Source organism: Brachionichthys hirsutus, chromosome 9 (genome assembly GCF_040956055.1).
Source record: "Brachionichthys hirsutus isolate HB-005 chromosome 9, CSIRO-AGI_Bhir_v1, whole genome shotgun sequence".
Lineage (NCBI taxonomy): Eukaryota > Metazoa > Chordata > Actinopteri > Lophiiformes > Brachionichthyidae > Brachionichthys > Brachionichthys hirsutus.
The window spans coordinates 2,806,703-2,913,170 of record NC_090905.1 but is presented as its reverse complement, the minus strand read 5'-3'; the positions used below and the strand labels follow the sequence as shown (position 1 = coordinate 2,913,170).

At 45.0% G+C, this 106,468-nt stretch overlaps 3 protein-coding genes across 3 annotated transcripts; 1 reads left to right on the top strand and 2 right to left on the bottom strand.

Moving 5' to 3' along the window:
- The first annotated feature begins 5,142 nt into the window (after nt 1-5,142).
- jak1 (Janus kinase 1) lies at nt 5,143-24,414 on the top strand. Its single transcript, XM_068743919.1, has 25 exons — nt 5,143-5,305; nt 8,034-8,245; nt 8,718-8,841; nt 9,645-9,795; nt 10,246-10,400; nt 10,536-10,804; nt 11,379-11,494; nt 11,875-12,057; nt 12,328-12,485; nt 12,789-12,903; nt 13,507-13,705; nt 15,152-15,261; nt 15,395-15,547; nt 15,766-15,853; nt 15,950-16,077; nt 16,218-16,356; nt 17,668-17,819; nt 17,968-18,118; nt 18,889-18,977; nt 19,244-19,436; nt 19,617-19,741; nt 19,829-20,001; nt 20,293-20,410; nt 20,638-20,748; nt 21,009-24,414. The coding sequence occupies exons 2-25, from the start codon at nt 8,041-8,043 to the stop codon at nt 21,126-21,128; spliced, it is 3,525 nt and encodes a 1,174-aa protein (XP_068600020.1). The 5' UTR covers nt 5,143-5,305; nt 8,034-8,040; the 3' UTR covers nt 21,129-24,414.
- A 3,421-nt stretch (nt 24,415-27,835) lies between these two features.
- raver2 (ribonucleoprotein, PTB-binding 2) lies at nt 27,836-60,953 on the bottom strand. Its single transcript, XM_068743758.1, has 16 exons — nt 60,605-60,953; nt 52,935-53,001; nt 44,060-44,367; nt 43,164-43,328; nt 38,822-39,013; nt 35,375-35,495; nt 33,771-33,853; nt 33,587-33,685; nt 33,023-33,134; nt 31,052-31,392; nt 30,467-30,575; nt 30,030-30,211; nt 29,388-29,489; nt 29,168-29,269; nt 28,083-28,295; nt 27,836-27,976 (listed from the first exon to the last, which is right to left on the bottom strand). Exons 1-16 carry the CDS (start codon nt 60,881-60,883, stop codon nt 27,836-27,838), a joined length of 2,616 nt encoding a protein of 871 aa, XP_068599859.1. The 5' UTR covers nt 60,884-60,953.
- A 3,951-nt stretch (nt 60,954-64,904) lies between these two features.
- cachd1 (cache domain containing 1) lies at nt 64,905-100,798 on the bottom strand. The gene is made up of 27 exons (XM_068743222.1): nt 100,505-100,798; nt 88,374-88,436; nt 86,179-86,327; nt 82,776-82,882; nt 79,908-80,034; nt 79,106-79,250; nt 78,754-78,970; nt 78,507-78,656; nt 76,398-76,685; nt 76,089-76,238; nt 75,833-75,956; nt 75,564-75,681; nt 74,675-74,843; nt 74,427-74,569; nt 73,652-73,833; nt 73,321-73,431; nt 72,702-72,824; nt 71,999-72,098; nt 71,785-71,901; nt 71,191-71,351; nt 70,972-71,058; nt 70,262-70,378; nt 69,763-69,914; nt 69,393-69,554; nt 69,219-69,296; nt 68,943-69,044; nt 64,905-67,368 (listed from the first exon to the last, which is right to left on the bottom strand). The coding sequence occupies exons 1-27, from the start codon at nt 100,751-100,753 to the stop codon at nt 67,130-67,132; spliced, it is 3,930 nt and encodes a 1,309-aa protein (XP_068599323.1). The 5' UTR covers nt 100,754-100,798; the 3' UTR covers nt 64,905-67,129.
- Between the last annotated feature and the right edge of the window lie 5,670 nt (nt 100,799-106,468).

Here is a 106,468-nt window from a genome sequence, read left to right as displayed (position 1 = left end):
GGCCTACCTTTAAATTAAAGTGTAGGAGGATCGTAATGTTTGGGAACAAATAAAACACAAGTACAATACAATAAAGCAAATAAGAATAGTCACTAAAAACCACGGCAACATATTCAAAGTACACAATGTCAGTCTGTACCGGAAGAAAATAAAATATGTTATTGTTCTCCAGCTGCAAAGGTTGCGGGGGGGGGGGGGTCTCGTCTGGCAATCCCTTTAATGCGCGTTGTGTCTTGCGTTTTGGTGCGTGATAACATTGAAGCAGGTTTGCGTCCCAGACGGTTCTGGTTCGGCCCAGACAGCACAAAAAGCCCAAACAGCAGTGGCCAGCTGTGGATGTCCCGTGTTCTGTTGTAAACGAAGTCCACCACAAGGTGGCGCAGTTGACTGACGCTTTCACTGCGCGCAGCGTGCACGTTACAAAGTCTCTTCTGGAGAGTGGAAATATCATTCCATTACTTTGTTACGAACCAACACAAGTCCTGCCGGAGAGTTTTATATGATTTCACTTCATATCTTAAAAAAAAACAACCAAAAAACCCCAATTGCATTTAAAAGAAAAATCTGTTATTATTCCTCCAAAGTGACCAAAACCTCCCAAATTACTGCAACTTAAAACTCGGTTCTGCATGTAATACATTCCAGTGATCATCACGCGTTGGCCTGCCATTAATTGATAACATAGAAAATGATTGGACTTGGATTTTCACTATTTCTTGCGGTTCGTGTGTTTTCAGCGGACACCGAAAAGCGCATGAGTCGCTGTCATTACGCGCAACGCGTGCAGACGGGAAGGAATCGAGTGAGTACTTGTTGCGAGCCATACGGCGGCGCGCAGCGTCCCGGAGCTGTCAAATATTGCGCGCAGCCTTCACTCTCCAGTCAGTGGAGTAACCAGACTAATCCACCAGACAAGCAACCGAGGAGATTAACCTAAATTAGCCTCGCGCAACTAGTTTTCGTCTCCTCGCGCCGAAGCCTGCTTTTAAAACCATGATCGATTTGTCACATGGCTTTTAGAGAATTCAATAACAACAAAAAAATGGCGACAATCACGTTGCTCCGTGTGGTCTTGCTGCGTCATTAAAGGTATTCATGTAAACACCGCCGACTGAAGGGGAGAATCACAGGTAAGTGACGCTAATATCTGTAATGCATTTAACGCGGGAGGGGGATGCAATGGAGAAGGAACTATTCTGTTTGGATTCTGCGGAATGGTGTTTGTTTAGGGAAGGGGTGTGTGTGCAATGCTGGGCGTTAACGTGTGGCTGCACAATATTTAAAAACAACAACATTGTATGCATTGTTTTTGCGCCCCCCCCCCCCCCCCATCGTGTTTTAAACCCCATAGTTAGAATAATATTAAGCATGTATTAATGCATGTTATTACGCAGTGATATTTATAACGGCGCGGTTTAGATTTTGGATAACTTTTGTTTATTTGTAGAAAACAGCAACAAGCTTTGGCACGGCACTCGGTTCTGACTTATTTTATTATATTTTCGGGTCGTCAAGTCTTTATTGCCTGTAACCTTTCCCATTAGGATCAATTCTAAGCCATTTCTTTCTTATTAACATTGAGGATTCACGCAATATGGACGCGCGTCGCTTTTTTTTCATCCCTAGCGCAAATGCGCGTTCGTCCTTTGCCCCGTTTCGTTCTTAGGCTCCACTGGTTCTTTGCCTTTCACGTCTGACAGGACATTTGTGGCCTGAGCCCTGAGCCGCGGGGTTCATGGAGTTGTTTACATGAAGCGCGGAGGGCGGACTGGCTTACCGACAAAAGGGGAGGAGTCGGCCAGCTACGCCACCGCACTGCTCCAGAAGCTCCGCGCGCCGAGAGGGGCGGAGCTCGTGAGGAGAATCATAACAAGTCTGACGTCACTCGGCCTTGCGGTTGGTTTGAATATTATACATAAGTTCGTCTCAAATTGTTATTGATTGGATGAGGGACAGAATGGAGAATAATTACTAATTGCTGAAAAAATAAATAATTGGAAAACAATTTAGAAAATACTTCAAAGCACGAATCTGCGGCCCATTCCTAAGAATTGCACAATGGCGTTTGTAATCACAAATGCACCCCCATTAGGCCTTTGAGCTCAAACTATAGGTGCAGGGTTGGGCATGGTTTTCTGTCCACGCTTCAAGCATCAGTAGACGTTTAATAAACAATAGAATCTGTGTTTTACAAGACCAACTGACTAATTTCAGGAGTTAAAAAAATATCCAAAGAAAAGTTGTGCAAGTATATCCCTGATCTGATTAAGGTGCATAAAGGAGGTAAGTCCTGTAACTTACAAGACTCACTGCTGAGACACTTTCATCAAACCTTGACTGACATAGAGCTATATGTAAAGGAAATATTGATAAATCATAAGGGCTAATTTTCCCTCATTTGTGCAGTTCTCTCTCTGTTTATTTACTGCACCTTTAATCACACAATGACTTGTTTGTACTTTGTATTCTGCTCACCATAACTATCTTAAATGATTGCTAAGTGACTTTATTAACAGATTTAATGCCACACTTATGATTCAAAGTGCTAAACTAATATTTCCTAATGAATGGCTGCATTGTAAATTGTCTATATTTTTCTGTACTTGCATGTGTGTCGTATAAAATGCCAGCAAATAATCTCCATGATGGAAAAAGGACATCTTTGCTACCTTTGACCCAGTTGACATAAAGAGCAGACAATACAGATGGATGACAAATGGAGTGAACCCCTGGACTGCTAGATTGTACAGGCTGCCCTGGTTCAGTTATCACAGTGCTGATGCTGTCCCCATCGAAGGTACAGTACTGTGATAACTGAAGGATGGCTGCCAACTTGACACAAGCATGTGCAGTGAATGAAAGCACGCTCAGGTAATCGAATCGAAGAACCCAAAGAGAAGAAAGAGATTTATTTATTTATTTTTGTCAATACAAGACAAAATTGTTGAATCTTTGCCGGTAACCTATTATTATTTTTTTCTAAACCTTAATCAACTGTTATCTTAAGTACGTCTGCCAATGCAATTTCTGCTTCAGTGTGAGCAATAAAGATAATTTGCATTTCTTTAACATGTCTGGGTTTCTTTCATTTCTTCTTTTCTCTGCTTTTAATAATTCTGCTGATTTTAAAGAGATTTCTGCAACCATAAAATATTTGTTTAAATATACAATCTACATGTTGTGCAAATTGCCATAGAAAACATTTTCACATATGTCAGTCCATGAATTATGCTGTGTTCCTAGCCCTTTTTTTCTCCTTGCTGTTTCCATGGGTTTACAGTACTGTATGTAGAAGTGTAAAGTAATCCTGATTGGTGGTTCCACATTGCTGTCAATAGGAGGCGCTAAAAACCTATTAATGACATGTTTCCTACTGCTAATGTAAAATCCTCTGAATATGTCAGTGAAGAGGTTGATATAACGATTCAAGTGCTCATTTTTAGCTCATGATTATAGTTCCTCATTTTAAATACGTTTTAAAAAGCTCGTTTCTTTTTCCAAACGTAAATAATAAATAATATATAAACAAAATAATACTGGCGATTCGAGACATCTGCAGCATGATTCACGCCTGCAAAAACGGCAAATTGCATTGGATTCAGTTCACTCAAACTTTTTATTTCAAAATTTGAATCGCAATGGAATGTTTACATTGCAATAAAGCATTTTTTTAATATAAAAAAGTAAAGTTCAGCGTTCTTAAAGGAGCCGTTTTGTTGACAATAATTCCTTCATGTGACACCAACTGCCACGGTAAAGGGGATTTCTTTTTTGTACTTCCTCTAAAGGAAGACAGTGTGGAATACTTGGGATGTGGCACAGGAAGTTCCTCCCTTAAAATGAACAACCCATTTTCCTTTTTTCTTCTGGTTAAGCTTTTGTTTCCAAAACCTTCTTTTTTCTTCATCTACACATTTCCCTGTCAACTCCCCAAGCTGCTGGAACCTTCGACTAAGTGACTAACAATTGGCAGTGTAATTTATTGCTAAAGACCAGCTCGACTGTGCATTAATGGCCACTACTACTTGAAAACTGGTGTTGATGCTGACCACTAAAAGCTTGGGAATGGTATGAGAAAAAAATAGGAAGAAAAGACACACATTTTAAAAAGAAAATCATATTTGGGATTGCTTTAGCTAAGTATTTGGCATTCATATAATTATAGATAGATTGATAGAAGATTAACATACAACAGGAAATATGTAAATACATACTCCTGGGTTCTGTGTTCATTTATGTTAATGTCGCAAGTGGTGGAATCCCATTATAATGAGCAAAAAAAGTAGAAGGCCTAGGTTTATTCAGTAGATTATTATTACATTATATTAAATATATTTATTATCATAACATATACATGTTATAACATTTCCATGCATGTCCTAATGAATTACAAGCTTAAATTATAGCAATACTGTTATCTTATTATATGACAGAATTGATATAACCTTATTTTTTTATTGTTCTATAAAAGATATCCTGTTAATTTATGATAACTGAGGGTATAATGTTCTGATATGAAACTTCTCTGCCAGGAAACATCTGAAGAGAATAAATAAAAGTATTTATTACATTGGGACAATGAGACTTTAAAGTTTAAAGACGAATGAGGATGCAGCTTTTATTAATTTTGCCCTGAAACTATAGAACACAAAGGTAAGTTTAGAATTAATGGAATAAATTTACCATTCAATTAGCTCTTCAACTTCACTAGTTGCTAAATAATTTAACTTGACTTGGTTTGGCTTGGCTTTTCTGAACTGCTTTACTATTATGAATGTTATTCTCACCTTAATTATAATTGTTATTCCCTATTTATTATATGATATTAACAAATGTTCTGAATCTTTGTTGTTATTATTATTATTGCCATCATGCTCATGTTTTTTTGTCTTTAAGAACTTGAAGAATATAATTAAATATAGTATGGACTGTTTTTCCCGTCATAACTTGACGCTGCTATTTCTTCTTCTACTCTGAATTAATGTAGAGCCAATGGGTTAATGTCGTCATCAGGAGTGACGGGCTCGGTAGCCAATCAGCAGGCTCATTCTAGAACGGGCCATTGCGTTGTTTTCGGGAAAAGGGACGTCGCTTGTCAGGAAGGGTTTGCGATAATAATCGTGCGGGCCGTGCGGGGGACATTTCGTGGATATACTTCATACATTTTGGATACTAGTTATTCTTACTGGTTATTTATTTTACAAAAATAACAGTTTATACGCTGCAGTTAAGTTCTTTTGGCGAGAAGCTCCAACTCGCCGTACGGAACGGAAGTTACTCGCCAGCTGCCTGGCTAAGCTTCTAGGTAAGTAAATATAACGTTGTGATCGGAAAATGCGTTCCTTCTGGGCTATTTAGCGAGACAAATCGATTAACATCGTCCTCTATTGTTGTCAAGTGGAGGAATTATTCATCTGCCATTTACTTCGTGCGTGGAAGATAGACCAGTATGAGGCATAATGTCAACCAAGCTTTTAAAACACTTGTCAATCAATACAGGCAAGTGGATTAGTATTAAAATTATATAAAATAAAACAAAATAAATATATGGAAGTAAAGAGAATAGTGTGAGGACTGAATAGTAAGAAGATCTTATAATGTGACGCAACCGCGTAGGTTAAAGCAACACAATTATAAAGTGGGGTCTCAGGTTAAATATTACAGTTTATATACTGGTCGAGGGCTTCACAAGGGCAAGACAAATTGAATCCTGGTGTATTGATTTAATTGTATCGCCTTTAAATGCCACCACGACCTGCAATATCTAAAGAGAACAGATGGAAAATTTCGTTTCAGAGTCACAGCAGCCGTATTCATTTCTAAGATGTGAGAAGAAAGGAAAGCAATGTTCTTATTTCCGATGGATGTTTGTTAAATGAACACAAAACGGATCGGATAATTGTTCTCGTATTCATAGCTGTCTTTGTTGTGCTTCTCGTCTGCAATACGAGCAATTGAGATTATCCAATTGAAGAAATATTTAGCTAAAAACAAGAAAACAAATGGCGATTTTTTTTTTTTTTTAGAAGTGTTTCAAAATGTAAGTAAGAATTGTAAATTTGCATCTTAGATTTGACTTTTTGTTTCTACTGATTTATAAACTATATGCTGTGATGCTTTTGGGTTTCCGATTGATGGTTTAACATTGTGGAAGTGACTTTTGTTGAAACTTCATCGAGCCAAAAATAGACGGAGACTTTGTGACCATCAATAAAATTGCTTTTCAAACATAGTTTTCAACAAGCTGGTAGATTGAAGAAGCGTTAACTGTCAGACCTTTGAAGCACTTGAACCATAAATTTAGGTTTGGCCAACATTTTATAATCTCTTAAAAACTACTTTGTGCAAACCGGGCAGAGTAATATCTCTGACATCAGAATAATGGTGACCGTTTGAATCATACAGGTTTTATTCCACATTATAGCACATTTATTATCTTTTACACCTATAAGAAACATTCAGAAGAGTAACATTGAATTTACTCAGAGCAGTGACTGATTTTTAGAGGCTGAACAGATGACTCACCGAAGCACTTCTCAAGAAATCCAACTGGCGTAAGAGAAACGATAATTTGTAACACTTGTTAGATGAACTATGACGATGACTGTGAAATCACAACTCACTCAACTCAACTTAACCCTCCTGTTATCTGTAAATAAACGCATTTTATCCTTGGGGTCAATCTGACCACAGGGATATTTGCCCCAGAAAACAAAGCACTTTTTTATTTGTTCAGAATCAGAATCAGGTTATTGCCATTGTCAATGAGGGTTCACAGACTAGGAATTTTCCTCTGTGAAGTCCTGCAACATTGAACACATAAATAACCCCTTGATAATGAAACCTTTTACATTTAAATTCCACCCACACATTTTGTACCCATGCAGTGATTGTTGCTGCTACTGTGCTTTCAGATTGGAGATGAAGGCAGGTCTGAAGGAAGGCATAAATATATTTAATTACATTTAACACTGAAGATCGCTTTTTTTAATATTTTGTTGCGTTTGGCATTTTTTAGCAAAGGTTTCCAACAATTTTCTAATGCAGAGGAACTCTTACTTCTGTGAGCAATGCCATTTGGGTGCAAGATCGTCTGGGAGAAAGGAAGAAAGTGACAGGATGGAACTAAATATAATGTGAATACAACTTTGTTGAATGAATTTTGTTCGTGGGTTTTATTGAGCAGATCTAAACATAAAGATGACCATTAAAGAGGGATGGAAATGACGACCGGCATTCAGCACAAAGTGACATTTCCCTTCACGGACGTGTCCTTGGAGTGTTGTAATGAATTCAGCCGTCTGCACTGGTGATACAACAACTTGTGTTGATGGTGAAAGTGTACCATGGGGAAGGGATCCAAGTTGAATGAAGATGAAGGGCTCGTGGCTGCTGATAATGAAGATGATGATGATGAGCTGTATTTGTTGTGCAGCTGGTGTAGAAGGAGCATTTGACTCATCCAACAGTAAAGCTCAGACTCCTCGCTGCCACTGCGCTGCAATGTGTGCTCCACGTATTGATGTAATCATTTTATTTGCACTTCAGTGAGACATCGCTCCATTCTGTGTGCATTTCTGTGTCCTATTTATGAGTCATCATGTTAATGACTATTGAACTGAGTCCCTGCTGCTGTTTGTTGAGCTCACTGTGCAACAATCAATACATTTACTGTACTGCAACACACACACACACAAAAGTTACTAGGTGGTTGGTAATCACAAATTGGCCAACATAAAATGTGAATGCTAATTGAGTTAATACGAAGTTACTTGTCAAATGAAGTTTTAAGTATATTTTACTCCTCCATTTGACTTGAACCTGATTTAGGGTGATGCCTGTGTGTCTTTCCATTTGTCTTAAGTATCTTCTAGGTTTTCCTCCAAAGCTTAAAGTAATTTACAATTAATATGAAGCCACAAATGCTAATGTTGATAGAAGCTAAACGCCCAAGTTGAACATTCAAGGTAACATTCCCACTTACCCCCCCCCCCCCCTCTTCTCCTTCCCTCTCTGTCATTTCACTCCCGCAGTCTCTGAATGCCCGATCTGTGGATGATGGAGCTGAGCAGGCAACTCTGTGGGAAGATGAGGAAGTCGAGTAGGAAGGCTCAGTTCACCCCTTCTCCCACTTCCACTTGGGGCTTGCAGATCCAGTTTTACACGCCGGAGGTGCACCAGCTTGAATACCTCAGCGGCTGCTACACCGCTGAGGAGCTCTGTGTGGATGCCGCAAAGAAATGCTGTGAGTGACTGACCGTCTGGGGAAATCAAGAATTTCCTACTCTTCAGTAATGAAGGGTGGTGGTGGGGGCCTGGGGAGGGGCTGGGCCTCATTCTGGCGTTAGAAAGGCAGAAAGGACTTTTCACAAGAAGCATTTAGATCCAGGTAGAAGTCAGCTGTTGAGCAATAACTTAATCCACCACTGAATAAACACTTCTCAATGAAAATAAACGTTAGAGTCCACTAGATATCCTCCTGTGCGTAGCTCCTACATCAGCACGTGATTAAAAGGAAATGAAGAGGTCAGGATGCCGTGCTGTCAGGAAGTAAGTAGCAAAGCTGTGTGGGACATCAGGCGCCTTCATAAAGGAAGCATGGGTGGGCCCATTCGGAGTAACCAAAGGAGTTTGACGTAGTAAAACATTAAATCCTCTGTGTTTGGGCTGGAGCTGTTTAATATAACATTGATGTGTTTGAACTTTTCTCTCCTCAGCAATCTCTCCCTTGTGCCACAACCTCTTCGGTCTGTATAATAAGACCATCGGCACGTGGTACCCCCCCAACTACGAGTTCAAGGTCACAGATGACACCAGTCTCAAGCTGCACTATCGCATGAGGTAATGCATCGCTGCAGCAGTTTACTGCAGATATTCACCTTGCCTGTTAGTGGACTGTGTGGAACTGAGGTTGCAGGGAAAACTGCCATTGCGGTATCTTAATTTAAATGTGGCAACTTGTATTCTGTGATGTCAAAAGAGTTTGTTCCGCTCTTTCCCATTAGCTTTATGTTTGGTTTCACCTTTTGTAATTCAGAAAATGTCCTTGAAGTTTAGTAATAGAAACTGAGAAATGGAAGTTTTACTTCTGTATAGAGCTATAAATAAACTTGCAACAGGACACGTTTGAGAGGTTTTGCCTTACTTGATATTGCATATCCAGCTGTGCCTCCTATGCACACTGTGATGTCGGTGGAAATATTATATATTGTGAAGCCGTATAAGGATATATACTTACAACATATGACCCAATGATATAAGAATAAAATTCTTACGCTTTGACTTAAGGGAAAATATTTTATGAGAGAGGCCAGCAGTAACATATTTGCACTGGAATAGAAGAGAAAGAAGATGTACTCTGCAAGTGCGGTAATGTTTTAGGGGAAATAAAACACTATTCTTCTGTAATTTGCACTTCCACCTCATTCCGCTTTGAGAGTAAAGCCCGTCTGCATAGGATGCATGTGTGCGTTATGTGTTGCCGGAGGCTGCATTATGATTGTGCATCATATTTTGCCATACAGGTCTGGTATTGTGGTCAGGTCTTGATGTAGCACGATATTCAGCATGAAGAGTCTAAAGAGCCAACAGGATGATTTTTTGTCGTCAAAAAATGACATTAAAATGGATCTGTCTCCTCTCAGGTTTTATTTCAGAAATTGGCATGGCACCACTGAAGGGGAGTCTCCGGTTTGGAGGCATTGTATCAGTAAACTCAGAGGACTGAACACACAAAAAACACCAGAAGGGACGCCACTATTGGACGCTGCCTCTCTAAACTACCTGTTTTTCCAGGTGTGAAAAAAACATTGACAACTACTGGCTGAGTAGATGTCTTTTTTTATTTGTCATTTCTGCATTTGAAAATATTTTGAAAGTACAATTCTGATTAAAACCTCACGCATCAACACAGTTACGTTTTACAACATCAGCAACAGGGAGGAAATGAAAGGAAAAAGTGCAGCCTACATATCACTTATTTATGTTATTAAGAGCCACCGTTGGAAAATAAATTATTTCAGTCCCTTCAAAATATAAAACTACCAAAGAAAATTGTAACCCTGAAGAAATTACTTCCATATATAACAACTTTTAGATGAATGACTTTTAATGTACCGGTAATTAACTATAGTAAATAAAACAGCAGCAAACAGTAAATTAATTAATCAAATGCTTTTCCATTTGTTTTGTCAGCTTGTATGTTTACATTTTCTACAAAATAATCCGCGTGTATGTGTTGCACAGGGCCAGCACGACTTTCAGACGGGTGTGGTTCCACTGCGGGTGTCTCAGTTAGAGGTGGAGAAACACGACATAGAAAATGAGTGCTTGGGCATGGCTGTGCTTGCCATCACTCATTACGACAAGCATATGAATATGTCCACTTCCAATGAAATCAGGTAACACACACACACAGAGAGACATGCACTGAGCTTGTATTTTTGTAAGTATTAAGTTCACATTGATGAAGTAGGATTTTAAGCCCTGAAAGAAAGTGATCCTAAGGTTCTGTCTTTCTTTCTTAATCCCATCAGCTACAAGCGTTTCATCCCAGAGTCCCTGAACCATGACATTAAGCAGCGCAACTTTCTGACACGCATCCGCATCAACAACGTCTTTAAGAAATTCCTGAAAGAATTCAACCACCGGACAGTCAACGAGAGCAACATCACACCGTACGACCTGAAGATTAAGTACCTGTCCACACTAGAGGGTCTGACCAGTGGTCTGGGCAGCGAAGTGTTTGAGCCCATCACGCTCGGTGTGATGCAGGAAGGAGAGCTCAGCAATGGCAGTTACAACGGTAAGGTTTCAGGAAGATAAAGTCACCTGTTTTGTGGCTTTAAGGGGGGTGGGGCTTTGTTTGAGATGTAGTCTTATTTGAATTACTTGGTAATAGATCACTCAAAGAGATAACTGTCACTGAGGTAATTCCCTCCAGAGGAAATCTGCTTTGTTGGCAAGCTAAAATGGGAATACCCAAAAATGACAATGATTCATAGGCACACAATTCAAATTTTACCCAAATCAAGTGCATTTTTGCAGGCAGTGAAATCCAAAATTAAAAGGAACAAGCTGTCAATCTTTGTATTACAGACTACCTAATTCAACCGGTGATGCAGAGCTGGATGATTTGAGTAAATTGCCTAAGATCAGAATTCAGTGTAAACCCACAATAATTCAGGAAGCTGGCTTTAGGCCCACGTAATCAGTGCAAGATTCTCCAAAAGCAAAGTTTGTTAAGCAAGTAGCTAAAATCAAAATATTTAAGTAAAAGTAAATATTTAATATATGGCACAATATAATTTTGTGAGCTGTGCCACATAGTTTGGATACATGTCTAATTATGTGGTATAATGTTTGCTGGCTGCTTCTAGGATACTACAACCAGAGCCAAGGGCAGCACCAGAGTCAGATCCTGGAGATAAGCCATGACATGCAGGTCCTGGTCACTGGTACCACTGGCATTTCCTGCAGAAAGAAGCCTGCTGCTGTGAGTGAAACCGTATGTGCACACGAGTTTCTCTGTCCTCAGATGAACTGGGAGTGACCAATAGCAAATCTTTTGTCTACTCTACAATTACAAAACCATCATACAGAAATTATAGCTACTACCCATTAGCAAAAAAATCTGTTTGATAAGGAACATTACATTTCTGGTAATCTTAAAAGCTCCTATCATCATCATCATCAATTTGAGTCAAATGTTGTGTGTTGGTTTCTTGTGCAGACAAAGTCGAATTTAATTTAGTATAAACTTCGAGATGAAATGACAATACAAAACTTACAATTAAATTGAATGGTGATGGGCAGAGTGTGAATTACTTTGCAAGAGTGGTACATTTTTATTTTTGTTGATTTGATTTGAAGCAGACACCTGTGATTGTCAAAGAAAAAACGAAGCCAAAGAAGAACAAGCCTGATGGAAAGCTGAAGGACGGCACACGCAAGGAGGCGAATGAAGGCTGGGTGGTGTTCTTCGACTTCCATGAGATCACCCATGCTGTCATCAAAGACACCGCTGTCTCTATTTTTGGACAGAACAACAAGAGATTGGTCAGACAGTTTTACAAACAAATTAGTCTTCGTAATAAGTATTCTGTAATGTTCTCTATGAGTATTGGTAGCATGTTGAGGTCTTTGTAGTTTTAAACATTGGTCATCATTTGTTTCCTGAAATAACTGGTATTGGTACATGCTATTAGACGTTACCAATGTTTCATCCTAAAAATAGATGACGCATTAGTAACGTCGCCCTCTGTTGTGTTTCGGCTCTATAAGAGCTCTTATTCTGAACAGTTCTCGCTCCGCCTCTTCTCTTTTCAGGAGTTGCAAATGGCTTTCAGGGCCGAGGCTCTGTCCTTTGCTGCCCTTGTGGATGGGTACTTCAGACTGACGGTGGACGCCCACCACTACCTGTGCAACGAGGTGGCTCCCGCCTCAGTGGTTCACAACATCAGTGACAGCTGCCACGGGCCTATCTGGTTGGTACCACCAGATTAATGAAGGACTCCACATGTCTGTTTCTCGGAGAAACACAGTGTTACTGGACACAAGCTATTAAATGGTGTTAAATTGTATTTGCCCAGTCTGACTGCATCATACACTACTTTACCTGCATGCAGATTACATACATAGAATATAATGTTGTTGTTTTTTTAATGAAGGCTGCCCCCCTTTTGTCAACCCTCCCATCACAACATAACAAGTTTGTGTAAATGTTGTTATCTTAAAATATTAAAGCCAATTTACTACACCCCATTTATAAATTTTCCCCCCTCGCCCAGTACGGAGTATGCTATCCATAAGCTGCGTCAGGAGGGCAACGAGGAGGGCACCTACATCCTACGCTGGAGCTGCACGGACTACCAGTACATCATCATCACTGTCGTCTGCAACGAGGTAGATTTATTAGATATGAGGACACTTAAAAAAAAAAAAAAAAACAATATTCCATAGAAATACGTCAGAAGAGAGACATTTAAAAACGACTCTCAGCTTGCTAATTTTTTGCTCCAGAAAAGTTTGTGAAATAATGCCATTGCTCCATTATGATATCCCAGTGATATGAGAGGCCTCAACTTCCAGACACAGAAGCAGAGAAACAAATATTGGATAAAGACGGGTTATCAGGGTGTGCTACGGCTTTGAGTCTGCTTGGAAGGAAACACAAACATTCTTAACCACCACAGAGATTAGCTTTGCTGCAGTTTATAAAAGAACAGACCTGTTTAGGCTCAACAGTTAGGTTGTTCTTGAAGTGATGTTTATTTGGTGTAACTGTGTAGCTAAACCTTAATACCAATAGTTTCAACTATAAAGCTTAACTTCTAAAAAAATAAACCCACAAAATAACCTCTTTTTGTTCTCCATCCGCTTCTCAGTCAATATAATGTTCAATTTATTATTTTCCTCTTGCTCTATTCTGATCTCTCAATTTCTTACCTCAGTGTTGTATTCTTCATTGTTATGGTCAAATTAAAACCTCTCCCCTTTGGCGTCCAGCTCGACCTGAGGGAGCCTCATCCGGTGCGTCATTATAAGAACTTCCAGATTGAAAAATTGTCCAACGGCTTCCGTCTGTATGGCACCGAAACATTTCGGCCCACTCTTGGGGAGTTGCTGCAACACCTGAGGGGTCAAAGCCTTCGCACCGACAACCTGCACTTCCAGCTGCTGCGCTGCTGCCCTCCACAGCCTAGAGGTAAACATAATCCCATCTCTTACAACCAATACCAAAATAAAGAGTACATTTTCACCACGGCAATGGAGGTAAATCTGTGTTGTACTTTTGTAAAACAATATGTATACTTTTTTAGTGACGTCGCCTGTACATATATCCGAGTACTCCTGTGCTAATGGAGGAAACTAATATTGATAAACAGAAAGGATTTCAGATATTTAATCAAAGTTACTTTTGTGAAGACAATTTGTTTGGAAGAATTAGAAATATGATGATGCTACAGCAGGCTGGAAATATTTCCATCCCATGAAGACCAATAGATTTCCCTTTGCCTTTCCGCTGTAGAAAGAGTGTCTATGAAGATAGGAAAGTTTGTGTGTCTCACTAACCAATGGTTCATGACAAGTGTGTGTGTGTGTGTGTGTGTGTGTGTGTGTGTGTGTGTGCGCGTGTGTGCGTGTGTGTAAAAGTGTCGGGGAGGAAGAGAGTTGTAAATTTGGGTTTCCGGAGCCAAACTAGCACCCTTGTGTTTACTTCACTCTGGGGAAAAGGTGGAGCCATGTATGCATGGATGTGTTGATCTTTTTTGTTGTTGTGTGTATTTGATTAACTATGCTTTGGCATGACCTTGGTTTTGGGTTGAAACCTTTTTTTTTTGATGAAGTTAACACTTTGACGCTGTGCTTTTTTTCTCTGAAATATTTTTGATGCATGTTAGAATGTCCATCCTTCAGCAACTATATGCTGGTATACCTGCATATTGAGAATATGACGCTTGATTTGTTATGGCATGCTGGCGTGTTCTTTTACCTCTTCTATTAATGAAATGGTCACAATTTGGTGCAGCGCAGTACCTAATATTCCATGGATGCTGTAAGGATAGATTGTATTTGTAATTACAGGTTAGTTGGTGAACAGTGTTCTGACAACTTTGACAGTGAATGTAGGGGGATGCTGATGGAGTGCAGATACCTTTTCCTCCCTCAAACCACATTGTGTTGGTTTTGTCACAACATTAGACACCCACACTCGCACACAATTGTCGTGCAGGCACAAAGACGCGTTTCTGCTTCATCCTCCCACACACAACTCTATATGTATGCAAAAAAATACACTGAATCACTTTAGTAACCGACCTGAATAGCTCCTCGCATCATTGCCACAGTGACGTAATTAGTGCGAGTTTGCTTCACCACATGTAAACACGGTGTTGTTTTCATGCTGAACGCAACACCCTATATGAGCGTGAGCTAGCCTTGAGCGAATGCAATGCAGACTTTGAAAATCTAAAGTCCTGTCTGTGTTAGAATGAAATGATCATGTGAGGTGTCTGCAGTCTTATTGTGTCAAATAAGAATTGAATACACTGTATACCTATATGCAAACAAAACTGTGTCTGCTTTTTTTAATACACAACAGTTCATACATCTTTGTGTCACCTTCTGAAATCATCTGTTTGCATTATAGAGATTTCCAACCTGCTGGTGGTCACTAAAGAGAGAGAATCAGCCTCCCAGACACCAATGCAGGAGAGTCAGCTCAGCTTCCATCGCATTCTCAAGGAGGACATTGAACAGGTACGCCCTTCCCCTCTTTACTACTGTCGCCTATGTTATTCTATGGCAGTTGCAGGATGATGTAGATGAAAGTATGTTGATACAGTCCTATATCTAATGTCCTGTTTTCTCTGCTCCCTGCCCGGTTGACCAGGAGGAGCACCTCGGCCCTGGAACAAGAACCAACATCTACATGGGCACACTGAGGGTGAAGAGCGAGGAGGAGGAGGATGCAGGTTACTCCTCCTTCCAGGAGGTCAAGGTGGTCCTGAAGGTGCTGGGTTCTGGACACAGGGACATCTCCCTGGTGAGAGACGCTCTCCAGCTGCCTTTCACACCATGTTGTTTCATAAAGACTTGATGAGCAATTAGTCATACTGGAAAATAACACTTAGCTGCAGCAAGTTGTTCCCAAATCAGATTAAACAGTGAAAGTTTCTATGTCCGGACCCCGGATTAATGGAAGAAAATGGATGGCTCTGTAACATGAGACGCATTCAGTCATCTTTGTCTTCCTGTTGACAGGCCTTCTTTGAAACAGCCAGCATGATGCGGCAAGTTTCCCACAAACATATAGTGCTGCTATATGGAGTGTGCGTCCACCATCAGGAGAGTAAGTGCAGGTTGAGGATTCCGGGTGCACATTAAAGGCTTGATGTCTTTCTAACAGCTGACACCGTCGTGTTTTTCTTGGATTTGTGCGATACAGATATCATGGTAGAGGAGTTTGTCCAGCTTGGACCATTGGACCTGTTTATGAGGCGGCAGCAGAGCCCACTCAGCACAACCTGGAAGTTCCAGGTTGCTAAGCAGCTAGCTGCAGCTCTCAGCTACTTGGTGAGACATTGTAATGCACACCATATATCTGAATGAATAGTCTATAAGTCCTGTAGTAGGGTCACAACACAATCTGGATATTTACCCACTTGATTGTAAACCAGTAGTATTCATTTTTGTCTTCTTGTGTATGTTTGTAGGAGGACAAGAAGCTGGTCCATGGATTTGTGTGTGCTAAAAACATTCTCCTAGCCAGGGACGGACTGGGAAGTGATGGAGGAGGGCCCTTCATCAAGCTCAGCGACCCTGGAATACCAATCACAGTACTCACAAGCGAGGGTGAGCACCAAATACAGACACGCAGTCTCTTTCTCTCTTTCTGCCTCTGCCTGTCTCTGTTTCTGTCTCATGGTGACTAATAGTGAAACCTAACTACCTCCTAGTGCCTTGGAACGTTTCACTAAAACTTCCAGTTTCCTTCCAGTCAGCTGAAGATTCCTGTCCCCAGCCTGAGCGCCACTTGCAGACTGATTTAATTCCTGTTGCAGCCTCTTGTTTGCATTTACCGGTCTAGGATTTGGGCAATGTTATGTTTTACAGTTTTTTTGTACAGTAAAAAGACAGATAAATAAAAAATAAGAGCATTTCTGATAACACAAACGTCATCAGTAATGGGAAATCTTATTTGTCACATAATCAATACACATTGGGCACATTTCCCTCTAAGATTGTAATTTGTTTTTGCAAAAGCTAGATCTGAGTTCAGGGAAGATGGCCAACAAGGGCATTTCTCGGATTGCACAGTTCCCCTCAAATGGCCGCCTCGTGTTTCCGTCTATTAGAGCCAGAACCTGACAGATATAGCACACTGATGTTGTGTAGATGGATCAGCAAACCACAGGACAGACTGGAAATCTTTCCGCACGGATGAGAAATGCCCATGAGAAATGCATCTTTCTTACCCTTTCTTCCCAGAACCATTTCCTCTTCTGTAGCCACAACTTTAGAGAACAATCAGTCTTCCGGTTTTCACATCGACATCCTTGTACGCAGATTTCATTAAACGCATAGTGGACAAAGTGCTGAGAAACCCACCGGGAGCTTCCCTCCTTCCCAGCAATCTGTGATCGCTTGCCTCAAAACTTGAAATCTGTCAATTCCTGGTTTTTTCCTCTCACTCGACTCAATTATATCGTCCGTTCCACCGTTTCTGTCTCCATCTTTTTCCATTCAACCTGTCCATCTCTTATTTGCCTCTTTCTCCCTTCCTTTCCTTTCTGAGCTGCATGCACTTACTAACCGACCCCCTTCGTCTTCAATATGGATTTGTGGAGCTAAAAAAGTCAACTGTGGATGTCAGCCAATCAGTTAGTTGTTCTTCCAGTCAGCGATATAATTCAAAGAGCATTTTTCACTTCAGCAGATGCAGTCAGCCAACATCTCAAGACAGCTAGCCGTACCGCGTTTCACTCTTGGTTCCTGGAATTAGCTGTTTTAGCATTGGCGGTCATCACAATATCAAGATCACAGTTCCGAGTTGGCTAATTTCTTAAAATTATTTATTTTGTGTTAGGGCCTCAAGGGTCAGAAACAAACCTGTATTTAATTGATGCACACATTTTCTCAAGTTGACTTTGTCTGCCTCCGCAGAGTGTGTACATCGCATCCCATGGATTGCTCCGGAGTGTGTGAAGAATGTATCCGCCCTGAGCATCGCGGCCGACAAGTGGGGCTTCGCTACCACCCTGTGGGAGATCTGCTACGACGGAGAGGTCCCGCTCAAAGAGAAGAGACTCACAGAGGTAATGGGCCCAACAAAGGTGACGAGGACAGATCTAAATTCCCTCTCTTTAAAAAAAAAAAGTTATTTTCTGATTCCGTTCGCACAATTTGTTTTAATTTCTGCTCACTATCTTACACTTGGGGTATGGTTTTTTTTATGCTGAGCAGAAGGAGAGGTTTTATGAAACCGAGTGCCAACTAGCAACTCCAGAATGCAGAGAGCTGGCTGAACTGATGACCCACTGCATGAACTACGATCCCATGAAAAGGCCTTTCTTCAGGGCTATTGTCAGAGACATAGACATGCTGGAGGAAAAAAGTAAGTATTAGGAGGCGTTGTGTATTACATTTTAGACAATTTTATGTAATTAGAGGGGTGCTATGTAAGTTTAGTTTCAGACATCGAAGCGGATTTATTGGTAGTCCATCCACCAGGGTTGTTTGTGTTTCTAAAAATATGTTTGAGATTTGCAGAATTTGGAGCGTAACACTGCAGAACAGGCAAAATAATAAAACAGGTTCTGTGTTCAAAGCAGTTCACAGTTGGAATATGTTTTGCATGTTTGGAGTCTCACCTAGCAGCAGCTTAGTACACAGTGCAAAGAGAAAGAAAGAGAGAGAGAGCGAGAGAGAGTTGTTTACCCAACTCGGATGAGGAAGTTCACTGGGTGCATTATCACCCATCTGCCCCTCAGCTGGGCCCCACAGCCAAATAATAGACTCTGCTCTTCCATCTGCTGGTCAGAATTGAGTACTGCAGCCTGGTGCATTAAATCCTTCTTGCATTAAATTGCCAAATACAATTCTAATCCATCATCATATGCGCCAAATAATATATTTATAACACTTCTTTGGCTAAATAAACTATGCCTATAACTAATTATTGATAGCAGTGAATCAGTCTAATGAAAATCTATTAAATTCAACGATCAGCATGGCGACCTGAGTGAGCAGTTATGTAACCTCAGAAGATTCTGCTGAAACCTTTGAGACAATCAACCACAATAGACTTCCTATGACGCAAGTGTGCTCATGTTGAAGAAAAGACGTTTTACAAAACATGTCTCATCTCTTTGTTGCATCTCCCAGACCCGTCGATCAAACCCAAGCCGACACCAGAGGTTGATCCTACCGTGTTTGAAAAGAGATTCTTGAGGAAGGTTCGACTGCTGGGAGAGGTGAACTGCTCCACTGTTTTATGCTGGGGTGTTTTTTTTTTACTTAGCTGTGTGGTAGCCTCACAAAACATACACATTTGTATATTCTATATTGTAAGTAGGTTTATGGATCACTTCTAGTGGCACATATTACCACTAGAAATGTGATGCATGAGCTAAAGGGATTTAACAATGTATGTTCCATATCAGGATCCCACAGTGCAGAAAGAAAGGAACCTTTTTGCAGTTCTCCAAATATCTTTAAGTCATCCATGCTGCTCTCACAGGGCCACTTTGGTAGAGTGGAGCTGTGTCGTTACGATCCTTGGGGAGATAAAACGGGAGAGCTGGTGGCGGTGAAGTCACTGAAGCCTGAAAACCGGGAGGAACAACACACCAACCTCTCGCGTGAGATAGACATCCTGAAGGCCCTCTACCATGAAAACATCGTCAAATACAAGGGAATTTGCCAGGAGGAAAGTAAGATGTTCAAAACTCAACATTAAAGAGTAGAGTAAATCCTATATGTCCTTCAGTAATGCTCAAAGTCTTATCCAGGCCTAGAGGCTACACACAACCTGTTCTGTGCAGAAATATATGAGTCTTGCTAAATATCTGTGTCTGTCTCCGACTGCCTTAAATGTGTAACTCTGTTTGTAGGCGGTCAGGCAATTAAGCTGATCATGGAGTACGTTCCACTGGGAAGTTTGAAGGACTATCTACCCAGCCATGCAAAAGAAACCAACCTTAGCACCCTGATTAGCTACTCCATTCAGATATGCAAGGTACCAGTTTATTTCCACAGATCGGTCCTGTTTTTTCAAGCTCCACAGGCTGCTCCATTTCAATCACTATTTTTTTTTTTTTTTAAGGGAATGGACTATCTGGGATCTAAAAATTACATCCACCGGGACCTGGCAGCTCGAAATGTGTTGGTGGAGAACACGAGGACGGTGAAGATCGGCGATTTCGGCCTTACAAAAAGCATCAAGGACAATGAGGGCTATTACATCGTTAAAGACGAAAACGAAAGCCCCGTTTTCTGGTTAGTCAAGACGACGGAAGGATGTGAACCGTGTTTACTCTCTGGTTTAACTTTGATAGCTGAGATCTTATTGAGAAAAGAGAGATTTTGTGAAGGAAAGTAATATGGGAGTGGGTGCTACGTAAATAGGCAGAATCAGAGGGTAACTGTCTGCAGGACACAGGAAGGAGCAATTCAAGCAAAGGGTGATGTGATAACATCAAAAAGGTCTCTTCATTCAGCTGGTACTGAGCCGTGAGACGTTCATCAGTTGGCTCCCACTATTCACGCTGCCACACTTTGTTTTTTCAGGTATGCCCCAGAGTGTCTGATTGGCCGCAAGTTCTACCTTGCTTCGGACGTTTGGTCCTTTGGCGTGACGATGTATGAACTCCTCACCTACTGCGACTCCACCAAGAGCCCGATGGCGGTCAGTACGCAGCGCGCCGCTCATTATCTTAGAGAAATGCTTATTAATCCGTTATTTATCGAAGCTTGGTAAGGATTCTGCGGCACGACGCAACACACACCTGGGAGAAATCAACAAGTGGATTTCTGGCGTTGCACACCGTTGTTTGTGCGTGGCAGATGGTGTCGGTGCTTGGCCTGATCTCAAAGAAGCAGGCTTGCTTCATTTCTTTATCCTTGCTCATGCAGATCTTCCTCAGCATGATGGGTCGGGCTCAAGGCCAATTGATCGTCATGCAATTGGTGAAGGTTTTGTCAGCGGGGAGGAGGCTGCCACGCCCCGAGGGCTGTCCTGAGCCTGTAAGAAACCTCCATATTAATGCAATGATAATAATAATGTGGGCACAGATGTTGAGACTTTGCAGCAATGCTAAGAAAACATGAAGGAAGTACAGCATTGAAAACGTATTACCTTACTGCGCCACCTACAGGAAAGTTATAGCAGTGGTACTTTGGAAGATTTCAACATTAAGTCTCTCGCTTTGTAACACCTGTAATTTATTCACTGTTAATCGTTCACATTTTTACCACCTGTAAGTCTTTGTTAATCCTTTTTTTAGGTGTACAAGGTGATGCACAGGTGCTGGGAGCAAATGCCCGAGAGGAGGATCACCTTTAAGCGCCTGATCGAGGAGCTGACTCACATGCAGCAACAGCTCCAGCCGCAAAACGACTTTTGAACCTCAAACGGTTTCCGTCTCTGGGAGAAAATGTTACTTTGCATGCAGACTCGAGACCAGAAATACAGCAAAAACTGACCCCAGTTCAGCATCTGCTTTGAGCAGCGCCACCGTACTGAGTCCTGAAGGATCAGCCTTTACAGTCTCATAAAAAGCTTCCACGACTTTGGTATACAGAATTTTTTGCCATGCGTCAGGATCATTGTAACCTTCCATCTTTTTAACATGTTATTTTACGGTGTCATAATTGTGATGTTTCCTCATTTAAGCTTTACAGGGAACATAGACTATCCTGTAAAATCTCATAGGCTACGCCTGTGTTTAATGTGACCTGATATCTTATGGAGGATGTCCACATGCATTGAGCAGATTCTGCCTTTATTGAGAGGAACTTATGCGATGTGAAGGGAAGTCCTGGTAATTATGTGGACACGTGGCTGATGTTATTCTCTCACGATGAAATGTGGAAACTGAGCAAAAACAGGAAGAGCGCGGACGCTCCCTTCCAGAATATTACGCAGTTATGTGGCATTCTTCTCTCGGATGGATGCAGAGTGAATCACTTGTAAGCTGAGATGTGTTTGGACAAGAAGATGATGGGGCACGGGCATTAATCATTCTTTTTTTTTTTTTTGCTTTTGTACCAGAGATTTCTTCATGGGAGAAAAATCAGCCGGTTATTTCTTTTAGAGAACCGCAGAATGATCTTTGATAAGTGTTGAGCCAGATATCAGGCAGAAAGTTTCTCTTCAGAGTTTAAAGATAGCTTGACTGTAAAGTGAAAAATCCTTTAAGGATTTTTCCTTCTGGTTTTAGAAAAGAAGAAAAGACTAAGACATCACAATCAAAACTTTAATTGTGAATTAGCTTCATCTGCACAGGAGCAGAAAATCACGCTTTTGGAACACCCGCACTAGGAAAGAATCATTTCTCAGACACACACACAAAAATCCACTTCTGTCGCTTAATGTTGGGATATGCAGGATGGATATCCCAGATGGTTCTGCTTATGTTCTAGTTTACATCTTTAAATGATGTCATGGACTTTCAACAAGGACTTGAATCATGCATATAAATCCTGAAACACAAGGCGCTTGTGTTTGGAGTACCTGTGAAGGACACTTGAGGGCGGCAGCACTTAATTTTTCATCCTCTGGTTTGCAGCTTTACTCTTTAATCCAATTTGTTATTTTTTTTATGTTGAATTGTACATTAGAAGATAAAGTGGGTTTGAAATGAGGAAGAGCGTGATTCCTCACGCAGCATTTTATGTTTGTCAAAAGTGTTTATTTTAGAGATATGAAAGGTTCACAATTACGGATGTGCTTTTCTTTTAATTATTTACTTTTTGTAATCCTTTGTATCCTTTCTATGCTAAAAATTGTAGCATGTTATCTGTACGCTAAACGCTCTCAGCAGTTTTTCTATTTTAAATCCAGCAGTAAATGTGAAACCTATAAAATCTTGCGTCAAATATTATTAGGATTTGAGACACAGTCAGTTCTGTTTTAACACGACTCCTTTTACTGTGAATGTTTGCAGAAACAAAAAGGAAAAAAAAAAGACTCCAAATGAAAGTTGTGCTTCAGTCCACATTTTATTTAGGAATGTAGGACAGTTCCTTCTGCTCAAAATAAGAGAAAATAAATATATATTTTCAGAAAATAAGACAAAGTATGACTTATGGAAGGTAAAAGTATCCATAAATACACAATGAAAAAATAAATAAAATCATTGTTTTTCACGTTGTCTGTATCAGTCCAAATGCAATACATTATTAACTACAGAAACAATTTGTTCTATATATTACAGTGGTAAATAGACATGCTAATTGCGCTAGAAATACCTTATTAGCAGTAAAACAATAGAAAATGTTGTAAAATCTACAGTATATTTCAGCTAAAAAAAACTAATCCAGATACTTAAACAAAAAATCTGTTTACAAAGCAAGTAGCACAGCAAATCTAGATTCAACTAATTCTAATAAAATGTGTCAGAAATACTTGGTATTGCAAAGCTTTGTGATCAGCATACACAGTCACTACTGCAAAGTCCGCCCTCACCACTGACTCTCCAGTACGATGAAGCACTGACACTTAAAAGAGGCTCTACTTACACGAGAACAGAAAAATTTGGATTTTCCACCTGAAGTGATTCAGCTATATTTATATAAATACAAAAAAAAAAAAAACACGCACAAATATCCACAAAGAAGATTTTCTGTTCTGATATAAATAAACACTCTTTAGAGTCACCATTACATGGAAACAGAAATCCCCACTTCAGCTGGCTCTCACTGATGGGTTACCAGCGCTTCAGTGCGTGTGTGAGAGAGGAGGCTTTGTTTGTGCTTTGTTAATCTCAGAGGACGAAGCCTCTTTGTGTACAATCATCTAGAGGACATCATGTCGAGTTGGTGGACAGTGAGGCACGGACAAGAGATAAACACTCAGGAACGCACACCCTACCCCGGTAAAGAAGGGTTTGATGTTCCACTACAGTAATCAACACACGGAATAGAATGGCCACATAAGATAAAATGCCAATTCTAGGCTTCCAAAATGAATTTCTTTACTATCCACTTCTTCGGAAAGGAAGGTCGCTGAAGCCTTTTAGTTGTCAGAACCAAAGGAGAGAAAAAAAATGGAGGTTCAAAAACAGCCACACGAGAACAGATTGTGTAATACAAGTAACAAGTGAAGAGCCGAAAACGAAGAATCAACTGGACTTGCTCAAGTTTGTTTGGCGACGTTTCGCCTCTTATCCAAGAGGCTGCGTCAGTTCTTCGCCTTCAACCAAATTTGGACAAGTCCAGTTGATTTTTACATCTCTATATCTCTTTTGTATCTCTCCCACATTGCTGCAAGAGTACATTTATTTCTGGCTTGTGTTATTTACATCCTGCAGGGTGTTTACAGACAGATCTGCAGTGAGATTTTAGTTTAGTCGAGGAAAATCAAGAGGGAAAAAAGAAAAGCGCAACGCTTTTAGTGAGAAGAGCGCTCAACTGACCCCGCTGTGAAATAGAGCTGGATCTGGAGAGCTGTAGTTCAACCAGAGGAACTGAACCAGTATTAAATAATTTGTCAAAAAACAGGTTATAATGAAAGTCAGAGATGATTTAGACACAGAATGGCATTGGTTTCATTTGTTTTTGTGCATCATCAAATATTACGCTTTATCCTTTTAAATGTGATTGCTGCAGATTTAGTATGCAGAAAGCGTTTTGTGACAGATTTGAGGGTTGCTGCTGACTGTGACCCGGCGCGTCTGTGCCAGAGACTGCTGTCAGAAATCTACATGCTTGTTTGACTGATAATGGTGGAAGGACTGCTCTCTGGGCGTCTTCTAGCTTTTCCCTGTTGCCGATTCAATCCACAGACGACATTAATAAACACATTAATAAACAAGGGGCAGGAATGGATTCATAGACATCCATAGTCATGTGAGCGCAGAGTGATTAGAGTCCAACTAATACAAGTGTGTGTGTGTGTGTGTGTGTGTGTGTGAGACAGCTCCACAGGTATGTGAAACTCAGATGAGTCTGGCAGACATCGCCAACAGTCTTCACTGAGTGAGCAGACGGGGGGGAGAAATCCCCAAGGATTGAGCGGCTGAAGGCAGCTGGAGTTGTTTTTCTTTCCGCTCATCTCCTCTTACCTCCACTACCTGCCAAAAGCACATTCTTAGAGAGAGCTTCACCCAAAGGAGACACACACACACCTACGGCGCCTCCACACATGCTGGTTCGATAAAAAATAATAAAAAAGCACAGTCTAATATCATAAGAGCTGTCTTAATCGTGTTGCGCCTTTCTGCTTAATATTTTGAGCAAATGACAAATCGAGGAAATTAACAGTTAAGTTACATATTTGAAAAAATAAAATAAAATAAAAAGTCACACTTGTATTTCTTCTTCTGCCTTTCGGTGATTTGAATAGTTAATTTAGATTATAGGCGCTGAATTTTGCATCATCTTTAATTGCTTTGATGCACATCTCTGTCCACAGACAGGGGCATCACAGAGAGAAAGGCTGACGCCACTCACTTGGAATACCACTATAATAAGTCAGGCCTCACTGGTTCCAGCAACTGAATGGATTGTAACAGGCAGACAGACGGGAAAACAGAGGAACATTATCAAATCTGCCTTCTCAGCTGTTCACACACAGAGACTCCATCTCTGGTCAAAACAAGCTCATTTCTATCCACTGAAGGGTGGAGTAGAAAGAGAAGACGAGAGTCAAGATGAAATGCACCTCAGTGGTAAGAAAGAGCAAAGTCAATGAAATGAACTGTCTAAGAAGAGAAAAGGGCTTCAACAAACAGCCACAGATGGACGTGAACAGAAACTCCCCAACTTTACTGGATTCTCTTGCCTTTTGCCCAAAATGAGTTTTGTTTGCAACTTAAAGACTGAGAAATCCAGAAATCTACCAACCAGGCTGAGCAAACAGTCAAGTTCAGGTGCCGGCGTGGCACGGGGGGAGGGGGGAGCCACATTTAGAAAGAGTTTATACGAAATGTTTGCTCTGATTTAAACTGCACTGAGCAGGTCTGCAAATGCAAATAATAATAATCGAATAAATAAAAGCACAGCCGATCGGAGGAGACGGGACAAGACACGAGTCACAACAGTGCATAGACAAGTTGGTAAATAAAAAAACAAAAAATTAAAATGACAGGAAGGGTATGTTGAAAGGTAAATTATATTATTTGTTCAAATCCTAATACGCCAGGAAACACGCGATTATCAAAATGTTAGGAAATGTGTGAAGCGGTGGAAAGATTAGAGAGATTTGTTTTGCCCTTAGTTTGATATTAAAAGCTTAGCACACAATCAGCTCCGCCTCACAACAGATACTCTAGAATCGCATCTACATGATGTAAACACGTATATCCTGTTTACAATCTCATCTCACCTGCCATTGTGTTTCACAGTGAGCCAAATTCAAATAAACAAATAAACAAAAAATAGAAATGAGCTGTTACCTAGGAGACCAAGATGCTCTTTTATGGTGGTGACATAAAAAAATTATTTACATTCCTCTCTCTACAGTAGTAGAAGATAGTTATTGCCTGTTTGTCACACCGGAGGGCTTTTGCACTTAAGTTTAATCCCCAAGCTGAAAAAAAAATACACCTGGACATTAAAGAAACCAAGTAAGTTGTCTCCTTAGAAAACGTTAGACATTAATAATAATAATAATCATAATAATGATAATAATAATATAGTAGCAATAGTAGTAGTATATTGTAGTGGTAAGAAAAATAAATTAAATGGTTTTTTTAAGTGCTTTCCTCCATATACCGGTAATCCAGAATCAGTTTACCGTTACTGTTTAAAAGTGCAATTCCAGTCTGTGAAGATCATGCCAAATTGTGAATTATAAAGATTGTGTCCTGATTTCATGCTATATACAATATGTATATATTGTCCAGGTTACCGAGTACTGCTAAATGAGCCGGTCTCAAAAGACACTACGGCAAGGACTCCCTTCCCTTACCATGACGTAATGAAGAGCTGCATCTCTCGCCTCGCAACAATGACAGCTCAGTCACAGTTAAAGAAGTCATAGAAAAAGATCAGATTGGAAGCAGTTGAAGGAAAAGATGCAGCACGGTAAAGATGTGTTACGAAAGCTGGTTGTAGTAAAAGAAGGATCCGACCCTTGAATTGACATGCAAGTTTCACAGCCTGAAACTTTTAGTTTATAATGAAGAGAGGAGAGGAGAATAGAAAACTGTAAGTTAATACAATTTAGATTATTAAGTAACATTTTCAGAAATGACCTTGGAATATCATTAAATTACAAATAGATAACAATATATTGTAAAAAGAAGAAAAAACTCCTTTAATGCTCTCCTTTCATTAGTGCTAAACAATCTGCACACAAGAAAGCTGGGAATTATCCATTAAATACCACATTGTCTGTAACGCATGGCTTTATATATTCTGTATTAAACACTGTATTTACAGGCGCCTTTTGCTGTCTGTCTATCCTTTAGGCGAAAGGTCCATTCATCCAGGGAAGCTATCGTAAGTCACCACTATTTCCTGATGTGCTCCCAAACTTTGGGATTGAAATGGCTGACATTTCCTAGAGAAACAGCATATCGACAGTCATAAACACACACACACACACACACACACACACCTACACACGCACTATTCATTCCCCCCCATCGGGAGATACAAAACAGGAACCCAGGCAATAAAAGGAAAAGAGTAAAGACACTGAAGCGCAGAGAAATGGGTGTCAGGGTTTCTGCAATAGTAGACGTGCCTTGAAAGGAGATCCAGAGGGAGGATCTGAGACAGTTTCAGCCGTCGGATGGGTCACCAGGCCGCAGATACAAAAAACATTTTATACGTACACATCAATTCACGTTCAATGTGAAAAAAAATAAAATATGCAGGATAATATCAGTTAAGTCGACACACTGAGATAAGGCTTAAATAAGACAGAAGCGACACCATGTTTGTGTATTTGTATGTGTGTGTGTACATAAGTGCCAGAAATAAAGAGCACTATGGCTTACTTTCACACCATTTGCAACCCCCGAATACGATTTCACTTCAATACCTACTGAAGGGCTGCAAAATGGCCACCGTGGAAAGGCCACTAGTGGGCGCTGTGACGTTCAGCGGACGATGTGTGTACCTCCCTACGTACGCTTTAGGCTTTAAGGTGTCTCGGTTCCTACTAGAGCCTCTTCCGTTTAAAGTAGTCGGCGTACTGGCCTCCCAGGCCCTGGGAGTGCTGCCCAATGTAGGCGCCGTCCGATGGCGTCACTTCCTGCACAGCCAACTGAGGGTACTCCCTCTTATGGCCCCTTGTCTGGTTCTGATGATAATGGGAAGCGAGAGAAGGGTCGTTATCTCCCCATAAAAGTTCCTTTAACATAACATGTTCATTTTTTTTTTTTTACTACGGTCCGCTTTCTACTCACGTAGTAGTAGGCGTTCCAGTCGGCAGAGGCGGCGTGTGCGTGTGTGACGGGGTTTGCCGTGGCCGCCACTGGGTGTGGCGCCGCCAGGAAGCCGGGCATTAAGGGCAGGGCGCTGTAGGTCGGGAGCACGGCGGCGGCGGCTGGCAGAGGGGCCACGCCGTTGCTGACAGCATGCAGAGAGACTCCCAGGGGGGGCTTACACACATCGAGCTCCTAGGAAGGAACGCACACATGGAACGACAAACTATTTTAAGAAAGCAAGCATTAGCACCCCCCCCCCTCGATGTTCCAGTTTACAAAGTAAATGTCCATTTTCATTCATGTTAACCTTTTGGCCTCCAAGTGGCTAGAATGTCCATGACACTCACACAAGTCTGCTTAAGCTGGTTTTATTTCATAGGGCAAACTAACACACACACACACACACACACACACACACACACACACACAGGCTCATGTCGCCTTCAGCAGCAGGAGGCCCGGCTGGTCAGGGTGCGTGGAGATGACTGGTATCAGCTGCTGGGTGCTGAGCGATGTGTTGCCCCTAACGGGGGTATCAGTGTCAAGCAGAGGTCACTTTCTCCAAATAAGCATGTATACAAAGTGGATGTAAATGCCAGCACGCCGCTCTGAGGGCAGATCCTTTACGATGAGTATGCAGGACAGGATCTCGTTTGGTCCTCAAGCTGAGAGAGAGTTTCTGGTTTGCAAAGAGCCCATCGGGCATTTTCCTTCCGCGTTACCGGGTCGCGGGTCGTGCTGGAGCCCATCCCAGCAGTCAACGGGCGAGAGGCGGGGTACACCCTGGACAAGCCGCCAGTTCATCGCAGGGCCACACACAGAATTTCCGTGCTTTTGGAGGTGGGAGGAACCCGGAGAGAACCCACGCAGACACATGGAGAACATGCACACTCCTCACAGAAAGGCCGCAAGTCGGATTCGAACCTTCTTGCTGTCAGGCAACAGCGCTTACCACTGCGCCACCGTGCCACCCATTTTTCTTTGTTAGAATTACGTGTGTGTGTGTGTGTGTGTGTGTGTGCGCGTGTGTGTGTGTGTGTGTGTGTGTGTGTGTGCGCGCGCACCTTATTCGTGTAACCCTGGTTGGCTGCTGCAGGCTGAGAGTAATACTGAGTGACCGCCTGCATGTAGGAGCTGTAATCTCCGTACGTCGACGCCGGTGGAGCCTGGAATACAAGATGGATGTTGACGGGTAACCCGATTGTAGGCAATCAGACAAACAAACAAACAAACAAACAAGGACATTCAAACACATACGCCTGTACACATTTAACCCCTTCCTACCTCCTTGCTGTAGTCTGTGGCCGTGCTGTCCTGCACGGCAGCGGCGTTGTAGGTGTGAGCTTGTGCTGCTTGGTAGTGATGGTACCACTGCTGCATGGCATCCTTAGACACACACACACACACACACACACACACACTTTTATTTCTCTGTCTTTGTGTGTTCTTGTTGTTCCCACAGGCAGGTCTCCTTCGTTTCCCATCTTTGTCTTTCCAGACATAATCAAAGCCAGTGTCCGATCAGCTATCTAATCCCGATTAATTCGTTTGGATGAGTAGATTTTAAGAAATTGGGTTCGCATCCCACTGCAAATATCACATTTGCCTCTTGTTTCTCGGCAGCGGAACAGCAACAAGAGGAATGGAGTGACCGAGAAAGAAAATAATGGAAAAGATGCAGCAGGGAGGATTCAACGGAGGAAGAGGAGAGGAGTGGAGACAGATGGAAAGGCACAGCGTTCTCTGGCAAATCCTCTCTCATTCTGTCTATCCAAATATCCAAATCCACCCTCAGCTCCACCTCCCATCGCTAAAGCTCACTCCATCACTCACTGTCATCTATACAGGCAGACCCACATCCGAGCGTCTGTGCTCGTTCCTTTGCACGCTCATCCCTGTCTAGCGTGCCTGTGCGCGCTGTCCTACCTGAGTGTAGGCCTGGTTGTACTGGCTGTAGTCGGCGGAGCTACTGGTGCTGTATGGAGCCGTGCTTGGAGCTGTGCTGCTGTGGGAGAAGGAGCCAGCGCCCTGGGAGACGACAGAAGCAACCGAGGCTGGGTACAATCCAGAGGCTGGCTGTCCTCCCTGGTCTTTACTCCCCACTGATCCTGAGCAGCGGGAGGAGGAAAACGGAGGAGGATCATTGCATTAATACAAAGTGGCAGCCACTTCCGAGAAGCCGGTCGACTGCTGAAAGAAGCTTCTGGATCACAAGTGGAATTACATCATACACAGAATAAAATGATCTAAACTTAAATGGGATTCTGTGCTACTTTAGCTTTTGGAGGAGTTAAGAATTTCTGTGGTCAAATAGTTTTGTTAAAAGCTCAATAATTTAAACCAATTGTCCTGTGTGTGCTCACCTTGCAGAACCACCCCTGGCATCACGCTGGCCAGATTCAGGTAAGGATTGGAGGGCAGTCTGACTTCTTTAGGAGGGTCGCCTAACAGAGAACTCTGGCCGCTGCTCACCTGAAGAGAAACAAACATTTATTCCTCGATCTGGTCTCTGACATCGGATCTAGAGTTTATCGAGGCTGCCTGGTCAGCCGGTCATAGAACCAGAACGCCGTCCTCGCCATAAGGCTTTTTTGTTTCTTTAATGATGAAAAGATTCTGTTGAAGTGCTGGCAGGGCCAATGGGGACCTGGGAGGAAGTCCTGCGCTCTTTGTTAATTATACTCTTCTTTTAAGAGACTTCAGAGAAGGAGCGCCTCCTCTAAGAGCTCAGCGCTGTGATTATCACTGAACTATTATGAGCGATGATGTATCATGGACGATGGATGGGGGGGGGGGTAATTTTGTTAAACCAAGCCCAGTCGGAAAGAAAATGAAGAGAAGCACAAAAGCCGGCGAGTATTCAGAGCCTGAAGAAGTGGGAAGCTGTTTCTGTAGAGGTGAAGAGTCGACATGTCTGTTCTGCGTGGATTTGTGGTCGCTGTACTCACCATGCCAGCTAGGTGGCAGCCATCAGAGCCGCTGTGTTGTCCTGTCGATGTATAAACTCCTCCAGCAGGGTTGGGTGGAGGAAGGCCAAGGACTGAGTTACCGACGCCAAAGCTGTAGCTCTGTCCCTGCGAATGAGCGCTCGCCATGGTCCCAGGCGGAGCTGGCTGCCTCTCACAGGAGGCGGAGGAGGAGGAACAGGAGGAGGTGGAAGCAGAGGAGGTTGTGGAGAGAGAATAGGTGCAATTTTGTTCTCGAGCCTGGAGGTATGGCATCACACCTGCTGCTGATGCCACTACCGTGGCATGATGAGCAGATGACGGCACCGACTCCTGGCCCAACTCTGCAAGAAGAGGAGAGGATGAAAAGAAAGGTGGAAGGAAATGGAAAGAAGAATGCAAAATAAAAGGGAAAGAAGTGCAATGCAAAGGAAGAGAGGGGAAAAAGGAGGTTTAGAAGATTATGAACATGTCGGAGAGACAACAGGAAGGGGCAGGAAAGAAAAGCAATTAAATGGAAGATAACACAAAGATAGTGAGAAGAGGAGACAATGTAGGAAAATAAAGAGGAGAGAAAAATAAAGTAGAAAAAGCCAGTGGGGAAAAAAAGGGGAGGAAGTGAGATACAAGAAATAAGATGGAGTAAAAGGACACAAGAAAATTACACAAAACAACACAAAGATAATTAAAAAAGAAGTTGAGGTATGAAAATAGATGTCAGATAAACATTTGAAATGTTATTCAGCGCCTCCGTCTCCTCCGGACACAGACGAATCACGGACGGCTGGAAGCTGAGAGCCCCGCCTCACCGTCTCTGCAGAGCCGGCTGTAATATCTGAGGGGGGGGGCTCGTACATCACCACTCATCAGGTTTATTTACAGCCCGGCACTTTGCTCCACACTCTCAATCCTTCTCTCAAGCACGCACACACACACACACACACACACAGGCACAAAAACAGACAGCCATGAGCACACATAATTTAAGTAAAAATTTAACCCACACACACACACACGCAATCACACTTATAAATCCAATATTGCAGTGACAAATGACCTCCCCCACACAATAAAAGAAAATCAGCTCTAACAGGCCCCTAAACTAAAAAATTAAATAAAATCCAGAGACACATGCACTGAAAAAAGCCTCAGATTACACACTCACACTGTTGAATCTCATAGGGACTCATGCCAACGTGCATTTGTGCACACACAATTTGTTATACATGGTCTAAAACCAAGGCGGCTTCTCTCCACCGGGGATTCGGAGTGTAAATGCAGAAATGAGGGCCTCGCAAAAATCTGCAGGAGGGCAACCCCGACACCTGGGATGTGGAGTTATTTACATGTCTTCACCAGGTCGTCACACTCCTCTCGTGGAGGAAGGAACACACACTATGAGAAAGACAAATAGTGGAGGAAATGCATCTCCTCTGAGAGACACTGAGACAGATGCACCATCTTTACTGTGAAACAGGTTGTGTCAGCTTAAGGTTTATCATGTAAGATTTTAGGTTGCATTTTATGCAAGTTTAAAGGTCCATCGTTGTACTTTAATATTTGTATTTATTACCCTGAACTCCTCTAAACATGTCCCTGATGTTTCTTGCTTGAAACACCTCTTGGATCATGTGGTACAGGATGTTTTTATACTCCTCTGTCTCTATGTGGTTTAAATGCAAATGACGCAATGTTATCCACGCCCCTTTCTGGAAGTAGGTGTGGCCAGAACTTGCCAGTGGTTTGCTCCAGTTTGAGTGCGAGCAAACCGCCATCGTTGACCTCAAACCTGAAATGGTGCTTCAAAGTTAGTAGAAGCTGCACAGTCGCTGCCAGACGCATCTCTATTTATTGTCTGACACCAGGTCGTTTGAGTGGGAAACCCATTTCACAGATAAATATAAAAGATCAGAAGACGTACCGGAGTTCTTGTTATTCTGAAGTGGAATCGAGGTGTATTGATATCCTGCTCACCTGCTGGAGAATCTCCCAGAAGGCCTTTCCCTAGCGAGATCAGGCCCGGAGGCCTCAGAGCCAGAGCTTTCTGCATCAACAGCCTGGACGGATCCCCGAGCAGACTGGAGACCTGTGGAGGAGGAGCAGAACAAGGAGGCGATGGAAGAGCAACATGTAAAAGACAGATGGAGGGGGAACACATGGCAGAAGAAAGAAAAGGAAAAACAGGAGGGGGGGGGGGGTAGATCAGAGAGGTGATGGAGAGAAAAGGACAATTTCTACATTAAAACAGCCACTCTGAACTGAAGCTGAAGAAAGATGCATTCACCACGTTCTAAGACAAGGGAGGTATGCAAAATATGCTAAACAAAAATGTACAGGGGGGAAAATAAATTCATCACCTCAAGGTCTTTCTTCGAACAGGAAAGAAACAATTCGGTTGCGTGATGAATTGAGATTGTCAGGCCCAAAGTGCTGCAGATGAAAATGTAAGGGCACATATGCACACGAGCCCACGTCTGCTGCACCAACCCACCTGACCCTCATCAAACGCCGACGCACAAACACAAACAGGCGTCTTACACTGCTGATGCGCTTGTCTTTAATGTGCAGAAGCTGTTGCTGAGCGAGCTGCATGTGCAGGAGGTTCTGGAGGACTAATCCATTACCAAGCATAGCGCTCTGAAGGGAACCAGGAAAACAGACACTGTTATTGCAAAGGCACGTGAACGCTTGCTGCAACGGCGCCACGCGGATGCGTCCCGACCTGGTGGGCTTTTCCCAGCGTGAGCAGAGCTGCGGTGAGGGGGGGTCTGAGGAACGGCAGGCTGGCGTGACGACCGTACTTCCCTAAAAAAAAACACACACACACAAAACAGCGAATGAAACATTATCCGGCGCTTCTCTTTGTGATTTTTCTTTTTTTTTTTTTAAAGAAAAGTTGTTTTCGCTAATGCATGAATCAATCGTCATCTCATCAGCCGTGCACGGGCGAATCGTTAGTCAGACGACCAACCCATCAGTCATTTACAGCACAGCCAAGAGCCACGCTGCCTCCTGCTTGATAACAAGCTTAATGCTGGGATTCTATGTCAGCACAAAGAAGGAGTTTGTATTTGACATTCTTTTTTCATTGAATCTCTTGAAGGTGAATCTCTCCCGCTCTTGTCCTAGTTCTAGTTCCAGAAGATATTCCTGGTTCAGGGTCCATTTCAGGAAAACCTTCCTTCAGCGTGTGTGTGCTAATTCTCTGCTTTACCAGATCTCCTTATAATTAACGTAAGCCTCAACGCTAATGTTAGCTTCTACAGAAATAGGTAGAAAAGTTTCACATTTAATCAAGTTCCTAATTTTAGACTTTTGTCTCAAAGACAGTCCTCTTCCATCTTTTTTCCCGTCCTGTTCTCATTTGTTCCGCTAATCATTTTCATACCTGATTAGCCATTCATCACATAATGAAGCGCTGGACAAAGTGATTACACCATGTAGGAGTGTCTGATTATCACCCGGGAGGATGGAGACCACTCAAAGGCAGACATTCAGAAAGTTCTGGACGCTGATTGGCTTCAAGATCATATCAAATGGCCAGTGTTCAGGTTTGCGGCTACTCAATTATAAGCTCACACATTTAGATGCATGTTGCCAGGGTAACCAATCCAGTTTGAAACAAAACTAAAAGCATTTGTTTTACAGGATGTTTAAGTCCCGTTCATTTTTCAGTGTACACAACTTTCCATTCCTCTCGCCTGAAGCTCCACAACGGTTTTCAGTCTTTATTGGTTGAACTTTGATGCAGAACATTTGATGAAACATTAAAAAATGTACAACTTGCATCCATAGAAACTGCAAGTTAACTCAGGGTTTCTAAGATACGTTTTGGTGAAAAACCTCCAATGACAGATGAAAAATAAAAATCTGCAGCCCATTTCAATGTATTTTCAGAAAAAATAAATAAACGCTGAGGCAAATCAGTAGGTAAGATTCAACAGCATGAAAGAAATGAAGAAATAACGATTGGGTATAATCACACATTTGATAAAATTACCCTTTACTGTAATTTCTGGAGCTTTAATTCACACAGTATGAAGATTTCCTTGCAAAAACATATAAAAAATTCAACATCATTTTGCTAAACTGCAACCAGAAAATGCAAATTTGTCCATGTTGCCAGCTGCTGTTGCTATGCGGACATTTGAAGTTAAGCAGTTTGAGATTAAAAAAAGTGGAGCTCATTCTCTAGTTAGAGAGAATTAAACCATGGCACGAGAAAAGGGTGAATGAACGTGGCCACAAACGCAGAATTGTTTTTTGTCTGCAAAATGTAAATACCAACAAGGGGATGGAAGCACTCCAACAGTCAGACTGTCGTACCTCCTCTTTTCCCAGTGTGGTGCGGTCTCATGAGGATCTGCAGGGCGGCTGGGTTGGTCATACTGGTCAACAACTGGGCCAGGTTGGGTTCTGGTAGCAGACCTTTCCTGTTACTCAGAATCTGGATCGGAGGGGGGGGGGGGGTTAGGGTCAGACATACGCACATACACAAGTTAAAGAAAATACCAGTGTGTGTGTGTGCTTTGTTCTTGTCATTAGGAGTCCCTGATGGCTGCAGTAACCATTACACTAGTTTACATCATCAGGATATGTCTGCAGTGTCAGCAGAGGGGAGTTGATCTAGGAGACAAAATAAGCACACGCACAAAAAAATAAATAAAGGGACATAGAAGAAGAAGACAAGCAGGAGTGGGACAGATGTGGGAATGCCGTGGAGAAAAAGTAAAGAGCCCAGATAAACTGAACGAAAAAAGTTGACGCTGCTTTTCCAACATGCACCAATTTATAAGTTCTCCGACAGTTTTACATTTCGGCCAAAACCCGTCAACACTTTTCTGCAAGCGTTGTTACAGTTGTGCGATCTGGAGGTGTGAAAAGAAGAAACCACGCAAACAAAAAATACAACACAAGATATATATATATATGAAATTCTGGTGTATAGTCTTCAAATGTTACTGTCAAATTTTCAATATGAAGTTGAAATCTGGAAAGGAATATAGTGAGTATTATTTGTTAGGAGTGTAAGACTCGGATGATTGGCTTCCAAAATTAGCTGACAAGGTAAGCAAACATGGCGACAAAATCCATCGTCAGTTTGACTCTGCTTCTATTTAATTCTTCTGTTAACACAAAGGCGAATGTTTCCTCTACCGCTGCCACGATGATGAAACTCTACTGATGTTGGATCCTCTCAGTTCAGAGAGTTGATGCTCGTGAATCTGTGCAAGTCTTCTGTGGAGTCGCTATTTTAGAGTTTCGGACTACTCATTTATTTGATGTAAATTCAACAAATTGATCCAGTTTGCTCCATTTTTATTCTCAGTCATGGGTCAAATGCAGAGAAAGACTTTCACCCATTGGGATTATGCAAATATCTCAAATATTTAAGAGCTAATTTAAGTCTCCACTGCTCGTGTAAAAGCTGCAGCGATGTGAGCTCATTAACTGGAATTTGGAACAGAAATAACTAAATCTCTGATATCTACATAATTACACCAGGCCTATTTTACCACATCCACGAAAAAGCTTGTGCTTCATTTGACCAAAAAAAAGAAAAAAGAATTCCTAAATGAGAATCTGCAGCCCTCTTTTAATCAAAAGAAAAAACTGTAAACCTAATTCCCATGGAAGGATTCAATCACCCATTACTCTGCAAAATGTAATTCAATAGACCCAAATGAAAGCCTATTGAATTAGGCAGCACCAAATCAAATGGAGCAGACCCCGTAGGCCCGCCCCGCCCCCCGACGGCGCGCTGCTTGTTCTCGCCGGCTGGCCCAAAGACGCAGCTATTTAAAACATTGGCAGCATCGTGATATTTGCTTCTCGTCTTCCTCTGAGCAACAGCGTGACTTCAGCTCAAGTCACCCTCGTTTCCTCCCTGTCACATCCAGAAGAGAGAGTATCAGTGATGGCGATGGAGTGGGTCTGACTCCAGCCTGTCAGCGAGGAAGATGTGGAGTTTACTGCACACACAGTGTGTGTTACAGCGAGGAACATTGTTGTGTGTGTGTGCCAGTGTTAAGTAAGGCCAGTCTTAGCTGACAGCGTCTTTCAAGGGAAGGTAGAGAGAGAACAAGGAAGGACATGATCGTGATGATGATGAGGAGGAGAAGGCTCTCTTTTCTTCTTTTTTTCCTCTACTGGAGAAAATGCCACCATGCATCAGTCTGTTCGGCGACTGGCACAAAATCCAACCACACACCCACACAGGGAGGTAAGGGAGCCGCGAAGAAGGGAAGGCGAGAAGTATCGCATAAGGGGAGGGATGGAGGGAAAAGGAAGGAGGAGGAAGGAGGAGGCCATCTGGTCCTCAGCATTCACACTCGGATTCGCTAAACTGGAGGAATGAGAGAAATGCCTCAAAGGAGAAGTGTGGCCAGGAGTCGGTCTTGATCTGATGTTTCCTTAACCAGCTGCCAATGATCTCACAGGGAACCCCGGGGGTTAGGGTTAGGATTAGGGCCCACCCTCCTCCCAGGTGCTGCCTCTCCCGCCATCCTTTTTCTTTTACCCTCCTGACGTCCTCCTTCCTCTTCGCATCGGCTTTATCAGAAAAAAAACAAACAGTTTCTGTCTGTGTCACATCATCCTCCGTGTTGCCATTCAGGCGCTCCGGCCGTTATTATTATAATGGAGCGTGATTTCGTAGCAGCGTGAGAAAATTCTAGCGCCCCTCGGTGTGAATGGTGCTCGACGTGCACGGGACATTGTGTCAGTTGGATCGCAGTTTGTCTTTGCAATGATTGTAATGATTTGTCGTGGCCGATGGGTAACTCTTAATGAAGCACAAATCTGCATATGCTGTGAAATTATTATAATTATATTACAATAAGAGGTTTCCACATGACAGAAGCCGTATTGCCATTTTGTTTGATCCAAATTATGAGTGAAAACCACCTGATTGTATTGATTATAAACTGCACATAAATACTGTAAGACTGTTTTTGACGATTCAAAAACGAAATGTCATCAGGATCCGGATTAAAAATGAAAACAGTCCCTTTTAAATGATGAGACAAAAGAACGGTCGACAGCAGCTGCACCACAACCAGCATTTACCAGCTGATTGGTGCATCGACAACCATCCAGCGAACCACCTGTTTCCTCCATCGGTCATTCAGAGAGAAAGACGAAGTCAAGACAAACCCCTGAAAAGCAAATCTTAATCAACATGTTGGCGATTTGAAACACTTTGTCGCACACACACAAACCTGTCATCAGTCTGGCTCCGGTTGGATAAGGACTTAGTCTCCGCTTGAAGTCTTTACTTATGTATTCCTACCTGTAATTTCTGTACCTGTGAGTTCATAAATATACACAACAACAATTAGAAGTGTTTGGAATGTGGCTTTACATGTTGTGTGTGAGCCTGCTGGTGTTTGTATAGCTGGATTTCTGTGTGTGTGTGTGTGTGTGTGTGCCACTGTGTCTCAGGCTGTGAGTTTGGTTTATTATAAGGAGAAGGAGACAGAGCAGAAGCCGAATAAGTCTACACAACTATAATTATCATGTCAGCGTCTCTGTGTGTGGGAGGGACAACACAACGACGAAAGACATTTCAGCATGGAGCGCTCGGGGATGTGCGAGTGCCTTTAGTACTGGTGGAGCACCTATTTGCTGGCACGACAGCCAGATATCAACTTCTGGCAGCATTCCTGAGGAATCTTAGCCAATCATGTCCACTTATACAGATTCCCATCATCTTCCCTTCCCAGGTTCCACAGATCTGTAATTTGTGCAGGCCTTCGTTTGCGTCACACTCACCATGCCCTGGGCGGCGATGAGTGCAGCCAGGGTGCTTCTCCCCGAGGTGCCGGGGGTGCAGACAGACAGACGGACCTCCTGTCCCGCCACCGTGGTCCTGTCCATCTCAACCAGCACAGCCTCCGCCTGCTCGGCGCTCTCATACTCCACCACGCCGAAGCCTCGGACCGGGCTGCCCTCATCCTGAGCGAGCTGGGAGACAGATAAATGAAATCACCGTGACTTTATGATGGCAAGTCTCTCGATTCCGTGCGTCACATTTCAAAACTTATGTCGATATGTTTGTAGAAACATGACAAAATACAAATTGTGCAAACACAAAGTACTGTAAATCGTTGTTTTTATTTTTATTTTGGGCATATAGAGTTATATTAAAAGCTTAGAAGGGAGCTTTCAAAGTAAGAGCCCCCTGAACATAGTGAAATTCACCATAAAACTAGGAGGGTGACGTTTTATGTTTCCATATGATGCAACATCTGCACCTGGTTAACATTGATCTCGTTGAAAAATGAGCCCGTGTGACATCATCAAATGTGCAACCAATAATCAGATAGTACTGCTGACCAACAACATCGCTTCCAAAGAAGGTGAATGTCTATGTCAAGAGGCTTTGCTCATTTCCAGTGGCTGAAATGCAGCTGCACAAAGCAGGCGGGCAAGTAGCTGGAAGCTAATGGGTGGTAATGGATAATGTCAATGGCTAATGGCTAATGGTAAAACCCAATCACTTGAACTTCTGTTGATCGTGGCTGAAGTCAATTAAAACATTGATAAAATCCCCGAGCAGTGACGGCTCTCTGTAGCAGCAAGCCATTTCATCTACCTGTTATATTTGCCTTTATTCTAATTCTAAATTGCTTTTCAAAATAATTTCTCATCTGCTGTAGTCTTTTGTTTTTCTCGCGTTCAAGAGGACCCGTTGTGAAGGAGGTCTCCAATTATAATCTTGATTGATTTGTCCTTTAAATATCAGAGGATTGCTCCTCATTGGCCGGGGCGATGTTTTGGGTTACGTGGTTTGTCCAATCAGCAGCCTGAAGTCTAAAAAATATTCGGAAAATATTCAAACTACCAGAAGCTACTTTTTTAAATCAGTTTCAGCCTATATTAGTTTCAGAGGATTTTTGATTGCATTTAACCAAAAAATGACTTTATCATTAAAATTACATACAATCCTACAAATTTCTATAATTTCTGCCTTTTTTGAAGGTAATCATTTATTTTTCTCAAGCTGACAGCAGATTGGCCCTTCCTTGCTTCCACCCCTCCTCTCCATCTGCTGCTCCCTCAGGTCAAAATAGCGGGCGGATGGATGGAGGGAACGAGAGAGGAAAACAGATGCACGTGTGGAGGAGTAGGTCGATGGGCTATTATCATCAGCATACATGAAGCAAACTGTATGGAAATGGCCCGAACCCCTCTGCCTCTTGAGATATGAATGGATTGATAAATAGGGGAGTAGGTGAAGGTGAGGTGAGGTGAGGAGGGGATGGAGAGAAGAGGCAAGAAAGGAGCATGTGTGACGGATGAGGATGACGGAGGATATGAGCCAGAAAAACGGAAGGGAAAAACTTTGCTAATTGTAGTTTTGTGTGCAGACATAACAAATAAGAGCAGAGCAGAAGTGGGTAAACTGCAAAACATACATTATAGGTTAAATTGGATTGAAATTGGATTGTGTGCAAATGGCATCAGAGCCATCATCAGCCACGTGTGGGCGTGTGTGCGTGAGTAATGATGTGAAAACAGAGCGAAGTCTCGCTCCACTCAAATTGTTGCCACATAAAATACTCAAACATTATTCAGATCTGCACCGACAATTATGTAAATCGAAAGTAGACTCCTGTATGCGCGCCTTGTATGTCAGCTGCCGCTTGGTTCTCCGTCTGTCGCTTTCATGCACGTTGCCATCTTTTCACCGCTTCGGTTCCTGTGTTAGAGTTAAAGTGCATTCCTTGCACCTCCTGTGTGATTCCTGGTTGTCTTCTATTTTCTTTTGCGTACAGGACGTGTGTTTGTGCTCTTATTTTTCACCCCCTGTGATTTCCTGCGTTCACCCTTGTGACTTCCTCCTGAGCTACTCGTGGTTCCTCATTGGGTTTTATTTTTATACATCTGTTGCCTTTGCCTGATGTCTGGCTTCCCATCGGTTTTTGCCAACCTTTTTTTTTGGGACTTACTGACCATAAACTTCACTCCTCTGCCTCCCGTGTGTCTTCGCTTTTGAATTTTGGATTCTGGACTTAACACGAAGGCCGAAACGGCAAGATAGTGTGAAGATGGAGGTGAAAAGTCAGTGGCAAGCAAATCAATTCTCATTTCTTCACGTGTGCTGGACAGCGAATGCAACTATCAGCCAATGGGCTCCCATCAATATAGAACAATTTAATATGATCAAATCTAACTAGTAAATAGCGATAAGGCTGTTTCAGAGGTTTTTGTCGTAAGTCGGCCCGAGTTAAATTACTGTAAATATATTATGCTGCGTCATGATACTGTAAATGAGTATGTGTCTGTGTGTGTTTGCAGACCAAAGATGCTAAGGTAGCAATCCTTGTATCTGACCGCTGTTGACCCAGAGTCATGGTCAAAGACCCGGTGGAGCACGCCTGTCAGTTTCTGTGTGTGTGTGTGTGTGTGCGCGCCAGCTGTCTGAGTTGAGTGGCGAGGTCACAACAACCCTGTCACAGCCGTCTGTGACAAAAGGTGCCGGTCTGTACCACAAAAGTATCTACGAATCGTCCTTAGACTGACTTGAAATAGCTCCTCTTGTGGCGATGACCGTCAGGTTCGTGATCTTCCTCGTAAACGACACCGACATCACCGACGTGCATCAAAGTTAGCGTGCGCTGCTTTTCAATAAAGCTGCCTACAGTTTCAGACAGCAGGATAAAGCCGGTCATATTTGAGGTGACGTCATCGCACTGGTGAGGCGGGATCCATCAACGCGTTCCATATATTTTAGATTAGCAGGGAATGAGTAATTAAACCTGTCACACAAATGCAGGATTAAAGAACACATTTGTGCTTGTAAAAGAAGTATTTGTGGAAATGTACCTACGTTACAGTACATCGCACCACAAATAACATTTCCTTGTCCTTTCATTTCACTCGGTGCTGAGAGGAAACATTCAGAGGCTTCTGTTTTTGTCTTTGCTTCTCAGCTATGTTGCTGCTTTGATTGTTTTTAATCTTCACCTGTAAGGTTGTATTTTAAAGAAGATTTAGCCTACAAGGGATGGCGGATATTCCTTTAACTAACCGTCTCCATCCATGTGTTCTTCTTACTGTCGACTGTACCCATCATCCTCCCTCCCTGCAACTTCATTCCATCCTCTCTAATAGGTCTGACATTCTCATCCTCCTCCTTCCTGTCTCCATCCCGTTGTCCTTTCCCCTAAATGGACAGGCGTTACCGTCTCCTCCCTCCCTCTCTCCTGGCAGACTGGAGGACCCGGTCGTTTGAGTGAAGAATTACAGCGCCGTGGGCCGAGGCCACGGGTTAAGAACACTCCGATCAAAGAAAGAAAAAAAAGTGGCAACAGGGCTACCTGTGAGGGAGGAGGAAGAGAGGGTTTATGTAAGGCATCGGAGACAAATTCATACGCAGCAAACGCAGAAGCCCAACTTCTTCCTGCCGAAAGCGTCTTTATGGTGGAAAAAGGACAAACCTGCAGTCAACACTGAAAAACTCAAGCGATGGTGGTTGAACACGGCCGTTTCTGCAACCTGTTCCCTGATGCGTGCCATTTCAGAAGCTTTGTGTGTCACTGTGCACCGCTACACACACCGACAAACACACACTGTACGCTCAACCATAGGTCAAAGCCCGCTGGCTCTGCCGCAGCAAAGCAACATGAGATAAACACCCACAAAGCATCATGGGACTGGGATGAGGTAGGTGTATTGATTTTATGTGGGAGTGGGGCAGAGGGGAGGAGCTAAAAGTGGAAATTCAGCGGATGATACCTGCTGAATTATGGGTATTGTGGGGGTGGAGTGGATGTAATGGGGCAGGGCGGGGTGTAACACAGCTGAACTGTAGGAGGGAGAAACAACAAAGTCGAGTGGGAGGGAGGGAGGGAGCGTGGGTGTCACAGCAGCCACTCGTCACCATGGAAACGGTTGTTTGATGATACCACGAGCCTTGCCGACGGGGACGCGGACCCCTGAATTTCATGTCATCACCTCCGCTGATAAATGTGTCTCTTGTTTTCAGGGGACAACGGGATCAATGAGCCGTAGCCTCTTGGATAGATTTTCAGTTATTCCCGATTTGAGCTTGTGTGATCTGAGCCGTTTGACGTTCCCTCATTTATTTCACAAACCTTTAAACACTCACCTGGCAGAAGACGGGCTTGTAGGTGTCGGAGAACAGCTGGGTCAGCTGTTCCGAGTCGCAGAGCTCCAGCGGCAGCCGGCTCACGCAAAGACACTTGGAGTGCAGGTTCTCCTCTTGGCTCAGCTGGTTGACATCCATCCACTGCACCATCAGCGAGCTCTCGCCCTGCACAGATAAGGAAATGAACAATCCCATGGTTAACACGCCGACACGGCATCGCAGCCCCGTTTTGCATGCATGACCTCCAACCTCTGCATCGATCAGGAAGGAATATCGTAAATAAAGATGTTTTCTCTTGGACTGCTCCTCCATATAGAGTTTACAGTAGTTTCACTGCTTGGGCTTATCAGAAATGCAAGGTCAGACAAACTACTGTGTATTCTTCAGAAAACGGATTTCGGTGCGTAACGATTAAATGGATGTTTGCTCTTAAATCTCATTTAAAAATAAAAATGTCTTCTTGGAGGTTGTTTTTTTTTGCATATACAGCAAGCCTTATATTTCTGCTTTGGAACTAGAGCCGCTCGGAGGGCCTGGAGTTTCAGTTATTACCTGCTTTCGAACCCCTATAGATGAGAACAATCTTTTGTCGTTTAGTCACGCTCCAGAGACAAAGTCTCCCTAAATCTCCCGTCTTTTGTGGTGGGAGATCATTAAAGTCGACTAAGCTAATGATACCATGACAGCTTGACCCTCATAATGCTTGCTTCAAAGAGATACAGAATCCAGGATCTCTTCTGGATCATCACCTAAAGTGTGCATATTTCCTGAAAATGTCATCAAGATCCATCCAGAACGTTTTGAGTTATTTTGCTGACAGACAGATAATAGACAGACAGACAGACAGATAGAAAACATAACTTCCTTGGCGGAGGTAATACTCAAACATCACATACCAGCTGTCGGCCCAGCAGCTCAGAACGCGCCCGCGACGCCGAGTCCTTCTTCATGTATTCGACGAACCCATATCCTTTGGAGTGTCCCGTCAACTCGCTGTAGACCAGGAAGGAGCGCTCGATGTTCCCATAGGCCCGTACCAGCTCCTCAAACTGCTGGGCGGTGTAGGTGTGGGGCAGGTTGGTGAGGCAGAGCAGCGAGTCGGTGGGCTGCAGGGTGACGTTGATCAAGCGTCCCCGGACAGTGCTGTGGTGGAGGGAGCGGATGGCATCCTGAGCCTGGTCCCCGTTCAGCAAAGTCACAAAGGCTGGAGGAGGGGACATTATGGAGACGTAGCGACGACAGGAAAAACGACAGACGAAGAAAAGAACACAAAGAAATGGGCAGACGTGAATGGACCGGGACGAGTGAGAGACACACACAAACATACATTCAAAGCAGACATTCAAAAACAGGCAGACAGCAGGTAGTATGGGACGAGAATGGAGACGCACAGTTAAAATATGCATGCAAAAAAACAAGTCACAAAAGAAAAAGTAAATAAATAATGATAATAATAATACAAAATGATTAAAAAAAATTAGGCACCAACAACCAAAATTACAGACAGTCATAAAGACAGACAGACACATAGAGAGAAAGACAACACATTAGAAAACCGATAGAGCCACTGAGCAAGGGGAATCCAGTGCAACACACACACACACAAACACAACTCATTTTAAATCGTGACCGGTGTGTGTCTGTCACAGAAATATCATTCTATTTCTAAATGAAACACCGGCGGTAATTTAAATGTGAGACCTTGAAGACAAACGTTGGGCTGCGTTTCAGGCCAGCGATGCGTGTTGGCGAAAGAGGCTTCATGTTTAATGTTAAGACGCAATCCAGTCAGCAAAGCCTTGCAAAGATGTTCCATTAGGCTTCCCTGAGATACCTAGCTCAGTGCTAAAAAAAACACAATCCTTATGAGCCCATTAAAGCACCGTAAATTCTGTTATTAGGCTGACAGGGAATGAATAGAAACCCTGTGTGTGAGAGAGAGAGGGAGAGAGAGATAGAAAATTTATTATAATTAAACCTCATTCATTTTACCTTTTCCCTGTAATTTGTACAATGAACCTTGCATATTCATACTTTGCTACCTGTAAAAGGCCAATTCCTTTCATGTAATGGCTTTTACATGTCATTTATATCAGTTCCAATATGTATTATTACAACAGTCTATGATTAATACATGATTCCAAATATTAGTAGTGGATCTTCACACGGTCAAAGATTTAGGTGGCATGACATAATTTGTCATGCGACAGATCTGTTCATCATGGGCGCCATGCATGCATGCCCAATGTGTGCTGCACCCGGCGTGCAACATGGGAACTGATGCTAACGGCGTTAGCACTCTGTGAGTGCTTTTGAGTTTGACGATAAATGGCATGCATTGCAAAAATAAGATACGGAGGTGGCTTAAAAGCATCTGTAATGCAGGATGCGCCGACTGGCCTGCACACAATCACCACCTCGTTCTTCCGCATACCAACCCGTCTCTCGAAATAGACATTGTCAGTTCAACATGAAGAGCGACTGTCTACTCTATACGCACAGGCATTTATGTCTGAGGAAGATTTGAGCTACATTTTTGAGCTAAATTTGGGAGGTCTGCCCCAAAGGCATCTTCATTTTCAGAGGAAATGATCGATGTAGGAAGATCCAATGGAAGGTCCGTGTGTCTCGCTCAACCCCGTCTCTATTTATTGATTTATTGTTCTATGGTCTGCTTCATGTCTTTTCTTGCCACCATACTCTTCTCCGTTCATTGTATTTCTTCATGTGTTGGCTTTATGCCCGTCCATCCGTTCGCTCTCTCTCTCTCTCTCGGTGCTCCTTTCCAGTCTTTTCTATTTCCACTTCAATGTGCTTCTGCCTGTCTTCAGATACCGCCTCCAACCAAATCAATTACCCCAAAGCCCCTCTAATACATGCACGCACTCTCACACACTCACACTGTAATGGATCTCTTACGCTAAGATGAGAGTCTAATCTGGTTTTAACCCGCTAAGCATGCTACCCAATATTCAGCATTACGAGAAGATGGAGGGGGAATCCGGTTTGGGTTTTACACTAGCACTCTCTATTTTCCCTCTATTGACGGGCCGACTTCAAATCCCACTCAGCAGATCTCCATCGGTGAAATGTGGAGCTAAGAAACTCCTGAATAGCTCACTAAATAATCAGAGTTCACAAGAGTTCACCGACTGGCTACACCCACTGAACTTTGGAAAATGATTGTGCAAAAGTAGCGATGATTTAATTATGGGTCTCGACTTCTGAAGGTGTTGATTATCCTCCATGTTCCTGTGTGGAGTGTGTAGGGGGGGTAACGCTATGGAATAAAAAGAAATCCAACGTTGAAGGCTGCAATCCCGCTGACGTTCCCCGTTGAAAGAGCTAATTAAAAACAGCAGAGTTGAGAACGCAAGACGGTCCCCTGAAACTCGAGGGGCTGGTCCTCACGCTGGGTGGAAGGTGGTCCTGCCGTTTCATCTCAGCCCCCCCCCCCAGGCCAAGGTGGAGAGAGCGTCACTGAAATCAACAGCTCAGTGGGCCGTCGGGCGAGATGCCACGGCACACACGTCGTCGTCTTCCTCGCATCGCTTTGTTGACTCCATCTAAAAGTTCCGTCTGACAATTAAAGATAATTCCCATAGATTAGTAGAATACACCTGAATATTATTCCACAGCTCTACATTGTGTAGTCATTTAATAGATAATGATAGAAATATATCGAGCCTAAATAACAAGTTTACTATTTATGAGAGATTTCACTTTGAGGAAATCTGCAAATTCATCAGCAAAATAAAAGATTTATTCAAGACAAGTCACAATAACGGATGTTTTATCAATGACCAGCATGGAAGACATCTTTTATCTTTCCGATACCTGCATCCCTCAGAGGCCATCACTTGATAAATAATTGTTTGATCCATTCTTCTCTGTTTCAGGCCAAAGAAAAGCATCTTCTTTGACAGCTTTGATGTTAAAGGCTTATCCACACGTTTGCCATGTCTAACATTCATCATTACAGAGAATGGGCAGGTAAACACACAGCCCAGGCTGGAAGAATGACAAGCTGTCAGGTTGTACCTTGAGCCAGCTTTGGTGAGACATCATGAGGGAGCATGTCTTCCCATATAACAGACAAACAAACAACTGCGGGACTGTCTAAACCCTAATTGACCTTCCATTCTTCCCACCGCTCACCACTCGAGTATCGACGCGTAAACACTTGGGATGAGCTGCATCTTCGTCTGTGAGCCTCTCATCCTCTTTGTCTTCCAACACCTCAGCCCTCCCAAGTTCTCCTCTCCATCATCCATCCCTCCCTCCCTCCGGCTTCTCGGTGTTTAAATCCATCATTCTCAGCCTGCAGCCCTCGCCAAGCCAGTCCTGGAGGAGAATCGTGAAACCATGTTCGATAAGTCTTGAAGATTTGTTGAACCCAAAATCGGAATGGGTTTTATGGTACAGTTAACACTCCTTGCATGAAATTCTATTTTAAAACGAGAAAGCTTTACAAAATAAGGAATCTGATGTTTTAAAGTAGTCGTCGTGCAATTAAAAATGAACAACACAAGATCATCACACAGACGAGGGTGGTGAGTGATGGATGGATGGATGGATCATGGCACGCACCTAAATAAAGCTTTGATCAAACTGAATCCAAACTGAATGCCAACGTGCAACAGCAAACATACTCTGAGGAATGAAGTAAAAGTTGGTCATCAATAAAGAGAGTAAACACTGCATCTCAACCCTCTCCTGTTGGCCATTCATCATGTATTGATCCCTCTATCGCATCATGCCCTGCCCTCCCTTAATTTCTCTCTTTACCATCAGTCACACGATCCATCATCATTAATCAATCCGGAAAAAATACATTGAAAGACATCACTTTGTCAAATTGACTTTTTTGTGGACAAAGTGATTAACGGAGCAAGAAAATCTACTGGTTAATAATCATCATCTTCATCATCATCAATTTAATGCTGCACATAAGTGAAACAATGCACAGAGAGAAGCCGCAGGTTCTGGATCATTTAGAAATAAACAGCGTTCACAAATCATCTCCGTCGTTATTCACAAATGAACATATTTAAATGATCTGCAAGAGGAAGAATGTCACACACACAACTGTTCGGTCCCGAGATCGCTGACGACACCCAGCATCACACGTTGAACTGGTTTGTGTATGCATGTCTCACGCGTGTTGGGCAGATTAACTCAAATGACGATGGTTAACACACAGTCAGTGATTGCATCTGCATATTTGCACATAGTTTTGAAACCATCATCTGTAATTGTCACAGGGAGAGGAAAAAGTGTCGTTTCCTGTCACAGCTTTTTTTAGTGTGACTTCTACAGCAGTGCATACAGATTTCCATGCACTGGCTCAACGATGCAGCAATTCATAATGAGAAACATACGTAGCTGTCCCTCCGTTAATATGCTGCTCCTGTGCCATGGGCTTGTCTCTGTTTACATTAGCATGGTCTATTTTGTGATTGTGCAAAATGATTGGTGAAAATGTTCAGTAAAACTTTGAACTTTGAACCGTCCCTTCAGAGAACCATGAAGGGAGGGACAGAATGCAGATGCAAGACAAAGCTGTGCAATTTAGCTCCTTCTGGATGCTAGTTAGCCTCTTCAAGCAATTATAAACTGGAGGCCATACGTTCTACCATGCATCAAACTAAAGTGTCAATACGTCGGCTCTTTTACTTACATAAGGCAGACGAGCTGCAACAAACAGCGGAATGTGTCTAATTTCCTCCGGCACTGATGAACTATTTTAGTTCGAGATCACTTTCATGCCGTCTTGGGCACGACAGGGATTCAGACAGACGACGTTGGCGCAAGTAATTACCGCAGAAACAGCCAATAATAATGACTACAGTCAGCAGTCTGGTAGCAGTCTGCAGCCCTGGGGTTGGGAAGCACTGCACCGCTCCGCCATATAATAAGAAGTACTTTATAAGAATATTAAGACCGTGGGGGAATCAATAAGCAACATAAAAATGTCCCCTGCTACTAATTAGACCGAGTGCACAAGAGTGTCATCAAGATGAACTCTATGCATGAGGCGCTTCTCTACTTTTGCAATCATTCGCCTCATCCAACAATGCTTCTCTGCACAGAAAGGAAAGAATCATTGATAGAGTCAATTTGCTTATTTTCAATTGTTTAATGTAACTGTTAGGTGCAGAACAGTCCCATCTGGTGGGCAGCGATGTGCGCCCTAAAAGTATTGTGATGTCACTGGGTCAAGAGGTGGAGCTATGAAGGTGATAAATAAACGTGTTCCGGAAAGCGGAACGGAAGTTGGTTTTGAGCAGCGCGCCAGACCAGTCGGTCTTGGCTGCGAGAGAGAAAAAGAATCCTTGACTCTGCCTGTTTCATTCCGATGCGTTTGTAAATTAATATCACAATGTTAGAGACTTTAACCCTAACAATCATGCATGCACTAATTGATAGTCAACTTGTAATAGAGTGTAGAGAACCAGCAAAAACCATCACAATCCTCCTCCTTTGGTTCCAAACAGAGATGCAAGCGCGGGCAGACATGTTGCAGATATGTATCTTCTCCTGGGTCGACCTCTAGCCCTGTTCCCTGGCAGTTCCATCCTCAGCATCCTACTACCGATATAGTCCCTGTCTCTCCTCTGGACATGTCCAAATCATCAAAGTCTGTCCTCTCTGACCTTATCTCCTAAACGTCTAACCTTCAATGTCCCTCTTTTTGTCAACTCTCATGTTCTGGTGTTCTTCTAAACTTGAAAGCACATTCCCAGACATCACAAACTACTAATAGCCGAACAAATCAGTTCTCCATCGAGCAAAATCACTGCCATAGAAAGACAAGCCAAAGCAGCCAATGAAAAATATATTTATTCTTAAGGAGTGATGAGAAAAGACAGTCGCCTCGAAGTAAACAAATGGCAAAAAGAACCATGTGCTTGCGTATTTGTTTTTGTCATCATGGCCCCACATACAAAGATTGACGGGCCAATGAGCTTTTAGCCAGCGTGCGTTGTCTTCAATACTCGACAGAGCAGAAACCAACACAAAGGCAAGGAAACCCTTGATAATCCCCGCCATTGTGCTGAAAGATCCCCGGTTCCGCAGCCCTGCTGAATTAGTATGCATACCTCTGGACTCGTGGGGCGCCCTGGCCCGGTGGCATCATGTGGAAGCGGCTGGATTACTTTGGCTGCATGAATTGATGCCTTCACATTCATACCAGGCGGGCTGACAGCTTCATCTGCCTGCCTCCGGGTACACACTCCGTGTAAATGTGTGAATCTAGGGCTTCATTTAAAAATCATGGGATGAGAAAAAAGGCATGGGAGGGCAAAAAAATTAAAAATCCACAACCAGTTAAAGCTGACTGGCCATTCATGCTAATACTGTCAATGCGTGACCTGATTGGCAGCAGAAATTAGATTAAATCTAACAATTATATCTAATACAGACATGAATTTGAGTTTTAATTTTATTTGGCCTGTTCTGATGAAGCCGAGAGAGATATCTGCCTCATTAAAACTAATGACCGACAGATCCCATCACTTATCGTTTAAAAAAAGAAGGGAAAAAAAGGTGAGGTGAAACATGTGGGATGCAAAAACCCAAAAATTTAAATGAAAGATTTAAAAGGACTGAAATGAATATGCACCGATTTCCAAGGAGCGCGTAATCCGCTCCGATCATGAGACTTCAGCAGATAGTAATGTGGCCATGGAGACTCATAAAGACTTCACTAACAAGCTTCCTGTGCTGCCAGATCTCAAAAGGGGAGGGAAGGATGTTAGGAAGGAAAGTAGAAAGGGAAGAAGGGAGCAAGGAGGGAAGGAGACATAGATGAAAAGCAGGAGGATTAAATATGTTTTTGCTACATTTTGATATTTTGGCTACAGAGAGTATTTTGGTTAACACAAGTGTGTGTGTGTGTGCGTGTTTTGAAGGGAAAACATAATAATAATTAGCTGAGGAATTGAAGCAACAGCCCGAAGCAAAGTCGCAAAAGGAGACACAGAACTAAGTCCACACACAGGGGGGGGGCATCCTTAAACATTAACTCAGACATGTGCGCTGCAGGACAAACCCCGGCAGACATAAACAATCCCATCAGTATGACCTAATAAGTCCAACAGCAGAGGCCGGCTCAGAGAGCCGATATGGTCATGAGGTGCAGAAGCACGCCAAAGCTGCTTCAGGCTGTGCATCTCAGTCAGAGCCGAGGCTGGAGGAGAGCGAAAAGGGGATCTGCAGGCCAGCAAGCAGCCAAAAGACACGAGGGACGCCCTGGAGACAGACAGAGGACGGCGGTCTATCGAGACGATCATCATTGTTGCGCTGGGGGGGATTCCATTTGAGCAAGGGGAGCAGAATCAAGTCAAATCTGATCAAGATCCACCCCCCCCAAGTACCCTATATATTTTTTTACGTCCTTGAAAAGGTTTTCCGAAGTAAATAAGGGCGTTGTAGGAAAGGAAAACTGTTTAATATAACCAATGCTGGCAAAATAATAAATATATCAGACTCTCATGAGATGAGGGAGGAAGAAATCTCCGCCAATGAAGCTCAGTTTCCCCGTTATGTCACCACACCTTAAAATTTAAGGTGTGGTGGGGCTGTATTGATTTAAGGCTTAAATCAATACAGCCCCATGATTGTGTGCCCCCCCCAGGAGAATGAAATGCTACTCCTAGAATTTAGAATCGCAATCTCCTCTTCTGTAGGTTTAAAAATAGAATATTTAAGCACGTGAGGTGGCGCAGGTGGTTGAGAGGGTCGTCCTATGATCAAGAGGTTGACGGTTCGATTCCCGGGTCAGGCACATGCGTACACTGTCGTTGTGTCCTTAGGCAAGACACTTCGCCCACACTGCCTGTGCGCACGCGGCGACCAGCAGAAGACTACAGTTGTAGAAAGCGTAACTGCTGTAAACCAAATTGCCCTCTGAGGGACAAATCAGTAAAAAGTATTTAGTATTACCGGTAGTGTCCTTAGCACTAATCAACTCAGAGCTCAAATGTGAAGCTAACAAGCTACCGGAGCCTCCGGAGAAGACGAAACCTCCCACAGCCCGACATGTTGTCTATCCTAAAGAGATGCTTATGGTCTCGTTTAATTTGTGATGAATTTACCACTAAAAATCAGCAAAAGGAAAACCCTCCCCTTCCCCTTCGCTCGAGTCTATTTGTGTCTATTTGAAACTTTCCCTGTCTTAATTCAAGCGGCTGATGCCGAGGCTCCCAGACGTGAGGCTCGATGCTGTCAAGCTGCTGAAGTAAGTCCTTGGACAATTACGCATGTGTCGAATCACTGAAGCGGGAAGAGATGGAGAAACAAAAGAGGAGGGACGCCTAGGAATGAACAGAAGAGTGTGTGCAGCATCACTTTACTGATGGAGAACTGACGGTGGATTCCCCCGCTGCCCGTCTCAGAGCAACACAACCCAAGCCCGCCCCGCCCCGCCCCGCCAGCCGGATGAGCAGCGTGGCTGCGGCGCTTCCGACCGCCTGTGTTTCATCGGGCTGTGAGACACCATTAACCTTTCAGACAAGCTGGTGCTTTGATATCTCAGCTGTTTACAGCTTTCTAAAAGCATTATGTTTCAGGTGCATGGCTGGCTGCACAGACTAAATATAGGCAGGGTGGGAGACTTCCCTGGGATCTCCTCCGAGCATGTGCACATGTGTGTGTGTGTGTGTGTGTGTGTGTGTGTCATGTTGGTTTAGTTGTAGTTTAGGTTTAGTAAATGCACGTTGGTGACGGTTGCCAGAGTATAGCAGTGCAAGCATGCGTGTGTTTTACCTGTGCCTTTGTTGCGGTCCACAAAGCAGTACTTCAGCTCATATTGTTTCAGAATTTCATGCACTTCCTGCAAAGAGACAGACGAGAATGAATAAGAATACAACATCGTCACGAATCACAGACAATTAGTGTTTCAAAGGGCTTGATGAAAGAGAGTAAACAATGTCAGGTGATCTTTTTTAGGAACGGCCCGGTGAATCCAGTCACATCCAAACCGTTTTTTGTACGAGAGCAACAATTCCTGATGGAGCCGGACTAAACAACCACGGCGTTAAAATAATCCTTCAAGCCACGGTCGACGCCCCACATCAGTGGAAAGGTCAGTTCAGCATAAAGCAATTAATATTAAGAGCCACTAGAGACGACAGTTAATGGAAAGTCTGCAGCCGTCAGGACGTGAAAAAAAAAAAGTTTGATCCTCAAGTGCAAGAACGCTGGTGGACGTGCGTGATGATCTCACACTCCTCACTTTGCATGTTCCATCTTTACCATCCTTTACACTCGTCACTCTTCTGTCCACCATTATTGAAGCGTCGAAAAAATAGAGGGAATAAATGAGGATTTCTGTTTTCAAGGGCTTTAGAATTGGGATTGAATGTGAACAAAAGAAGAAAAAAAGTGTCAACAGACTTTCAAGAGCTGATTGGCATTCAGGAGGACGTAGCTGTTCTGTCCTGTCGACGAATGCTGCCAAAGCCCTGCGGATCGGATCGGTGCCAGCAAATGTTGGACATGTTTCATGCTTCCATTCAAAGACGGAGACAAAGAAATGCACTGTCAGTAATTGTAAAGCAACAACTCAACGGTGATACAATGATCGCATTTTACATAAAAAAAATAAAATAAAAAAGATCCTATTTCCAGTCTCTCAAACCTCCATCCAGCCCACTCGAGTACAGCACGCCTCCTATCAGTGAAGGTCAGGCGAGGCAGCCCACGCAGCGGGTCACTTAAAATCACAGCCACGCTGACAGAGAGCGGTTTTTTGTTTTTGGATCATTATCCCTTTTTTTGTGATAATTATTCCAAAAGAGGAAACAGAAATGAAAGAAAGATGAAAAGAACCCTCCAAAAACAAAAGCAATTAACGCTCATCATGCTTTTTTCTCTCATGACAAGTGAAAATCTTTTGAAATGACGCATTCATTACGTCCATCGAGGATGTGTTTTGATCAGCGCCATTTTTTGTGTTTTTTTTTTGCGTTTGCCTGTCCGTCAGAGAAGTTGCACAAAATGTTATGGCTTGCTATGCAACTGGATGGACGCACGGAGCATGTGAGGAAGAGAAGAGTCCAGGCCTGGATGCTTTAACACTGCAGAACCCTGAGGGTAGGTTTTTGCTCAATGGCACACGTCTTGTTGGATTAGGATTAAAATGGCTGGAAACGCCCACCGTTAGATTCTATCACCTGTTAGAGTTTGATTTTAGGGTTCCAAATCACTCAAAAATAAAATAAAAACATACTAGTGCCATTATAAATCACACCCGTAGGCAATTTAACAACAAGGCAAAGACAATAAGAATAAAATAGGATTAAATAATTCAGATGAGAGCGAGGTAGCGCCAACGTGAGAGGATTTAAACAGTTACTGTCCTTCTATGTTTCCTTATGCTGTAGTTTCAGTTTAATATTCCTCTTCCCTTCATGGTTTCGTTGTCTTAAAAGCATGTCTCTGGGAGTGAAAGCCGAGCGTCTGAGTTAACCTAGCGGTAGCAGACTACCTCATACCTGCACTGTTCATTATTCTAATTGAGCAGAAACATTGAATTTCACAGCATTTGGCACATAGGATATTTAAAGACTATTTTAAGAGCACAAATAGTCCTGCCTATTTTCTGTAGCCGTACATTTGACTGAGCACGGGCACGACGCTGCACTTTCCTTTTACGCTCCACACGGTAACGGCATTTACTTTCACTGTGATCCCCATCACACCCCTCTAAGATGCTACAATTAACTTCATTGAGATTCCCGCTACGCTGTTTCAACAGCTTTCTAATTAACGCTGCCGTAATGGCGTGGTGACGCTCACGGGTTTTTCAAAACGGTGAAAGAGTGAAAAAATAAATTGTCCCGCAGATAATCTAAACTCACTAATTTAAGGATGCTGGGTACCGTACCGGTGGTAAATTGGACTATGTGCTGCTTGGACCTAAACAAGCATCGTTTTCCAGTTTCCATTTTTTCCAAGTCACATTATGCATAACAATAGAAATATTCATATTCTAGGGTGTTAATTGTGTAAAATCCTTTTTCTCAACAAGCAAAGACGAAAGAGAATGATTTGAAGAAGTGCTTTAGGGAGAGAGAGGAGGAGGATAGAAGTGGGAGGAGGAGGATTACTCCTTATCTAACAGTACCTGCGTCCTTGACCCCCTGATGACGGAATATAAGAGCGGGAAGAGGATGAAGCTGGCAAAACAACAGCTACTCCCACAGTTTAGTGATTAACATTGAAATAACTCCTTTATTCACTATTCTTTATTATTACCGCCACCAAGGAGGTTATATGGACTGTAAACATAAAGTTCTTCATAGATTTTTAACAAAACTTTATTGAAGGGGTAGAGGAAAGAAACGAGAAGATTTCAGACTAGATCTGCCAGACGAGGGCAGGAATTTGATAAATAAATCTAGTTGTTTCGAGCATTGTTCTTAGTTACAAACATACAAATTTGCAGATTTCCATTGATATTTGATGGGAAAGTCGGGCATGTGAAACAGCAACTGCTGACATGATTTACCCAAAGGATCTTCCTAATCTCACGCAGCATGAGTGACGCAGTTTGAGCCAGACTTAGATGTCTGTGAGACGATGTATTACCTCTTCCTGTGTCTGAAGAGAAGCAAAACGCATTACAGACAAAACTGATCAAATTCACTTCTTCGTGTCAAAGCACCAAGTCCACAGCGTGGCTTTGAACCGATGATCAGACGCTCTCACTCTGCGCTGCAGAGGTGTGCGAACCCCCCCCGCCCCGGCAGAGAAGCTCTCAGACATAAAAGCTAGCTGGCCTCTCAGAGTCGTTTTGTACGGCCACATCGAGGCGCCGGCGACAGCGCCATAATCCGCAGGCTGGACGTGAAAAGTCCTGCTCTTGAATTCTACACGTTTTTTTATTCCATTCCACATTCTAAACCAAGAAAAGAAGCTTCACGCTTGGTTCTTAAAAAAAAAAGTGCTCTAAATTTAATGCCATTCCCTTTTTCATAGAGTTATTTATTTGTAAGATGTGGTGTGTATTTGGATAAAATCTGAACAAGAGAGAGAAGAAATTATGGTCTCACAGCTCATACTGAAAAATATATATTTTCTGAGACAATCTTTCCTTGTAAAAAAATCCCGGCCTCTCGTAACCTGTGGTGGCAGAAATAAAACAAGTGCTATATTGGCTGAATGCATGAATAATGCAACCTTCATCAAGCATAGAAATGCTCCTTGTTATCGGACAGAACAACAGATCCCATCGTCCACCTGGGTAGAAACTCCTAAAATCATTTAAGAAAAAAATTAAACCGTTGACTCAAGGGATGATTAATGGTTTCCCGTCATCAGCGTCTCGCTTCACTAAAAGAAATCTGAAATCCTGTTTCAGACTGAGCCATGAACAGGCTTTAAAGTCAAGTGATCCCATTCCTGCAAGCTGTTGTGCTCTTTGGTAACAAACGGACCTTCATATATGTCTCAATCCTGTCTGACTGGGGGGCGTCTATGCCCCCCCGAAGAGATGCTGCCGACTGGATGTTGTTGACTCCGTGATGGATGGTCGGGAGGAAGTCGGTGCACATCATCTCCCCAGTCAGTCACAGAACTAGAGTGTCCTCCACCGGCTCATTAAACACCTTCAGTTCCAAAATGTCAGAGTCGTGAACCTGTCCACCTGCTCTTTCCCACACTGCCCCCCCCCCCCCCCCCCCCACACACACACACACACACACATCGACGCTAGCAGTGGAAAGCAGAAGATTTGCATCGCTTGCAAAGTGCAAACACAGATTCTCCCGTTCCTGAGGGAAGTCCAGAGGAGGAGGGATAACAAAACAGAGACAAAATGTATTTTCATAATCCAAGCAAGAATTGCTCTTTTGAATAACGCTGAATGATAGCAGTTTAACCAGCGAGGCGTCGCCTCGTAGCGTCTCCTTATTCCTCCCTAGACTTTCAACCAATTAGCCCGGACCGTATTCTTCGTGTACTTGTACAGAGGACGTATTTCCCGTTCTTTCTAGGCTGCCCCTGAACCTTTCATCCCTTCAGTGCACTTCCACTTTCATTTGAAACCACTTCACCAGTTATTCTGTCGGCATTGCTCTCTTTTAGCAGCCTACGAGAATTTGCTTACGTAGGCTATACGTGCAAGCACTTCGGATAATTAACCATGCAAATCGAAATACTAAATAAAACTTCTAGGCTCGTTAATTATAAACTAATATAAGTTAGTTTGACTGAGAACAATCCTGGGGAGTGAAATCCTCCGTCTTCCGGGTAAAGGATGAGCTGCTGCCCCGAGCGGATTGGGATTCACAAGTGAGGGAATGAGGGATCGGGGGGGCGCATCTGCTGTAAATGCAAAGATCTCAAATTCTCCGTTTGTCTGAGTTCATCCTTAGAGACAGGGTGAGCGGCTCGGTTATTGGGGAGGGGCTCAAAGCACAGCTGCTGCCCCTCCCTATTGAGAGGAGCCAGCTGAGAGGGTTCAGGTGTTTGGTTAGGATGCCCCGCGGACGGCACTGAATGGAGGCATGTTGGACATGTCCCACTGGGAGGAGACCCAGGACCCAGCTGGAAAAATGACACCCCCCAGATGGATGGATGGATGGTTGGATGGAACAGCAGCAGTCGCTCATGCAGGCCTGTCTTGAATGCCTGCAGGGTAACTGCGGTGCAAACATCTGCAAAAGCCTGAGCTAAACAGCTAAATCACAAGAAGGCCTACGAGGCCGCTGGCTCATGAGCGATGAAGGTGACGAAGGTGACGAAGGCCGCCCACTGTCAGGAGGGCGTAGGCTATTCCACCAACATCTGCTGGCAACATAGGAACGCACACACATCACAGCATGTACAGAGAGAAGAGGAGGCGGCACATGCTGCTTTCTGACATTTATATGCACTCGAGTTTACCTTTTGTAGCTCGCGCTCGGACTCGCTCCGAAAACGAAGCGTGAATACGTGCACATCGCGCATAGGTCTGTGGTTTTCTAAGAAACACACACCCAACATGCCAGAAATTAATCAAACATCACTTTTATTAAATTCAAATTTAAATACTATTTTTTTAAACTGAGAAGAAGCAGCTAATTTGATTTAATGCACTGTCCAGCCAAACAGTTCGCCACCGCGCTGCCACAGGATTTTAGTCATCAACTCAACACGTCTGAATTATGACATTCAAAGCATCTAAAAGGTTGTAAATATAACGTGTCAAATTTCATCACTTTCAACTGCTCATCTCATTTACAGGTTATAGCTGAAGGTTCTCAGCGCCAATCAGACTCGCAGACAAAAAAGAAAAAAGTTAAATAAATGTGCCGTCTCAGCCCACAAAAGATTCATAATGCATAACCTCGGAGTTCTCAGTTATTCAGAATGTGTTTTAAAAGGATTTAGACTCAATAAGTGGAGTTTTACTCAAACTAAATTGCCACTGATGACATTTTAGTGAAGCCAATTGAGTCGATAAAATGCTAACGAGTTGTTAATAGCTCCTTTTTGAGGGGGATATCATGACAGTAATTTACATCCTTAATCCTCATCCTCTCGTTCCCCCCTCTTCTTTCATCCTTCCTTCATTAGACTCAATTCAAACCCTTTGGACTTTTACATTCCTCCTTCTCTGACTCCGCTCCTCTCTGAGATGAGGACTGTCAGCAGGGCCATATATCTGACACATTGCACCATGGACTCCACGCACTCATAATATATTCAATATGCTATGTCGTGCTCGCTAATGGTGCAGCGTGGATGAAGGGAATGGAAGATGGAGTCGATGGAGTCGGATGGGCATGACTGAATCCGTGAGACGGGTTGAAATAGATGCCTGACAAAGACTTTCCCTTCATCACACATCTGGAAACTTGCGGGACATACTGCATTAAAAAAAAGGAACAGAATAGGAATAGAAATATTGATAGCAATTAGGGCTATTACTGTTAATTATTTTCATGAATGCACCATCTTGATTCCTATAATAGGTGTCAGAAAATAATGCAAAGGCTGCATCACAACTTCCCGGGGATTTAAATGTGTTTTTTTTTTTTTTTTCAACCGGCCAACTGTTGAAAAACCAAGACTCAATTTGCATTTAAAACCGAGAAAACCTTCCTTTAGATCTGAGAAGCTGGAGCGGGAAAACGTTTTGCATTTCTGTGCGAGGAGAGACGTGGACGGATTATTTTGAACGTTTGTGGCTCTTTTTTCATTGCATCTTTCTGTCAATCAGCAGATCAGCAGAAACTTAAAGGCAGCAAATGGGGCATTAAAAAACCTCTCGGGATGTCAATCAATCACCAATTCGCTCATCAATGATTCAGTTATTTTTAATGGAGGTCTTTCTTCAGAGATAAGCCGCCGGAGGTAACACAGGAATCAGAAGTCCTTTAAATGGATGAATTCACATGATGCGTTCAGGGCTTCGGGCTCACCGAACATATCACACATTCTGATTCCTGCGTTGCTGCATCTGACCAAACAACCCCCCCCCCCCCCCCCACACACACACACACACACCATGAAGTCGCACTCTTCCACACTCCCACGTCCTTTTCTCCCTCACACAAACAAACGAGCGCTAAGACATCTCACAAAGCGCCGGTTGTCCTTGGCGGCGTGCCTCTTTCTGAGTATATTTGGTGCTCCAACCCTGAAGGGATGCACCATCAGCACCATCAGCACCATCAGCACCATCGGCACCATCGGCATCTCTGACTCGCTGCCTCATCAAGGTCCAAGTGATGGATGACGCTTAGCCGGGAGAAGCCAGTTATAAACAGTGAACCCGCTCCGTGATCTTTGACAAGAAACACGCAGACAAGGTTATTGCGTAGAATAAACATCAGCGACTCGTCATCTTCTGCCTCTCATCCGAATCTAGAGCAGAAGTGATTCCTCGAGTGATCTGAAGTGCTCCCGTCTTCGGTTTTCACCGTTTGGTTTTTTAGAACAGAAGTGACACAGTGATGGTAAATTGTACAAATGTGCGTGGTGCTGCGAATGAGACACAATAATAACAATTGTTGATTTTTTTTTTTTTTACATTTCCAAAGTAGAATAAAGATTAAAAAAAAGTGTTAATTCAGAAGGAATTTAAGTAATCCTGCTTCCTGACGCAATTCGTTTTGTGCATGCCACAGGTTTTACCGTAATGACAGGACGCCTCACTGACGGGAGGAAAGGATCCATCGACTACTTTTGGAAGAAAGTGCGATGTGAAATGTTCCAAGTATCGTTACACGTTTGATCCAAGCCCTCCTCTCTGATGATTAATCTGAGAACGAGTAGAATAAATCTCATTTCTGATGTTCATGCAGATGCAGATCATTCATATTGAACTCACGGTGTGAAGTCAGGGCGACTCAACTACGACGCGCCGCCGACGCGCACCAAGCGTCGCTTTGCGTAAACGCTCCGAGCTTAAACTGTGCTACTTTGGCTCCAGTTTTCGAGCGTACCTGGTTGGTGGTGTCGGGCGGCAGGTTCTTCATGAGGATTTTCCTCCTGTTGCTCAGCTCCTGGCGAGTTTTGGCGAGCCTTTTCTCGATCTCCTCCGGCTCCAGGTCCGGCAGGTCGCGGAGGCAGATGCCCGAGTCGGAGGGCTGCGCGGCGGCGGCGGCCGCCTCCTCATCCTCCTGCTGCCGGCTCTCGGGGCTGTCCATCTCCGCGGAAAGTGCGCTCTCTCTGGCCAGAGAAGAGGGAAGGCTCGGCGGCTGAATAGATGAGGCTGCCGCCATCTTGGGTAGCTGAGTGAAAAGTGTGTGAGAAGAGAGAAAGAGGGAGAAAGAGAGAGAGAGAGAGAGAGAGAGAGCGCACAGCGCAGGTAGAGCCACGGAGAATAAAACGGATCAGGACTATTTCAAGTGAGCCAAGTACATTTTTTCCTGAGCGCATTACTCTTGAATAATTTAAGCATTTTATTTCCTAATGTTTGCTTATTTGATATCCCAAGTCAAACATAATTCCACATTTACTCGTTCGAACGTGGATCCAAACGGCGCAGGGCGCAGAAGACTCGCGTAATAACGCAGCTGCGTTGTTTGACGGGGCATTTTGCGCTCCACGCAGTTTCTGACGTGCCAGGCTTCATCTCGGACTCCTGGCGACCCCAACTGTCTGCTGAAAGCATCGGAGCCAGTTGAGATCCATCAATCACCGTTACGCAGGCTTAGTATATCTTATATCTCATGCATCGGCCTTTTTAACCTTCTGAAATCCTGTAACCTCCGCATTTTAGCCCCCCCTCCCCCCAAAAAAGCAATATAATATAATACAGGACAGTGGACAGCGCCTCTGCTTTCACCACAGGGGCCCAGAGAGAAAGTTTTTTTTGTTCTATAGTCCAAGAGAGAGAGAGATGCGTTCATTGGTGAAATCCTCTCAACCTACACAGCTCTCCCATTCCCCATGCTCATCATGTAACCATTAATGGCTGCGTGCCCTTCCTCGTTTCCACCCAAGTCATCCGGCGAATGCCAAACCAACGGCCGCAGCCAGCCGAGCCTGCCCACCGTGGGTGGAAAGCTGCTCCTGGCAAGCACGAAGGGAACCGAGCTCCCCGCCGAGTCCTCACGATGCCTATGTGGCTTCCGCCGGCTGCAGGAACCCAAACGCACCAAACCCTCACGAGATGCATTCACACTCACGTATGGGCCCGCAAAAACACGTCAGCCAGAACACGTCAACCCACCCAGGAAATATTTAGAGGCCTGCGAGAGACAGAGAAATCAGCCTCCATGTTCTCTCTCCCTCTCTCGCCATCTGTGTGAAGCGCTTCCTGGCAGATCGGTGTCCAGACAATCGCATGTTGTCAGTGGGTGAAAGCGATCCAACGTTGCCAAGCGGCTGAACCGGTGTAACCGAAGCGTGCCGACTGTAGACGGAGCGTTTTGTGAGCCTCAATCAGGCTCACGCTGAAGAAGAAGACATCTCATGCCATTTCGAACATGCCATTTCGAACTTCCCGTTACCTCTGGCAGCATCGCTGACTCAGCGAATCTTCTGTCTGCACCGATCAGTCAGAACATTCGCACCGCTGACCTCAATCCAATCCGTATCTGAGGGACGTGCTGGACAAACAAAAGCCGGATTCACGGAGGCCCTACCTCGCAAATCACAGGAATTAAAGGGATGTGGGGGAAACGTTGCAGCGCCGGATGTCACAACACGCCTTCAAAGGCGCACCGTCCATGTCTTGGCGTGTGTGGACTTGTTTCTGGCAGCGATAAATGGATATACGCAATATTGGTGTTGAGGTTCTAATGTTATGGCTGGAAATCCAGCCAGCAAAGTGGCCTGCAAATGAAGCCGGCATTCATCCTGTACACAAACTATATCCCAGCTGAAAAGCATTCAGAAGAGGGGAGCATTTCATCTGCTGACAGATTGGGGGGGGGGGCATGAATCATTGAGCAGTGGTTCTCTGAAAAGACACCGAGGACTTGCTTGTCATATTCACAGGCTGGTTTCGGAGACGCATGAATCACTCCACTAAGTGCTAAACAACATTTCCACGGGAGAACAATTAATGTCCCCCCCCTCCTCCTCCTCCTCCCCCTGACAAAAAACATGCACCGGCCCTCATTCTGCACAATAAAACACGCACACTCACGCACATGCATTAACCCACGTCAGCCTCCGGCCTCTCAAACTGCTTTACCAATGTGTGAGTCAAAAACCCCATCATGGGAGAGACAAAGACGTCGGGCCCCGCTCCACCTGAAGCGCCGAGGCCTCGCTGGGGCTTCAGTTGTGCCAGCGAGTGATTCACAGCCTCTTTGGAGCAGGTGGGAGTGGAGACGAGGAGGAGAAAGCGGGAACGCATTTGCCTCTGCTCGCCGGGATTGAGCGTGCGAGGGCGTGGGTGGGGGGGGGGGTGGATGAACGGGCAAAGCAGGCACCTGGGATGACACCAGTAGGCGTGAGGAGGAGAGGGGGGATGGATGAGGGGGTTCCTAAATGTAAGTAGTTCATTGTGCGTGGGAGTTTGTGGTGAGCGAGCGCGCGCATGTGTGTGTGTGTCCTTTGTGATTGAGGACGTCTCACTCTCACACTTCTGTCTGGAGTACTGTGGCTCCGATTATTAGCCGCTGTCACTATAAATGATCACTAATGTAGTCTGTTGGGCACGACATCCTTTCTCTCGGAGCCATTACATGCGGCCTAGTAAAAACAGCTGACCTGAACCCACAAGGACAATGTGCACGAGGGTTCCCTGTCCTAATTACAGTGGTACCTTTTCACCGGAGTGTGAATCAGTAATGAGAGAAGTACATCTATTCTCTAGGACTTGTCCGATCCTTCCCTGATAGATTGTACAATCCCCCCCCCCCCCCCCAAGGTTTGAGCTGTGTCATCAGTATTTTAAAACATGTTTTTCCACTGGTTTTTAAGGAAACCAATGCGATGGCACAGAAAGCAAAGGATTTAAAGGTGCTATAAATTGCTTACATGGAATTCTTGATGACTGGATGATTACGCCGCTACTGTAAGAGGCCTTTGGGAACCGGGGCGACTCTGGACTACACACAAAATATGCTGCTGGTGCATGTCTCCTGAACCGGGTTGGCAGAGATAAGGCTGACTGAGATGACCCGAGGGTGCCTGGACGCGGAGCTCGGTGCTCTAATTCACAGCGATTCCTTGGCAGGGATCTGCAGACAGCTCGAGAGGAAGAGTGGGATGGGGGGGGGGGGGGGGGTACAGCGACAGCAAAAGCGAGACAAAGACAGCGCCGTGTCACAGAGGTAGAAATGAACACTGACAAACTGGTAAGGTTTATGGAACATGGTGGAAGGCGGACAGACGGACAGGAGGAAGCTCCATCAGATCCCAGCGGCGTACCAAAGGTCTGGGTGTCTATATCAGAATGGGAAACTTGGGCGCGTCATGCAGGCTTACGGTGGCAGATGTTCCGCTCTGAGTAACAACCTTTCCCCATCAGTGTGGGATGTAAAAATAGGATTCATAAAAGTGTAATGGGGAAAACTCAAAAGTTAGCAAGAGCCAAACCTCATCATTTTAAATATGTCTGTGACTGATTAAGAAAATCGTTGACGGTTCAAAATGATAAAACTATAAAAGAAAAGATGCAAATTAAGAGGTCACATTTGATGCATCTTAAGATCCTTTCTGCAACACAGCTCATAGATTCTTTTTCACAACATCAAAAGTTTCTTTTAAACTAAAATTCTTACACAACAGCATTATTAAGAGGAACAAAACTGGTTGACAATGTGAAAACGGTGTAAAAATTCTACCACAAATGAAACTTTTAACATCCATCGTTTTGTTTCTGAAGGAAAACCGCAGCAACTGAAGACGGCTACTTTATTGTCGTCTCTTTCCATCTGTGGCTTGTTTCATGGCTCTGTTGGCCGGATGCACCACATCAGAATGGACTCATAAATAAGTGATAAGAAGTTCTTCCCTTAGCCTGCAAAGAGCTTGAAACAGGAAGAAACAACCCTCTTGTGAAGCTAAGTGCAGACTCATATATTCTACTACAGCCTGTAGGATTTTAATACATAAAGCATGCTATTAAATTACTGTAACAAATTCTGACTATCAGTAGAACACATGTTTTTACTTATCAGGGCACATGGATCTCCAAAAGGGGCCATTATGATTCTGAGGGTATTTCTTTTTGTTTTTTACAAGTGTAAAATGTTCCTGTGTGAACCTTAAACCCTTTAAGTAGCAACATGATCAGTCGTAAAAAAAAAAGAGAAGAAGAAATTAAAAGAAGACGAGTTTAGTGTAAAATGAATTTTATCACATTCACATTGCAATAAATCTCAATTAGCTAAGTTTATATGATACATGAGGGGGTGGTGTAGACATGTTCCTTCAGTACGCTAATTAATGCACTTCAAAGTGTTCGGTATACACACGTACTTGTTTACAACAGTTGGTAAATACTGTTAAGTAGTTCTCCCATAAAAAATAAAAAAAATGCTTTAAACAAATTCAACTTGATAAAAAAAATTGCTGCAATGCACAAATGCATCTCAAAATATATTTGCAAATCTTCATTCGATCAAAAACAAATTGGATTCCGAATGCTGTACCATAAGTCAAAAAGGAGTGGAGGTTCCTCTGGTCAGATGCAGTACCACTATTTTCTCACATTTAAAAGTAGAAAATAAACGTGAATATTTTGAGGACACTTAAAAAACAAACAAACAAACAAACCAACCCACAGACCTTAAAAAAAACTAAAATTCTGTCTAAAAAAAAGTGTGTATTTTATTTTCCAAGCACCGACTTCCATCCAATATGGACCTAAAGAAAAACACATTTAAAAAAACAAACAAAAAAAATTCTTAACATAAAAAAATATGAAGTGTACAGGACAATAATAGGCATCTGTGACTCTGTATGTACATTTACGTAATGGAGAAACAAATAGACATTTGTGAAACAGGAAATAAACAAATGCCACGCTGGTGTGCTTTTGACCGCTGAATAATGGAACCCACACCGTGGGGGTGGGGGGGGGGGCGACTCTTCATCACAATAAAATAAGTGGATTTCTCAATTCTCTAATACCATTTTGAAAAAATACATTAATGCATTCAGTGGAAATGTTCTCCTTCACTCACACTCGCACGCTCTCACACACACATTTTGTAGAAAATACATTTTCAGTGGTTTACCACAGAGGAGCCGACAGATTGGTGCGGCCTCCGTACATCAGCAGCGATCCCACGATCCAATCGCCAGCCCCGTCGTCGCCGGAAACGAGGCTCCGTAACGCAGTGCGCCTTAGCGCATGCAGTCCCAGCTTGGCCTCAAAAGACTATAAAGTTTGCGAGGAGGGAGCGAACAGCATCGGTGCTGCTTTTAAAACGGGCAGCGCTTAAGGTCTCTGTGAATCTCTCAGGACCCCCTCGGGGGGGGGGGGGGGGGGGGGGGTCGCACACCAAAATCCTCAGCAGCGTCTAAAGTCAGGGAGATTTCCCTTTCCCTCCTCCCATCCCCAGGAGGATGCCTCCGTGTCCAGAATATGGATGCTCTGCACAGCAGGTCCCGTGTTCAGAGCTGTGAATGCAAAAATATAAAAGAAACATGTGCTACAGGTCAAAGGTCGCCTCACCTCGCCGCGCCGATGCAGGAGGTGAGCGCGGCTCTAACCCAGATTCACCAAACAATACCTGAATATTTTTGAAGGAGCAGATCTACTTGTGCGATCACTGCTCATCAAAAAAAAAAAAAAAAAAGAATCTCATATGGGGAGGATGGCTCAGAATTTCTGGTAACAGGAAATGAAGGGAACGTGAAAACGGACCAAGCTGCTAGATCCGTGAGTTCCTGTGATGAAAAGTCAGTCCAACATTTACATGATCTGTTGTCTTAAAAACGCAAAATAAACACAAGCAGACGTAGATTTGAAGGGAAACCAAAACTAATGAGCCGCATGAAGCGCTTCCTCTCACTCATCGTGTTAGCGGCGGACGATTCAAGCCCAAAAATCTACCTCTTCAATAAATAGTAGAAAAATAGTATGTCCTTCTTTAAAGTGTTTCCTCTTATAATTGTATGAAGATTGTTTTTTTTCCTTCCCTACATTGAAATTCAGAGACACGTTTGAAAAGGTCCAAATGTCTTCCCAAAGCGTCGCGTCGTGGAAGGCCGGCAGCGGCTCATGGAGAGGAGCGTCAAGCTGCAGAACCGAGGGCGAGGAAAACGGGACTAAAAGGTTTTACGTTCGATTCCGTGTTTTCACTTGTTTTGTGCTCTCACACAGTCAAAAAATTCCTTCCATAAAAAAAAAAAATCTTTATTTCACTAGTCCAGGTAATTATAGCGCGTAAACCTTAAATACACTCGCCGGACTGGATCTGAAAACAACAGGTGAGACGGAGATGTTGCCGAATGGGTTCCAGTGACGCCGCGGGTTTGAGTCTCCGTCCGTCCGTCCTTCACAGTACCTTCCGGCGTGCTGTCAAACCAAGCGCACGCCTCGCCAATCCGAGAAAAGATCAGCACTCTGCGTCGACACTGTGCACCGTCACCGCCGCCTGCAGGTGGTGCATGTGCAGCGGGTGGTGGTGCGTGTGCCGGTAGGAGTGGAACTTGTGGCTGAGCAGGGCGGCCGTCTGAGGGGGCGTGTCCAGGTCCAGGTCGTCGTCGTGGTTGCCCACGTCTACGCCCGCTGAGAGCGGGTCGTTGTTCCCCGGCGGGTTCTCGCTGTCCTCCTGCGGACTCATGGTGCTGTAGCCTGGAGAAGAAGAGAAAGAGCGTGCAAAGGTTGCTTTCACTGGATTCACTATCTCTTAGAGACGATGATGATGTCGTGGATTTACACGATCATTTTTGTTGGGTCCTGAGAAGATCCGTACGTTAGCAAAGAAGCCCACAAAACAATACGCATCATACCGCAGGGGTTCCTACATATTTATGACCACGTCGCTGCAAATGTGCCACATATGTTTAGCCTAGGGAGATGGAATTATACGCCGGGGGCGGGGGGGGGCAGCACTGCTGTCACGGAGAAAAGAGATTACTGGGTCAGAGAATACGATGGGAACATCAATCTGTTGTTACGGTTTGATCGCAAATGTCCCAAACAGATTCCCCAAAAGGAAGCAACGAGAGATTGAAGCGGTGAGCACAGGCGGGGGGGCCCAGATGGAAAAGAGTGGCGGCAGAGAAAGGGTGGGATTACAGGAGAAGAAGGGACGGAGACTTCAAAGAAGCTCCAGACATGGACGGTGCATATTTAAGTCCGGTTTATCCCTCTATTCCTCAACGCAGGAGCCGGCGTTCCAGGCAGGCACGCTAACCGTGGCCCGCTGACGGTTCGCAGCTGCCCCAGGTGAGGACAGCAAATCCCCCCCCTGAAGGTCAAGAGATTAGCCAGAGAGCCGGTCTAAAGCAGTCTGTTATTGCACCTTGGAGACACACGATATCAAATATCATGATTGGACCGTTGAGACTTCTGGGACTCTTCTTGGATCAGCAGGGGATGAGTCGAGGATAAATCCGGGACAGGATCCAGACAGAGTCCGAGACAAAGTGAATGATACGTTAGCGACTATTTATTAAAGCCCGAACCAACCGTCCGTGCACGTTTCTCTTAAGACACAGCTGAACGAAAGACTGTGTTGGAGATGAATTACGGAGTCACTTAAAAAGATCAAACAACCTCCCTCCGTCCAACACGTCTCCGGTTTATTGGGCACAGAACAGAACCCACTCCCACTCGTGTCTTTGTTTCACTCCAGCCCATTCTCCTCTCTTTGCACGTGTTTTTTCTCTGTCGTCCCTTCTTATGCAACAAGTGCTGCAGACACTCCGCTGCCAGGAAATGGAGTGGTGTAGGCAGTGAGAGCCTGTGTGGGTGGAGCTGGCCGTCCACGCCGCTCCCTTTGCGTCAGTCTCCTACGGGTTCTACAAACGACCGTGGCGAGAAAATCTCCCAGAGGCGCTCTGAAGCCGAAGTCGGTTGAAGTTCCATCAGTTCTCTTGGGTCAGCAGCATGAGTTTTAGGCCCAATTCTCTCTGAATTAACAAACCCCGTCGAACCCGCACCTCTGCCCCAGGGGGAGTTGGGTAAAAGAGCGAGGAGGCCATGTGGTTATATTTACAACGTCATTTTAAATTGAGAGTTCCTGCAGGATGGAGTCATTTCACAACTCATGAATCATTTTAGACTGAACTATCTGATGCGCAAACACTAAAACGACAAATACCGGGGCCCGATTGGATAACATGCAACCAGTAGCTTCAGAATAGGAACATGTACAGCACCGCTACTGGATCTCAGGGACATCACACGTGTGCGTTCCTCACCGTGGTCGCTCTCGGTCCCGGATCGCCCCCAGTACCGCCGCCTCCGCTCCGGAGTGTGAGTGTGCCGCTCGATCACCGCAGCGATGAATCGGGTGTTGCTGACTGAAAGGGGAAAGAGGACGTCTTAACGGAAAGGAAAGCGGTCGCTGAAGCGGGTTAACCGTTAACAGGCGGCGTCCTCGCCACTGTTTGAACACGTTGCGTAAAGGATCGCTACTCCACGGGCTCTGAAACACGTCATGTCGGAGATGATCCGCCTTCTCCTGCTACACTCACTGATTCCTCTGTCCTCGTGGCTGTCTTCGTCCCTCTCGTCCCGCTCGTTGTCCAGATTGGACATTCTCACCGACATTTCTGGAGCGGCAGAAAACAAGAAAAGATGATCGTGTCGATCATGTGAAGTCTAGGGCCCTCGAAAAACAACGGGTCGGCTCGGACCTCCGGACCTACCCTGAGCTGCCAGCGGGGACATGTGCTGGTGGGACCGTCTGTGGATCTGGTGCCTGTATGCATACACAGCCAGCACCAGCACCATGATGCATCCCATAATGCCCCCGGCAACCGGCCCTACAGGGGCGCTCTTGATCATGTTCAAAGATGCCACCTCCTCGTCTGTGAAGAAGAAAAATAAATAGCAAGACAGGGAACGGTGAGGAATTTCATGGGGAGTTTTCAATTTACGGCTTAAGAACCGGCGACATGACGAAATGAAACGGCGCGTCCTCCTTCGCTTTTATTCTCACATCAATGTCAGACTCCCTGCTTTCAACGGGAAACAAATGAATCACAGTAGCACCAAAGAAAAGCTGTTTTTACTCACCAAGGAGCCCCATGCCGTCTGCGTAGGGACTCTTGGCGCCGACGATGCCCCCGAAACACTCCTTCTGCAGGGCGCAGTATGGCTTGTCGAGGTGAGTCTTGCCGTCGCTGTCCACCATACACCACTCACAGTCCAACACACCGTAACAGTCACTGAAACAGAATGTCCACCAGCAGGCTTTATAGCGCCAATTCAATATGGACAAAGACCTGACATTTATAGGGAGTAGTGTCACAGTGGAATCTCTACAAAGCTGTGTGTTTAGATTAAATATGCTCAAACAATAATACATTAATTGATCACTGATCACATGAGCAGGGAGTATTTTCTCACTTTGTACCACTAGGTGGCAGTGTGCTGATCACAGGGACAAAACAGTCATATGACCTCACAGCAAACACAACGTAGACCTCATGACAGACCTTATACCTGTGTGTGTGTGTAGGTGTGTGTGTGTAGGTGTGTGTGTGTGTGCGCGCGTGCAGTTCAGCATCTTCACCTGCTGGTGTACCGCTGGCTGCAGCGAGTGTTGATGCACTGGGGCAGCGTATCGAGGAGGGCGGGGTCAATCACGTTCAGACTGACGGGCTCGTGGTGCACCTCGCAGCTCGGGTTCCTGTGTGACACACACACACGCACACATACACACGCAATCGTAAAACACACACGATCATAAAACACACAGGAGGTTGGAGGTATTCTGACTATTATTGGTCAAAAACAAGTTGAAGATCTAAATAAAGATAAATCAAAGCGCGAGTCCTCAGAGCAAAGTCTTCAGTGCGTCAATTTATGCAAAGCAGCTCAAAGAGGACAAAAACGGATGCTGCTCGACACGGAACGCAGGCGATAACGCGACAGGGAAAGACGATAATTGCACATCTTTGCAGAAAAAAGGAGGAAGTTCCACTTGAAACATTGGCATGCTGTCAAGGGCTGCTGACGGCCGATGAAAGGAGGAAACAAGAAAGAGAACAAGAGATGTGAGAGAAGGAGACTGAAGGCAGAGAAAGGGGAGTGAGGAAACACCCACAGACTTTAACTAAGCCCCCCCCCCCCCCCCTCTCTGGTGTGTTTGGAAATTACAGATTTATGTTAAAAATACATAAACTTCCATAAAATCAGACTGACCCCAAGGATCAAATGTGTTCGTAATATTTTAGGATGACAGGAGGCTTAAATAGTTTAGGTGCCTGCTTTTACACTGACCTGTTTTCAGCATTGGTGAGGTTGCCAGTACACTCGTTGACCTCCAGGGGGCACTCACACGGACACTCGCATTCATTCTGCTCCATTCTGAAAGACGCACCAGCAAAAATAAACAAATAAATAAACACCAAGAGGGTGACACTGGAAAGCATCGTCTTGTAGCCGCGTCTCGTCTTCAGGAACGCGGCCGTGTTGCGGCGTGAATGAAGAGAGAGACACCTGTGGCAGTTGAGGCAGAGCCGGTCCACGGTGCTGCAGGCGCAGAACGCCAGCGAGTCACACGTCTCGTTGACGATGCCGGCAAAAGCGTTGGTGCCGGGGATTCGAGTCAGACGATACTTAGAGCAGTGGCTGCCGTGGACCAGGTTGGTTAGGTCCCCCTTAAAAGAGGAATATACTGTCAGCGCAATGTCCCCCCCCAGCGGGTAGCAGGAGGGTTAAGAAACGTTTTTAAACTATTTAAAGAAAGAGGCGAGAAAAACAACAACAATAATTATAATAAATATATATCAAACCAGCCACACTTTAGAAAAGTGTCTAAAAGTAGCACAAAGAAAGTGATATGAGGCCTTAGATCTTTAGATTGAATTTGTGAGACGCTCCTTAATCTGCACCTTGTCGCTCTAACAGCATGCATGAATAAAATTGTACTTAAATACTTTAAAGTTGTGAAACTGGGATAATCCATCAGATTATGGGGAAACCCTTCAAGTGTGCAACTCCAGGTAAAAGCACAAGGTGGCAGCATTACACCACATTTCGTCTGCCTGTGCGCTCCTCCTGAAGCCACTGTGACATCACCCCCCGGCTCACTGTTATGCTGGTGTTGAACTTGTAGAATCGCTGCACGGTGCGGTCGCTGAAGCTGTTGCACAGGTTCTTCTTGACGAAGTTGGGATGGTTCAGGATGTCGTTGGCGACCAGCGGCTCCTGCCAGACAGACAGACAGACGGGTGGACCAACATGAGACAGGAGAGGACGGAGGCGCGTTCACTTGTGACTCCTTTGTGAGCTCTTGCTCCTTTACCTTGTGGGTGATGTGCTGCTGCTCTGCAGGGGCGTGGCCTTTGGGGTCGATGAGAGTGGGATGAGCGACCAGGTACCCTCTGTCCTCCATTATGAAGCACCTGCAAAGTGCACGGCAAAATATATGCAAAGCTGTCAGTCTATTTCATTTTGTTTGTACGTTTTATGTAAAAACAATGTCACACTCTTACACTGAACATCGTTTCTCTTCCCTCCAGCATTTCATACTGTGCACCCCCCCCCCCCCCCCACACACACAGACTTAATTCGACTTCTTTCAAACATTCTCGCATCTTCCCCACACCCCCCCTTTGAGCTAATCCTGTTTTATATGGCTCCTGCACACCATCAGAGAAAGAAGTAAAGAAGTGGCGGGGGGGGGACTGACGGGGTAAAGAAGAAGGGGGGGGGGGGCAGGGGAGGAGGGAGTTGGAAGAAACAGGATGAAAAACAAAAAGAGAGCCATAAAAAAAAAAACTGAGGACGGTAGCAGCGTCACATCTCTGGCAGGAATGCCGCGATAATCAGCTTATCTCTTCTTCCCTCTTTCTCTCCCGACTCAGCACGTCTTACTCTGCCTCGGTCAAACAGAGGTTTGAACAGAACACACAAAGGAAGAGCCAGAAGAAAGTACGAAACAACGTGCACAAGGGAATTCAATCAAAACGAGGGGGAGGGCTGGCCCAATCCGTCCCCATTCCCACCTGATCTTGTTGCCCTTGTCCTGGTTGCAGATCGGCAGCAGATCCAGCAGGACCTTGTAGAAGTAACGCAAGGTGAAGTCGATTCCCATCACGGCGATCGCATAACCAGGAGCCATCTGAGAGCTGAAGGAGACACACGAACGGACCAGCTGTGTAACACTCAGGCTCAGCGGGACGGTGCGAGTATAAAAGACACACTGACTGTCAACAATCTCGTTTAGCCTTCTTCAAATTAGCGCTCGTCTTCGGGGGGGACTGAATGGTCGGCTGGAATGACTTCCAGAGACGCTTCGGCTCGGATCAGCAGTAAATCTGTTTTATGGCCGGCGTCTATAGGAAGCTGCTATTTGTACTGCGACTGTGTAAATGTGCAGCAACAACCTAGCGTGCCGATCACGTAGCGCAGAGAACATTAGCATTCATTCAGCTTGACCGCCTTTCTGTTTGTTAGCATTTTGCTTTTTATCTCTACCAACGTGCGGGCGCTCTTAGCGGGTTTTTTGGGGGGGGATTGAAAACCGGCGCCTGTTGCTGAAGACAAACGATACGAGAGCAGCGAGGCGTCACGGAAACCAGCGATGCTGCAATGATGGTTTCTTCTTCTTCTTCTTCTTCTTACCTGGAGGCATGGATGGTGTGGCTGATGGTGACAACGTAGCCAGCCCCGCCCACATCCAGGTACGGGCCTGTGAAGGTGACGAGGCCGGGGTTCGCCACAGCGTGTTGGTACCTACACACAAGCAGAGGATTATAAATGTCAAACAATAAAATTAATCTAGAGACAAATACTCCAACAAAAATCTACGCATGCACAGTATTTCTGCAACTCACACACACACACACACACACACACACACACACACACACGCACCCACACACACCCACCCACACACACACCCACACACACACCCTTCTCCCCTGCCTTTCCCCTTCACACCCTCGGGCCTAACCATTGTCTGCGAGTCGGGTCAAAGGCTTTGTCCATCAGTGATCCTGGATAAATCCGGAGCACCCCACTGGGCGTTGCTATGTAACGGCGCACAATGTAGCAGTTGAGGCTACTCATTTCCATTAGTGTCATCCACTCATCCGTGACGTGACTGGTTGCCATAACCTCGTTCCTGACAGAGGACTGCGAAGAGGACAGGATGGTGAACCGGAGGAGGAACAGCAAGGGTGGAACAAAAAAGTTAGAGAGGTAAGGAAGTGTGGAGGGGGGGGGGGGGGGGAACAAAAGGTTGAGGAAGAAATAGAAGAGAAGGAGAAAAGAGTGATAATATGGATATGGCTTAGACTCTAAATTGGCAAAAATGTATGTAGCTAGAGACAAAATACTCCAAATACTCCATTCAAACACATCTGAACAGAATTATTCTACTAAATTGCTGCTAAAGGTACTAAATTATACATGTATATATATATATATGTATAAATATAAATATATCAGCTGTGAAACTAGAATCATGAAATAAATAAAGGGCACAATTAACACTAAAACCCTGAAAAGTTTGAAAGGGGTGATGAGGTCACTGTAGGGGGGGGGGCTTTAAGACTAGCCTGGGAATCAGAGCTGGGACCCTTCTCTCCCCACCCCCACCCCCAGGACAGGAATGCACACAGACTGCCAATCCGGCGCCGGGTTTTGTTCCCTTCTTAAGGATGCAAAGCTTCATTTGACAACCAGCGGTAACGCTTGGCTTGAAACACGAGGTGACGCTGGAGCACCTTCAGGCCCGGGTTGGCGATCAGCCTGGTGTTGTCACTCAGGTAGGCGGTGTAGTGCTCCACCATGCGCTTCGTCTCCGGCTGACTGAGGTGCTCGTAGGGAGAGGAGAAGCTGCCAGCCGCCAACATCACAGTGGGGGATTCTGGGAAAGACACCGGAAGGCAAGAAAGGACAGTCAGAGTAGGTTCATGTATTTCTCCGGTGGGGGGGGGGGGGAGGGGGCTTTGTGTTTTTACGCCGGTCTTACCGACTGTGGCAAGCTGCTTGAAGTGCAGGCAGGAGCCGGGCTGACCCAGCAGGTCCAGGCGATGGTACAGCAGCTTGGAACTGGGAGCTGTGTTCAGGTTCTTCAGGTGCTTCACTGGGATCTCCGGCTGCACGTACACGATGCACAGGATGAACGACGTGTCCTGAACCTAGGAAAGACAAGTGCGTCTGCATTTTTTAGAACTGCGTTCTCCCAAAGCCGGAGTAGCTGTGACGCTAAGCACAACTCCACGTCCCTTTGGCTCGTCTTCTCAGTGTTTAGCATCAGCAATCATAGGAAGCGTTCCAAATCTCCCATGGAGATGAATGTGTCCGGAGCAACAGCTGCTTTCACAACACAGTTTCTAAATGAACCCGTGCATGGCTGGTCTGGTAGCAAACCTTGAAATCTCATCGTGAAATTGTTTTAATACCCGAAAGTCCAGTCACATAAAGGCGTCCCGGGACATTTTGATCTGGAAAAAGTTAGAATAGCATGGGAAAGAAGGCACCTTTCAGTGTTTTGGCGGGTTTGTTAAAAAACAGGACGCTGTCAAAGTAGAGTTTGATGGAAAAAAAGTGAAATCAAAAATGCTTCATTTAAGCCTGTCTGTTGTCAGAAAAGAGGGAAAAAACAACAACTCCTGGATGGTGTGATGTTTCTGTCGCTGGTTTATTCCAAAAACATGTCACTTAAGATGCTGAGAGGAAAACCAGATTTGAGCGACAGACCGTTTATAGTTTATAGGCCAACTAATGTAGGAGGCGGAGGCTTGTTGAAAATATGAAGACTGGGAACATACATCTCTACACCGCTGTTGAGACAGTCTCGTAATGATCAAATAGAACAGTTATTGTCCCACATGAAGCCAGATCATCTTTTCACCTACCAGTTTCCAGGCGTAGCTGACATTGTACGCATCTTTTCTGTTGTTCCGGAGCCGGTTGGTGTGCCAGGACAGGGAGGAGTTGACCGGAACAGCGATGACCTGACTGCCCAGAGGGAGGCTGCAACATAACAGCATTAAGTTACTGACTCCACACATGAAATACGCTCTGTGTGTATCCACGGCTGGAGGAATTCTGCCTTTGGATGTTTTTTTTTTTTTTTTATGTCGACCTTAGAAGAGATGTTACGCACTTCCTTCTCCTTTCCTACCTGAGGATGTTCTGTCGGACAGCAGGGAACCCTGGGATATTCTCGTAGTGGATGATGTCAGTGTGCAGAGGCGGCTCGGTCATCAGGTAGGGCCGCGTCAGCGACGGATGCATCAGGGTGTAACCTGGGGAATTAAACGTGTCGACGAACGTGAGATCGTTAGTTAGTTAGCATGCGTGGGCTTAAATGTGCGCAGAAAGATCGTGGCTATGGAGGAAGTGGGGGTGCAACCCCCCCTTGTTTCTGTGTTACTGACCTTTGTTGTCAATGAGGAACGTGTAGGAAGCCAGTGAGTCTTGGTAGTAGGTGACGTCCTCCAGGATGTAGGCCAGGTTGACATCCACCCCGACAACACCGAGGAGCAGGTTGCCAAAGTAACACGGGCGGCTCACGGTCATAATGAACCCTGGAGGAAGTAGGAAAGGAGGAAGGAGAACTTTGTGCAAAGCCTTGGGGTGGTTTTAGGGACAACGTCAAGATAAATTTCATTCACTACTAGAGATGAATTAGCTCAGAAAGAGCCAACCGGGCGAGGTCCGATTAAACCCACACACAAAGCGCTCACCATCTCCCATGGGGTCGGCGTAGGGCAGGCTGAAGCGGGCCAGGTCGATCATCCGGTTGGGCAGGTTAATGTAGAAGCGGCCCACCGTCGTCTCCAAGTTGCTAAGCTGGTTTAGGACCATCATGCTTCCCTTCACCACCGGCATCATGGAAGCTCCTACCGATCCTGACAAGGAGGTCATGGAGGAGCGTTGGCGTCCGGTCGATGTCCGGTCGATGCTGTATTTCATTGAATTCTGCTCTGCCAGATCCCTCAAGAAGGCCAGCTCCTTCAGGCCCGTTACTCCCTCTGAAAGACAGGAGAAACCCTTAAACCGAGGCTCGGATGAAAGGCGCTTGGAGTTGGGGGGGGATGTGTGGCGGAAAAGACAGGGGATAAAAAGATGATGCCTCCAAAAAAAAAAAAAAAAGAATTCTGTGACTGAGAAATTGAACCTTATTCCCTTCATGCAGTTAAGAAGCAAAGGGCATCATTAATGAAAGTACATCCGACCGATAACATTTCCCTAATGCTTCTGGCTTCAGCAGCAGAGACATCTCACACACGCAAGCCCCGACTCGTTACATGATCTCCACAAGCTCCACTTGTACAATGCATCCATCTGCCAAACACAATTCTCCTCTGCAGAGCTCAAAGATCATAAATACGAATAAATCCCTCATCGCTCGAAAGGGAAGATGTGCAGCGGAGACGTTAACGCACATTTCACACGCCGTCTTTCCAAACCTCACAAGGTGCAGCCACGGATCTGCAGCTGTCACCTTGAACGTTTGGCATCCCAAAACCTACTGGGAAAGATCGCGCATGGACCGTCTGCCAGCATCCAATCACTGGCGGGATTACAACAGAATTCCTATTTAATGCCAAGGCATCCAACCGGGCGCCTGACGGGAGACAATGTCACCACGTCGCCGCCGTTCTGCTGACGGCACAGGTTACTTTGCAAAAGTTATTTAAGAGGGCGGATCCATTGTTCTTGGCCTGGAAAATGTAAGTCAAGCTCAGAAATAGTGGATCATTATAATGTAGACTGCATTTGTGTATCAAATATTCCGGACCCGTCACAAGTCGTCTGCGCTGCGTCTTTCACCAGCACGCCACACGGCAGCATATCAGCAGCATGCATTCTGTCATCTCCTACTCAATCTACGTGGACTGTGATCCTGTTTACGGTCACGACGACCACCAGGAATAATAATAAAAAAAAAACAATCATAGCAGTTACTTCAGAAGGGAAAGGGGAGAAAAAAGTACTTGAAAAAACATTGTTCTGAGCCGTGAAAAAATACGAGTGTGTGTGTGTGTGTGTGTGTGTGTGTGTGTGTGTGTGTGTTCCCCGCCAAAGGACCGCTGATCTCCTCGAACAATCATCACTTCACATTTGGCAGGAGATGCCGGTGATAAGACAGACGTCCACGGTGACAGACGTCCACAGTGGGCCTCTGCGGCTGTGAGCAGCAAAACCAATGTTGTTTTTAGGGATATGCAATGCTAATAAACGCAGAGGACGACACAATTCTACATCCTTTTCATCATGGAGCTCTATAAACAGCCACGGCCCCTCCGTCACTCACACAGAGCGAGCTGTGCAGTCTTTGAAGTCTCACTCTCTCCTCTCTCCCCTCATTGCAGATGCAAAAAACCCGATATGGATTAATGGTGGACTAATGCATGCACAGCAGTGGTGGGAGTGTGTGTGTGTGTGTGTGTGTGTGTGTGTGTGTGCGTGTGCGTTGCAGACGCAGACTGGAATTAAAGGAGGCAGATGGATGGACAAAGACAATAAAATAAGAAAGCGTACACACAACAACACACACTGATGGAGGGGGGGCAGGTGGGGGGCTTTGAGGTTTCTGAGCACCTTTCCAACCTCCAGTTCTTCTAGTGAGCCATGAAAGCAGATGAAATATTGAACATACGGTAACGGGGCCCTGGCAGAGCCGAAAGAAAGAGACGCTCTAAAGGTGAGCAAAACAAGAAATACCAATACAGCTTTGTGTATTGATTTTTGAAAGACTATTTTGCAAGTGAAATGTAAAAAAATAAAACAGATAGCATTCACTGCTTGGCTCTTAAAATCCAGCCGAGCCTTGAACACGTGTGTCGCACCGTTCATGAGAGCGTAGGTGAGGATCATGACCGAGTTGTTGAGGTGTCGGTTCTCCTCTCGGACCACGCCGAGCGTCGCCCTCTTCTCCAGCTCCGAGGACTCTCGAGACGTGATGCCAGACGACAGGTAGATGATCACCATGTCCGTGGCTGACGCACGACGGGGAAAAAGAAACACACAGACAGTTCATACGAGTTCACGCAAAGCAAGAGTGATGACTGGGCGTTAAACCCGTCAGTTCCTCACTGGCGCTCTGTCTGCAGAGACCGCTGGTGTTCCGGAGCAGCTGGAAAGCCTTCTGGAAGCCTGCCGCGTGTTGCGTGGCTCCATCAGAGGCCTTGATGTTGGAGATGAAGGTGCTCATCTTCCTCTTGGTCTCACTGGTCGCTGGAGAGAGTAAACTCTTGTAGCACTGGTCCAGAGAACAAGAGCGAACCGCCTCCGCCACCGACAGAATAGAGATCTGGAGAAATGGAAAAAAAAGGATGCGTTGATGCGCACGCTTCTTCTTTACCGACGCCGATACGCTGCTTCTGCATTTATATTCTATTAGACACCGCGAGGCAAAGAGAGAAAAGGGCTGTCCTCTTTCACCGACCTTGTCGTGCTCATCAACGGCGTGGAGGATGACCAGAGCAGAATCCCGGGCGATTTGGAGCTGGGTGTCGGTCACAGTCGCTCCGTGATCCACCATCACCACTATGTGCTTCGACTGGGGACGAACCGCAGACACATACACCAGCCTGCAGGAATAATGCACACACGGAAACATCTTACTAACGTGCATCAAGTATGGAAACGCGTGAAAATCTGTCAATCAAATCTTGTGAAAGGTGTTTTTTTTGTTGTCTAAAACGTTAACTCTGAGCAAACTATTCTTTTATTGCAGCGGGTGTAATAGCACAGTGTGTCTAAAATACTTGGTGCATGTGCTAATGTGCATGTTTTATAAGCTTAAAGGCCGTGGCGTGGTGCAGAGGGCTCATCGCCTCTGTGGGAGTCTGCTGGACAAAGGACACACTAATGAAGGGCGGCGAAGGGAAGTCATTTCCTCTCAAGGCTTCGAGCACACTGCAAGAAATCAAACTTCTCTTACAACTTCATGTCGACTCGTCGACTTGAAAAGCAAAAGGAGGAAGATGGGAGAAAGAGATGTCTCCCCCCCCCCCTCCCCCCCCCCACACACACACTCTCTCACACACACACAACACTGGGGTGTGAAATTCTTACAGGCTTAAATGGTGGCGAGTGGGTACAGCGCCACATTCCTGGCAAGGGCATTTTATGGTCACGGAATGCGAGGACGGCGTGCCAGAGGAGGCGTGTCCGTTTCCAGATTCTTATTGTTTCGCAGCTTTCAGTTTCCACAAGTACAAAAAAAAAGGAAGGTGCGCTTTTACCTGCTGCGGTGCTCGTAACTTCCTTTGCACTGGAACTTGTGGGCGGGGAAGACGGTAAAGATTCCCTCCTCGGAGCTGAAGTACTGCCATTTGATCCCCGGGTTGGACTTCAAGTTGTCTGCCAACACTGGGGAGAGGAAAAAACCACGAAGGAGGCACGTCAGGATGGAGAAGCAAGGAAGAACCGAGGGTACAACATCAGCGCCAGCTTCTCACGGACGAAAGGCTCCCTCGCGTAACGGCGACCCTTAGGTCGCCCGTAAAACAGATCCACCAACCGTTAAATACATAAAAATACACCAGAGTCTGTTTTATTTGTCTACTTCGTAAATAAAACCGCGGCGATGCGGCGTCCACGCGGACAGCGGGTGCCAGTCGGTGCGGCACGACTGCGATTGCAAGGCAAGCTGAAATAACAGCCTTCGCCATGACCTCAGCAGAGACACGGAACCCAAGAAGGCCGATTTGCTCAATGCCAACAGAGACGTTTCTTCACGAGGTCACAGAGTCAACAGTATCTGCACAGCGACTTCCTTTCCATTCGCTGCAACACAAAACGGCCTTTCACAAAGAGGTGGGGGGGGGGGGGGGGGGGGTAGAGAGACACAAATAGAAACTTTGGGCGCTTCAACAGGTGAAAATGGAGACGGAGAGGGAAGGAACAGGGTGAAACGTTCCAAGTAGGCTTTATTAAGATAGCACAAAACAATAAAGCAGCTGCTTCTCCTTCTTAATTATTAGATACTCAGACCGACGGCACTCAAAAACCTCTTTCTCATCCCAGCCGGTCCAGACAGATGGCCGCCCACTATGACTCTCAGGTTCTGTTCAAGGTTTCTGCCTGTTAAATGGACGGTTTCCCTTGCCTCCATTGACAAAGTGCATGCTCTCGTGGAACAAGTTGGATTCTACCTTTCCCTGCTGCACCTGTAAAGCGCCTTGAGATAACTTTCTGCTGTGATCTGGCGTCAAAGAAATAAAAATGAATTGAATTGGAAGAATGATGCACGTCCCGGAGACGGAACCATTGAATCTTGGAGTAGATCTGGATAAAGGGGACCTTAATACCCAACTATTACCATTGTACCACAGAACAGTACTAATCTACTCTACTCAATATGAAATTAGCCCCAAATTTCAAGCGCTTAATTTCCTACTGCATAAATACAACCAGCTTTAAAGGTCAGACGGAGGTTTCCATTGTCCGGGTAGGATCTCAAATATGTTGCTAATGAAGTCTATGCTCTTTGCCAGACATGCTATTATTGCGTGCAGCTGGGCCTCAATAGTCCCAAAATATGGTTCTTGGCTTGTGATCACGCCGAATCAATCACCTGCTGAAGCGAACCCATTTACCTTCTCATGCCCTGCAGCAATATTACGGGCCAAGGACATTTTTGCCATGGGTGGGGTGGAAAATCGTGTGTAAAATATTAACATTTTTAACATGAATAAAATGCATTACTGCGTGTACTTGGCAAAATAACGTCAACGAGATGCGGCGGGTTCTCACACGCCACGGTCAGCCACCGTGCATCATCCCCGTCCCGCCGCTCCAGCCATCTCCGAGGCGAGTATAAACAGGAAACACTCAGCGTTGACAGCGGAAAGGGGAGCGCTATATACAGCTGTCAGACCAGGCCCCCCCACCCCACCGCCAAATAGTCACATGACCATTGCGAGCACATCCGAAATGGATGAAGCGGCACCGAAAGGAAAATCGTAAGTATTCCCACATCTACCAACATCTGCTCTTTTCCACCTTCCTCTTACATCCGAAAATATGCAAAACGAAAGATGAGAGCGGAGACGATGGAGGAAGTGCAAAACAGTATCGATACAATTACCCCACTTCAATCAGCTCTCGCCCGTCTTCCTTCCCCTTCATTCCTCATTCCTCTCCCTTTCAATTACCCCCCCCCCCCCCCCGCTCTATAGTCCTCCCTCCCCCTTTCTCCTCTGTAGCTTGTTTAGACTGGCTTGAGACAAATGGGAGAGAATGAATAGGGTGGGAACGCCGGGGTCAAGGAGGGCTGAGTGTGAGGGAAAGGGGGAGGAGAGAGGAGGCGGAGGGGTAACTTGAACTCGCTGTGACTGGTTTGTGGTGTGAATGGTGCACAAGAGAGGAGCAGGATGGGAAGTCTGGACCAGCAATGGGGTGTCAGGGGAACACACGCTACATTCGCTATGATACAAAAAAAATCTGGATTTTCCCATTCACTTCTACTTTCATAGTTGGTGTTTAAAGATACCAAGAACAATCTAGAACCTTTTGACGATGATCCAGATCACCATGTGGACGGTGTAAATCCATTTACGAGGAAAACGAGCTGCTTGGCAGAGGTCTGCACTCTCTGAGAACGCATTATACTAACGTGACCGTTGAAACTATAAATGATCAGGTTTTGAAATCCCCCCCCCCCCCTTTTATTCTTGACAAAAACACAAAATTTCACATGGAAATTGTTATTATTTTTTTTTACAAGGTTTGATTGAAACTAGAAGGATAAGAAATGCATTAATGACACACAGTTAAGCACGCAATGGCAGCAGAACATAGAAGCCAGCCGGGGAAAGTTGGCGTTCTCTTTCTATTCGTCGACTCGGCCCATTTTCCTCCTAATCAAATGCAGACCGGCTGACGCGGCGCAGACACATGTGGCTTTCACATGGTAATATTCTGCAATGTGCTCATGCAATCTGAAAGGAGAAATGCACCCTTAAAACTGTCCATCGCTGATATATCGTTGCTCGCTATTGAACGGCGTGCGATGATGATGCCGAGGAAACATTGTCTGGCAATGTGTTCACACAGTCGCTGTGCGTCTTCGTAGCCTCACCGAGTGTGCTTGCGTGAGTTTAACACACCTGAGTTGAGGTCCCGACCGGGATTGAAAGCTCGGCTGTTGACAGTGGGGGACAGTCTGTCGCAGCAGATGGTCTTTGAGACGTTGGTATTGAAGTTTCCATCAAACCTACAAAAAAAACCACACACAAGCTTTTGAGAAATCTATAGAGTACATCCAAAGGGTCTAATATTCACATTTGAAATAACATTTTTGGGGAAAGATACGTCCGACTGAAACCTACATGATTTACACAACTGGTAAAGACTTCCGCGTGAAACCTTTAAGTTAATGGAATCACATTTAACAGACGTCAACGGCCCCAGCTTGTTTCATTGAGCTGAAACATATCAGTGGCGACGACATCATCTGCGGCCCAGATCTCATTCGGCATGCAAATGATTTATTTATTTTTTACATGGAAAACTGCATAAATTCTGCTTTTCTTCCAAACAGTTTCTTGATTCCATCTGAATGTAATTCTAGAAAGGGCAGTCCGCTTATTTTGGTCATTCAAAGCTTCTCAAACAGAGCCTCAGTTTATTTTAGGAGTCTGTCATTTTTTTAGCAGCCCCCCCCCCCCAATATATCAGCAGGCATGCTGCTATATGGTTAGCATGCCTTTATACGGTATCATTAGATGCATCGGCTGCCTGGGGGGCGCTCGGGTCACCGAGGTTAAGGGCTGACAAAAGAGGAGGTTGCAGCACAATCTGCGCTGCATCTAGTCTGACAATAAATAAATACACACCCCACCAACCACACATGCACGTAGGCACACGTCCATTTAATGCGAGCACACACACTCGAAGCTGTGCTCGTGCAGACCTGGCACCGGGCCGGGTTGATTGACAGGCGCTCTTATGTACGGGCTGCTTTTGAACTTCACTCACAGCGTCCCCATAAGGCCAAATCATTACTATTCTCATTCAGCACGCTCTGCAGAGAGAGAGGGGAGGGCAGCTCGGCAAAATGTGTGCCAGATAAAAAATACATTTTCAGCCGCTTTGAATTCCAGATCAAAAGCGGAGCGAAGCGAAGCACGAGAGCCAACGAGAGAGAGAGAGAGGGAGAGAGAGAAAGAGGGAGAGATCGACCGACATCTTAATGAGGGCAAAAAAAAAAGAATGTTTCCTAAATGCTGGACTCTACAGATGCACGCGAAACAAAATATAGATTCTAACTCGCATCCATGAACGTTCCGGGGGGGCATCCACGGAGGAGATGATCATAGGTCATCCAGAAAAGCCCAGGGAGTGCAATTACCTCAAAGAGGTTTGCTGTTCTGCAAGCTGCAATGTTAGGAGTCGCACCTGTTAAAGAGCATTGGGCGAATTGATGGCTAGTATTCTGGCGTATTGCAATACAGGTTTTGTTTTAATGCATCAATCATGCAACGGACCGGAGGCACCTTTTACGGAAGGCTGTCATTAACAGAGGGGTGAGAGGAGTGGGATTAAAGTTCTGATAGCTGCACAACATTTTCACCTGTTAAGGTCACTTAAACAAACCCGGTCCTGACCTGCCCGGCATTTTACCTTCTCCGTCTCTACTGCGCAAAGAACGGTATCATCATTGTGCTGACTGAGCAACCAGAGCATCCGCCCGGCCCAAATCACCCCACCCACTCCAACTCCTCTCTACGTATATGCTTGATCTGGACTGTAAATCTGCCACGAGGCTCGGATGGCGAGAATTCCTCTTGGGAAACGGGAGCGCCGCATTACGGCATCCGTAATGTTTATGTTTAATTTACGAGGGAAGCTATTGGAATTCGTGCAACATCATCTCGCGTATGATTTTACCACATTCTGTACGGCAACACTTTGATCACCGGTGTCAGCGATCAATCCCGTGGATATTATGGTTTGTGCAGCCCGTTTGTGCACCCTCGTCATAGAAAAGAAGCCGCATGGTAGCGGAACTGTTGAAGCGAACACCTGGGCCTCGCATGTGGAAATAGAAAACACACGAACATGCCAATGCTATCAACCACATCCATTTGCTATTTTAGGAGAAATGATAGCCGCTAGCTTCACGGCTAACGGACACGGACACACCGTGAAACACTCGATCCCCTTCCAAACTGGCTGACCTGACTGCAACCCCCCAGAAGCAGCTGATGCCCGAGACTAATGAAGGACACCCTGGCGTGGACTACAGGGAGCTGGAATTCTGGGCCCCCAGCATGGATCCTGTTCAACCAGGAACAGACAACGGCAAATCAGAACGCAAATAAAACAAGCGCACACTGACCGACAAATCCAGCCCTCGAAATTGAGCCGCATAGATTTGCTGATCAGTTTCATTCCATCAATGTCAGATTTTAAAATCAAAATTTCAAGAACTTATTAAAGCCAGATGCTATTCTAAGAGGAGCTTTGTTCGGCGAGCTTTCCTGAAGAAAGAGAGAGCGAAGTTATCCTTTAAGCATCTCTCAACCCTACATAAACATAAGAAAATGAAAGCGAGGGTGCTCTGTGATTCCCCCCCCTCCCCCTCCCCCTGAGGAACACCCTTTGAAGTGCTGTCAGATCGGACAGACTCTGATTCAGTTTGGCATGTCCATCCTCCCGCCATCACCCAATGGACTCCCCCGTTGCATCATCCCACCCTTTCTACCCGGGTCTTAAATAAACGTTTTCTGAGAAGCTTTTAGCTGTCAGTGAAGGCAGTAAATCCGTGCTTTTAGCCCCGGCGTGCACACGCTGGAACAGAAAGGTGACACGTTTCCAGCTGTAGCGTGCGTGACGAGTTGACTGCAGATCAGCGGCGATCCTGATTCCCGGGAAAAATTGACGAAAAGGCAGATGACCTTGCAGACCCTGTGGATTCTGCAGCTCGAAGACTTCAGAGGGAAATAAACTGGTTACATGCGCTGATAAAGGGAAGGGTGGAAGAGGAGTGGGTGTGGGGGTGAGGCAGCTGCTGCTGTATAGATTAGAACTGAAAGCAGCTCTCTCTGAGCTTGGCTTTGAACCGTGCTTTCTTCTTCCCCTGCTGCAGCCAGCGAGCGGCTGCATAGGCCTAGGAGACGACTCGAGGCAGCATTAACCGCTTTAAGTCTTGCTGTGCGGGCGACCTTTTCGTAAAAGCCCAGCCGTTAATAACGCTTTGCCATTTAGACGTCTTGAAATGTCATTATGAAACCGAGGCTCTTAATTAAAATGACTTCATGCATTAAAAAAAACAAAAAAGTAAACACAGCATCACAAAGACTTCCCGGGCTGCAAGAGCCATAAAACGTTGTAATGTCAGGGCACTGGGAGCAAAAGTTGGGGCTGGTGAGCGCCAGCGCTGCTCACAGCTGTAAATGATGTAATGAGATAGTGATCAAAACAAGTCTAAACAAAGGTGTGTGTGTGTGTGTGTGTGTGTGTGTGCATGATAGAGAGAGAGAGAGTGGTGTGTGTGTGTGTACTCACTCCATCATGGACGCAGGTATGGAGCAGCAGTCCTGGATGGCCGTGAGCGGAGAGGTGAGGTGGGCGGTGTACGAGGCCTCCACCACCTGTTTGTTTCTGTTGACCACATCCAGGTAACGGTTAAACTTTTCCCGAATCTTTTTGGCCAGCTGCTCAAAAAAAAACAAAAAAAAAACAACACAAACGGAGAGATTAGCAGCGATGCAAACTTTTCTCCACACTTCTGGTGAGAATGACAGGAAAACCTAACGCGGGACATTTTATTGAGCCCCCCCGTTTAGGTCAGGAGAGAATAATAAGCGGCACCATTACATGTGCAGCGCATTTATGGACGTGTTGCTCTGTGATGCTGCCTTGTGCAAATCTAAAATGCAACTCGATAGGAGCTCGAGCCAAATTAAAGGGAAGCAGATATAAGGTCCCTGTAAACAAGTAAGCAGGAAGGAGAAATGAAGTGATTCTAAACAGGCAGGTTTTAACTGGGCTGTTAATGCAGGCCCCTGGATGTGCACACACTTTAGTTTTCTGATTCTGAAGGTTCGCGTTCTCTTTTAAAACAAAGCTTCCAGCTCTTTTGGGGTCTGCAGCAGCCTCCTGTGGGACGTTAATAACCGGCGCACCAGCAGCATTTCACAGCCGCTTCCTGTCACAAAACCATATACACTTAATCTAAAGGACAATGCATGGCTGTAATCAATCATGATCCAATTACTGTAGCCATAATCAATATTTATTATTATTGATTTCACACAGACTGTAATTGCTCCTTATTTTGTCTGTTCGTTTGTGGGTCCCCTTGGAAGCTACTTTGCCTAATTGCATACAATACGGCTTATTTTCACGCCGACTGGACTCCCAATGTTTGCATCCCATAATTACCTGTGCCAGCAAAAGGGACCGCGACTCCAGACAGAAATGGGGGGGGGGGGGGGGGGGGAGGAGGTCATACGGCGACCCATTGACCACTCGTACAGCAAAATCAGCTGGCTGCTATTCGTGGTTTTAATGGGGGCTTGAGGCACAGCCCACAGTGACTCATGTTCCACCACAAGGAGCACTCGCACAAAACCAAACCATGCACACGTGCACGCTCACACACAACCATAGCGTTAAACGCACAAACACGGCACTCTTACACACGCACGTAGTGGGAGTTCACGCATGGCAATTAGCTGCAGAGGATGTTGTGTGTAAAAAAAAAGGGGGGTGGGAGGTGGGGGAGAGAATGAGCCAGTGTTCAGTGGATGAGTGTTTCCATCACCGGTGGGTGGGGGGGGGGGGACCGAAGGGGAAAGCAAGACTTGACTTTTTACTGGGTGACTTCATAGAAATTTCAGTTACACCGCTGCCACGGCCAAAACAAGCCCCGCCCTCTGAAGATTAGCCACACCCTCCACAACACAGCCCCCCCCCCCCCCATCTCTCCACTCTCTGACCCACTCGACCAGCTTTCAGGCACCCAATGGGGCCATTTCAGCCGCAGGAGTGGCAAGAGTGGGACCGGTGCATCCTGACATCCTGCATCGAGGGGATGCGGCGGCAGCGATGACGTAACCTAGACTTAACCTTGAATGGGATGAGTTTAAGGGGCGTGGCTAATGGTTGAGTCCTCGTGACTAGTAAACATCTGCGAGGTGATTTGTAATACGCAATTCAGACACAGATGGAAAAACCGGAGAAAGGCAAACATCTGCCCGTCTGTTCTCGCTGCCGGCTGTTTACCGTCACTCTTCCAGCTGGGCAAACACACGTTCCCGGATGCAAACGTCGCGCCGGTGCACAATCTGATTAACCTCACGTCTGCATGGCAGGAAATCTGCGCACAGTTGTCCTCAAACCTAGGACATTCATATTGTCTCCTTCAGTGCTCCTCTTCCTGTCTGTCCCGGACTCTGTCCCGGGACGGAGCGTGAGAGACGGTGTGAGGCAGGTAGAATGTTACGAAAAAGGAGATGGCAGAAAGCAGTCATGAGATGCATGCCTCCAGGGCCCCGACAAGCATGTGGGAAATCTCATGGAATTCCGCTCTGCTGTTTTTGAAGAGATGTCCCTATACGCCCCCTGTTGGTTGGGCACAGCGAGGTTGTTTTGTATTCCATTCAGCAACGATGAAAAGAGAGCGTCTACGACACACACACACACACACACACACACACACACACACACACGGGTAAGGAGAAGCCTTTGTTACTCACCTGCTGCACTTCTGTCTCTCCGTTTGATGTCTTCTCGGTGTACACAAACGAGCTGAAAATCCTCTGGAGGAAGACACAGAGAGACAAATTGAGGTTACGTCAGGAGAAAATGTTGGAAATGTGGCTCCAGTGATAAAAACAACCGCCGAAGGAAAGTTCTTTCAGAGATTTGGGTTTCAGGTGTTGCCGAGCCGAGCCGTTCCTTAGCAACCAACCAGTGAAAACAGAGTCGACAAACTATTGCATCATTACGAAAGTGGGTGAAGTGTCTTGCCCAAGGACACAACGACAGTGTGCACATGAATTTCGAACTGCCGGCCTCTCGATCATAGGACGACCCGCTCAAACACCTGCGTCACCGTCACCCAAACTACAACTAGAAAAGCACTCAGAGCGCAGACCTCCGCCAAGCAGCTCATTCTCCTTTACACATTTACATGGTGATCATCGTGACGGACAGATGGACAGACAGACAGACGCCGGCGATTACATAACCTCCGCCTTGCCTCGCGGGAGGTAATAATCCAATCATGGCCTTGTTATCAGTTCCCTTTTCCTATTTTAAATCTTATAATTATAAAAAGTATTATAAAAATATCAATTAAAAACATTGCCTGGCATTAAACTAACTAAACAGAAAAGTGTTAGACATTATATTTGTAATTTCAAAAACACACACGGCTTCCTATTTCACTACAGAGGAAATATTTGCAGGTCATAAAGCCCAGCCCAGACTACGGTCTACCTTTCCACACCCTTCCCTTGGTGGAAAACAAGTTCTAGATACAGAACCGACATAAATGTGATTGAGCGCACGCAAACAGAGCCGCCGGGACTTAGCAGAATCCACACACGGTGAAAAAAAACACCCGGCCAGAATGAGGGGAAGCGGGGAAGAAAACAGGCAGTGGAATGGAGAAATGCTTTTGTTTCCACTAAGCCAGCAACTTTGAAATCCTGCAAGCGAAGGGAAAGCGTCTGTTGTTGATTAGCCACAGGTTCCCGTCCTTTCCCCGAGTGCCTCCAGTGTTTGTTGTTGGAGCTGCTTTGTGGTTTTCACAGCTATGTAGCAGCCAGCGAGGAATGCTCGGCTCTGAAACCCGAGAGGCCCGATGCCGCCCGGGCCACCGTGGGCCGGTGGCCTCCTATGACCCGCAGTCTAACACTGAAATGTGCACACCACTGCGGCGTCGCACACGGACAAACACACAGCGGCACGGATGTGCTCACGCTTCCCCAAGACGTTTAACTGGGCTGGGCGAAAAGGCTGTCAAAAGTATTGCTACCAGGTGTATAAAATGGTACGCCATCCACATCCACATCAAAAAACACAGATGTGTAAATATTTTTTTTACACAATTTTCCTTCCCCCCCCCCCCCCCTTCTTGTGTTTAAAATGTTTAGCAATATCCTCTTACTATTTAGTATTCAAATTTTTTACATTCTGGTACCGCAATTCTTGTTGGCTAATGAAAACTAAAGGGTTAACAAAAGAAGTGAAAATCAACACTTTGTACAGCAGAAATTTAGAGGCAATTATACTAAAACATTTCTAACACATTTTCAGTCTGACCACAGGAGAATGATTTACAGAAATCAGTTGATCAAAGTTCTTGTGTCAGGGACTTTGTTTATTTGGTGAATACATAAATAAGCCCTTGTTAATGAAACCATGACCTGCTCTCTAGCGCCACCATCAGGCCAAACTTTAGAATTAATTTACCTTGGAAGAAAACTAAAATATAAAAACTTACGAGGTAGAAGTCTCAAATTCCTCAAAGGCCAAGTGTATCAAATACAATGGACTTTAAAGGGTTAATTTCTGGTCAGTGACTTTACAAACTGTCATGGCGCCATTGAACATCAACCAGCCCGAGACAGACAATGATGATGATGATGATGATGACAGCCCAAAGACAAAGTGAAGGATAGATGGACCAGACTGGCGAGCTGAAGGGTAGAGTAAGGAAAGAAAGAAAAGGAAAACCAGGAAGCAGGAACTATAGGGGAGGGGCTGAACTGGGAACACACCTATTAGCAATTCCTCCATCTTCAAAGGCCAGACTTCGGCCTGAAGCGACTTCAATTTGGAGCTGAACCAAAGAGCGCGTGCGCGCACAAAACCACCCCCTACCCATTCATCCGTTTTAAGTCTCGTGGCCCGAATTTTACCAATGAACGCACTTGAAGGGCTCAGCGGGACCATCACTCGGTTGGGGGGGGGGGGGGGGTTCACCTCCAGTGAGTGAGTAAGTAAGTTAAAGACTGCAGAAAGTGAATGCATGGGACAGGCCAAGCTCATCTCATCGGACAGATCTGTGACGGACAGAACAGACTTCCCTTCCACGCATCCGGCTGCAGTGTGAATGTAGGAGGGGAAGCATCGGACCTGAAAGATTGATGCAACTGACAGATAAAAGCCTACAGCCCAGGGGAGACCAACTGCTGCTTCCTCCATGCTGCTTGTATACTGCTCAGTCTCCCGCCTCCCTTCATTGGTTCACCCCGTCCCCCCGCCTGCTCGGCGCTGTCCATCGGCCCCAGCCAACCCGCTGCTCATTGCACTACAAAGGGCTGGAGCTGGGGATGCAGCATCCGGGCTTCACCTCTGAAGTGAGCTTTATTTCTTTTTCCATCTCCGCCATGTCTCGACTTCCCATCCGATACGGATACAGAGTTTTTTCCTTCAGTTGTTTGGTTGTGGTTCATCTTTTCGTTGGCCGATTAAACGATATCTGCTCAAAAGACTTTGGGCTCTCTCTCTCTCTCTCGCTTTCTCAGCGCGACATGACTTTTTGGTTCAAAGGTTTTGGACTAGATTTGTTTTCTCATGGTCTCCAATCGAAGAGTTTCTTGTTCTGTCCCAGTCAGACCATCTTCCTGGCGGCGCCGAGTCCCAGCCTAGCCAGCTAACAGGGCCACTATCTCCAAGGCTAAAAGTCTTTTAAGTCGATATTGCATGAACGGCAACCACAGTGGCCTCACCTGACCCCAAAAGAAAGCTAAATCTGTGGCCCTCTGTCCACCATTGAGAGTTTGATTTATTTGCATACTCTTAGTTGCTCAAATTGATCAGTCATAATAGAAGAGACGGGGTAACGACATGAAGTCCCGTCAGCAACCCAACGACCTGATGCAGCAAAATAGAATCCTGATGCAACCACATTCCTTTTTCTGCCCAGATCCAGGGCACTTTGGGGCAAAGTAAGGGCGAATCTGTAAATTGCCCGAAATCTTTTGAAAAACGCAGCAAGGCTGTAATTGAGTACGATGTGATTTAGAGGCACAGATCCATGAACTAAGTGTGCGGTGGAGGTGGCTTTAGCCGCCTTGGCGGAATCCAAATTCGGGACATAAATTGAAGACTGGGAATATTCTCAAAATTTAACAAGTCCAAGAGGTTGGATAAATGTGTCCCATTATCCACGCATGATGACTTTTCAGTGCAAAGCAGCTTATAAAAATAAAAATAAAAAAACTAGATGCAACAGAGATTCAAAAATGCCCCCAAAACGTTTGCACCTGCATTTCTTGTAATGTCCAGAACATCAGTCAACCCAAGGCCACACAAGCCGCCTGATAGCTTCTCCACCCCACGGCCAGAGTTCTTATTTATTGTGAATTATTATCTACCAGCGCCCAATTGCAACCTTTATTTGTATTTCTATAACAAAAATGTTATTTATTATAAATATGTCGGGGAAAGCTGTAAGAATCTCTCATGCATTTCATTTCTTTGTGCACCGTTTGCATTATTTTGTACTTTTCAACACAAACCCTCCAACTTGCTCGGGAAAAGTCGATTTTAAATGTGGTTCTGCAGCCATCGCAGCTATGTGGCAAATAAATTCCACTTCTATCAAGTCTAATGTTGCTCTCCAGCAGGGTAAAGTACGCTGATGCACCGACTGATCCAAAAATAAGGCATTGTGAATGAAACAAGAGACGTGATCTGGCAGCGCAGTGAAAGTTAATCTCCGTCTCTGGGCTTCAGGAACCAGAACTGTTGAGGCCATTTTCACTAAATTACATACATTTAGGGTAGAAGAGGAAAGTGAAGACAACATCTTAGCTAGAGGAGTAGCGTTTATACTGTAGTGCAGTATAGAAAAGAATACCCATGGGGTTTGTGTTCCTATAAGAGCATATTTCTTCAATATTTCCCTTTAATATCAAAGTAGCTGAATCATTAAAACACAACCAGAGGTCACGGCAACCCTGCGCTAATCGTTATAATGTATATTAGTACGTGGTTCTGAAGAGATATCGGCACTTTCATCGGGTTTTTTGGGATCGTGGCGTGAAAGCAGCGGCGCATGCAGATGCCCAGACTGCAGAGCAGCAACTCGCCGTTAAAGTCGAGCCCATGTGAAAACTTTCTGGAGCCAGATCAAAGCTGCATACCTGAGCGTCTCCATAAAGCGATGCAATCTAGGGTTGAAGATGAAATCACATTGAGACTACAAAGTTGCTCTCGGGACTAGAGTGAGAGAATTTAAACTGGAAAAAGGACTTCCGCCTTGATCAGGGTTGGCTAATCTGCACTATACATTCTTTAAACTTTACTTGAGGCCTAGACAAACATCATAAAGGCTTGACAAGGGGACGCCGATGCGGACGCTATTTTCGGGTGAATCCTGAAGCAGCACTTACTGTTCTTACAGTAGACTAAAGATCTTTACGATAGAGCCGTTCAGGTAGAACGTTGGTAACGGTGGAAACACCTGACCTCTGGGCTGTTCCTCTAAATCCCTACTGGTGCACCTCACCAAGGCAAAAGACTCATTGCCACCATTGAAGAGGTCTAAAGGATCAGGGTAAGAACATTGAGAGCGAACTGACGTAAAATGAGTCGGCGAAAAGGTTCGTCCACCAATAAACTGCCCATAAATTCTAAACTTTTATATACAATTTCTGTTAAAAGAGTGCTGGTTCTCCCCAGGATGACAGGATGTTTAGACAGGGCGCCCGAGCCATCGCCACAAAGTACCCGGGATTATCTCCACATTCCTTCGCCGTGGATTCATTCATAGGGGGTGTCACTAGCCGTTCTCACAAGCATCAGAACAGAACAGCTACCCTATATATAAATAACGTCCGACCAGAAGACCATAATAGACACGCTAAGATAACTTCTTCAAGTGAAAATGTTAACAAAGAACCCTGAAGATGGAATGCAGCAAAGCAAATAACGCTCACGTGGCCATGAAAAGGTAGAACCGTTACGAAAGCGAAACGGAAGCGGATAGAATGCATGGATACTGGTGCAGAGGCTTGTTATGTCAGGCAGGTGAATGTGAAGGAGCAGCAGATCAGAGATGGGGACGAGATAAGAGTGGGGGGGGGGGGGTCCACCTTGGGTGGTCTCCTCCTCAGGTTTCCGAGCATCAGCATGAGCTCATGTCTGGCCACTGTTATGTGGTCTCTCAATAGACAGGGCGTTTTGTTCTGCCTCGTGTATCTAAGGGCAGTTACATGTACTGATTAATAGAGGCGTGGGTCACCAGGGCTGCATACGATACCAGTTCAGGCCCTTGGGTTTAGTCCCAGTGGCCCCAGTTTCACACCAGTAACCATAGACTTGGCCAACGACCAGTCTGGAAGGTATGGGGCAAACGCTCCATGTCAAGTGACAAACATATAATGATGCATTTATGTGTAAAAGCCATGGCCGAACCCGGCACGCCATTAGTCTTCATGACATGACGTGATTAACTGATGCGGGATCTGTGTTGGCCACTCAAGTGTGCCGGCAGGAGACGACCCGGGAGCTGTGGCGAGGAAGGAAAAACATCGGACCGTGGTCGGCTAAATTACCGGAATATTTCAGCGCAGCCGTACCGACGGGCGAGGAAAGACGCTCATCGTGTATTCAGCAGCGAAGATTAGACTGTGAAATAATATCTCAAGATATTGGCTGACTTGGATATAAGTCGGAGAAATGAAGATGAGATTCTGCATCTCCAGACTTAAATCTGTCTGAAAATGTAATCAAATCACAATAGCTTGCAGACAAACAAACATGCCGATCACAACACAAGGAACAAAGGCGTGGGAATGTAAAGAAGGAACCGAGGAATAAATTTTGTCGATGCAAATAAAAAAAGCGTCGATGGAAGAGGGATCCTGCAAAGCCCGGAAACATTTATCCTTTTGATGTTAATGCTTGAATCGTGATCTGAGCAAAAACTTCCAAAACAGCCTCCAGTTTCAGATTTGTTTGAGATAAGTGATGGTGGTGGAAGTGTGTAGGGGAGAAGGGGAACTTTAGAGATCAAGAGGAGGGAGGAAAAAAGACAGGCTGAAAAGGGGAGTAAAATAGCAGAACAGGAATGAGCACTCAGGTGAGGCACAGCCAGCCTTTCTGACGAATGCAAACCTCAGGTCTTCACTAAAAATAGAAAAAACTAAATTAGCCTATCTATAAAAAAATAAAAAAATAAAAAGCTGACATACCACTCCCAAACCGGTTCTACTGAAAGCAGTTCACATTCTGACAACTCACAATGTATGCAACTCAGACAGACTTCCTTCCTTGAGGATGATCATTAATAACAGGGTTTTTTTGTCAAATGTTGTACTTTGAAATTTACAGTGCTCACATTTTTAGGCAAGTCTTTGTTTCTTCTCACTGATTCCATTAAGATAACGAGGAACAAATCGCGGATTGTTATTTTCTACGACTCAAACTACCCAAAGCAGATTTGCAAAATGGCACGGCGGCATGTTTCTAAAATCCTTTGAGCATATTTAATTGAAGAAAAAAAAAGGCCTAAATGTACAATAAATCATGATTAATTGGAGTGACAACAAAACCCAAGAATTAAATCCATACAAATCTCATGCAAAGTGGAAGAAAAATATATAGTTTGGATTCATTAATATTCAAGCCAATGAGAGGAACACACAAATAACAGTGTTATTTACAAACATGTCAAGCAGAGCTGTTAGACTGCAGACAGGCCTATGGGGGTGTCAACTGATTATGCATCACATTTTTCCCCTATGCTGTCTAAACATTGGAAAACCTCTCCCATTCCCATTCATGAGTCGATTGCCGCCGCCGCATGCCGCAGCCCGACTGCGAGCGCTTTCAAAAGAGAAAAGCCGAGACGGAGACGGAGACGGAGCTCCCCGAGGACATCCACAAGTTTCAGGTATGTAAATGATGAGCTGCTGGAGGGACGCCGTTGTTGCTGTTTTTATACATGTGCACAGCGCCCCTCAGAAAATCTTTTAATTGGCATCCCTGCAAAAACGGCAAATCAGAATTCATCATTCTATATATATTATGTAGCGAGAGCGGGTGCCGGTTTATATATTAATGACACGAACGAGTTGAATTATTGAACCCCGCGATACTTCTTTTCCAAAAGATTGTTTCATAGAATTAATGCCTGCTCAATTTCCATCTGAAATTTTCCAACCACCGTTTCATTTCAATATTGCATTGGAGCCTGGAAAATGAGGCAAATATTGTATTTTAATCTCTCCAGTTTCAGAAAGTCAATGCAGTTGCTAATTATTTAGCAACTCCCTGGGCTCAGGTTTAAACACATTTTTCATTATAGTCAGATTTTGTGCAATACCAGAACAATAAACGTGGGCTGCGTTGATGGGTCTGCTGGGTAGATGCCAAGAGAACCCCCAGCTGGCTCACGGCACCGACACCAGGGGCTGGCCTGATAGCTGGCGTAGCATCAGCCGTTCAAATCTGGCAACCAGTCTGGAAAGTTGAGCAAAAAGGGAGGGAAAAAGTCCAAAAGATAGACACTTGGAATGGGAAGAGAGAGAATATCGGATGAAGCAAGGATTTAGATTTGTAGTCCAAAAAGCCAGTTGGGCTCCTGCCAAAGACAAACACAAAGGAAGGCCTAAAAACGGCATACAACCGGCTCGAACCTGGGCCGCCAGCACCGGCGTCGGCCGCCTTTCATTCCGTAGCAATGACAAGAAGTCCCCGTTTCCCGGTTGACGTCTGTTTGGCGTTTCTAACGCTTGTCTTCCATCACCGGCGAGCCGCTCCAGATTAAATAGGCCACTCATTAGTCAAACACATAAACTGAGCCCGGAGATACGAATAGCTAAACACAGCTGCCGCCGCTCCGCTCGCGCGGCTTCATGCAACTGTGTGTTTATGAGAGTTATGAGCGTGCACGGGTCGGCTCAAAAGTGTGACTCCGTGTTTGGAATACTGGAAGTGTCTGAAGCGTTTCCCGTCCATTTTTCATCCTTGCCTCCTGATTAGCGAGCCGCATCGCATCGTCCGTCTCTCGGTGACAACCGCGTGGTAGCGACGGTCGTCTCCGACCAATCAGTGGCCAACAGTCTCGGTCTGCTTGGAACCTCGACAGAGGCGAGAACCAGGGCGGCGGGAAGGCGGGACAAAGCTGTGCCCCTCCCCCAGTATGAATTCAAATATTAAGGATTGCCAACTAAATTGTGTTTAGAAGAGACAGCAACACTTAAATCCAACGCGTCTGATGTGTGTTCACTTTGCAGACACTGCGGTTTGGAGACGTTGGATGCGAGGGACGCCCGAGCCGGTCGGCGCTAGGACTCGGGGCCAAAACACACAAGCAGTTCCACATTTAATAAAACACATCCCTCTGCTCCGCTCCCTGCTGCCCTGCGACGGGGCGATGAAAGCAAACGTCAATGTTACAATGTCGTTTGACTTTTTTTTGTTTTTTTAAAGCTTTTCACTAAAAGAATTCGACACAAGAAACACAATTAAAAATTCTATGCCAATAAAAATAAGTTCAAAAACGAAAGAAAAAGTTTAGTTTGGAAACAAGGTCAAACCAGTGATGTTCATTTCCAATTCAGCCTGGATAGAGATGAGAAATAAAAAAGACATAACATAAAAGCGCACACAAACAGAATAGCACAAGTGGGAGTTATAAATATTTATGTATCAGCGACTTGGGACCGAGAATCCAAAAGCGGTGTGTGAAAGCGAGTACAAAAAATATAAAATAAAACTCTCTGCAATAAAAAAATTATGATTATTTTTTTATTCAATTGTTCAAATGGGGAACTGAAGCTCAGATTTCTTCAGCACAGCCTTGAATGGCTCATAAACTGCAGAGGAACATCACAATTTATGATTGGATTGAAGATGAGGAACTGAACCGCCGCAGTGTTAGCGCCGGCTAACACAGAGAACCCAATTCACCTGAACGCCTCACGAAATCATTATTCTCATAATCATCGTCGTCTTCTAGAAATTAACATTTCCAGCTGAATTCCATCCAACCTGCTAAAAAAGATATATTTTACAAACAAATTGATGGATAATCCGATGGACCAAAAGTGTGTGTAAAATAAAGTTGTTGTCGTAGGCAGAAAAAATAAAGAGTCAAAGATTGAAAGTGAAAAAATGAGTCAGATGTCTTATGAAGGACTCCCGAGGCTTGAAGTAACCTTGACTGTCTGAGCACAGAGCCAGTAAGAGGCAAGAAGGCTTTGAAGCCTGACTGCAGAGAAGCTTGCAGGAATTCTGATGTCCTGCTGTATATCCTCTAACCCTCCTCCTCCTCCTCCTCCTCCTCCTCCTCCTCCTCCTCGTCGGTCTCTGTGAAGGATTCAACAGAAAGCCAACCCTGAAAACAATCTGCAGCAGTTGTCTCCTTCCATAAACCTTCATTGCTTTCCAGTTACCAGTAATATTCATCCGAGACATTTGGTGGAAAATGGGCAAGCAAGCCTCTGTGAGAATCCTCGTAGGATTCGCAACATTTCTTTGGTAAAAATAAAAAGGGTGGGAAATACTGCCTGGATTTTTACCATGGTGACAGCATGCTCCATACTTCCCAGCAGGGATTGAGCGCTCGCTGCCGTAACTGCGGCTGGAATCATGCACCGTAATCCCGGCTGCAGCACGAGGAGAAGCGGGACCGGGACTCAACGTGGAAAAGGGAAAAGGAGATTGTATTTCACATTTAACATCCGAAGGCCAAGTCAAAAGTGCCGTGTAAAACCTCTTACGTTAAGCCACAGAAAATCTGACATGAAGTGCTTATTAGCTTCATATATCAGTCTTCTTCCCCCCAAAAACCACTGAGAGCCGCAGTGATGTCATAAATCATTCACAAAGATTGGAAATATTTTGTTAATAAGCAGAGCACCTATTTATGGCCTTAAAGCTTGTCCGCAGTGAAACAACAGTGGAGCGTATCGTAGCATCGGTAACTCAATGACAGATTGTTCAGCTGACCCGTCGACTTACACCGAGAGTACAGAGCGGAGTGGAGCGGAGAGGAGAGGAGTGTCATCACATCCAAAATGGATTTGCTGGGATGCTCGTTTCATAACCGAAACCTTCTTCTCTGAAGCAAAGCGGCCAGAACTGTGCACAAATAAAGAATGTTGGTTCGGGAACTTGCATCGCCCTTTGGATCGACACCAATCTTAATCAGGAAACACAACAGCTTGGAAAACTGGTGACTTCTTCCCTGCACGAGGGATATAAGTTCAAATACCAGAAAGGGACAAAAATAAAAATGGAGGTGAAATCTAGCTGGAGCGGGAAACAACTCCTGGCTGCGGGTCAGCCCACATCGGAGCATCGGAGCAGGTGTCCTCGCAGACAAGCATGGCCGACAACTGTTACTCTTGGCTGTTTCCAGGGGCAGATGCAGACTGTTTTTACTGGATGCACATCACTTGCGTTCATGGAAAACTGCTCTGACAAACTCATGTGCCGCTTCAATCGAGCTCCGATCAGCTCCGCGCCAAGTCGGATTTTCACAGCTTGTTCAAAAAACGTGACAGCCTTCCCCATGACGCGGGGAGCCGACGCAAAAACGCACACACACTCGCATAAATAATCCGGAAGGGGCGACAAGGAATTAGAATCTGTCGTGGGAGATGTTTCACATGAATTAGATCATCTCGGGTGATGGGATGACGGCGCTGTGGTACGGCGGGGATGACCCGAAAAGGACACGTAGAAGGAGGCGATTGATTTTCATTGTGTGAATAAGCAAAGAAAAGCAGAAAAGGATGGCAGGCGTCAGAGAGAGGGGGGGGGGGGGGAGAGATCAGGACGGGAACAGAGGACCAACTGGAGCTCGGAGAGGGCCGAGCGGTGGAGAAGGCGGATCAGAGGAGAGCCCTCAAAGCTGACTCCCACAGCCAGGATGAAGGCGGCTCGGCATGGAAGCAGAGAAGATGAAACACCATTTGGGGGCAGGGCCCCCGCCACCCCCCTGCCGCTTCGCCACTGTGTTCAAGACCTGTGAGAGCCTGTGCCTCAGAAGTGCTAACCCCCTCCCCCCCCCCCCACACACACACACCAAAAAAACACGCCCGCAGCACCCAACCTGCACCTCCTGCCATTTGGTGACTCGGTGCAGCTTTGCACAGATGGACGCAGAGGTGCGTCAAACATCGAGCATCTAACCTGCAGATTATTTCCTAGATTAATCCCATCGGATTATCCACAGCAGAACATTTGACTTTTACCGAACGTCTGATCAAAGAACACACAAGCTGTCAAAATCAAAGATCAATCAGGGTTTCTATCCTTTCTGAGATCTTCTCAACAGACTTGGGCTCTGCGGAATACGTGATCGAAATAGTCGCAGGGAAAAACAAAATCATGCAAATCTGCCCCCCCCCCCCCAAAAAAAAAAATCTGTGCTCCCCCCCTAAAGCTGGTTTTCAGATTCAGGTCGGTGTGTTGATCTAAAACCAGAAAACACACGCGCACACGCACGCACGCACACACACACAGGTCCCGTGACCTTGGCACAAACCAGTTGCATCACACTGGTGTTATTTATGGGAGTAAATAATGTGAGGAAAACTCACTCGACTCTTCTTTGTATTTGCGCGTAAAAACAGGCAATAAAGGTGTTCCAGTAATCGATCACGTGTCTATTCAACCAAATGAATCGATGAGTTTTATAATATAAAAAATCAAACCTCCAGAGTGTTAATGTCCCAGATAAAAGCTTCTAGGAAACCAAAGGTTGTATTGTGTCCTGACATGTCCACTAACTTTCTCTCTGCATCAACATGATTCTATTTACGCCAGTTTTTGCTCTTTAAATCCGGTCGAATCTGAGCAGCTCTGCCTCCTATTGACACACAAAAACAACACAAGCACAATTAAAGGCGTTTACCTGCATTGTGAAGACCCCCAGCTCCTGAGAGGACAGCTTCTTCATCTGATCGGCCAAAACTTGCGCTTCTTCCAGGATAGAAAACTCCGCGTCTGCCCCGCAAAATCCACAACAAAGCGCCGTCCACATTAAAATAACGCTCCACGAAAAAGTCGGACAGCCCCGGTGGAACCCGAGCCGCGTATCCCGGATCGAAGCGCCAGGACTCGGGGTCGAAAGCAGAGGCTGCTCCGGGGTGCGCCTCGCCATGATGGCTGTGGGTCCGCGAGTTTGGAGGAACACGGAGTCTGGGCCGGCGGCGCAGAAGAAAAGCTCCAAGAGAAAACGACTTTTACAACTTTGAAGCGTTGCGTAAATGTGCCCTTTCTCTCTGGCGCAAGCCTCCACAGTTCCGAGCGGCGCGCACCATCGCGATCCCTCGAAATGCCTCGAAAGAAAAATGTAAATCCATTCGTGTGAGCCCGATCTTTTCTTATTTTCACGTTGTTCCGTCGTCACTCGGCCGTCCCCCCCCCCCCTACTCACCCCAACAACAACTCCTGGAAGTCTGGCAAAGTGTGTGTGAGAGCCGGAGATTCACCACAATGCGTAAAAGAGGGAGGCGTGGAAACGCTCGAGTCCCACCGGCGCCTGGATCTCCAGATCAATGGATCAGGGTTCCGCGTTGCCTTCAGTCACTGCAGGGAAACAGACGCGCCGATAGAAGTTCTATTTTTCATCGATCGGGGGCCACATAAATGAAATATAAAGCTGTTAAAATATAAAGTAGGACCCAGTGCCGTGGCTAGACAGATGTTTTAGCGGGGCACAGGCCCCTCTTTGTACAATGAGGAGCCGCTCTAAAAAGCAAATAAAATATTTGTGCACGATATTTTCACTTTTATAATAATATCGTGCACAAATATTTTATTTGCTTTTTAGAGCTGCTCCTCATTGTAAACTGGATTCCAATGATAAATGTTGCAAAGTCAAGATATTCTTTTGCATTATTTATTTTCCTTTTATCGCTCAATGGTGGGGGGGGGGGGTGCGCGCGCATGCGTGCGTGTGTGTGCGTGTGTGTGTGTGTGTGGTGTGGTGTGGTGTGGTGTGGTGTGGTGTGGTGTGGTGTGGTGTGGTGGGGGGGGGGGGGGGGGGTCTGTATACAGCTCATTTAATTCATGGGGAAAACTGTCAGCAAAAAGCGCACACGCACATCACGCAATCAAATGAAACCAGTCTATGTTTTGGGTATTGAACTGCTGAACAGTGATTTGGTGCGTCTAAACAATCCAATGATTCGTCCCGCAGCTGTGCAAAATGTGTTTGTAACATGAATCACGGCATTTGGATGAGCACGAATGAAAAGCGTCCCGGGGTCCAGCAGCCGACGCAGACTGCAGGAATCCAGTTCTCGTTTTTGCTGCAGCTTCATGTCTTTACTTTGGTCTGCTGCCTTAGACAGAGATCAGAGGCTTGTGTATTTGAGAAATTCACGATTTGATTGCACCATTAAAAAAAAAAATGAAATGACAAAACGAACAAACTCAGGCAGCTCATTGGTTAAGGGCTCTGACAGTCGATGCTGAAGCTGTGAAGGTTTTAATGGAGGATCTGCCCTTTGATCAGTGACACTATTTTATCGGATTACATCCTATAGCCCCCTTTACATCTATTATTCAAGGTGGGACTGGTGGAACTTTACTCTGGCCTTATAGTTTCTGTATATTAAAGCAACAGGCCATGGGGGGGGGGGTTGCCCGAGTCGGTACTCAGGTGTGACGCCTCATTGTCCAGGGGAATAAAACTATGGGTGGCAGAAACAATGAACCGTTTCTTCAGAAACTAAATCCCACAGTTCACTTCAGTGCTTGGATTATTGTTATTTTGTTCATGATTAAATGCTAGAGATATCCTGAGGAGACGGACACGTGGATATCGGATGAAAGCGTGTCTTCCCTTAGTCCTCGCCCAGGGTTTGTGAAAATCACAAAAAGAATTAGCATCAAACTGTGAATTTGCACAAAGTGCTGCAACCAAACTTCTGTTAACGCCTTTAAGGCCCGAGAAATTGACATTAGCATCTCCTCTATGGTGACTATTTTTCCATTTTCATTTCTTCATCAGGCGCCAATCGAGCTCATAACGTGGATTTCTTTTTAACCAAACTGATCATTTGGCCATAATTGCCGTCTGAAGGTTTGGTAGTCACAGATTTGATTTGTGTGGTTTTGCTGGGGAAATACAAGCGTGATTGATGCCGTGGCCCAGCAGGGATCTGCAGCGGGAAAGCGGTTCTGACTGCAGACTTTGCTGCTCCCTGAATGGATCGTCTGTCTGTGTCTTTGGCTGCAGAAGCCATCAGATGTTTGCATGGCTGTCAGATTCTTTCAAACACTTACAAACACAAGGATGTTTGTTGAGCGGTTGGATGTAGTGTGTGCAGCACATACATTATCATGTGCCGTCTCGCCAGTTAGCGTCCGCTTCAATGGGCGACATTGTAGCTCAAATCCAAGCCATCCTTTGTTTTTAAGGGCAAAAGGCAACTGTTTTTGAAGGCAATTCATTTCCTGAATTAGTTGCAATATTTGCACAAGAGAATATATATATATATATAAAAAAATATCCAGTTCAAACAGGATGAATGAATGGCATAAATTTACATAATTTGAAGCAGACTAAAATAACTTGGACTGAAATTTAAATACAACATTTGAACATTCGGAGGATTTATTTTTATTACACCTGTTCAACTGTCTGGGCTCGACACCTGTTATTTGAACGTCTGCATGTGTATGTGTGTGCTTGTGTGTCCCAGTATTGATTCACGGATGTTTAGAAAAAAAAAAGGGCCAGAAAAAGACTCAACATCTGGCCCTGTTGAATCAGTTTGCTTTAAGAGGAAGGGCTGGTGGTTTGACGACTCAGGGTCTGTGATATGATCAACATTTTGCTCTTTAATTTTCCACTCAAGATCTGGTGATCTTATATTCTTGTTGTTACATAATAGCCCCAAGATAATGGCTGCAATATTTTGTTTCTGATGTAAGGGAAAAAAACACAGGCAGTAATCCAACTGTGATTGTGGTGCAAAATGATCTCACCTGCCCTTTTGTCACAGCAGCAGCAAGCGTGTGAATCCCTCACCAGGATCCCTCCAGCCGGCAGTTCGTGTTCCACAAAAGGCAAAGCCGAGGCATTATTAAGTCCAATTAACTCATTGAGTGCCAGCCATTTTCAGCTCAGCTATATGCTGAAATCTTGAAATCAATCTGCAGTAAAATACGAGACTATTTGTACACTAAAAACACGGTGGGTTCACGCTGTGAAAACAAAAAGACACCACAACACTATTTTGACTTGTTTGTTTCTGTGCTTTATCTTCGGATCATTTTCAGCTCAGCAGAAATAGGGTGTCATTCCATCGGAAAACTCCTCCTGACAGGAAAGTCTCCTTGGACAGAATGTCGGTGGTTCGTATTTCATTACCCAAGAACTTGGGCAGGGGTCCCGATTAACAAAGACAGAAGGCTTTTCTTTACAGGACTGCCTCATTTGCATTATTTTAATTACAGCACAGCCTCACAAAGCCACCTGGTTTGGGAAGATAAAGGAGAAAGGGAGGCTGATTAGTTCAGGATTCAGAAATTGTGAATTAATTAAATGGAATTTTGATTGAGATGCAGGGAAGTCCAGCTCAAAGTAAGGCGGGAAAAATCTGAGATTTCACGTCTGGTTACAAAAGCAGCCCTGAGATCATTCTGCACGACATCTGAAGTCAGATTCAGTGAAGTGATCCAACTGCTTTACCAAACTGTTAAACCATTATAAAGGCATGGCAGCGAGTGGCACTCGCACGACAACACTCCTCCCGGCACGAGGCGATTTCATTCGGAGGAACGCGAAGGTGTGACGAGTAGAAAGTGAGATTTGAGAGGAAATTCTAATGGAGGAAACAAGCTTACAAAACAAACTCAACTGAAACAAAACAATGGAATCATGGACGACTGGAAACTTCTATGCATATAAGTGCAGTACTTTATCTCCAATCATGGAAATCAATCAGCCACCACCACCAGTTTCTGTATTCCAAGGAGGATGTATGTCTTGTTGCTGCTCGGGTCAGGGGCCTTTCTGATGTCAGGCTCCCTGAAGAATCTGAAGTCTGACAGACTTGCTATCATTTATTGTGTAAAGTAATAAACCTTATTTACATCGACCACTAGCCTTCCATCATCAAAATGCTATTTGACCTTTTTCAAAGGATGGATCCACTTACTATGATGAGATAACATATCATAATTACAGGGAGCGACGCCCCGACAGCTATAGAGAAAAGCATGACGAGGCGACTCTTTCATGGCCGGATGAGACTAAAACATTCATTTCACATTGCTACTAACCTAAGTGGGTTTTAATTAGCTGCGGCGGAGCCCATCACCACACACACATCAATGTGATCTCTGGTGGATATGTGGAGCAACAGTGGCATAAAGAAGAGCCGGATGGAGCCGGAAGCACGACGTGTCTAAGAATAAGGAATAAGTCTGCACCCAGCACACATTCTACTTCTCTGCCTTCATTTTTTATGGATACTACAAGTGTGTCTATGTGTGCATGAGCAGTGCAGGGGGGGGGGGGGGCTTTAAAGCAGGCACCATACGGTTACCATAGTAACATGAGTCTTTGAAGTTTTTTGCCCCCTTTTTTACAGCTGGATATAACAACCAGATCTGCTCAGTCCTCCTCTCCTCTTCCTCCTCTCTCTCATTTTCTCCATTTGTAACATCAAAAATTCTATCTTTGAAGACTTAGGCCGATTCCAAGGCAAACCAAATGCTATTTCTGGGTCTATTCAGCACCGAGGCTGTGGCTTTGTGCGGTGCTGTGTTTGACATCTGTGTATGTGCGAGACAGAGCAAATTATGCTCATGTATGAAACATGCATGTGCAAAAACCAGGAGCAAGTGGGAGAATGCGTGTGCACGTATGAAGCCGTTTGATCACAAAGCCGACTGCTGGTTCGCACCCATAACGGACAAACGCTGCGTCTTCATGTTTCATTTGTTTGTGCGAGTGTGTTTTGCCAGCAAGTTCAGACCGAGACCTTAAAAAAAGATATCAAAAGGGAAGGAGGGGGGGGGGGGGGGAGGGAGGAAGGGACGAATAAAGGGGAACAGTGGATGGATACAAGATGAAAGGAGCAGAGGGGGGAGGAGAGGAAGAGGAAAGGAACAGGGAGAGGAAGACAGGGGGAGGTGAAGCACTGAAGCACGCCATGTTGTGTTATCATGTTCCCAGTTTTGAGTCTCACACAGATAAAGATTAACTATTGATTAAAACATTGTCATACAGTTCACATCAACACACACACACGCAACCTTTCCTAAAACATAATCTTGTAAATTTCACGCTCGTTCATCTTCTTGAATGGAAATAAGATATGCAGGTTTTTTTTAATGCGCATCAGAGGATCTACATCTTGGCATTAATTCAGAATTAAGAAGCCTGTTGGATAAGAGGTCAAACATCTTCAGGCCATAAACAGACGTGCATCTTTTTCAGATTCAATATCAAAGATTAGCCCGACCTGGATGCATGATAATCCTACACGTCCTCAACACCTTGTATTTCCTGAGGAAACACGAGAACCTCTACGATCATCTCTCCCGTCCTCTATTTTGGTTTCTGTGCAGATGCTGTGCTTTCAAACTGATGAGAACTTTGAAACTTTATCTGATCGATTCAATCATTCATTCAATTTGGAGTGATCCTGATCCCACAGTGACCTGGCGGACCTCCCTCTGCACCATCAGAACAGGAGCCCCCCTAAGTATGGAGAGGGTTCTTAAACTTGAAGGCTGAGTGGAACCAGACTCTGGGTTTTGTTGGAAAGGAATTGAAGTGGAGAGGAGGAGGGGGGCTCAAGAGTGGCAAGCCTTGCCCTTTGAACCCTCTGAGGCACACAGATGGAAAGAATTA

Excerpts from the sequence above, each read along its gene's own strand:
- jak1 (XM_068743919.1), top strand. The coding sequence starts at position 8,041 with ATGCCCGATCTGTGGATGATGGAGCTGAGCAGGCAACTCTGTGGGAAG. Across the intron at positions 9,796-10,245 it reads TAAACTACCTGTTTTTCCAG|GGCCAGCACGACTTTCAGAC; the intron begins GTGTGAAAAAAA and ends TGTGTTGCACAG. Across the intron at positions 15,548-15,765 it reads GACACAGGGACATCTCCCTG|GCCTTCTTTGAAACAGCCAG; the intron begins GTGAGAGACGCT and ends TCCTGTTGACAG.
- raver2 (XM_068743758.1), bottom strand. The coding sequence starts at position 60,883 with ATGGCGGCAGCCTCATCTATTCAGCCGCCGAGCCTTCCCTCTTCTCTG. Across the intron at positions 35,496-38,821 it reads TCATCGCCGCCCAGGGCATG|ATTCTGAGTAACAGGAAAGG; the intron begins GTGAGTGTGACG and ends CCTCCGATCCAG. Across the intron at positions 29,270-29,387 it reads CCACAGACTACAGCAAGGAG|GCTCCACCGGCGTCGACGTA; the intron begins GTAGGAAGGGGT and ends CTTGTATTCCAG.
- cachd1 (XM_068743222.1), bottom strand. The coding sequence starts at position 100,753 with ATGGCGAGGCGCACCCCGGAGCAGCCTCTGCTTTCGACCCCGAGTCCT. Across the intron at positions 72,825-73,320 it reads CACACCATCCATGCCTCCAG|CTCTCAGATGGCTCCTGGTT; the intron begins GTAAGAAGAAGA and ends TGTCTCCTTCAG. Across the intron at positions 69,297-69,392 it reads GTCCCCGCTGGCAGCTCAGG|AAATGTCGGTGAGAATGTCC; the intron begins GTAGGTCCGGAG and ends CTGCCGCTCCAG.